A 144,179-nucleotide genomic window follows, 5' to 3' on the forward strand; every position below is an offset into this window, starting at 1 on the left:
TAGGCAAAATGTCCTTCATTTTAAGCATTCTGCACTGGGTTAATTTGTTTAAGTAACATCTTGTTTCAAATGCTTTTGCTAATAGGAGAGTGTGCTGAAGAACACCCCCTGGAAAGGGACTGAATCAGCCTACTCTGTATGTTTAGTTTTCCCCACTGGCTCTTTTAGAAGCATCCTTTCCTGTATAGAAGTCACAATTCAATATCCTTTAGACTCTGTCTTCTAAACTAACTTGTCAATCAGAGCAGCGCTTGGGCCTGCGCCCTCTGTAACAGACTACAACAAACAGTGGTTAGCGGATTTCAGTTAGCCAAGGCTCTCCAGGAGCCACGCAGAGAGAGCCAGGGTGTGCAAGACCAAGGCACCGGACTTTCTCCCAATTTAGCACACGGCTCAGAGCAGGTTCGCCTCTGGGTCCAGAGCCAGTGAGTATATTTCTTGTCCAGTAGTCATTAGGGCATGGAGGAGATTCATATTTAATTGTATCCTGACATGCTTACTATTATTTCACAAAACAAAAATGTCCTGAAGTCCTTGCTTTCCAGTCGCTCTGAGTCTCATCCGACCATCTATATAGAAAGGTGTTTCTCTGAGGCACTAAAAGGGCCACGACTCTTGCTTTGATTAGTCTTTCCACTTTGCGTCTGGTGAGAGCTTCCATACCGGCTGTTGTTGACTCACCTCTGCATTGCTTCTCAAAGGAAGCGCACAAATGGTTCTTCCATCGTGTTCATTAAGACTCCGTAAGTCGTGTTCCGCACCTACCAAGAACCATTTACTGCGAGCCGGCTGAAACCTCACAGAGGCACTTTAGCCAAAATGAATCCCACATCACAGAAGTCACGGCTCTGAAGTTCATGAAAAAAATCATCAACAAGAAGAATCCAGGAGTCTCTGCCGAGCATTCCTCTCTCCATTATTTGCTTTCGTTTCGCTGTGCGCGTTCAGATCTGTCGAGACGGAAAGCAAATATTAATGACAGGAGTCACACAGCACACGTTAACTTCTCTCACGCTACAGATCTCTCTCCTGCTCTTCGCTTTACCAGGTAAGGCCTCTTAGCCAAATCTCATTGCACAGTGAAGGCAGGTCAGGGCAATGATTAAACCAATAAACCTTCATTCCCTTCGGAAAGAGATGGAGAATGAAAGACAAAAGGATCAGAGGTACAGGGAGAAAAGCCGGTAAAACGAGACAAAAAAATAAACAAGAATGGCAGCAAGGAGGAACGCCTGAGCAAGAGGCAGAGTATGAAACAGAGAATGAGGAAAAGGGGGGCAGAGTCTAGAGAAAGCACAGATGCTTCCCTTGGGAAATGTGGGGCAGCCCCAACTCTTTCCCCCTTTCCTAGTACTGAAGGGTTTCATCTAAGACCACACTAGGAAAGGGGTTTAATGCCCAAGGAGGGGCATGGCAAGGACTGTGAACCATTCACAAAAGCCAGCTGCAAAGGCTCCGGGGGCTCCCTCAGCCAACACCCAAAGGGCTCCGCCTACCTTTGAGCTCTGCCGCCTGGGTGCCCTGCTCCTCCCCCAGCACCCCCGAGAGCTTGCGTTTTTTGCCATCGACGACATCCATCTTGATCATGCCGAGGTTCCGCAGGAGGCCCATCGGGTCGATGCCCTGACAGTTGCTTTTAATATTCTCCAGGACCTTAAGACACTTGTATGACTTGAGTTCACTTATATTCTCTTCCAAGAAGAGGTTGTAGAGGCTCAAGTCATTGTACCCTTGAGACTTGAAATGCAGAACATCGAAAGTGGGCAGGATTTCATACACTTTGAGAACATCTGCCTTCTGCCGGAATGGAACAAACAGCGTGTAGACAACCAAGGGAAGCAGCAGAACGTAAACCCCCAAGTTAATGAAACTGAGCAACTGGAAGATGCCAACGGCGATGAGCTTGCACTGAAACTGATCGGGGACAGTGCTGTCGTTCCTCAGGATCCCTGATTTGATGCTGCAGACAAACTCATCTGAGAGGGAGGAGAGGCTAACGTAATAGCCCAGGTAGACACACGCTGACACTATAATGCCGAGGGTTAGCAGCCGGCAGCTGATGTACTTGATGATTAAATGACTACAGTTTTTCTTTGTCTTCAGGTACTGTTCCACAATTGGGTACTTGAAGTGGCTTTCAGATATCTCCCACAAACTAAAAAGAAACAAATAAAAAAAATTTAAACCCTTACCAAGACCATCAAATATTAAAGACATAAATACATTCTACAATCTCACACTAAAGCTCTCAAATGTCTTTCTTCCTCTATTTATAACTTCACTTGAGGACAAGAGAAGCAAATCAAGTTTTAAAAAAATAAAGAATGAAAAGCAATAATAAAACATCTCTCTCCTTAATGTTTTAAAAAAGGTCTAGTTAGTTAAATGAGTTACATTTGTAAATTCTTAGAACACCTGGTACCTAGTAAATGTCAATGTCTGTTAAATAAATTTGGTAGTTCTTATTCTGCTTTTTTTAAACTCTAATTTTCTGCTCAAGTGTGCAGAATAAAGTAAAAGAGAATTTTCTGGTCCAACTAGAACACATGTGCTCCCTATTGGCAGGGAGCGGGAGGCAGCCTCTCAGTAGGTATGGGCTCAGGCTGTGGGGCGGACAGACCTGCTTCAGGTTCCATCTCGCACGCTCATTGCTATAGGACAGTGTTTTTATCACCAAAAATAAATGCACTTAGCTGATAATGATGTTCTGAGTGTTAAGTGAGATAATTGACTTGGAGAACTCAGCACAGTGTCTGGGATATATTAAGCATTTTTAAAATGAGAGCTATTAAGATTATTACTATTGTTAAAAACAAGAGCCAGAGGAAGAATGTGAAAAAGGCAACACAGTGCCTATTCACTCCCCACTTCTCTCACACCTCTTTTCTAAGCTCGGTGGCCTTGAAATCCTCTCTGCTTCTCCATTAAAGGGTAGGTCAAAGCAAGCAAGCCACACCTAGTACTGTAGCCTGTTACCTCTTCTAGAACTGCATTTTAGAACATGAGACAGTGATGTTTCACTCAACAAGGAGAGGACTCTTGGTGTGAGGACAGGTGCTGGGGCACCCAGGTGGGGGTGAGATTTAGGGAGAGTGAGCCTTCCTGGCTCCTACAAAGTGTCACCAGGTGGATGATGGCCCCTCATCTACTGGCAATGGGAATCTGAAGCTCAGATGGGCAGACTGAATGTGTGTATTACAAAACCTGACTTGGTACCTGCTGGGGACTAGTTACCTTTGCCCTACGTTCTCATTAGAACCGGGAACTGGGCTGACACCATCTCTCAGGTCAACGTCATGCACACTCTTTGCAGCTTTAATTGCGCGGTTGTAAACTTTGTCAAGTTCTTCTATGATGAACATCAAATCTGAGCAAATATGGGGAGCAGCTGCAAAACGCCAGAACAGGGAGGGCAGGTACAGGAGGATGGCAATCAGCAACAGGATGTAGGGGAAAAACTGAAACACAAGAGAGCAAATCATGGGATTAAAGGCTGAAGTCACCTAACAGTGCTGCTCTGGCTTCCTCATTGTGAGACAACGGTGTGTGCCCATGTGGCTTGTACAAATCGCTCATTACCTAATAACTACTTCTTATGGCTAAATTCACTTGTCCAGGTAAGATTTGATACTGGTAATTATCTTTCTCCTTCCTTTCTCCTTCCTTTCAATTATCTTTCTCCTTCCTTTTAATTGGAAATAATTGGCCACTACATGGTGTCTCCTAATCACAGAAGGACACAGAAATATAAAAGTATTCCCATGTTCTTTTGAGTAATCCCTCAACAAAATTCCAGTCAAGGAAGAGGTCAATGTTACAGTGGCCTCTGTCTGGCTCTTTTTTAAATTGCTGTGGTTTTACGGTCTCTAAGGGTCAGAGCTCTGTTCCACTCCCCCCACCCCCCATTGCTGAAATCTGGGAGAATGACAAAGAAACACATAACTTCGCTCAAAACAACTGGGACAATTTTTGTCCCCAGTGATTCAGTGATCACTCCATCAAACAGCTCAAACAAGCAGTTAAAAATCACAGAATGAGAACAAACCTTCCATAGTGAGACAGACCTGAGCATGGCCCAACACCCCCATTTTGCAGTTGGGAAATCTTAAGTTGGGAGAAGCCAACCACATGGGCTGCAGTGTCAGGAGGAGGAGGGCATCAGATGGGGACAGATGTGGAAAACAAATAAGAGGGGGTTCAGAAGTCGGAGAGATGCCCGGCCGGGAGTGGCTCAGCGGTTGAAAGTCGACCTAGGATCCAGGCGATTGGGGTTTGATTCCCGGTCAGGGCACATGCCCGGGTTTCGGGCTCAATCCCCAGTCGGGGGCGTGCAGGAGGCAGCCGATCAATGACTCTCTCATCATTGATGTTTCTCTCTCTATCCCTCTCCTATCCTCTCTCTGAAATCAATAAAGACATATATATATATATATTAAAAAAAAGATTAAAAAAAAAAAATTCTAAGGCATGTAAAAAAAAAAATAGGAAGTCAGAGAGAGTAAAGAGCACCATGTAGCCAGACCTGTCCGGTGGTCAGGAAAGGCTAAGCCTCAAGAGGAGACACAGGAAGTCCATGAACTACAGTCAGCGCAGATATGAATTCCAGCGCAGCTTAGTGGCCTTGGTCAGTGAGGTCACTGAGCCTCTGCCCCTCAGTTTCCACATCTATGAAATGGTCATATAATATAGACATTATAAGGATTAAATTAGATAATTTATGAAAAATGCTTAGCACAGTGCTTGGCATTAATAGGCCCTAAAACATACCAGCTAAAACCAACAAAGGGCTCCCTAACAGGCACGCTACCTTTAGTTCTCACAATGAACCTGATAAGGCCTTTAGTGAATGCTGCGTTTTGCAAGGGGGTAGAGCAAGTCCACAGCAGTTTCCTGTGGACTGCAGAGCACAAAGCTAGTGACAGAGACAGAATATAAAACCTGGCCTCTGACCCCAAAGCCACGCCTATTCCTCAATACACTGCAAATTATTTTACTTCTCCGGAAAACCCCCTACCTTTGGATTGTTCTCTCCCCACAGTTCCTTGGAGTTGTAATAGGAAGAGGCCCTGACCTGACACAAACCTCCGCTCTGCCCACATCCAGGAGCAGGCAGAGAGTTCTCGAATGCCCTCAGGCAGCTGGCCCCTCTGCTACCATCTTACATCTCCTTGGTACACCTGTCAGGACTAAGAAACTGCCACTAGCACATTACTAGGAACTAAATTCCAGGCTTTTACTTGGATTTCTCCAGTGCTGCTGTGACTGTCCTCTTTCTGTTCCCAGAGCCAGTCCAGGGCACCCATTACATTGAGTTGTCACGACGCCCTACTCTTCTTGGTTCTGTGACAGCTCCTGAATCTCTCCTTGTTTTCAGGGGAATAACATTTTTAAATGCATAAAATGCTTCAAACATTTTCAAACGCATGCGATTCTTTATTAACACGTTTAACAGAATCTGACAGATGGTCTAAAGCAGTCCCTCTGAAGTAGTAAGGGGAAAATAGTGCTCCTAGTTATCTGTGGTTTCTGTGGGTTGACAAAGTCATAAGTGCCACTAATACCACTATGGATTGTGAGCCCCCCCACACATGTTAATGTTAAATTTTAGTTAGAAGTGCATAAGAAATAAAGCCGGCATGTGTTTTCCCATCCCAGTTACAAACTCCCTGATGCCCCTGCAGACCCCAGGTTAGGGGTTCCTGCCACAGAGGAAAGAGAGACACCTCACAAATGGCCCTAAGCTTTGCCAAGCCCTCCACCAACACAGCTGCTTTGCTTAGAGGTTCTGGCATGGGATGGGCTTTCTCAAAATTATTAACCCAATTTGCAAAGGGCAGCTACACAATAACACCACAGTCAGTGATTAGATGAATTGGGGCTGCATAATTCAGAGTTGGCTGCAGTGAGAAGCAGTGTTCCTTCAACCTTTGCCCACTCTGAAGGGTGCCCATTAGTATAAAAATGTAACTGTGCAACAGAGAGTTTGTGCTGCTTCCATAACCAAGAGAGCCGGGCATTCCCCTTGGGAATCACAGAGGGAACTATTTCTAACTTGGAGATGTGAAATCTTTTTACAGAACACTTCCGTGTCAAAGCTATTTGAATATTAACATTTTACCTCAAACTGTTCTGAATTGAAAAGTGACTGCTGACATGCTGTGGCAATTTTTCTAACATGCCCACTTAGTGTAATAATTAGTACCAACGAGCAGTTTGGCATGGCCTACTGTAATCAGAAAAATGAATATTTAAAGGTATTATATATTGGGTGTTCGATTTCGCCCAAAATATCCTTGTACCTCGATCACCCCTTAGAAATGTGGTTGAATGCCGCCATTTCTTAGTGTCCTCCAGTTAAACCTCTTTTTCCCCCATCAAAAATAAAAAGGTGACTTTCAATGAATCTGTAACAGGTGGGATTAAAATCAATTAAACTAAAAGGCAAATTAGAAAAGCATTAAATTATAGTCTTTATAATCCTTTTTACAGATAAGGAACATGGAAAATCTGCTGAGTTTTATGACAACCTGCTGGATGGGAACGGCTCTGTACCACAACTCCGTGGCCTCCAGATTAGGTCTGAGACGCTCAGCATCCTTCACAGCTGTGACTGCACCGTTTGCACGGTGTCCGCGGAAGCACTGAGCTCTTCCGATGACAGTGAAGCTTCTGAAAGCAACGTGGGACCAAGCAGTTGGCACAATTTTCAGTCTACCTGCCTTAAAAAATTGGATTTTTTCCTGAAAGGGGCTGTAGTTAGAACAATAGAACCTCCAGACAGAAGGAACCACGGAGGGGATCCACTATAACTTCCCTCTGGGTTCAAATCCACTCTGCCTCATCTAAGGCGAAGGGCTGTCCAGTTAGGGCTGAGCAACTCCTCCCTGAAATGTATGTGATCACGTCTTATGGGATTAAATGCAGATGGGTAAATTCATTCAAAAACATCTCCTGGGCACCTGCCAGATGCTAGGCCGTGAGCTGAAAGTGTGGATCCATGGATGAAGTGCACAGAGTCTGCCCCAGGCCAGCTGAGAACACAAGCTAACGATTAATCAATCAAAACATAAGAGTTATGGCCACACAATATGCAGGTACTAAGTACTGAGGGAACAGAAATGCCCTTGGGGAGGTCAAGGAAGGCTCCGTAAAAGGGGGAACACCTGAGCTATGCTTTAAAGTACAGTGAGACAAAACAAACAGACATCAACAAACCCAACACCCCGTAAAAAACATAAAATAAAGCATTTTTATATTATATTAAGACTCAGCTCAAATTTCACCTTCTCTGTGGCCCTTCGGACCTCCTCTTTCCTCTGTGGGAATCTTATCTCCTTGTCTGCTTGGGGAATTCGCACCCATCCAGGCACCAAATGAAACGAGCACACAGTGAGGAGTGCGCAGAGCTGAGGCTGGAAGGAATACTAACTAGGTCGAATGGCATCCTCCCAAACTCATGTTCACCTGGAACCTTAGAATGTGACACTGTTTGGAAACACAGCCCTTGCAGATGTAATCAGTTAAGCTGAGGGCATGTTAAATTAGGGTGGGCCCTAACCCAGTGACGGGTGTCCCTCTAAGAAGGCCACATGGAGACACAGACCCACAGGGGAGAAGCTGTGTGAAGACAGAGGCAGAGACTGGAGTGATGGTGCATCTGTGGGCCACCATGGTTTGCTGGCAACCACCAGAAACCAGGAGATACACATAAGAGATTTTCCCTGAGCCCTTGGGAAGGCACCAACCCTGCTGACACCTTGACTTCTAACTTCTGGCCTCCAGAACTACGAGAAGAAATTCTGTTGTTTAAAGCTACAAAGTTTATAGCAGTCTTTGGGAACTCACATAAAGGGTAAGCAGGGGCTGGATTATGAAGCCCTCGGCTTCTGATCACACGCACAATGGGAAGCTGCTGGCGGATGGCCTGATAAGCACTGACTGCAGAATATTCCAGCAGTGGAGAGGGGAGCGCACCGGAGAGGAGGGGGACCTGGCAGGAGGTTCCCGCGGCAGAGGCGGGGAGCGGGGAAGGCCGGCCTGCAAGCTACATACAGGGAGGAACACGCACTTCAGTGCCCACCTGGAAGTGAGGGATGAAAAGGGGAAGTGGTGAGGCTAATTCTGGGTTCTAGCTTATCCAAGGGTTGGTGGTGGTAAGATTAGTTAAAATAAAGAAGAAGAGGGGGCTGGGTGGAGGGTAGTAGAGGGATTGAGCAAAAAAGAAAAGAAAAAAAGAAAAAGCTCATGGACACAGAAAACAGTGTGGTGATGGCCGGGGGGGGGGGGGTTGGTGGAGGAGGGTACACGGGGATAAATGGGGATGGACAGAGACTTGACTTGAGGCGGTGAACACACAATACAGTGCACAGATGGTGTGTTGTAGAATTGTGCACCTGAAACCTGTATAATTTTGTTAACCAGTGTCACCCCTAATTCCTTTAAATTCAATAAAAAGGAAAAAAAGAAACGAGAAGACACAAATTCACAGTAGAAAAGAGTGAGATGGAAGGCAGACCTAAGAAGTGGAGAAACTGTGAACATGAGGTACTTGTCATCAAGAACATCCTGGTAGACACATGTTGTACATAACTGAAAATAAAGGCAGAAAATCTGGTTGGCCTTCCAGTTCAGGATTTTGTAGCATATAAATAGTTGAAGCCAAAAGCATAGCTGAGATCATCCAAGGAAAATGTGTAGGAGGAGAAGATAAAGGGACCAGGGGGGGGACACAAGGCCCTACCACTTAAGGGTTCAGCAAAAAGACAACTGAAGAGATGGGAAGAAATGCTTAGAAAGTAGGAAGCAGATAAAGCAAAAACAAACTGTACTGAGGAGGTGTAATAAAAAGATGTACAAAAGATGTTTGTTCTTGGCTCACTGGTGTTTAGACAGTAACCCACTTAAAAAAAAAATCCCAAATATGGGTGTGAAAAGTGAGGGACTGCTCAAAAAAGGCTGGTGTATTCCATGAGCAGTTGACAGAGGACAGAGAAGGTGGTGTGTCACTCCAATATGCACTCAAGGGAAGACATCCAAGGCTCTGTGCTGGGCCATAATCCGCGAGAGACCTAACATAAGGAGAAACCTGGAAGACAGAAGATGGTAAGCAGAGCATTTGTGTGTGGAGGGAAAAGACTCCTGTCAACAGGATTAGAACTCAGTTACAAAGAAGCAAGGAAAAGCTTTCTTAAAGGTCTGTATGAAAATGGAATGGCCCTGGCCAGTGTGGCTCAGTTGGTTGGAGCGTGGTCCCATACACAAAAAGGTTGTGGGTTCGATTCCTGGTCAGGGCACATACCTAGGTTTCAGGTTTGATCATTGGCCGGAGTGCATAAGGGAGGAAACCACTCAAAGTTTCTCTCTCATATTGACGTTTCTCTCACTCTTTCCCTTCCTTCCTCTTTCTCTAAAGCAGGGGTGGGGAACAGTCAGCCTGTGGGCCTTATGCAGCCTGGGAAATCACTTGGTCTAGCCCCGCCAAGGCAATTGCAGGTGGGACTCAAAATTTAGTAAATCTAGGAGCTTTTTCATAGCTAATTTTTAAGTTGTTAATTTTGTAAGGCCAGCAAATGATTTTATAAAGATCCAAATGGCCCTTGGCAGAAGGGCCCCACCCCTGCTCTAAAGTCAATGAAAACATATCCTTAGGTAAGGATTTGAAAAAGAAAAGAAAATGGAATAAAGTGTGCTTTGAGACAGGAGTTCCTTTTCCACAGATCCGCTGGGAGGGCTTTAAACTCTAGATCAGGGGTGGGCAAACTTGTTCCTGCAAAGGGCCAGACAGTAAATGTTTGTGAGCCATATGGTCTCTGTGGCAACTGTTCAACTCTGTCATAATGTGAAAGCAGACACAGGCAATGAGAAAATGAATGAACATGACTGTGTCCCAATAAAACTATTTGTAGAAACAGGTGATGGGCTGCATGTGGCCGGAGCATGTATGTGATAACTTGCCAACTCCTGCTCTGCATCCTTGCTTCTCAAAAGAGTGACCCCCCGACCAGCAATTTCAATATAGGCTACGAACTTGTTAGAAATGCAGAATGTAGGCCCCATCAGACCCACTACATCTGAGTCTATATTTCAACAAGACCTCCAGGTGATTCACATGCACAGAGTTTGAGAAAAACGGATGTAGATAAGTGGTATCTACACTGGAATCCAAGCTGGGTCAAGAGCATGAGATATCTCTCAAAAATGGGTAAAAACCATGCTCCTGGTTCCAATCCAATGGTCTGGATGGGGTCAGGAGCCTATATTTTTGTATGGATAATGCTAAGGTTTGAAGACCTCTAATCTGGCAGCCTCAGAGGACCCCTCCAACTAAGTTTCTGTAAAGCCACTAAAGAGAACTGAGAGATGTGACAACTGTTAATTTTATTTCCTTGTTCTTGCTGTTTTTTGCTTCTGTTTTTCAGTAGCAACCCCCCTCCCACCCAGGATTTTCTGTTTCAGAAAGAAATCTTGCCTGACAGTTGCCTACATTATGAACTTCACAAATGGAACACCCCAAAAAGGCCAGTTATCAAAAAGTCCTAAGGCGCCCCCTGCTGGTGAACTTGAATGCACCCACATTTGCACAGAAGACTTTCCTTAAGGGTACTGGAGGCCACCAGAGATAAATAGGAGAGAAGGGAAGAGGGACAGAAAAGGAGAAATGAAAGTAGGTGGGGGAGAAATTACAGCATTAATTATATCACTGCCATAAGCTCTATGGTGCTGATAAACACATTTAAATATTACGTGGAGTAGCTCCTTTGGGGGGAATTTGGGTCTCCTGTTTTTAATTCTGGCAGCAGAACTGAACTGAGAGGTGTCCACATAAACCCTGCACCTCTCATCCAGAGTCAGATGCTCCCGGAGAACTATGCCTGCTTCTGAACAGGACGTACAAGTTCCCTATTCCTCTCCTCCCCTCCATGGATGTGTTTTGCGCACCCACTGTGGGTTATGCACTGTCCTAGCTGTACACTGATGAACAATTCCTGGCCATGGTATCTGCTTGTATGGAACTGAGTCCTGGAAATAAACAATCAATTAAGTAGAATTAAGGCAAGTAATTACCATACCCCATGGTGACTCTCCGGGGCATGTACAACCAAGAAATACAGACCAGAATGGGGTGCAGCTGGTGTTCTGCTCAGCTAGCACCCCATTTTTAGGATCTGAATGCCTTAGTCAGGGTGTGCGGTCTGCTGTCCACACAGTGGCCCCACAATCTTATTCCTCGAAGCTTAACATTGACCCATCTGATCCTGGGAGCAGTTTGAATTGGCCACAACCCTCAGTTTAGAGGTTCAGAGGAAGCTCCTAAGTAGAAATGACATTTAAGCTGAGATCAGAATAATACATTAGGAGTCTCCTGATTTGGGGGCGGAGGAGGGTTGCCAGAGCAAGAGTCTTCCAAGCAGAGTGTGTTTGAAACAGAAACATGAGACCTGAGGGAAGTCCGGCTCCCTGGAGCACATGGGGTGGTGAGGATGCATCTAGAAATGAGGCTGGGGTGCTTCACAGGGGCCAGAGGGACAGTAAACCTGGTTAGACAAAATGGTTAGCTTTTTAAAAGTGATAGAGTGTTTCATAGGGACTTAAAGGGTTTTGTTTGTTTTTTGGTTGTTTTTGTTTTAAGGAAATGACAGTCGGACAGGCAAAAAAGACCACCTGTGATTATGTGGAAATGGAGAGTAGGAGTGAGAGCAGCAAGGTGAGATATAATGACCGGCTGCCTTAGAAGGGTGGACGGGGGATGAAGGATTAAGAGCTACTTAAGAAAGCAGAACTGATGGGACTCGGCGACTGACAGGATGTGGGGGGCAAGAAAAAAAGAGTCAAAATGGCTCGCAGATTTCTGGCTGAGGTCACAGGGTGGATGGTGGTGTCATCAGCTGAACTACAGGTCCCAAGGGGGACAGGAAAGGAAAGTTGAGTTCAGCCTTGAACAAGTTGTGTGGGAGGCACATGCCAGACATCAAGTGCTCAAGTTCAGGACACAGCTGGGTGTCTGGATCTGGAGCTCAGGAGAGCAGGCTGAGTTGGGGGTAAAGACCTGGTGTTGATGGCATGTGGGAGGAGGCAACAAGGGAGATGGGGTGATCCAAGGACAGAGTGAAGCATGAGAAAAGAAAGCAGCCTAGGATAGAGCCCCAGAGGAACCACAACTTCTCAGGGACGGGCCAAAGGGCAAGAGTCCGCCAGGGAGACTCTGCCACAGGAGTCGAGAGGGCATCTGCAGGAGGGCGTGGTCCACAGAACTGGATGTCAGAAAGAAGCCAAGTAGGATGAGCCCTGTTGAGTGAGAATTCATTTAGCAGCAGGGAGGTTGTTGGTGGCCTGGGCAAGATGTTTGGTGGAAAAAAATGTGCTAAAATGTTAATGGGAAGAGAACACGCAGAAGAGAGAAGGGTTGAAGACACAGAGGAGAAAAAAGGGGGTGAGGAGCTCCTTCAGACAGAGACTGGGGGGGATCTAAAACACAAGTGTGCACAAAGGGGTCCGGCCTTTGGTCAGGAGACAGGGGCCTTTTCCATTTATCAAAAGAGAAGGAAAAGGCTGGTCCTGCCACGGGACATCTGGTAGGTCTGATGGAAGGAAGCTGTGCATGTTTTCATGGCAAGGCTTCCATTTTCTCTGAAAGCAGTGGGGGAGGGCTTCAGAGGGCAGGAGGTGGTGGCAGGGAGAGGGACACTCTAATTTAGTTCCAGGTGATGACGAACTAAAGAGCAAGGTGGCCTGGATCTCCTGTGGGTCTGTTTCTAGTTCTGGCTTTTCTCTTGGCTTTCTTGCACCCTGGTTATTTTTAATTGAGTGCTGACCATTACATGTGAAAAACTGGAGCAGGAAGAATCTGAGGCTCTGGATGAAGTGACCCTCCTCCAGAGAGATTGACTTATTTTTGTTTCTGGCTGGCAAGTAGGCTGGAGACACTGATGATCCCATGTTTCCCTCATTCAATCGGTTCAATTGAAATGGTTCAAACCAGAGCTCTAGTCCCTCTGAGGGCTGGTTTAAGTTTGGATTACCCCTTACTCCTCAGCAATGGTCTTCCGAGGCTGGGGTGTTGACCAGGGTCCTTCCAACTTGGCGGGCCCCTACTTCAACTTTTATCTCCAGCTCTATGAATCTGGCAGGAGCTCTGTTCAGACCCTGAGCCAAACTTCCATCCAAACAACCAAGACTACCAACGCCAGAAAGAGAGTTCCGTAATTTCTCACTAATATGCAAAACCTAAGGCTTGCCAACCCACGCTGCTCTACAAGATCTCCCTTCCTAGCCAGCAGGAGCAATGGGAGTCCAGAGACCTCATTCCAGTCTCAGCCAGCAACTAGTCCTGTGACTCCTGGGCTTGACCTTTCAATGGGCCCTTATCATTACATGTAAAATGCACCTGGATCAAAACCTTTGAATTTCTTCCTGCTCTAAAAGTTTTACAATCTCTAATCTTTCTGATGTTAGGACAATCCAAGGCTATACATTCTTCTTCTGCGGATTCGTCAATGCCCAGCCCGGCGACTGATGACAACTCTCCATTCTCATGAGAACATTATAACAAATGGACTACAACAGAGTGGATTTACACTTGTAAACAATGTTGTTTTATTTCTGGAACTGTGCCCTTTCATACTGAAAAGCCTTATTATTTCTTGCCCTGGCTACTAAGTCATGCCAAGTTGATGAGAACCCAACTCACGCTAAGGCTGAAAGTCAAAGAGAAAAGCACAACCCCAAAGAAGAGAGTCACTGTAGGGCTTCACTATGCCTAATGGCACGCAATAAATAAACATGAGGGGAACAGACCTGAGTCATAGCCAAGGACCTCAACTGTTCTTTTTGTAAAAGCATGCTGTCTGTGTTGGGCAACAGACCAAGGCAGGAGAGAGTCAAACGAATTTCAGCCTTTGGCTTTTCAGAAGCTCAAATACTACGCTTTCCTCGATGGAGAATACCAGAAGACACACAAACATTCTATCTGTTCTCATGATGGACAAAAGAACCATTGGTTGAAAATAATGACAGGCTGAAACAAAGTCCTGCTTTTGTGCAGAGAAGACCTAACGGAGCCTCTTCACTATGCAGAGAACATTGTCCTGCACAAACTCGTGGACTCTGGCCCGAGTTCTGCACTGCCCAGCCTCCATGCGCCCCCCACCTCCACCACTACGTCTGGGGCCTCGCCCTGCCACTGCCTAACAATGGTCATTCGGGCATGCAGAATATACTGAGAACCCACTGTAGCCCAGACGGTGATGAGGGTACATCAGGTGCCTGGTATTATGAAGCTAAAATCAAAAACAGTGTCTCAGTTTCCCCATCAGCGAAATGAAGGTGCTGAACCAAGTATCTCTGAGGTTCCTTTTGACTTTAAAGTGCTATGGTTCTATAGTTGGAGTTACAGCCCTGGTTGGCAGTACGTATCTGTGTGGCGTGGACTGGCACAGCCTCTCTGGGCCTCAGTTCCCCCATCTATAGAGCAAACAGGTGAAATGTGAAAATGGCCCCTCAGTTACCTTATGCAGGCACAGGGGGAGGTTTCCAGAGTTGCCCTGCAAGGAGTGCCTCTGCTGAACGGCAGCCCAACAGTAAGAATCCACGAAGGCAGCCTGCCGCCAGGAGAAAGAACTTGGGGAGAAACAGCTTATCTGTGTACCTAAGAAACAAAAACAGATTGTTCCAGGTGAACAGAAGCACGGGGTCTGGACCCTTCCCACCCTGCCCTCCTCTCCCTCCCTGCCTCCGCCTTTCAAGTGTGAGCCAAGTCAAGGAGCACCACACGGGTAAGGGCAGAACTGAACCAAACACTCACGTTTGTAGTAAAGCTGAGTATTTCAGCATTTTTTGGCCAACCCTGGTCATGACAGCAGCTTGAGCTCAAGTGGGGAAAAACTCTTGAAAGAAGTATAACCACCATAAAAAGAAAAAGTGAGCCGGGAAAGAAGCAGAGCCAAAAATATAGAAAGGAAACATGCATAGAGTTGGTTCCCTTTGGGGCGAGGATTGAAAGAAGGGAGAGGGATTACAGGGTGGGGACGGGGCAGGGAGGAAGAGAGTCAGTGCGGACAACTAGACTAGAAAAAAAGGCTTTTCAGAACAAAGAAACGAAGGACATTAAGCCTGAGGTAGAGAGGCTGATGGAGCATTTGGTAATACTTCGCCCAATGACAAATAGGCAGTTTTCCATCTCCTCTAACAAAAAAGGCACAGGCTGAAGCTGCAGCCCAGGAGGTTTGCATCTGGAAGGCAGACGTTCTGGGCGGCAAACCTCCAGACAGGGAGATGGGGAACCAGGAGAGCTGGGTCCTGCTTGAGGCTCTGCTGTTAACTTGCTCTTCTGGGAGCTCAGGACTCATTCTTCTCATCTGCAAACGGGGACTACATCACTCTGCAAATGCTACCACTACCTACTACCTGCAAGACTCTTCATGCTCCCAGGGGCCTGTGTGCCCTTGACTCACACAGGCCAGGTGGGAAGTTGGCTCAGATTTTTGGGGTGCGGGGCTGAGGCCATGTCCCCCACTCCTTGACCACAGGTACCTGGCACTGAGCCTCTCCTGGTAGCCCCTAGCCCAGCCCTGCTCCTCGCATAGGAGCCTGGGGGTGTCACAGGCGTAGGGGCCAGCTGCCGAGGCTGGGAGCAGGCACAGTCTTCCACATCCTGTGCAGCACGAGAGACTACTAGATGCCTGCACTCTGATGTTAGCTGTATTGAAACCTAACTCTGCCATTCATAGCTGGGTGACCTCAGGTCACCTAACCTTCCAAAAGCCAGGGATCTCTCAAAGGGCGATGACCTTAATGTCTACATTCTTAGTATAGGGCATGGTTCCTAGCAGTTGCTTAATAAGCATGACATTATTCTTTACAAAATAACCAGCATATTCTGTTATAGCTTTAAAGACAGGGGGCATGTCCACCATTCTCTTTCCTCCCTACAAAGAGGGGGCAGGAAGACACTGAACTGGATTTTCCTACTCCTTTGGACATAAAAAGCCTTGAAGGGTCTTCTCCTGGGGAGGGGGTGGCCTGTATAGCTGTGACAGGAGAGGGCAGTGACAAAGATGTTGCCCAAAGAGTAGATTCTTATGGTGGGGGGGGGCAATAGGCAAGGCCCTGAGCACCTCCTCTTTTTCATCAGGTGTCTTTATGTCCACAGACATCAAGTAAGGACTTCTCAGGAAGAGCCCTTAGAGAAGATCATTGTGAAAAGTCACATGCCATTAGAGCATGCCCTATAATACCCGCTAGGAAGGCCTTATATATGAGTTGGGGGTAGGTAAGGTATTTCAAGGCCCCTTCCAATTCTCTCTTTATACATTTTATAAAAGCAGAGCAGTCAAGACAGCGCAGGACTATGGGGCTAGCGTCACACTGCTCTCCCATCAGCAGGACTTTGTCAAATGCTTACCATGTGGTCCCAGCCACCAAGATTTACTGAGCATGATGGCAGAGACACAAGGACAGGCAGGCTCAGGTGATTCAGGGATGGTTCCTGGTAAGCTGCTTGCTTGGCAACACCTGTCCAAATACTTTTTCATGAAAATGGACAATGCTGTTAGGATTTCCTGAGAACCTGTCTGGCCCGTCTGTTCCTTAGGTGTAGTCCTCTTAGTGCAAGTAGCCACCATGGAGTAACATTCTTTCTATAGGAAAATGTGCTTTACATTCTGTCTCAGGACTTCAGGGCACCTCTGCCAAGGTAGTGGTAGAAACTGCTGAAACATAAGTAACTAAACTTTTTATACCAAAGCTTTTGCAAAAGAGCATGAAAGGAAATATAACTGAGTCTAGAGAAATGGAGATTGAGGATGTGCTGAGCTCACAAATAAACATCCTTCATCTGGAACAGAAGGTCCAAAGAAAAGACAGCCGACAACAAAGATTCATGGGACACCAAGAAGCTCTTAATCATTACCTCATTTAAACCTCTCAACCAAGATGAGAGGGAGAGAAGAAGGGGGAGAGAGAGAGAGAAACAGAGAGACAGAGAGAGAGAGAGAGAGAGAGAGAAAGAGATAGAGATAAAAAAGATCCATGTTATCCTCATTTTATCCTGGAGGAAACCAAAACTCAAAGTAGTTCAGTAATTCCCCACCCAAGCTAGAAAATGGTAGCTCCAGAATTGGAATCTGTATCCAATTCTCCTCTTAAAATACTCCCCCCACTCCGGGCCAGTCACTCCAGCAAGGCCATGCTGGAGGAGGTCTTAGGAGCCAGGGCTCAGTCGGAGTTTGGGTGGTTTGAACAAGTAGTTCCTCCAAGTGAGCAGAATAGGCAGAGCTTCCTGGGGAGGATCAAAGGCAAATCTGGGAATCCAGATCAAGCCCCAGGTCCTGGGTATTCTCACGCCAGAAATGGGAAACAAAGGAAGTCAAGAGCCAGGCAGGGGCAGAAGTCAAACTGGGAGTGAAGAGCAGGAGTCAAGAAAGGGGCAAAGCAAGTGGGTGCTGGGGGACCAGCATGTGCTGGGTACTGCGGCCCTACACCTTCACCTAGGGCGTGACAGCTCAGCCTGGTGTTGGGATGCAGGCTGTTTCCATGGGGCTAGGATGCGTGAGTCCTGGACCCTCCTGATCCATCTCCAAATGTACTCCTATAGCCTTTTTCTCACTTACTCTTCAAAATAATATTGGAAGGTGAACAGGTGTTCTATACATTTTCCTAGTAATCTTCCCATAAGGAAAGCTTCCAGTTTCTCCCTAGATTGTTCATCCTTAAGCTCAGGTCTGACCTTGACACGCCCTTGGCTCAAGATTCTTCACGGGTTCTCCACCGCACAGTGCATAAATCCAAACCAATGCTCCAATCCAACCCAATATTGCTGTGGTTTGCACAGACCTGATTCATTCCCAAACTCTGCCTTCCCTCTGTCTGGGGGCCCTCTCTCCAATAGTTGTTTAAGTCAATGCCCCTCCACATCTACCTCCGTGGCCCATCTTTCAAAACCCGCCTCAGATAGTCACCTATCTGAGGTGATAGAAGCTTCACCTCAGATAAGCTTCTTCCCCAATGAGCTCCCAGAACCCTTTAAAGCCATCAGAGGCACGCATCACCTTCAACCATATTGCATAAACATGCAGGTATGTCTCATCTCCTCTAGTGAGATCTCAACTCCTGGCCAGTAGGGTAGACAGAGTCTCTCTCTGTTTCTTTCCTACACACAGCACCCTGTATCAAATTAGTAACACTGTTTGGTATTTTAACCATTTGAAAGTATTATCATAAATACTGTTTCAGTGTTCAAGTACCCCTGTTTCATAGCTGGGAAAACAGCCCCCTGACAGGCAGTGATCCTCTGGCCAGAGTTCCAGCTCTGCCGCCCCACCCTGCGGCTGCTGGCTGAATGAGCGTTGGTTTCTAGCGAGAAGCTTTAGTGTGATATGCACTGCCCCCCACAACTGTACAGAAAGCATGAAACAAGTCTCAGGTTTATATCAGAACGAGACAGAACACTACTTTCCACTGTCTGAGAGTGCAGAGGGAGTTGTGGGCTTCATATTCATGTGTCTGGCCAGATACAATGAAAGACCGCAAGAGGAAACGTGTTCACGGGCACTGTGGAAGCAGTCACAACATATGTTAAGTAAGTAACCCAACCACAGACATCCTCCCTGCCCCCCTTCCTGGCCTTGGCCTGGAGCCCAGGGAGCCCAGGGTGAGGTTCACACGTCTGAGTGGCAGCCCAAGTGGCTGTTGGTGCAGCTTAGACCTGTACGTGTGGCTGCCACAGAAGCAGCTGGTGGAGAACCAGAAGGCAACGTGGTCTGAGGGTAGACAGGACCAGAGTCAGGGAGGGCAGGCCTGTCCAGTGGTTTCTCAATGGCACCCACACAGCTTGTGCAAGGCCCTGTTTCCAGTCCAACCTCGCAAAGAGGGATGTTGGCCTAGTTTGCTATTGTCCCTACCTCTTGAACAAGCTTTCGTTTCACTTATATGCATCACTAACCCCTGTGAGTTCTGGGCAAGCACTGTGTCCCCTGACAAACACCCACCCTCCCTCCCAGGGTGCTGTGTGGGAATGATTCCAGTATTTGCTTTTGCATTTATATGCTAAATGCAACTGTGAGGTGGCACAGGAATCAGGCCTCCTGAAGAGTTGAGAAAACTCATCAAAACCGCAAGTTTAACAAAAATAAAAACACAAATAGGAAGATCTAGTTAACTGGCTGGGAGAACTTTAGAAGACCTTTCAAATGGAAGATATTCTAAGCTGAAATAACTAATACACTGAAGAGACTGAAGGGGCAGTAGGAGGCAAGCAGAGGGAACTAGCCCTTGTGTATATTTTTACCCCTATTTTAAAGATGGGGAAAGTGAGGCACTGAGATCATGTGGCTACTAGGTTGGCGAGCTGGTATATCACCCCGGGTCTCTGTCTTCACCTTCCAAACACAAGAAAGAGGAGGCATAGAGCACAGGTCATTAACGAAGGTGAGGTCTGAGACGGTGGAATGAGAAAGGAGGCAGGAGTTTCTTTGAGGGGAACAGTAGATCCTGGGGTTGCTGTTCTGAGGTTCAAAGTGAAAATAGAGTATAATTATAACCATTACTATCTATATAGCTTTTTAAAATTTATAAAATATTTTTATTTTGCATAACAAAAATTTAAATTCAAATTAATATAAATTTATATGCACACACACCTCACACGTATATATACAAATATATATGGGATCTAGATAGATCATAATACAACCTATAAAGCACTGAACTTGAAAGTTTTGGCTTATTTTAAGGTTGCCAAAAAATCTATTATAAATTCTCAAGTTCAATGAGAATAATCACGTAAAGAAGATTATGAATGTGCAGAGAACAGAGAGAGAGTCAGAGATGGGTAGCGGTCAGATTTTAAACACAGAAGAGTAACAAGCACTCACAAAGATGAAACAGGTCTGGGTCTGTTTAAAGTACCTTTGACCCCAACATGATAAAACCAGATGATTCAAGGGTCTTCCCCAAAGAATTCTACCTTGCCTAATACTCAGAGCTCCCAACTATCATAAAATACAGTAAAATTCTAAGACTCTCAGAGTAACTCTCTTAAAAAGAGCCAAGGGGCCGGCCGGTGATGTTCAATGGTTGAGAGTCAACCCACAAACCTGGAGGTCAGGTTCTATTCTGGGTCAGGGCAGATGCCCGGGTTTCGGGCTCGATCCTCAGCAGGGGCGTGCAGGAGGCAGCTGATCAATGACTCTGTCTCATCATTGATGTTTCTCTCTCTCCCTTCCTCTCTCTGCAATCAATAAAAACATATTAAAAAAACAAAAAAAGACCCACGGAACACATTTCTGTTTACTAGATGGGATGCTGCCTGATTCATGAATCATTCCATAAAGCCAATTAGACCTTTAAACTGAAAAAGGGCCAAACTCCTCCCCTTTCACCTCTTCATCAGATTTCCACCCACACCTATCTCTGGCTTTAAACACAAGCAAATAAATATGTTCTGGAAGGCCCAAACTGTCCATTACTACCTTCATTTTTGCAAGAACTGACCCCAAGGCACACATGAGTTTTAAACTGGCACAAAAATATAAATACTCTCTGTAGCCCAAACAAAACAAAACAAAACTGAATTGAAGTGATAGTTTTCTTTTCCTTTAACCCGAGTTGATCCGCCAGGTCTCTTTTATCCATAGCTAAGCCTGGCTTTTAAAGAGAAGCCAAGCAGGGCTAACATTTGCTCCTTTGCTAAGATGGAACATAATCAAATGTAAACTTCTAAACAAGTTCCAAGAAGTCCCCGGACACTTCACTACCCACCCCACATTGTACAGAGCAATACACAACAGCTCAGCATTTCAGAATTAATATTTTCCCCTCTGGGTCTAACACATTAGATAAAGGCCTCCTCAGGTGCACAATGCTCTCACTAATGGGGGCCAGGGGGAAGGATATAAGCCTGTACCTACCAATCACAGGGTCCAGGATGTGTGACCACTGGGCCACACGGCCACAGGGAACACACAACCAAGCTGGCGAGCTGCAGATGGTACCTACAAGGCTCCTTTAATTCAATCAGGAATAATGGCATAAACAATATATTATTGAGGAGAAAGCAAAAAGGAAGCTGGACTGAGATGATAGCCCCAAGGAACCATGAAGCCAGATTATTCCCAGAAAGAGACTAGAGGACCAGGTAGTGGTCTGAGGGGTTTCTTTCCTGTGGTGGAGACCCAGTCCCTTAGCACACAGATGTCTAAACCACTCAGAAGAGGAACTTGTATAAATCCGATGTAAAACCTAACAGTTGTCCAGTGAATAAAATTTCATAATCTGGTATCAGGCACACAAAACCTCAATGTTCTAGTAAACATGCGAAAAAGTACTTTGTGTATCTAAATATTATTTTATTTAGAAAACTTTGTCCTCTGAGATTAACTAACTCAGACATACAGAAAATTATAGAAAATAATATAACAAGTACCTAGGAGTTTAAAGCAATATTGACATTTTGCTGTAGTTTCTTCATCTCTTTTTGAAACATATTATTTTGAATTTTTCTTAGACCCACAAAAGTGTCACAAGAATATTACAATGATATTCAGCCGTAAAAAAAAAGAAGGGAATCCTGCCATTTGCGTCAGCACGGATGGACCATGAGGGCATCATGGTAAGTGAAATAAGGCAGACAGAGAAAAACAAATACTGTATGACCTCACTTATATGTTTTAGCTAATAAAACAGCACTCATAGAAACAGAACAGATTGGTGGTTGCCAGAGGTGGGAGGTGGAGGGTGGGGGAAATGAGTGAAGGTGGTCAAAAGTCACAAACTTCCAGTTCTAAGAAAAATGTCATGGGGATGTAATCTACAGCATGGTGAGTATAAACCCCATTGGACTGTATATTTGATAAGAGAGCAGATCTGAAAAGTTATCACACACACAAAAATTATAACTATGTGAGGTGATGGATGTTCACTAGAATTATTGTGATAATCATTTCACTTTAAACTTATATAATATTATATGTCAATTATATCTCAATAAAACAAAGAACAAATTTGTAAACCTGTATAAAATACAGTACCATTAAAAAAGGTTATTTCAATGAAATGCCATACAATCTGGAATTTAGATTCAATCACTATCAATATTCTGCCTCATGTCCTCTCTCTATACATATGCCTATGAATATATACGTTCTTTTTTTCCTGAACCACTTGAGAGTAAGTTGCAGAGATCATGACCCGTGTGTTATCTCATAAGTGTGTTATCTTCTAAGAACAAGACATTCTTTTAGATAACCCAATGCAATCACAAAATTAGAAAAAACCTGATACAATACTGCAATCGATATTCAGATTTCCCAAACTATTTTTTAAAAATTTTGTTGTTGACAGTATTATAGATGTCTCCCATTTTCTCCCTTTTTGCCCCCTCCACTCAGCCCCTGCCCCACCCCAGGGCCTTCCTCATGCTATTGCTTGTGTCCAAACTATCCTTTCAAGCAACTTTTCCCCCTCTCCAATCAGGATCCAATCCTGCGCCCTCCTCTACATTTAGTTGTCATGTCTCCTTAGTCACCTTATCCTGGCAGGGTTGCACAGTCCTCCATGGGCCCTGCGCTGGTGTTGGTCCCACTGTTTCTCTGCATTACTGCACCATCCCATGGGAGGGTGTGGGTCCTCCACAGGCCACCCTGGAGCCCCCATCACCAAGACTGGTGATGTCACCTATGATGATCCCTTGGTTAAGGTCCTGCCAGGTCTCCGCTGTAAAACATGCCTTCTCCCTGTGAAACACGAGGTCTACGCACAGACCCTCTGAGACTGTAAGTATTCCGTTCCCCAACCAACCCTCACCTCAGCTGTGGTCGCAAAATGAAGATTTCCCAACTCTAACCTCTCTACATTTATTAGTTGGCATTTTACGACAAGGAGGAACTTCCCCTTCCCTGAATTTGTATTTTAGTATCACTATGGACTCTGCAGTCTAGTTTTTCAATATGTTATAATCCGTTACTTCTGTGCATCTGGATGCGCATTGTTTCAAGCCAGCTCCTGTGTCCTGACAGGCTCCCCTCGTCCACGCTTCCTGGCACAAGATGTTCTGGGCTGATCTTGTACTTCCTGCCGGGCCCTGCAACTGCCCATTTCTCCAAAGGGCCCTTGGTTCCTTTTAGAGGGTAATAACATTTTAAAACCGGGATGCTAGATGCACTAGTTACTACTAGGGATGAGACTGCTCCCAGGCCCTTTCAGCAGGCAGCTAGGAAATCGGGGGGGGGAGGGTGTGTGTGTGTGTGTGTGTGTGTGTGTGTGTGTGTGTCTGTGTCTGTGTGTCTGTGTGTGTGTGTGTCTGTGTGTGTGTGTGTCTGTGTACACTGAAACTTCTAATTCCAATCCAGTGCCATTGGCTTCTTCCTTCCTGCCTCCATTCGTCTGTACCTTCCTTCTTCTATAGTGAGAACCCTGGCTCCCAATTGTATCAACATAGTTACTCGCTTCTTCAATCCTAAAATTCACATGAAAGAATTTCAGAATTTTCAAAGCAAAGGCATCTTCTGATTTTTATTTTAAAAGGTTTACACTGGCTTCTTCTCCAAGGAAGCACCAAATGGTAGATGATACCGGTGCTAGGGGAGGATGCATGGCTTCTGGGCCCTGGAATGGGAGGCCTCGGCAGCTTCCATGGAGGATCTGGCAGGCCTCTGGCGAGGTCGAGGCTGGGGCCAGGGCAGGGTGAGGCGTGGAGCTAGACAAGGAGTGGACCCCTTTCACAAGCTGGGCCGCCTGGTCAAGGATATGAAGATCATGTCCTTGGAGGAGATCTACCTCTTCTCCCTGCCCATCAAGGAATCTGAGATCGCTGACTTTTTCCTGGGGGCATCCCTCAAGGACAAGGTTTTGAAGATTATGCAGGTGCAAAAGAAGACCCATGCTGGCCAGAGGAACCCATTCAAGGCATTTGTCCCCAGTGAGGACTACAATGGACAAGTGGTCTGGGTGTTAATGCTTCAAGGAAGCAGCCACTGCCATCCATGGGGCCAACATCCTGGCCAAGCTCTCTATTGTCCCTGTGCAGTAAGGCTATCCGCGGAATAAGACTGGCAAGTCCCACACTGTCCCTTGCAAGGTGACCAACTGCTGTGGTTCTGTGCTGGTGGCCTCATCCCCACCCCAGGGTCAGTGGCATCGACTCGGCCTTGTGCCCAAGAATCTGCTGCTGATGGCTGGTATTGACAACTGCTACACCTGAGCAAGGGGCAGCAGTGCCACCCTGGGCAACTTCGCCAAGGCCACCTTTCACACAGCTATCTCACCTGTGACCTCTGGAAAGAGACTGTGTTCACAAAGTCTCCCTACCAAGAATTCACTGACCATCTTGCAAAGATCCACACCAGAGTTTCTATGCAGAGGACCCAGGCTCCAGCTGTGGCCACCACATAATTTTATACAAGAAAAATAAAGAAAATTAAGCCTGATAAAAACATAAAACAAATAAAAGGTTTACACTAGAGGTTATGTCAATAACTGGTCATTCAGGTCAAGAATAGAAGTAGAGACCAGTCAAAAATCTATTGCAATTGTCCAGGTGACAGACAGTGTGAGGAAACAGTCACAGCACACGTCTGCCCAAAGTCTCTTCCATCACCTCTAGATCCTAGCCTGGTCCAGGCCAAAGACGGGTTCCACGAAATGAAAATTAATGTAAGAGGTCAGATCGAAAGTAGAGGGAAATCAATACAGACATCTCTGCTATAATACAATTTACGTGTTTAAAAAACAGTAGTGTTCTGTAAAATCACTAAAATTAACAGAATTTATGGAGCGTATAGGATTGGGGCAGATCACTCAAAATCTCTGCAGTTTATTTTTTTATTAAAAACTTATTTACTTAAAAAAAATTATCTTTATTGTTGAAAGTATTACAGATGTTCCCTTTTTTCCCCATTGACCTCCTCCGCCCCGTACCCACCCCCTCCCAGGCCTTCACTGCACTATTGTCTGTTGACATGACTGCAGGTGTGTTCCCCTTTTTCCCCCTTCTGCAGATTTTGTACCTAGAACACTAACCAAACAGCACCAATCCTGATAAAAACATAGTAGTGGGATAAAGGGGTGTGATAAGGAAGGGGTTGGAGCTGCTGTGCTACACACAAAAACAAAATGCACAAAAGCCAGAGAGCACTTCTGAACCAGGGCACGTGCCCAAATGGGGCCAAGAGGAAGAGCTTGGGGTGAAGGGGCACTGTGTGCATGCCACAGTCCTCTGCAGCCTGCCTCATCCAGGTCCACTTACTTGGTGGCACCAAATCATTCACATGCTGGGAAAAAAGGCGTATGAGCTGACGTGACTTCCACATTATACTGATATTTCCCTATGTGCTGATAACATAGAAGCTACTTATAATTTACTAACTACTATGATTAGGTAGGAATTAGATGCTCTCACTCAATCTAATAAAAGAACCCGTGAATTAGTCATCATATTTAGTTCCATTTGTCAGATGATAAAATAGAGACTGAGAGAGAGTAACTTCCAAATCGGACAGGTAACACTTGGTATAGGTGCCACACAGTCTCACATGTGTGGCCCTACTCTTTCCCCAGCGTGATGATGCCCTGGGAATGAGTGGCCGGGCATGGTGGCAGGGCAGACAGGACTGCAGGCATCGAGTTAGTAAACCCAGTACGGGTGGAGACTGGACCCATGGAAGGAAAGGGCCAGAGAGAATAAACTACATCATCAAAAATGTCACAAGCACGAATGTGATATGTGAGAGCCAGGGAATAAGTCCTTGCAGCAACCCCAGACTGATCACACATCTGCTAATTGAAGCATGGTCTTGGTTTCTACATTGTAAAAGGGCAGGGGGGAAACTGGGCACCATTCCAAAGTGAACATGAGAAACTGGATGTTGCCCTCCCCCCCCAAAAGGGGGGAAGGGGACAGCTTAAGAAAAAAAGTTAAAGGAAAAGTTGCCAGGGGGGCAACTTTTAATAGACATGTTAATTATAAAAAGGCTTAGAAAAAAATTACTGTCCAGCTGGTCTTCACTGACACAGAGGCCTAATCTGTGTGAAAAAATATAAAAGTCCAGTTAGATATATGCAAGGAATTTTAGCCTAAAGGAAAAAAAAGGTAAATCTGTAAAAAGAGGTTCTGAAATTTTGATTCCTGAATATTGTTTTTAAAAGATCCCATTATAGCCAACAGGCATTGGGTTTTCTCTTTCACTTATTAGCAAGCTACTCAACCTCTTTGAACCAAATCTTCTCATTGCAAAACTTCATAGAATTCCTACAAGGATTAAAAGGAACGTTGGCCACAGTTTCAGCACACAGTAAGAACTCAGTGAGTGGTAACTACTATTATTATTTCTATGTGTCAGGAACCACGATATGCACTGGAGATACAAAGATATAGGGTTCCTTTTTCACATCCTGTATTCTTTTCTTTTTTTTAAATCCTCACCTGATGATATGTTTCCACTGATTTTAGAGAGCGAGGAAGGGAAAGTGGGAGAGAGAGAAACGTCGATGTGAGAAAGAAACACTGATCAGTTGCCTTCCACACACACCCTGACTGGGGGGTTGAACCCACAACCTGGGTATGTGCCCTGACCAGGAATCGAACCTTTCAGTATATGCACAATGCTTCAACCAACTGAGCGAAACCAGCCAGTGCTCCAGTATTATATTCTTAGTGCACTTATAATTATTCCAATTTCACCTGCACTCACTAGTTTATTTGTCTTATCTTCTGCAACTCTTGTACACAATGCAGGCCTTGGATAACTGGGATCTTAGATTTAATAGGGCCACAGCCTGAAACTAGGCTCAACTTTGTTAAGTCCTTTCGTATCATCTCTCCCTCAAAGACACCTTTTCTGGTCAAAAAAGGGGCCACAAACTAACCCTGACAAGCTTAGGGGAGCCTGCATGGTGGGCCTTACAAACTTAGAGACTAAAAGTAACTACATGAGATGATCTGAACATAAAAATTCCCAACCAAAAACCAATTATGGTGGGTAGTCACGACATAGGCCGGTATCTTCCTTGGCAAAGGTCAATCTTTATCTTAACTGAGCATGTCTATTGTCTTTGCAGCTAAGATAACATACCTTTGAAATGTCAGAGTAATCTTCTTCTCCAGATCCCAAAGGCACAGTCTCAGACCAGAGCAGGAGAACACAAAATCCTTCAATGTTATCTTATTGTCTAAATACTATCTCTGTGCTGTAAATATTAATCATTAACTATCCTGTACTCACCAATGTAAAAGAAATACGTGTCTCTCTGTTTTACTTTTTATCCAATCTCAGAGATTTCCTCCCTCCGCTTCCTCCTGTTTCCCTAATCTATCACCAATGGATTTCATGTAACTCCCCTCCTCTCCCTTACGTCTCCTCCTTTGATTTTAGTGTATAAAATAAGCTGTAAAACTGCCATTCTCAAGAGCATTTTCTCAATCCACAAGATTTTGCTTTCCAGCAACTGTGGTCAGTTTGGCTCAAATAAACTCTTGCAAGGCTTTTTCTTAGGCTGGACCCTCCTTCTTCGACACTTTTAACAGCTGGCTTTTGTAATTACTGCAACAAAGAAACCCTATTGTGTAGGAGGAGGCCTTGAGCATCTAGATTCAGTACTGAATCAGTGATAAGTGACTCCAATAAAATGAAAAGAACTTAAAATGACTGTTACCATTATTTAGACTGTCATGCAAATACAAAGACATTCTAAATAGACCATGAGGGTTTCGTGTGACAGATGCAAAACCTCAAAAATAGAAAAGAGGCATCCAAGTTCATCAGAACTGGGTATTTAATGCCACAGGACCTCTGTGCCAGCAACATGCCAGAGGGACCCAAGGACCTCTGCCCTCCCCAAGGGCTCTGTTTTTTTCTGTCTCTATTATGGTACAAAAAAGCACAGATGTCCTCCCTAATGCACTCAGAACTCAATGGTGTTGAACTCAACCCCAACAGCATTCATTGGGCACTTGTGTATACAGTACCATATGGGAAATGGGGGATTCAAAGAGAAAGAATGCATGTTCCCTGTTCTCCAAGACCTTACAGTCCAGTGCAAGCCAAGAAATGAACCACTAATGTTAATGGAAAAAAAAAATTACCTGGGGGTAATGGCTGAGCCATGGTGGATGTTCATATTCAAAGGGAAGAAAGAACCCAGGACAGGGAAACAACACAAATAAAGGCTTGGAGTTTTTAGAGTCCACAGCACGTTATGAAGGGGAGCAGACCTTTGTGCCTGGAACACAGAGTCCAGGTAGAGATCACATAAAGGACATCCGGGGATGACAGTCCAGGCTGGATTCTATGATAATGACAAGGAAAGCCTACAGGACAGGGTAGATAGCTGTGTGCTAATGTCCTCAAGTCTGTAATCCTTACACCCCTGGTACTGAACCCCAGAACAGAGGTGCTCAATGTGACCAGCTTTGTCCCAAGTCAGCTCTAGCATCCTGGGACAAAAAGGAGGCACCAGGCATTCCCACAAAGCTCCCAGCAACAGCTCCTGATAAACTTTGATGAAATACTTGACCCAAACAAAGTACCATGGTGGAGTCCAAGATACGTATGACAGTCCTGTCCTCAAAGTACAGTTAGTAAGCTTGAAACTAACTACAATAGCCCCTAACTAGTCTCTCCACATGTCCAATCCAGTCTCACAAAGTATCTGGGGTGAAGTTTTAAAATGCATATCTGATTATGTCACTTATAGCCAAAAGCCCTTTGACTGCTCTAGATAAATTCTAAAATCAAAGTCCCACAGGGCCCTCCATGATCAGACCCCTGCCCATTTCTCCAATCTCTTTATACCACTCACTTTTCCCCCTGCCCAACAGGTCCCAGTAATACTGATCCTCTTCTGTTTCTCCAAGAAACTATGCCCGAGGCTTCATGAATGCTGATGGATAATAACAGCCCTAGCGCTGCTTCCTCAGAAAGTCATCCCCAGTGCCTCCAACTGGGCAAGCCTCCCTGCCATGGTGCTTGTTCCAAAGCACTTACAGCCAGAGCTCTGTAGTTATGGAAAGCCATCTTCTCTGCCAGGCTGCAAGCTCCCAGGACCTCACCTAACAGTGAGGTCTGCCTTCCTCACTGTTAGGGCCTAGTGCACAACATAGCTCAATGAGTGTGTCAAATGAATGAGAACAAGAATGAATGGGAGCCCAAAGTGAACAAAAGTAATTACTGCAAGGCGAGGCATGAAGCATTCTGCCAGAATGCAGGGTCCTGGAGTGCATCTAATAACTAATGTTAGTCCAGTGTCCTCATGTTACAAGGGGTGAAACTGATTCTAAGCTGAGATGCCTTCTGGTCACACATGCCGCACTCAGCTGTTCCACACTGTTAATATGTCATTGGAGTAGTACTATAATTCTTCAAAGTGCATTTTTCTGTTCTGGTATTCAATGTGTGCAGCAAAGAAAACACTAATAACATGAAGGCTTAATGTTTATAAGTGACTTAAAAGGAATGAAAACTTAAGAATGTCAAGACCACCAGCCCGTGGGTGCTCCTCCCTCTAGGGACACTGGAGAAAGGAAGGGAGGAGAGTCACTGACACTATCACCCAGACTCATCCTGGCTGAGCCTCCAAGCACCCATGGGAAGAACTCCTGAATCTGAGTGAGAACTGCTCACAATATTGTCAAGTACTTTCAGACTGTAGAAGCTCAATGCTTCTACAGAGTTCAGAGCTCATCAACATGAATTGACTACAAACCATGTGTCAGGTCCATTTCCATGTATTATCACATTTAACAGGTATCATTATCTGTTTGCAAAAGAAAACCTGGTGCTGTCAGAGAGAAGAGGTAAAACTCAGTGAGCAAGAGTACAGCTGAGTAAGAACGCTCTCTCTGAAAAGCAACCTTTCCACACCAGAGTGACTGCTTTTTTGAAAACTCTGAGAACCCTCACATTCGATCATGAAATGTGAAGCAGATGTTAACAGTTTAAAAAAGACTTTTTAAAAAGACATCTTTACATTTCCTAATAAATGATATCTGCTAGTTGACAATTTAAACAGGAAACAGAGGGATCCAAGTGAAACAACTTTTTTTAACATTTAGTTTCAGAAAAAGGTAGAAAGAGGCATTTAAGATATATTTGGGCAGGGGTAGATTTCATAAGCCAATGATAAACAGCTAAGACCTGACAGTCTCTCTGGGATCAAACAGCCCCAGCCAAAGGCAACGGTAAGTAGCCTGGAAGGAATGAGCAGTCCCCAGAACACAGCCAGTGTTACCACAAGAGCCCAGAACTGTCATGTGAAATCTCAGTGCAAATTGGGAACCACAAACTGTAACAGTGAGATGCCGTTTCCATTGTAAGAATGACGGTGACTGCTGGCAGCAGTGTAAACTGGTATTTGGAAGTCAATGAGAAGTACCTTTTAAATATGAAGTGTACACACCTTTCGATCCTCTAACTGTAAACTCCACCCTCAAGTCTGATCCCAGCACAATGGCTCTCAAAGTGTGGTCTGGAACCTGAGACTCTTTCAGGAGGTTCTTGATGTTAAATCTATTTCCACAGTGATACTAGGTTGTCATGTGCCTCCTTACTCTCATCCTCTCACGAGTATACACAGTGGAGTTCCCAGAGGCTGCTGGCATGGGTCATCGCCACGTAATGACTGAGGTGCGAACAGGAGAAGGCAGTGGTCTTCCCTTAAGCTAGACAGAAGGAGATCTGTGAAACTGGAAAGCAATGCCACTCTTCGTATTAAGTCTTATTTTTGAAGTTATTTTCTCATAAAAATATATATGTTAACATGTAAGGGGGTTAATTTCAAATTAACCAAAAAATGAAATATTTCTCAGCTTTAATTTCTAATATGATAAATACCTATAGATATAGCCCACAAACCAAAGCTCTTTGGAATCCTCAATAAAATTTAATAGTGTTCAGTGGTCCTGGGACCAAAAAGTTTGAGACTCACTACAGTTTGAATGAGGAAGCAAGTTCAGGGATGTTCACTGAACCACTAAAAGGAAACACACAAAAACAGTAACAGTAGTTACCTTTGGGGAAGAGACCGGGTGTGTCAAAACACACACACACACACACACAAGGGTTTAATTTCTTCTTACTGTCTGAACTTGACCACAAAGACAAAGACATGAAGCCATTTGTCAAATTAAAAGTATCTGGAAGATTCCCTCTGCTGCCCTCAGTAACTCCATGGCATGCAGCTGTGCCTGCCTCACCCTACCAGGGCCCAGTGCTCCCCAACTGCCTCCCCATCTCCACTCGGCCCAAACTCTCCTTGCCTCAGTCAGGGGTTTGAGAATAAGGAGGTCCAAGGACACAACCCGCAGGGGAAGGGTGGTGTTGGCATGGTTTTTTGAAAGGATGTCACTAATCCAAACCTACTTTCTGCAAAGGTTCTGAGTCGTATGTTCAGTTTTTGCTGGGGATGGGACTTCCATCTATTTTGCAATAACAGATTATTTTCCACAGCCTCACTTTCTTTTCTTCCTTTTTTCTTGAGGTGGTAGGTGGGGTGACAAAAAAGGGGAATAGTAAATAATTAAAGATGGATCTGGGTCTTTTAAAGTCAGGGAACAGTATGCATTGAAATAGGACAAATGCTACTGGGTAAGTTCTAACATATTCTTTAAATATGTTTTTATTGGTTTTTAGAGAGAGAGGAAAGGGGAGATAGAGAGAGAGAGAGAGAGAAACATCAATGAGGGAGAAACACTGATTGGCTGCCTCCTGCCCACCCCCTACTGGGGATTGGGCCTGCAACCCAGGCATGTGCCCTGACTGAGATTCAAACCAGCAACCTCTTGGTGCATAGGTCAACCCTCAACCTCTGAGCCACATGGCCCAGGCTCTAACATATTTTTTAAATCGATCTCATTGTTACTAAACGTTTGCTATTATATGTCAATTCATATTCCTTGCTCTATTAATCACATTTTATAGATAATATAACAACACTTGGATCCCCAAATGCTAAAACCTTACTGACATCTCTGATAATTCTTTTCATTTACACCCTCTACTGAATGTCAACTATATATCAACTTTTCTGTTGGAAGCTATGCACTGAGCAGTCAATCCGACAGAGGACAGGTGATCCCTGTCCCCAACAAAAGTACCATCTGGTGGGGGGACAGTATTCAACAAATAATACAAATAATTACCTAATTGCAACTTAGAGTCAGTGTCAGGAAATTTATAGTGTGCTCTGAGAACACATCAGGAAATCCACCGAAAGTTGCAATTTTACCCCTGAACAGGTACTGCTTTCTTAAAACCAGGAGCACATCAAAATGCCTCCTCCAATCTCTTGACAGCGTCGCCTTTAGCGGAACTGAGAGGTGGCAGCATTTTCCTCCACTTACAGGAAATAGAAACTCAGGAATGCAAACTATCCTGGAAGATGATTTCATCCTTCTGGGAAATGACACTGCTCTCTCCCTTTTCCTTTCAATGTTGGGAGGAGGGAACATTCACAAGGATTGATGCACCCATGAGCTTCATGTGAAATAGTAGACATTTGGAAAGAACCTAAACGTACATCACTAGGGGAGCATTAGATGAGTTATGATAAGAATATACTAGACTTGCCCAGCCGGGCGTGGCTCAGCAGTTGAGCATCGACCTAGGATCCAGGCGATCAGGGTTTGATTCCTGGTCAGGGCACATGCCCGGGTTGTGGGCTGCAGCCGATCAATGGTTCTCTCATCATTGATGTTTCTATCTCTCTCTCTCCCTCTCCTTTCCTCTCTCTGAAATCAATAAAGATATAGTTAAAAAAAAAAAAAGAATATACTAGACTATGTAATATACTGCCTGCCTATTAAAAAACAGTGAGGTGACTCTATGTACTGACACAGAATGCTGTCCAAAACAGTAAGTGAGAAAAAGCAAACTACTATGGTATGATTCAAATTTGTTTTAAAAAATGTGTACATGTTATATTAATGCGGACAAAGGGGACATTAAGGCTGCACGATAGTCCCCACGGTGCTAACCTCTAGCACATGAAGAAGGTGGTTTGTAATTCCTTTAGCATGTGAACATATTTAGTACAATATATTTTGTACACTGTATTTAGGTACAATTTTGTTATTAAAAAAAATATAACAAAAAACATTAACAGAGAAAATCACATGTGCTTCAGCAGCCTCTCTGGACGGCAGGCATCCTTCTGGAAAGGTCCAGGAGGCTCTCTGGTTCTTTGGTTTTAAGTATGAATTGAGGATGTGCTGTTACGGGGGCTATACCCCGAGACCCTAAATATTAGCCCATTTCTATAGACATCCTGAAAAGAATCAACTAGCTTTGCCATCTAGTACATGCTGAAAAGAAGCCTAAACATACTCCCAAAGATGTGCCTAAATTCAGCCACAACAGAGCAGATAACTTGGGCCACCCAGATGCTGACTCAGAGGGAAAAAAACACAAGGGAAACTAAGTAATTACGTAGTATCAGAAGCAGCTGCAGTTATATTTGTCCTTTGGCTCTCTAGGGCTGGCCCAAAGGGACCAAATCCATCTGTCCAGAACTGTGGCTACCCCCTGGAGGGCAGCAGGGAGAGACAGCTCCCTGGGTAGACCAGTAGAACAGACTCCCTTTCCCAGGGGTGCACTGCCTGCCTCTACTGCTCATCTGGTCCAGCCGGCCAGGCTCAGGGCAAGAAGCACCCTGGCAGGAGACAGAGGCTCTCCTTTCCTATGGTCTCCTAACACACCCGGTTAGGGCCCTAGAGAATCAAAGCAGCCCCTGCACAACCCTAGGCCCAGGGTACTACAAACCTTCCCAAAAGTCCCCAAGAACATGAACCCTGTTCAGAGTCTGGTTTACTGAAAGGTAAGGGAATTCGTTTCTCTAATCATTTGGATAAACACTGCTAGAATTCAGAGCTTGAAGGCCACGTAGTCCAATTATGCTTGTATTCTACACAGAACTGTCACCCAGCTATTTCCTAAATCTCTCTCTCCCCCTCCCAGGGAGAAGCCTGCTGTACCTCCAGAGGCACCTGGGGACAGCTGTGTTAGAAATGAGGGTTCTTCAGTGTCACAGAACTGTCTCCCCTATAGTCTCCACTCCAGGCCTGTGAGAGCTGATGCGGGAGGTGAACTCAACCTGCAGCCACCAGGTGGGCACCCAGCACAGCCTAAAGTCAGTTTGCTGCTCTGCCCATCAGTCTCTAAGGCCTGGGCAGGTTCTGTCCCTCTTTTCTGAAAGGAAACCAGTGGGCTGAACAAGTGAGAAAATGGGTCAAAGGCTGAGAAGAAACCTTTAATATGACAGTGTGTTTTATCATACGAAGACATTCTCTCTCTAACCCTCAACAGCCCCCTCCCCATCAATGGCCAGCTTCCAGGGACCAGCTTCCAGTAGAAGGTAAATGAAGTATCTTATAGGTGAGGCAGCCACAGGGACAGGTTATAATGCAATGTGCAATGTACGACAATGTAAGACTATTCCAGGCACCAGAGAGGTGGGGAGCTCTTCTCAAGAGAGAACAATGAAGCCAGGTTTAAAACCTACAGGCCTATTTCATACTCTGGGCCAGTGCTCATTCACCATAGTGGTAGGCAAGAGTGCCTGCTCCATTTAAACTACCCTTCTCTCTTGTTGTGGTTCTCATTTATTGCTTGTTTTTGTACAAAAACTAAATTTGCACAAAACAAAATGCTGCATGACATGACCCCACTTTTCCAACTCCAGGCACTAATTTATGTACCTCTCTTCTCCTCTCCTCTCTAGAGCCTTTCTTTTGGCTTTATCTAATGTGCACTGAAGCTGATAGGTCTTCCCTGGTCCTGATGGCTTCATCCCATATGCCTGTCCTCCCCTTGGAGGTCCTAAAGCATTTGAGGAGACACAGGAGTCTGTTCAATAGCTCTTTAGCCAAGTCCCGGCCAACCCTCACCTGCCTGGTGCTCAGAGCTCTCCACTGTTTTGTCACTGAATCACACACAACTGGATGATATTACCTGTCAGCATGTCTGTTCTAGTACCCAGCTGGTGGTAAACTCATGCAAGACGGGGAGAGGACCATGTCTCAAAGTCCTTTCATGTCCCCTCAACATCCAGCATTGCCATACACACAGCATAAGGTCATGCCCTTGCTGCATAAACCCTCTCCTAATGCCAACTAAATGCCTCTCAGACAACCCATCAATTTGGATGAGTCTACAGCATTACTATGCAGAGATCTCAGATGTCCGTTTAATATATGACGCCAGAGGTGAAGTTTGACCATGGATGGTAACCAACTCCTCCCTCCTGGCATCAGGTGCCCAAGACTGTTGCTCCTCTATGACAGGGGCCATGTCTCATTTATACCTAGGTCCTCGGTGCCCAGCACTGGGTCCAGCCCCACGGCTAGTATACTCAAGGAACATTTGCTGAAGGTAGAGACTATCTCCAGGACCCATGCTACTCAGTGGTTGTCCTTCCTACAGGAAGCCTCAACACCTGGCCATCTGGAAGGTGGAAGGAAACCCTATGGCTATGCCCACCCAGATACAAGGAAAACTGAACACTTATTTTTCCACAATGAATTTGGCAACTTCCTGAGAAGCTGAACAATTTGGTGCCATAGAACACAAAATCCAATGCGTCATAACCCTTTTCTAACCAACTGTTCCCTCAATTCACTATTTCCATCAACAACACCATTCTCCACTCACCCAGGCCTGCAGCCTTTCCAAAACTCTGCTCTTCGTGGCCTATTAAAAAGAGGTACCCGAGCACTGCTTGTTGCTCCTTGATCTCTAGAAATCACCCCTTCCCACACTTTCCCTTCCACCCTTGGCCCCCACACATGCACAAGACCTCAACTGATGCCCCATCTTACAGCATCCAGCCTCCCTAACTCTACTCTCCTCCTTCACAGATCCTACATGCCACCATCGGGCTATTATTTAGTAAGTGCTGTTTCCAATGGGTCCATCCTTTGCTCAAAAAAGAACTTTGTACTTTTTAAACCATCAAGTCTGTACTCCTCTCTTCTGCGTGACCCAGGCCCACATTCACTCTCCTATCCCAGGAACCCTGACTAATCCTCCTGCCTCAGCTAGGATTATCATGTCTCTCCCCTTCTGGGGAAAAGGTAACATTTTTTGCCATCTCAAAATCTTGGCCAAGTTCTCACCTCTGCTTATGCAAATCTCACCCACGCTCCAAGGCTCCAACTTCTCACACAGGTACAGTCGCACCAGCCTCTCCCCTGGGACAACTGTGTCTAGCTGTCTGTCACACAGGGCCTTCCTGTTGACTCACTTTCTCCTGTGCTGAAAGTCAGATGGGCTGAGGAAGACCATAGACTTTTTAGCTACGTGATCCTGCCACCAGACTTTCAAATCTCACAGCACTGTTATGATCGAGTGAAAATTGACATGAAGGGGACTCATTCATCTCACATTCATAATAAGAATGTCCAGGTGGAGAATATTGGTATCTCCCTATTACCTGCCAAGTACAGGTATTTCCTATCATTCACAATCCAGCAGCACTAAAGTTTCAGTAAATATCAATCCAAATAAGATAACAAAGGGAGACTATACTTTTCATGGAGCACATGTCTACATATTCAGCATTTAGCCACTCAGGAACTTCTCTGGTACAAAATTTTAGGCGGCAACACCAATGTGTGCAGGGGAAAAGAGGGGAGACAGTTGTTCTGGGCAAATCTGGTGGCAAGGATGCCGGGCATAAGAGTGGAACATGCACACAAAGCCACAGCTGGGATCAGTGGGGCGCAGGAGACACGCTGAGGAGGGGGGATGCGAGCAGAGTCCACTGGTGTACGAATGAAGCACGGGGACAAAGAATGCTTCAGACCAGAAAACCGGGGCTACCTTTCTTCCCAATGTTCACGCCCATCTCAGCAATAAGCACTGCCTGGGGCACGAGGTAAAACCACTCCTCCGGCCTGGCAGTCTCAGGATGCCCGCTCCGCCCGGCCCGCGGCCCCCTCCCCCCGCGCCCCACCCCGGCCCCCACGCCCTACCCATGGAGATCTCCTGCGCGTAGGCCAGCGAGATGAGCAGCAGCGGCAGCCCCACGGCGATGTACATGACCATCTTGTCCACGGCCAGCTCCAGCCGCAGCCCCTTGAACCGGGGCTCCGAGGGCTCCTTCAGTAAGAAGTCCGAGAACACGTACTCGGTGGCCAGGTGGGCGATGGCCATGGCTGCGGCGCGGCCGGCGCGGCCTGTCCAGCCCCCGAGGGCAGGCACGGGAACTGCCGGCCTTGGGAGGGCTGCGCGGCGCCTTCACCCCGGCCCCGGCCCCGGCCCCGGCCCCGCCCGCGACTTTCGCTTTCCCTTTGCCGGCTCCCCAGTTGCTCCCACACCCCGCGAGCCTCGGTGCCTCCGTGCGCCCCGCCGTCCGCCCCCGCCGCCGCCGCCGCGCGCACGAGCGCTCGGGCTCCCGCCCAGCCCACGCCGGCGCAGACCCGCCCCGCGCGCCCCGCCCGCAAGGTGCCCGCAACGCGCGCGCGCCGCCGGGCCCCGCGCCTCTCCGGTCCCCCGAGGCGCGAGAATCGACCCGGGAACAAAGCGCTGCCCTCTCGCTGGATCCCTCCGCTCACCCCGCGGGGGTGCCCTTTTCCTGAACGAGGAGGGAGACCGAGGACCCGGGGGCGCGGAGCTCCCCGAAAACCGCAGTGACGCGGGGCGGAGTGGCACGGCCACATCCACGACCCTGGCATCTACATCCCCAAAGGGATCGTCCCGCCGGCAGGATGACCTAAGTCTGATTATTCTCGCGCTCCTCCCGTCCTCATTCTCCCACTTCCTGGCCCGGGACTTTTGAAAACATGTCTGAAAGCAACCCCTTCCCCCGTGGGCAGAATGACCCCCTTTTACGCCCCACCCCCAACATTTCCACGCGGTGACTCGGGTTCAAAGGAGCTGTGAATGCTTCAAAGAGCAACGGGTGCCACGAAAAGCCAATTGCGCGGTGTAGGCTGAGCATGTGTGGAAAGCAGGAGCCCGGAGCCCCTCCCCGAGCTCTGAGTGACAGGGAGGCGCGGGGCGGCCCTGAGGGTGACGGGGTCTCAGGCCGCGGTTGTCGCGGCTCAGTCCGAGCTTTTCTCCTCCTGCTTTCCCGCTCGGAGCCTTGGTCTGGGAGCCCGAAGAGGGGTGACCAAGGATGAGTGGGGTGTTGGGGGAGAGCAGCTTCTGAACCGCTTACAGAAAGTGGGTGCTGAGAAAATAGACAGGAGATGCTCTCATCAGGAACATTTGGAGCAGACAGGACCTTTAAACGTGAGGTCTCATTGGAGCCGGCAGGGCTGCCTTCTCTGCCCTTTGTAGGTGTGTGTGTGTGGTGGTGGCCCCTGCACACAAGCCTCTTCTATATGCCCTCAACTCCCACATGTACATCTCCACCTGGCCTGTCCTCTGAGCACTCGTCCAACGGCCTACACAAATCTCCACTTGGATGGCTCGCTGGACTTCACACTCAGATGGCCAGAACTGCAATCCGCATCTTCCTCTCAGCCTGAACTCTAGTCTTCTACATCTTGCTAAATGCATCACCATCCACCCGTCTGCCCACTTCCATCTCTCCCAGCTGCCTTAACCACTTCCAAATTCTCTTGCTTCTCTCTCCTAAATATAGAAAACCTGGCAGTTATTCTCTCCTGTGCTCCCAACACCCCAATTCAGGCCACTAGCCTCTCTCCTAACCACAAAGGAATGTATCCCGTAGGCCTGCAAGCGGGTCTCTTCCCCAGCTGCCAGAGGGAACTTCTAAAAGCTCCATCTGATCATGTCACCTCCCCCTTAAAGTGTACATTGCTTTTAGGATAAAATTCAAATTTCTTAGCATGGTCACTGACTGCCTCACCAGCTTAAAGTCACTTGACCCTCCTGTGTCTCAGTTTTTTAATCTATAAAGTGGTAATACCTTTCAAGATTGTGATACGGATCAAATGACAACCTATATAAAGTGCCTAGGACAGCTGCTGAGTGCTATGTAAGTATTATCTGTAATTGTTGCCCTCTATTTTTTGTTCTCAACGATAATCACAACTATAATCCATCAAGTGTTTGTTTAACTGTTCATTTATTTAATATTTGTCTCCCCCTTTATATGGTAAGCTTCACGAGTGCAGGTCCATCCCTGTGTATACAACTCTTATGTCTAACACTTTGCACAAATGCCTTGTACATCATAGGTCTTTTAATAAATATTGATTGTCTGAAGGAATCTAAAAGTGTTTCACCTTGAAAACAAGTAGCCCAACTTACATTTATTTATCCACACGCTCAAGGCATATGCTAGAAGCCAGAGAAGGGCCAGTTCTGGGCTTGGTAGATGGGGAAGCAAAGCTGAAGCGGACACATTCCATTTCCTTGAAGATCTCATGGCTTAATAAGAGAAATAAGGCATGTGCACAATGAACTATAATACAAGTTGGAAAGGCTAAGTGATTTTGTGAAAGGTGGGGTGTGCCAAGGGAGATGCATAAAAGATCAGGACCCAGATGAATCAGTCTGTTTGTGGCGGGCAGAACCAGGATGGGAGCCTCCTAGGAGTGAATGAAAGCATGGATGCTTTGACCCTTCTCTCCTTGTCAAAATCTACACATCTAACAGGCTCAAATGTCCCTTCTGGAAGCCTCCCAGATCCCCCAGTTGTGATGAATCACTCCCTCCCTAGCACTTTCTTCTTCTGGTCCAGTGTTTAGCTCATTGTGCCTTGTGTGATGGTGGATCGCATTCCTGCTTTCTCATTACATATCTAGTTCCTCTGAGGATCTGGACAGAATTTGCAGTTTTGTAAATTGCCCTCAGCCCTGGCAGAGTTTTTTTTTTTTACATTTAGCAGAAAGTCAATACACGTTTGTTGAACTTACAATAGAGGCAAGAAAGAGAACTTGCTAGCAAATGGGAAGTAGAGACATCTAACACTGATAAAGGAAAGATGAAGGCAAGGGAGTCAAAGATGAAAAGGGTGCAGCCAGAGAAGGTAGTCTGGCCTTTTTTCCCCCCATCAAGTATTAGGGAGTGTTTGGAGAGAAGTAATGTAAGTAGAGTTGTGCTTTAAAAAGGTAAATCTGCCAGCCACATGTAGAGTGGATTGAAACGCAGAGTAGAAGTGAAGAGATTGTTGAAATTTTGCACATGAGAAGTAAGGAGAGCCCAAACTGGTGGCCTGCCTTTGAGGACAGAGATGAAATGGCACAAAAGAAAGTGATAGTTAAGAAAGCCATTTTTCCTACTATAAAAATCAGATCAAACAATCTGACATGTACCACGGTTCTTTGGGAGGAAAAGGAGAAAGCAGCTTTAACTCCTAGATTTGCCACTTGCTTGCTGTGCAATCAAGGATGTGTCACTGGCAATCTCTGAGCCTCAATTTCCTCATTTGCCAATAAAGGATAATACTGCCTATCTCACTGGGCTGTTCTGAGTGTTACATGTAATAATATATGTAACAGTGCCTGCCACAGCATGGATGCTTAGCACTTGATAGCTGTCATTACCAACCTCAGCAGCTTAAGGTGTCACACAAGAGTGTATATAACATTGCTTTAAAAAAAATAGACTTTAATTTTTAGAGCCATTTTAGCGTTACAGAAAATTTGAGCAGATGGTGCAAAGAGTTCCCACGTACCCCCCACTCCTGCACTCATTTCCCCCTATTATTAACATCTTATACTGGCATGGTACATTTGTTGCAATTAATGAGCCAATATTGATATGTTAATATTAATTAAAGTCTACTTTATTCAGGTTTCCTTAATTTTCTGTTCTAGGAATCCATCCAGGTTACTACATTATGTTTAGTTGCATGGACCAAAAAAGGGCCACATACTAAACCTGACAAGCTCAGGGAAGGCCTGTGTGGTGGGCCTTGCAAACTCACAGGCTGAAAGTAACCACACAGGATGGTCTGAACATAAAAATTCCCAACTAAAAGCAAGTCATGACAGGCAGTCATGTCCTAGGCTGGTATCTTCCTTGACAAAGGTCAGTCTTTAAGTGAGCCTGTCTATTTTGCATCTAAAATAACATATCTTTAGAATGTCAGAGTAATCTTTTTCCAGACTCCTGAGGGTTCAATCTCCCATTAGAGCAAGAGACCACAGAAACCCTCATTGTCATCTTATTGCCCAAATACCATCTCTGTGCTGTAAATGTTAATTGTTAATTATCCTATACTCACCAATGTAAAAGAAGTATATGTCTCTTTGTTTTACTTTTTATCCAATCTCAGAGATTTTCCTGCTTTACTTTCTCCTGCCTCCCTAATCTACCACCAGTAGATTTCATGTAACCCCGCTTATGTCTTCTCCTTTGATTCTAGCGCATAAAATAAGCTGTAAGTTGCATAAATGTCTAATTACTATGTTGTGCACCTGAAACTAAAATATTGAATGTCAACTGTAAGGGGAAAAATTTTTAAGTTATTAAAAAAATAAAAATAGAAAACAATTAAAAAATAAGTTGTAAAACTGCATTTCTTGAGAGCATTTTCTCATTTTGTTAAGATTTTGCTTCCCAGCAATTGTCATTGGCTTGGTTCAAATAAACTGTTATAAGACTCTTTCTTTGACTGGACATTCTTTCATCAACAGTGGTCATGTCTCCTTAGCAACTCTTGGCTGCGACACTTTCTTAGGCTTTCCTTGTTTTTTTATATTGCTTTTTAAAAATCATTGTAAGGTACATTTGGGGATTAAATAGTCCTCCCTGCCCCCACCCCTTGCCCTAGTGTCATTTGTTAGAAGGAGACCAAAGCACATGTGGGCCCCAAAGCTACTGTCCCAGAACTGTTTTGTTTGTTTGAGACCCTTGACTTTTGACACTTGAATATAAGACCTTTTGCAGCCAACATAGTCAAAGTCCAAATAGTTGAGCTCACTACACTGTCTATTCTGTTTATATATTCATTCATTCATTTATTCAAGTGATATTTGCTGAGCAACTATTATGTATCTGAACTATGGTGCGTGCTGGGGATGCAGCAGTGAACAAAACAGGTCAGACATCCTTGCTTCCATCGAGCCTACATTCCAGTCAAAAGGGCAGACAACAATGAAACTAACCGACCAATTAAATGTTTATGTCTCGTGATAGGTGCTACAAAGGAAAACAATGGAAATAGGCACTAACAGGAAGAGAGACCCACTTTAGAGAGGGCATTCTGAGAAGCTCACAGCTGAACTACGGAAGGCAGGAGAGGGTATGAGGGTGCTGGAGAAGAAGAGTGTTTCTGGCATAGCAAGCAGAACATGCAAAGGCCCTGAGGCAAGAAAAAACTAGCAGGGCCTGAAAACTGATAAGAGCTCGAACAGAGTCAAAGTTGGAGAGGTGGGCATGGACCAGATCAGAATGGGCCTTATAGACCAGGCTAAGGAGTTTGAATATTATTTAAAGTGAAACAAAAATATTGGTAAGAACAAAGCCAGGATCCAAAACAGGGGTATTACTCTGAAGCCCATGATCTTTCTGCAGTGTTTGCAGTGTTGTAGGTCTATCCCCGAGGAAAATCCATAATTCTAAAATGGGTTATATGGGTGGGGACTGCCCAGAATGGGTAGGCAGGTGGATTAGAAACAGACCATCTAGATAGCAGAGAAAAGAAATGATCAGTGTGGGGACCATTGACTTAATGAACGAGATAAATGTGCTAAAAAACGTCAAGCAATGTTTGTGCATTTTTCTTGTTTACATTAGTATTTCTGTGCTCAGCAACTGGGGGCATTTTGGGTTTGTACAGAAAGGAAAAAAAAAAAGTGAAATGGAAAGACATTAAAGAGTATTCACCAAGAAGTGATGTGATCAGATTTGGAAGAACACTGCTGCAGCTATGTGGAGTGGGTGGAAGGAGCAAGAGTGACAGAGAGAGGCTGGTTAGGGGACTCCTGCAGTGACCCTGCTTGAGCAGGAGTTATGGTCTGCAGCCTAACGAGAAACATATTTTGAATTTATTAGCATAAAGATGGCTTTCAGATTCATGAAGATGGATGAGATAACCTATGGAAAGGTCTTTAACAAATTACCACACATTTGGTGGCATACATTTATTCTCTTTGAGTTCTGGAAGTCTGAAGTCTGAAATTAGTTTTACTGGAATAAAATCAAGATGTCAGGGGGCCATGCTCCCTCCATAGGCTATGGTGAAGAATTTGTTCCCTTGTCTTCTCCAGCTTTTAAAGCAGCAATCCTTGGCTTGTGGCCGCTTCCTCCATTCCCAAAACCAGCAGCATAGAATCTTGCTTCAGTCATCACATTGTCTTCCTCTGTTTTCAAATCTCTCTCTGCCTCTCTTAGGAGGGCATTTTGTGGTTATACTTATGGCCAATCTGAGTAATCCAGTATCAACTTCTCATATTAAGATCTTTAACTCAATCATACCTGCGAAGTCCTTTTTGCAATATAAAGTAACATTCACAGACTTGGAGATTAGGACATAAAATGTTTGAGGCCATTATTCAGCCTACCACAGAGAGTAAAAGAGAGATAAGGTCCCAGTGGCAGACCCTGGGGCATGCTAACATTTAAATCAGAGAAAGGACAAGGAACTAACAAAAGAGACTGAGACAGAATAGCAATTGAGGAAGATGAAGGCTGGCAGGGGGTCATGTTGCAGCACCAAGAAACTAGAGGATGTTTAGAAGGAAGGAGTCCTCAATCGATGCCGAGAGGTTGAGTAAGATGAACGTAGGAAGAAGCCAGGGGAATGGCATGATGTTATTGATTTTGACAAGAGTAGATTGGGATGGGGGGGAGCAGGGGACAAGGCACACTGGACTGAAGCCACTGGAATGGGGTGAGGAATGCATGGGGGGGTGGTACAGGCCGCCAGCGTGGACAGTGCTTTAAGTTCTGCTCTCAAGGGAACAGAGAAACTGGGTTGGACAGGTTCTGGAGTTAAGGCCAATGGCTCTTGTTTTGCTGTCTATTTTTAATGGTAGGCATTGCTGATGACTTCATGCAGGAGGAGACACTGATAACCGAGGGAGTAAAGTCCTTGAGAAAGCGAGAAGGGGTGAGGTCCAGAGCCGAGTGAGAGACGGGCCCTGCTAGAAGCAGGGCCACACCTTCTACTGTAACAGGAGGAAAAGGTGTGTAATGTGGCTGATTTTCTCAAAGGAGTGAGGTTGAGAATGAAGAAGTGTGGTATCCTTGAAGAAGCAATGTGTGGGAAGGGTTCTACTGTTATTTTGCTTCATTTCCTTTAGCAAGTATAACTAAGATAGCTGCTAAATATCTAAAATATATTCTCCTTTAACCATTCCCCCCATCCCAGATTTAATGATGGGTAACTTTTACTTAAAAATAAAGGAGAAACATGCAAATAGCCATCTTATGTGAAACTTTATTAAAAAGAGAAATGGTATAATCACGCTACTTTCTGGTTTTCGTGTTATTAAAAAAATAAACTAAGAGAAAAGGGAAAAAACTTACAACTAAATAATTTGTTGTCTAAGTGAGTTATAAATAAGTCATTTCTTATAATCATTATGATGAAATTATACAGCTGACACGTGTATGAAAACTGTAGAGCACCTACCACAAAATCACATTATGAGTGGTCAGCAGGGTGGAGTTCAGAGCCCTTTGGGTACCCTGCTTGATAGGACATTCAACCAAACTATGAACAGAACTATTAGCGTTCACATCCTGTTTTACGTAAAACTAGCTTCTATCAAATTACCTGTTTCCCTTCACCAAGATGAAGACAGAAAGTATGAAAGAACCTCCACCAGTATTTAGCAGGTCCTCCTCATTCATCTGGACACCCAAGTAGTCCATGGCTAAGGCAGATGTACTACTATCCCTAGTCTGGCATTGGCATTGGCATTGGCATTTTGGCATCACAGGGCCTCTTGCCCTGAGCTAAGGGCAATTTCTCAGTCTAGTAATAAACAATGTTGCTTTTATTAATCTTACACCTAACGTTTAGGCATGAATACAGAGAGCATGGATTGCCTCACAGTGGGCTTGAGTTTAGTTGTTCAATATTTTATTTTTGCATTTGAGCCTTGAAACTGTAATACTTATTTTGAAAGCTGATTTAATGGAGTAAAATATTGCCAGTGGGACGCTCTTTTTCTAGCCTTTCCTTTCCTTTTTTATCTCCTCCCACAAAGGGCTGTCTTTAAGAGGCGTGGAATCAAGAATTTTGTGAGATTCCCTTCTCCCCCCAACCAGTCAGCTGCATTGACGAATTCTTCCTGGCGTTTCTTACATGATGAGACAGTTTTTATTTCCTAGAAGGTGGAGACTTGGAAGGATCCTTTATGTGAATACAAAATCAGACTCAGGACTCAAGCCTGGACTCGCCTCCTGCAGAGATTCCCTCCATCTTAGAAGCGCCCACGAAACTCCCAGGGAGCCTCTGACTCCTGGTGGAGAACCCGGCCTGCTGGTTCACAGACTCCAGCCCCCCACCTTCTGAAACACATGCAAGTTCTCTAGTTGATTCTTGAAAATACAAACGTTGCCATGGAAACATTGTAAAAACTAATAACATAAAGTGAGTCATAAACATTCAAGTGTCCCTACGAGTTTGCATAAAAAACAGCAGCCATATTTTTAAAATGTTTATAACTTTGCCTTTTGTAACAAATAGTGTGCAGGCTATTTATATTCAAGTGGGGAAGGCTGGGAGAGCTGGCCGAGGCCTCTAAAATATTCACTTGGTCAGATTCTATCAGCAGATACTGACGCGACATTTCCATGAGCTCCCCAGAAAGACATTTTCCCTGGAACAGCTAAGGGAAGCGTCTTACTTAATAGGGTTGAAAAATCAGTGCTATTCCAGTTAGATGTCTGAGGCAGTATCACTCTTTCCAGAAGTCGTCCTTCTAAAAACTTACTGTTAGCTAAGAAAGCGCTGGCTGTCTAAGAATTATGAAAGGTGTAAAATAAAGATATCTTTCGAAGGGAGCCCGCACTTCAGCAAATTCATTCCGAGAACAGGCTAAGACTGTTCTGTTAGTCACACCCATTCTCCTCTCTCTGTATTTTATACCTGAGGATTATTCACAGCCCATTTAAAAATAAATAAATAAAAGCAAATTGCTTCGCTTGTGTTCCCGAGGATCAGAGCCCGATCCAGGGCACAGCGTCGACCTTCCTTGGTGAACGATGCCTTGTCCAGTTTCCCTGCGTTGGAAGAGCAGCCAGCTCACAGAGCATCGGTGGGGAGCGCGCAGGACTGGACGGCCTGGTAGGCCACCTGCTTCCTTGCAGAGTGCAGTCGGAGGGAGAGGACCATGGTGACAACCAGGAGGAGGAGGCCGATGATGAAAAGGATGACCAAGGCTGCTTTAGCTCCTCTAGGACCCAGATGCTTGCCAAAGAAATAGAGTTGCTCCTTCACAGGTTCTTCTGTGAAAAAGAAAAGTGAGATGTCAGTCCTCTACCTTTCCCAGGAGAGTGAGCACTGGCCATTCCCATGCAGGGTTCAGGGAGGGGTGGTTACCGCTGGAGGGCGTGGTGGCCGGGTGGGTCGCTGTTCCTGGAGGAGACTTGGTGGAGTAAGGAATCCTGTTGTCTGGACAAAGAAGACAAGTTGATTGTTTTATAAACAATAGAAGTAGGTTCTTTTCATGACAAGAGTTGTTTCAAGAGTTGTTTCATTTCACCAAGGACTTTATCCCTTCAGTATCTGTAAGTCTTTCTTGGATTCTGACTGTGTTACTCTTCATTCCACTATATATGCTGTTCCTACCCCAATCATCTTTTAAATTTCTACTCATCCATGAAGAGCCATCTAAACCATATGGCCTCTGTGGAACGTTGGCTCTTATCCCCAGACTGTTAACCATTGCTTCCTACTGCTGTTGCTGAATCCTGTGCTCTGCACTCTATTTTGGTATGTTTCATATTCTATTATGGTTACTATTTACATGTCTGTCTCTCTTGCTTGACTCTGAGCTCCTTGGGGGGATCTCATGCCTACTGTTTTCAGGGTCTACAGGAAGCTTGGTTCTATCCCCCCGCATCACTAGCAGACAACAGCATACCTATGTTCCGAAGGACTGTGTAGGTTGTTTCCATGCCAGCATGGATGTGATCAGACACATGACAGTGTAACAGCCATGTCCCTGGGTGATCTGCGAACAATTCGACGGTTTGGAATGTCCCAGGAAAGAGATCATATACATCTTCTCGATAAGATTTGTCTATCTGCAGAAAGAAGGAAATAATAAAGATAAGAGCAGAAATCAATAAAATCAAGAATATAAATATAACAGATAAATCAAAGGAACCAAAAGCTGGTCCTTTGAACAGATCAATAAAATTGATACTTGTGGTTAACCAGCATCCACAATGGCCCCCACCTCCTGGTAGTCATAATATTTGTAGTCCCTTCCTACACTGCATGAGAGTTGGTCTATGAGACCAATAGCATATGGTAGAAGTGACAGCATTCTACTTCCAAGAGTAGGTTATAAAAGACAGAGGCTTCTGTATTACACCCTCTCTTGCTTTCTCCTCTTAGATTGCTCATTCTAGGGGAGACCAGCCCCGGTGCCATACCCACATGGTGAGGGACTGAAGCCTCCAGTCAACAGCCCTGTGAGTGAGCTTGGAAGTGGATCCTCCAGCTCTGGTCAAGCCTGATAACTGCAGTTCCAGCTGACATCTCACTGCAGCCTCATGAAAGGTATTATATCAGAACCAACTAGCTAAACTATTCCCAGATTCCTGACCCAAAGAAATTGTGAGATGTTTATTGTTCTAGGTCACTAAGTTTTGGAATTATTTCCTTTGTAGCAATAGATAACTAATACAAACTGACCAAGGGAAAAAAAGAAGACACAAATTGCAAATGTTAGGATTGAAAGAGGGGACATTACTAAGACCTTATAGACATTAAAAAGGATACGAAAGGAGTATTATGAACAAATGTTCAAAAATTCTACAACTTAGATGGTATGGACAAATTTCTTAAGATGAAAACTGATAAATATCACTATTCAGGTTATCTTTTAAGGAAACTAAAATTATATTAAGACCTTCCATCAAATAAACTCCACATACATAGATCTTCATTGGTAAATTTTATCAAACATTTAGAGAAGAAATAATACCAATTCTAAACAACTTCCAGAAAAATAGAAGAAAAGAGAACACTTTAAACTCATTATATGAGGCCAGAATTACCCTGAAACCAAAACCAGACAAATAGTTTGCATGAAAAGAAAGCTACTACCAATATTCTTCATGAACATAGATGCAAAAATCCTTTAAAAAAATTAGCAGATTGAGTCCAGAAATATATAAAAAGGATACTGAATTATGACAAAATAAAGTTTATACTGGGAATTATAATTGGTTCAACTTTTGAAAATCAAATAATGTAATTTATCAATACACTAAAGAAAATCATCAAAAGACTAAAAATGAAAAATATGATCATCTCAATAGATGCAGAAAAAGCATTTGATATGACAGAAGTTAACATCTGTCCATAGTAAAAACTCTCAGCAAACTAAGAATAGAAGGACTTACAAAAAAACCTACAGCTAACTTTATATTCAATGATGAATGACTAAATGCTTTCTCTTAAGATTAAAAATAAGTCAAAGATATCCACCCTCACAATTCATATTCAACATTATAGTAGAACTACTAGCCAGTGCAATAAGGCAAGAAAAGAAATAAAAGGCGCACAGATTGAAAATAAATAAGATTGTACCTATTCACAGATAACATGATTGTCTATGTAGAAAACCATCCCCTCAAAATCTACAAATAGCTACTAGAACTAGTTTAGCAAAGTTGCAGGATATAAGCTCAATTAGATAAAAATCAATTATATTTCTACATATTGGCAATGAACAAATAGAAATTGAAATAAAGACAATACCATTTATACTATCACCAAAATCCATGATATACTTAGGTGATAATCTAACAAAACATATGCAAGATTTGTATGCAGAAAACTACTGAAGACTGATGGAAGAAATCAAACAAGATCTAAATAAATAGAGAGATACACCATGTTCATAGATTGGAAGTCTCAATATTAAGATAGCTATTTTTCCCAAACCAATGTACAGATTCAATGTAATTCTAATAAAAATCCTAGAATTTTAAAATAGAAATCAACAAGATGTTTCTTTTTAAATTTTATTTTTCAATTACTGTTGATACTCAATATTACCTTACATTAATTGCAAGCTATTTCTACAATTTATATGAGAAGGAAAAGATACAGAATAACTAAAGAAATTACCACCTGGTTTTAAGACTTACTATCACACTAAGAATCAAGACAGTGGCATTAAATAAAGGACAGAAATGTAGTTCAATGTAACAGAATACAGAACCCAGAAACAGATCCACATATATATGACCAATATGATTTTGACATAGTGGTAGTCTTTTCAATGAATGGTGATGGAACATTTTGACATCTATATGCAATAAATAAACCTTGAACCATATATGAAAATTAACTTAAAATGGATCAGAGCCCTAGATATAAAACCTAAAACTATAAAACTTCTAGGAGAAAATCTCTGTGACCTTGAGTTGGGCAAAGATTTCTTAGATATGATACCAAAATCATGATCCATAAGGGAAAAAATGATTAATTGGACTTCATAAAAATTAAGAACTTCTGCTCTTTGATAGATAATGTTAAGGGAATGAAAAGATATCACAGACTGAAAGAAAATATTTACAGACCTCAAATCTGGTAAAGGATTTGTATCCAGAATGTATAAAGCCCTCAAAAATCAACAATAAGGAACCAAACAATTTAATTAAAAAATGGACATAAAATTTGGGCACTTCACCAAAGAAGATTTACAGATACCAGAGGAAAATAAGCACATGGAAATCTGTTCAATATCACTAACCATTAAGAAAATGCAAATAAACAAATATCACACGATCTCACTCATATGTGGAATCTAAGGAACAAAATAAATTTACCAACAAAATAGGACCACAGACATGGAAGCATGAAACAGACTGACAGATCTCAGAGGGACGGCGATAAGGAGGGCAGGAAGAGATTGATCAAGGAACTTATAAGCATATATGCACAGCCCATGGACACAGACAATAGACAAGGGAAGAACTGGAAAGGGGTGGAAGATGGGGGAAGGGAGTAAAGGGGAGAAAATGGGGGGCATCTGTAATACTTTCAACAATAAAATAAATAAAAAACAAACAAACAGTGAAATACCACTACACACATAATAGGATCGCAAAAAAAAATTTTTTTTTTAAAAGGGAGATACTAAGTGCCGACGTGGATGTTATCACATGCTTCTGGTGGGAATGCAAAATGGTACCACCTCTGCAGAAAATAGCCTGGCAGTTCCTCAGAAAGTTAAACCTACACTTATCACATGACCTAGCAATCCAGCTCCTAGGTACTTGTTCAAGGAAAATGAAAACTTATGTTCACACAAAAACATGTACACAGATGTTTATAATGATTTCATTTGTAATAATCAAAAATTGGAAATAAGCCAAATGTTTCTCAACAGAGGAGTGAAAAAACAAACTGCAATATATCCATACAGTGGAATACTACCCAGCAACCAAACGGAACAAAAGTACTGATACGCACAACAAGACGGATGCAATGCAAGTGCCTACACTAAATGAAACAAGTCCCACTCAAAATTCTACAAACTGTATGATTCCATTTACATGACATTCCTGAGAAAGCAAAGCTATAGTGCTAGAAAGCAGATCAGTGTTTGCCAGGGGTAAGCATGGGGAAGTAGCTGACTCTAGAGAGTGCAACAAGAACATTTTAGGTGGCGGTGGAGGTGTTCTATATTTTGATTAGCATTGGTTATACCACTGTATGTGTTTATTAAAACAGGACTATGCACTAAAGAGGGTGAATTTTACTCAATGTAAATCATACCTTAACTTAAAATCTTTATATAAAATAATTTTATACATGCACATAAAATTTTATAATTTTATTAAATTTTATAAAAGTTTAATATTACTTTTAAAATGTGGGTTTAAAAAGCCAAGTTCTAGACTGATGGTTGCCAGAGGGGAGGGAGGTTGGGGAACTGGTTGAAAAAAGGCGAAGGAATTAAGAACTACAGATTGGTAGTTATAAGACAGTCACAGGAATGTGAAGTACAGAATAAGAAATGGAGTCAGTAATATTGTAATTGTAATAACTATGTACGGTGCCAGGTAGGCACTTGAATTATCAGGTGGGGGAACCACTTTGTAAAGTATATGACTGCCTAACTACTATGCTGTACACCTGAAATTAATACAAAATAATATTAAATTAAACTGTAGATGAAAAATAAATAAATAAATAAATAAATAAATAAATAAATAAATAAATAAAGCCAAGTTCTGAAAATGAGCATGGCCATTTAACATGTAAAACTATAATCGTTATAGGCTAATACTTGGTGCCTTAAAGTATGTTGAATAAATTTACAGGGAGGAGAGGGTATTAAGAGTTTACTAAGTTACTGTTTATTCCTGTGTAACTAGAAAAGGGCCAGTGTGGGTTTTCCCTGCAAACAGGAGAGATTACTCTGTTCTACTTCCTTATAGACTGCGCTGAGCGCTTGAGATGACAGACTATTTGGACCTTGTTCCTGGAGATTCTGATTCAGCAGGTCTGGGGTAGGGCCTGGCAGTTTGTTTCTTTTTAAAAAATCTTTATTGTTGAAAGTATTACAGATGTCCCCCTTCCCCCCCCATCGGCCCCCTCCAGCTCGCTCAGGCCCCTCCCCAGGCCTTCGCCACGAGATTGCCTACGTCCATGGGTTATGCCTATACACACATTGGTTTCTTATATGTGTATAGGAAACCCAGGTGCTCTGCGCAGCCAGCACCTACCATATGGCCCAGATGCTAGAGAGACAGAGGCCACACGTGATCCAGATCCAGGGCAAAAGCCTAGATAATGTTTTGGGCCCTGGCCAAAGCTCAGAATAGCTCCTTTACTAGATAGGGCTGTTCTGTTGGCTAATCACATAGAAAAGAAGTGGGAAAAGGAAAGGGAAAGGAAAAAAGCAAGGATAAGAAAAGGGGACAAAGATACTGTGGGCGCTTTCCTATCCAATATAAACAGCATAATCCAGAGCGGTCAGAATTATTCTCACATAAGTGATGAGAAAACTCATCTGAAGCTCAGAGAAGTTTTCTTTTTTGTTTTGTTTTTTTAAAAGCACAATAAGATATATGTACATATTAAGAAATTTCTGCCAGGGGAAGAGTATAATCACATTATTCGGTTCCATTCTCTAATATTGACCACCCCCCACAAGCCTTATTGCCAGATAATCCTCTTATTTCACAGTGGAAATGCACTGAATTTATTAGGTCAAAATGTCTCCTCCCCGAAAGCATTTTCCTTATACTTACTTTGAAAAGAAAGCTCTCAGCATGGTAATGGATGGTATGGATATCCACTTCACTTCCCATTCCTAACAAATACCAGTTTGTCATTGTATCTTCATTCATGATGAGGCCATGGAGGTTCCCAAAAATCTTTCCATTAATAGCTAAGACGATGAAAAGAAAATAGCTTTCGATCAGTGAGAAAACGCTCATTACTTCATCTGGGTCAAGCCAATCTTTAAGTCATCAATATTCTCAACTGCCTGATAAAAATGGAACAGTCTCATTTGCACTTACCAATGTTCTTACCCTTCTAGACCCCAAATTCAGATTGCTAAGAAATCCTTATACAAAGAAAGCTAGAAAAGAGAAGTAGCCATTTATTTTTGAAAGCTCCGTCTTGGGTCGCATTGTGTGCTGTTTACTTGTTTTCTCGATACATTCACTTTATGGAGTAGATTACATTCTCGTTTGTGAGGCAGACAGGTTTATACCATTCTATAGCTGAGTGGACTCAAGCACAGGGACTCGAGTTCATATAAATCATAATTGAACCAATTAGAAGTTATTTTCCTAACATGTCGCTTTCTGAGAACTACCTTGAGGAAAGTCTCTAAGCCTGGCTGACTCTCCAAACAGCTTCACACCAGCTGAGCCCATGACCTCACAGTGATCAAAGCAAGTTCAAGCTGGGATGACATGATGGGGGACTCTTGCTCCTTCACTTTCTACTAAGTTTTTATTCTGTGCATCATGACACAACCAAATGAGTTACATTCATTAAAAATAGAGAACATACTAAGGAACTTTTGGGAGAGGGGAGCAAAACAGGTAGGGGAAAGAGTAGCTGAATCTGGGATCAGGCTAATTCTGATCTATATTAGCAATTAATTCACTTTGTGACCTTGGGCAAGACCTATCTTTTTGTACACTTTTGGTCCAAAGTAGATCTTGGTGAGAGAGTGTAGGTGTGTTAATTAAACACATTAGTTCTGCTTAAAAAAGTACCTTAAATTAAGTAGAATTAAACAACACGGAGACATTAAAACAGAAATTTGGTGATGGTATTTTATATCCCAGAAACAGTTCAACCAGGCCCTTAAATTTGATCAATTAGATATTGTCATGTATTCTTATAAAAATATGCCAATATGTGATGATTCATTTTTAAAGAATTGTTTCAGTCTTAAAATTTAGGGATCCCAGCATTCAGAGGTAGAGCTCCCTAAAATAGCAGGTCCACAGCCTGGCTGGACCTTGCTGGCTTGACTGGTTCCCCATGAAGGCAAGATTTATAGGCATTGCTTCAGTCCAGGTGCCCCTGGGGATGGGGAAGGGATCAGAGAAGGAGGCTGGGGACCTCCTACAGTTATAGGAATTTCTATGAGCTTATCTCACCAAGGGTCTTCTTTTTAAATCTCTGATATACCATGCATTCTGTTGCTCTCCTCGAAATCATCAGTGCGCTTAAAATCTCGTGGATCTTTATTGAGATACTTCTTAATATTGTCATCCAGATACCAAGATTCATTTTCGTTGAATACCAAAAACAAGAGAACAAATTCATAATCAATATCGCTTCTTCTTCCCTTTTCATTCAACACTCCTTCTCTGCATATAATCAGAGGACCCATCAAACCACTGTATGTATCCTGAAAAAAAAGAAAGCGGTATTAGAAGAGTTTTAAAATAATTTAATAATACAGATTAAGTGCTTGTAAGAAAGTCGTTGTAAAAAGACTACTGAATACAAAATAAGTACTAAGAAGCCCTGAAGAAACAAGGTGATCTTTATTAAAATTCAGGAATATTCCTAAAAATTTGCCACAGAGTAAGCTCCTTGAGGGCCCAGGCTGTGTCCCTCACTTATCGCTAGTCTCAGAGCACAGTCCTGGATCTAGTACATGGAAAGTGCTCAATAAATATTCAGTGAATAAATGAATGTTTATTTCTATTTTTCTTTTGACTTTTCTTAAAAAAAAAATTTTATATGTCTTTATTGATTTCAGAGAGAGAGAGGGAGAGAGAGATAGAAAGACCAGTGATGAGAATAATTGATTGGCTGCCTCCTGCATGCCCCTTGCTAGGAACTGAGCCTGCAACCCGGGCATGTGCCCTGACCAGGAACTGAACCTCGATTTCCTGGATCCTAGGTCAATGCTCAACCGCTGAGCCATGCTGGCCAGGCTTTGTTGGCTTTTTGAGTGAGATTGTATTTGTAGCTCTATACACATGCTTATATTCCACTTTCTACAGGTAAAAGCTAACTGGTGATTAGCAAATGATACAGGAACATGGATATCCTCCATGCCAAGTTGTTCAGCCCAAACTTTCTTTTGAGGGAAAACTCCCACATTTCCAACTGCCTACTTAGATACTCCTGCAACAATTCCATCTGCTAAGCACTTCCAAAGTGGAACTTTGTTATTTCCCACAAACCATTTCCTTTTCCTGAGTTCTCTATTTCTGTTAACAATGCTATGATATTACCTGTCATTTAGATCAGATAACTTGAGTTCAGTGTTTAATTCCTCTTTCTTTCTCACTTGGTTCCATCCCATTTGCTGTCAGATCTTACATTTCTTTTCCCTTCACCATGCCTCTCCATTCTGCGACTTCCTTTCCACTCCATCTGCCACCCTTCTAGTGCAGGATCTTAATACCTCGCCCCCACTAGAAATCAGCTCCTGTCTGGTCTCTGGCTCACTCACCTCCACCCATCCTGTTGACTGCCATTAGATTAATGTCATCACTCCCGTCACTGGAAGTCCTTGGTGAATCTCCCTGGCCTACCAGAAAGAAAGCAAATCCTCAGCAGGTCCTTAAACCCGGAGCTTTTCCTCAATGGGTTTTTCTAGCTTAAGCTCCTCCATTGCTTTCTTGTCCTATTACCCATTTGGCTAAATGGGACTCTCGACATTTTGCAAACACACACCTACTTTCCTATTTTCGGCTTTGCTCACGGTGTTCTTTCTTCCTAGACTCTCTTTCCCCTGCACTGCTATAGAACTCACCAGGTTCAGAAATTTGTCATAATTATGGCTGTGCACATGCATTATTTTCCCCAAAGTGTGTAAGTTCCTTCAAGATAAGAATATTTGCATCACTTGTAATACTTGGTAGAGTCATTTGCAATAACAAGTGCTCAATAAGTATTTGTTGGAATGTACAAAAAAATTAAACAAATATGTGTGCATCTCCCATAATTCCAAAATGCAAGTTTACTTTTTGAAATGTCTTGTACGTCACTCTGTAACTCCTGCACTGTTCAGTACAGCTCAAGGATATTAATGCAGGCATCTGATACTTAAGAGGAATGTTAAGATAATCTTTTATTTTTTAAATAATGGGCAATACTTACATTTTATATCATGACTTTAGTTTGGACTTTGATTTATGACATATAATTAAAAACTGGTTGTTTTACCATGTATATCTCTGACTCAATAAACAGTGAATCTTTGCCTTTAATTTCTATATAAAATTAGCCTGTTATTATTCAAATAATTTGTAGTTCCATTTGCTATGTTTGGAATGTGCTTTCTTTTCCTGAGCCCTGATGCTTTTAAAAATGATAGATTCCACACATCAAAAACTATGGCATAAATTATATTAAAAATATTTTTATTTTATGGTTATCTATTTACATAACCTCTTTGCTTCAAACTACTATGTAAATTCTAAATTTGATAATTGAAACATTGAGATTTTATTTGTTCTATTTCCCCATACTTTAGACAGTAAGATAGTAAATATTTTTTTTACTTCGTTGGCCATAATTTCACAACTACTCAAGTCTACCGTAAGAAATGTAAACAAGTGGACTTGGCCACAGTTTGAGACCCCTGCTCTAAACCATGACAACCCTTCACATATACCCACCAGAGTTGTGATAACTTAATAGTCAACTTAAGGCCATATTATTATGAGCATGTTGGTTGCTCTCTTCACCTTACCTTCACAAAGTTTACTGTTGAATAGTAAACCCACGGAATACAATTTGGGTCAGATGGCCCTGGGCCAGACCTTTTAGGGACATTCCATATGTAAGTTTTTATTTCTCCTGAAACAAGCGAGAAGAAAAAGAAATGATTTACGAGTGTGACCTCTATTCCATGTGATTTAGCTGGAGTATACAAACAGATCTTTATGTACTTTGGTAAATGTTTATTGCTGGGGAGAAGCACCCATTCATTAGAAATGTTCCCATTAAACTCACATCTTGATTTTCTGCCATTTCAAAGTGGCATATATTTCATTTCCAACTAGAGATTTCCTTTTAGTTTGCTCTTCCTATTATTAACTGATGTTTACTCAGGAAATGAAGACTTATTTCACACCTCACTGGTTTTTGCCCTCAAACTTCATGTCGCTCTCCCAAGAGCTATGTTCAGGCTCCCTTGAGTTATCATGGACCTCAGCCTTGGGTTCTTATGGAATCACCAGGAAGCTTTGTAAACCCTCGCTGCTCAGGCCTCATCCCAAACCAATGAAATCAGAGTGCCTGAGGTCTGGGACTAGGGCATCAGTATTTTCTTAAAGCTTCTCAGGAGATTTTAATGTGCAGGCAGGTGAGATCTAGTTAGAAGCAGAAAGTCAGAGAGATCTAATTCCAAATATCAACCCCATGACTTCCTATTTACCCAAGCTTTGACAACCTACTTAACCTCACTGACCTTTAGTTTCCTTTCTTCTAAAGTGGGTTAGTCATCCCAGTCTTCAAATTGTTGTAAGGATTAAATGAAATTAAATACCGAGGATAGTGACTCACATTGAAGGTAGTCAATAAATGTTAATATCTATATATATGCTAAGAACAGATGTATGCACTCCCTGTTGCTAGACAGCATATCTACACGACCCTCATGGCCATTCCAGAGCCTTGCAGAGGAGTCATAAATGTACTCATGAATTAGAAAGATAATTACATCATAAACGTCTCAAATAAAAGCCACATTTAAATCGTTATCTCCTTTTGAACTGTGTCCCATCCCCACTCCCTCAGGACAAATAACCTATAGCTGAATGTGAGGCGCAAAGGAAAACAGAAGTAATGCTTATGTGTAACTTTGCTCCGTGTGGGCTCATACACCAGTGGGTTAGCAAAATAACTTCAGGTCTAATTTCCAGTAAGTTTCATTATCACCTCTATGCCTCGTTAATCGAAAGATAAACCGCTGATATTTAGCTTCCTAAGTGCAAGTGGCTACGGGGGTGGTATTGTTAAAGTTGGAACAATCCAGCAGAGAGCACAGCTCTAAGTAAAAAGAAGATGCTTGATAACTGTTTTCTGAGTCATTTAATTTTGAGAGAGAAGGAGAAATTTGATAGGGGTTGCTTAGTTTTCTTATAATGCTAGTTGGCTCTTGTTATCTTCTGCATGCCCAGACTACTCTTTTTTTCTCCAGTTTGCCAGGGCTTTCTGCACAAAGTTAGTGTCTTGCTCCTACCCCCATCTCTGGGCTCTCCCAAGCCTTTCAGCCTGCTGGACCCTTGGGATTCTCTCCCTCTGATTTCCAGCAAGAAAAACGCTCCTTTGTCACTCCCCACTCCCCTAACCGTCACATCAAGCACTCTTTGAAGGCCAGCCAGCCTAGAGCGGCGCCCCTTGCACAGCCTCACCATTAGGGCACAACAGTCTGTGAAAGTACCCAGCTTGTCCACAGCTCCACCAGGGGCTGACTGGCACCTTCCTTTCTCTCTCTCTAGAGATGCTTTCGACCATCAAAAATGAATAACTTTACTTAATGGGCTTTTGGGGCCCATTTTAAAACATTTGCTTCTTCATCTATATGAGGCAGATCTATTATAGAAAATCGAGAAAGTACCAAAAAATGTGAAGAAGCAGAAAAGAGTATCACTCAAATATCACCACAAAGATATAGAACCATTATTAACATTTTTACTTATTTCCCTTCTGGCCTTTCCTCTATACTTGTATTTTGCTTAACATGATACCACAAGTGTTTCCCATGTCATTCAAACCTTCTTAAATATCATTTATTGGCTGCTTAATGGTCCACTGTAAGGATAGTCCAAAATTTACTTAACTGTTTTCCTATAGACAGACGTTTAGTATGTTCATGAGAAGCTTCTTGAAGCAGCAAAACACAGGCTTCTGTTACTGGGGGTGGGGGGGGGGGAGTGGGGGTGGCAGAAGTTGGAATAGCAGCCAATGAAGATTTTCCTTCCCCCAGGCCCGTCCTTGTTTAGGTACCTTGCTCACATTTTCTACTGATGCATGAGATTGTTTTCTTTTCTCCTTTTTATGCATCTTTACTTTTTTTAAAGTTCATATGACTTTTATTATAATTACTATAGTATTAAGTATTATAATATTACTATACATAAGAGGCAAAATGGAATGTAACCACCCTATAATTATACTACGGTTGCTGTCAGTTTCATACCTGAAAGTCACAGTGGCTCTTCACATTTATTCCAACCACACTTCAACTATGTAAATGTTATAGGAAGCTGCCTAAATTATGAGATTTCCCATCCCTTCGGTGCATCTTTTAAAACCCAACTGGAGTTCTTCCTCCTTTATAAAGCTTTACCTAATTATTCTTTTTCTTAATTGCTCCTAAAAGATCAATCAGTCTTCATGGATTTTCCATCTCTGAAACTTTTATAAACATACCCAGACATATTCTTGAAATTCATCACTACTTAGAATTTCATCATTGTCTGGAATCCACACTACTACTGAAATGATTCCCCTTGCTTGCCTTTTTTCTTCCAAACTCATTTGAAGCATCTTGAGAAAAATGTATGGTTAAGAGGTCAAGTTCTGATGTCAAATAACCTGGGGTTCCCCCATTACCTGGTCAAGTTCTTTATTCTCCTATGCTTTTGTCATCTATTAAATGGACATAATATACCATATTTCATCAATTATAGGATAAACATTTTCACAATTTAATATAACTGAAGTCAGGATGTATGTTTCAATCAGTGGCATGTTAAAATTTAATTGGTGGAATGTTTTTTCTTTTTTTAGAAACAGATAAAATAATGATGGATATTATAATCAATGGTATCAGATTTAATGAACTATTAGTGTCTACATCACTGGGTTATTATAAAGATAAATGAGTTTTGTGGGTTTTTTTAAATATAAAGCATAGCACCTGGCACAAGGTTAACATTCAATATGTATTAGCTATTACCACATCTTACTAGGTTTTTAGGTCCCTAATGGACCCTAGAACCTCCATAAACGTTTGGTCATTGGATGAAGATGGTCTCCTATTGGGAGTAACTAGGTGATGGCTGGAACACATTAACATTAAGATGAGCTCTTCAAGATCCTTCAGAGATCAGAAAAGGTCAAAAAAGAGTTGAGTCTGGTGTCCTCACCAGGACAGAGCAGATCGCTGGGGTAACTTACCTGGTTTTGTCATGGACACTTGAAGTCGTTTCCCACTCTCTGTGTTCTCCACACCATGGGCAGAGATGGAGTAGGGCCGTTTGGCTTTGTTCTTAAATATGATCAGGATAGAGTCACCCACCTCGGCATGTATCATGGGGCCTAAAGGCAAAACACAGGTATGCGTGCATTATCGTTGCTCTTTCAACACTGAAGTGATTTAAATGTAGGTAGTGTTTGGCAAAATAAAACAAGGGTTAGCCTCTTCATTAGTGTTATTTCCTCTAGAAGGCCATATACATAGTATTAAATAGCATGTAGTTTTAGCAATTGGACCAGTTTGGGTCCAATTCCTGCCTCCTTTGCTTATTAGAGAGGCCTTGTAGTCAAGGCCTGCTTGAGTCTCAGTTTCCTTTTCTGTAAGATGGGTTTAATTACACTTTTCTCATAAGATTAAATAAGATAATGTATGTAAAGTGCTTATTTCAGTGCACTGAAAGACAGTAATAAATGCTTAAATTTCAACTGCTATTTAGACATAATCTCCAGGAAAAGCCATATCCACCATACAAAGACTTTCAGTTGTTAGCCCCGTGTTAAGTCTGTGTAACCTTTGTTATGTCTGAAATTGCTCACTATCTGGTAGATGGGTGTAATAATAATAATAATAATAATAATAATAATAATAATAGTAAGGATCCAATGAAATAATGTATATAAAAGGGATTTGAAAGATAAGAACAAAATTTAAACATTTATATATTGATTTATGATCAATACAGTGATTTCACTAATGCATACCCAATGCTGTTTCTCAGTATTTGAATAGTTGATGAGATGCGCTCTCATCAGCTCCTCAGATGTGAGCATTTCTGTTAGAAGCAATCAGCCTGTGTGCCAGTGGAAACAGGTCCACACCCCACTGGGGAAGCCTGTGCCAACATGACTGTGGGGTGCTCATCGCCCACGCCAGGTGCCTTTCACCTCTTGGTGCCTGGAGCGTGGTCCATGCAGTTTACCCAGCCCCACACCACACTGACGGAGCATTACACACACAGCGGTCTTCAGGAGGCACTGCCTTGAGGGGTAGGGAAGCAAACTCCCATTTTGGAAGCACCTCAGACCGGCTCCCTCTTTATTCACATTCTTGGGCATTTATCGCATTCTACATTCACAGAGAAATATACTCATGGTAGGAAGGTTTGACCATAGTCATCCATTGGTTATTGATTCAGTCCATGGTTTTAATTGCTTTTCTGAGAAAAACCACTAAAAGCCTAAAAAAAAAATCTAAAATTTGTTGGACTATTATTGTCTTTGGAAGGAAATAGTGTGAATCAGGAAGTATCTGAAAATGCTCATTTTTTTAAAAAAATGATAAAGCTAGAAAAGAAATTTCTAGGCATGTGTTTAAACGGTAAGTTTGGGTATAATTACAGGTAGGGGCATGTGTACGCATAAATGAAAAATTACTATTTGTATATTCATTATTACTGAAATTGCACAGGCTTAGCTGTACTGGTAATAACAAACACCTTCGGATTTGTGGCCTGTAGGTCACAGGGAGCAGTTAATGAGCAGTAATGTGCCTGCCTTGTAACCTTTATAACTTCAGGAGTGTAGGCTTCTCCCTGAGCCGCAGAAAATGAGTAGATGGGCCTCCTGCTGTCCTGGCTGCAGGGCTGCTGGGCTTGCCTCTAATGGAGTCACTTATTTGTGCCATTTTACTGAGAAGACCCAAACTGGGGCTCTTTGAGGGGCAACCCAGCCCCCTTGGTGGGACCAGTACCATTTCTTCAGAGCTCAGTTGACACATACAAGTCTCAAAAGAGAGAACATTTCTGCCAGGGCTGACTTCATTTAGTGTGACAAACAAGCTTGTGTGCCAATATTAATAGGTGGTGAAGGTGTGGTGTGGGTGGGTGCGGCATTTAATAATTTATCAAGCTAGCAGTTGTGGGGATTTATTTCAATATTAAAAAGCACTATGTAAAATCATACTCTGTACATAAGTTACCTTGTCCATTTAAACATGGGAATGGATTTCAGAAAAGTCATCTAGAATAGCCCTCTGCCTTAAGATCTCACCTTCATGATGGGATCAGGTTTGGGGACTCTCCGGTGAAGAAAAGTGGGAAGGAAGGTAGGGAGGGTTTATTTGGTAGTCAGGTCAGGCAGCCCCAGGCATCAGCAGAAACCAGGCCTTTCACCCTTAGCACCCCTCTCACTAAGGGCTTCCTCTTGTGTCAGAATTACTTTTATGCGTTGTTACGGTCCTGTGCATGGGTAATCAAGGACCTTGAAGAAGTTACACAAACACCCTGCATGCTGTTCTGAGGTATCAAACTGTTTCTAATTAAAGTTACCCAGCTCAGCAGAGGAGTGGAAAAAGAACTTCAGGGCAACAGAAGGTGGTTAGACAGCCCTGATGATACGGATTCCTGCTCGCGTGCTTTCTGGGAGTCTTACTATGACTATTCTTTGGATGGCCTGAGCACACAGCATGCTCCCTGAAAATGGGAGCACAGGAAGATGTCGCACTGGGCTAAATGCAGGCGGGCTACTCTGTTCTTTTCCTCCGGTCTCAGGTTTAAATCAAATAAATGGACTTGTGTGTGCGCACGTGCATACTCGCTGCCATCCGTGCCATACCCAGCAGTTCTAAGTGCTCCTCTCGCGGTGGCCGGGCTTTGATCTCCACAAATTCTCCATCCGTATATTCCCTGTAAACCACCTTCTTGTACTGAGAGCCAATCCAGTTTTCAGTGTGGTTCATAAATATATCTCCATGTCTGCAAACCAGAAGCAGCAGAAATTAAAGTTGTCAGATGGTAGAAAAACCTTGAGTGCTTTTGAGTGATTTGGGGTACTCTGGGGCAGTGCTTCCCAAACCTGGCTGCGATTGGGATCTCCCTGGGGAGCTGGCCTTTTGCACCAAGCTGACTGGAAGTGGGCAAGGAATCTGCATTGGAAAGTGCTCAGAGGGTGCTGCTATGGGCAGCCAGGCCCTGGCTCATGGCTCACTCTTAGGAACCATTGCTCCACAGCCCTGCTGGGTGCCGAGTAGGGCCAGCCTTAGGCAGAGACTGCTGAGGACCCCTTGAGGTTGTACTTCTCTCCTGAGGACTAACTAACCTCACACACATGCCCGTGCGTGCAAACACCCACACACCCACACTCTACCACCGGGCATTCCTCCAAATGTCATGCTATTATTCTATACCTTGTTAGGCTTTCCCACTTTGAAAGATCTCAAGAAAGCCTGTGGTTTGTGTTTGTGCATATGCCATGTACAAATATAGACGCAGTTGATTCTTATTAATCACAGCGCTTATGTTCTAGAAAGTCACTGCAAACACTGAGTTAACAAATACTGAAATACTATTCCTCGGAGAAATACAGGGCTGGGTTCCGTCTAACCTCTGTCACAATATTTCCGTCAACAGATCAATATAGAACGTTGTTTTACGTGTGTTTCTGTTTAAAGACAATTACTTAATATATGCTTCTGATTCATTAACATTGAATTGACAGCTAACAGCCCTGTAACTCAGGCCTGAATGAAGCTTGTCTAACACATGTATCTCCTCTGAAAGGCCTCTTGGGCCTTCAGACACTAGACGGCACTATGTTGGAGGGCATTTTAAACAGCTAAATCACCAACAAAAAGCATAAAATTGGGGGCGGGGGGAGTGGCACTAAGTAAACCACAAATAGAAATTTTGTTTACAGCATGAGATCAGTCAGAAACAAGAAGGCAGAGCAAGGCCTTGTTTGACCTCAGCTGGGAACATGCATATCAGGCGACACAAAATTGTTGCTGCTTTTTCCTTATGGACAAATGGTCACAAAAACACCACAGGAATTGATTTGGGGGGTCACAAATAAATTTTAGTGAACAGGCAAATTCACAAATGCGGTGTCAACCAACAATGAAGACTGACTGTATATTTAGTTAATCTATCACCAAGATAGACCATCCCAAAGACAGGAAAAAAATCTATCAATTTTATCTCCAAAATATAGCATGTCTCGCATCCTTCCATTTCTCACGTGAAACTGCCCACTCTCTGACCTGAGCCACCTCCAGCGCTCACCTGCAGTAACTGGAATCGTTCCTCATCACTCTCCCTGCCACCCACACTCCTCCCCTCCCTCTGTCCTCTACACTGCAGGCAGTGATCCTAAACAATAAATTGGACCAAGTTGGTCCTTGTGGAAAGCCTTTTTATGGCTTTGCACTGCCAAACTCCTCGGATTGGCTCTCTTGCTGCCACTTCACTGCCTGCCAGTGCCAGCCCCCCAAGCCTTGTTTCCCATCACTGGTCCCACATACTCTAGGTTCAGTCACTCTAAACATTCACTATTTTTAAAAAAAGAAAAAGTTTCTATTGATTTTTTAGAGAGAGGAAGAAGGAGAGAAAGAGAGAAACATCAACATAAGAGAGAAACATCGATTGGCTATCTCCTGCACTCCCCCTACCAGGGATCAAGCTTACAACCCTGTGCCTCAACTGGGAATTGAACCAGCTACCTCTTGGTGCATGAGACAATGCTCAACCAACTGAGCCACACGGCCAGGGCTGAACTGGGCCACACGGCCAGGCTAAACATTCACTCTTCCGAGCACCACATGCCTTCCTCACCTCCAGGCCTTCCATTTGCCGTTCCCTGTGCCAGAAGCGTGATTTCTACCTCTTCAACTTGTTTACTCCTCATGTTCCAGGTCAGAGACTCCTTCCTCCTAGAAGCTTTCTCCAACCACTTACCCTATCCCCCCTTTCCCCCAGATGGGGCTGTGTGCTCCAGCTGTGAGTTCTTGGTGCACTCCTCACTTCCTTCTCAATGTGCTTGTCCTAATGTCTTCCCCATGGACCATGAAGTCTGTGTGGAAAGGACCTTGTCTGCCCTTCTCAGCACTGTTTCACCAGCACTTTGCACATTGTCTAGCACACAGTAGGTATTTAACAAATGCACATATACCTTCTACTCTACACTGTATGCTTTCCAAGGGAAGATAACTCTTTTCTACTTTTATTTTCCAGGAGTTCCAATAACACTTGTGGTAGTGACAAGTGACAAGCACAGACTCTGGAGCCATGCTCTGCTGTTTTCAGCTTTCCTTTCCTGCAAGAGGGGTGATAATAATTTGTCTAGCTCCCAGGATTGGTGTGAGGATTATATGAGATAAGATCTGTAGTGTGTTGTGTCAACACGTATTAAGCACCAGGCAAGCACTTGCTCTATCATTATCTCTTTAGGATGCTGTGTGTGATGCTGAGTCAAAGCTAATCGAATGGGTCAAGTGTGTTGTGAGGGTCATACCGACAGATTTGTAAAAGCCTTAGCAAAATGCCTGGATCATGATGGGTGCTCAATAGATGATGGTTATTATCTCGAATCCCAGGTTAGTTACATTACCTGGATTTCAGTCCACAAGCTCAGGAATACTAGGAATTCAACTTTATTTCTCTATAGCAATTGAACCTCTGTTTTTAAACTTCCTCCCATTGCACAAACCCTGGCACTGTGCTGATGGTCCTATTTTTTTCCCTTTTGGGATCCTGACACTCTCCCAGTGTGTTCTTAGGAAGCCCCAGGAAAGATTTCCTGTACCGGGTGGTGGTTTGAAAACCAGATGTGTCCCATGCTCTGGCCTTGGGCCAAAGGGCAGAGGAATAACAACTGTGGTGTAGAAGGGGCATTTGTTCCTGTGCTCCTATCTACAGGGGTGCCACAGATGTGCCACCGGGGGAACTTGTCATTTCATTTCTGTACTGTGCTTTTATCTACAGATCCGTTGTACTTTGAACATATGAGCATGCTCTCATTTCACTTTGCTTTTATTTACTTATGGGGAATATCCAGAGTGGCAGGGCCAGGGAGCAAATACACTCGGCACCTTCTATCTCTCTCTATAACTTGAGAGACAATTCCAGAAGCCTGAAGCTAGAGCTTCCTGCCAGCCCAGAGGGATTAGGGGCAGGGAGTGGGGTGGCTTAATACTGAAATTATGCTGAGTTTCAAGAAAATAAGGAAGGCTATGTATCTTACATGCTCATGGGCTAAAATTGAACATACAACACAATTATTATTTCTTTAGTTATGGCAGTCTTTTAAAGGAATAATAAATTTAGAAAAGGCCAAACTGGTATTCATTTCTTATCCCACAGCACCAACATCAGTCCTTGGTTTGTATTGGCGCACTGGTTTTTAGGAGAGGGGTGTCTGGTTTAACAAATGGGCTGGTAAATACTCCAGTGAATTTTAAGTCATCCTGTCCTTGAGACAAATCTTTTTAAAATGAAGATTCATTTCCTTCTTCATTTATCCATAAGGTGGCACTGTTATGCTCCCTTTTCCAGGAGTCTGAACCCTCAAAACAGAGGCCAGCAAGGCAGAAGAGAAACGAGCACATTGAGATGAGGAAGAGTTGTGTGCAGGGGAGTTTGTGTGAGGCATAGCCACAAAGGGTAGGTATGAGGGGTGGGGAGGGGAGGAGAGAAGGAAGGATGCTAATAAAGAACCAAGAGGACAGGGGCACCAAAGTCAACATGTAGGTAGAGAGGACACAGATTTGTCCTTCAAAAGGCCTGTGTTCAATTCCAACTCTGCCAACGACCAGATGGACGAGTTTAACTCTCTGCACAGACTCTGAGTCTGTATATGGGGACAGTGATACCCAAAAAGAGGGTAGCTGAGAAGTGGGGGGCCTGAACTTTGGGGAGACAGTCTACAGGTCTGAGCCTGATGGTGCCTCTATACCTTGTTTGACTCTACCCCAGTGCATTGGGGTGTTGGGGGGGCTTGAGCCTCCCTGATTCTTTGCTGCTTAGCATGGCTGGCAGCGCTCTCACGGGAAGATGAGCCTTGCGGGCTCTCTGGGAACAGGGTCTTGTAGAGGAGGCCTGCTCCTCCTATGCCAACTGGGCACATCTGCCCGCTGCTGGGTTGTCCCCCCCGGGATCAGTGCCTGGTTAACTGCACATCCTCAGCCCCCCTTCCCCCGTTCTCATTCTACAGCAGTCCACCCTCTCACTCAGTCTACACACCATCACCTCTGCCACCTGCTGTGGCCTGTTGTCCTCCCAGTCCCGCGACCTAGACGCTCACCAGAGGCCCATTCATTCGTCCACAGCCACACTTGGAGCGGCCACCGCCGGCAGAGGTGCACCGAGCCCACAGCTAGGGTGTCCTCAAGAGGACCCCAGACCCCCGTCCCGGGTGGAGGAGGGCAGCTGCCCTAGCCTCCCTGCTCATAGTGAGAGTCCCCTGCCAGAACCGCAGGCGGAACCCGGGCATTCTCGGGCCTCCACACGGATACAGGCCTAGAGCGCACGTGCCATCCCACCCAAGCGGCGTGGCTTCGCCCGTGGTACCTTTCCCCTCCTGCGTCCAAGTGCTGCTTTTCGAACTCCCAGTTTTTGTTAGGGGCATAATCCCATTCTACCTCTTCAGCGGCGATGTAAAAGGTTCTTATCATCCCGTAGGGCTGCTCTGAAGGGTCCTTGTTGCCACAGCTGTTGACCTCATATATCTGATTCATGCCTCTGACGAAGTGGTGCATGGTAGAACAGAACAACCTGAAAATACCTGGAAGAGAAAGGCTTGGCATTGGGTGTGGTGCTCACAGCAAAGTCTCTTGGTTTGCTAGCAAACTTACATATATTATTCCAAAATAAATGACCGGGAAGGTAGATTTTAAAAAGGTCTTTTTTTTATATATATATATAGTATTTCAAAATCAGACCCCAAGGGGAATAAATTGCTTTGAGTTTATTTACTTAAGGGAAAAGATGCCATCTGAGATTCATTTGTGATGGAAAAGTGAAACTTGTATAGTTGCTGCCAGGAAGTGATTTCTCTGGGTCTTCCCTGTGGTGCACACCTATTAGAAGATAGTCGCTCCTGGAAAATCACAGATGGGTATGATTATCTTAGCCCAGCCCAGTTGAAACAGAACTAATTACCTGTAAGATTAACGTCCTAGACAAAGTTCAAATCAGGACACATTTCTAAAGTCACGTATTTGCCCTAAAGGATGTCATAAACTATAAAGCGCCATACACATGTAAGGTATTATTATTAAAGCCAAATGTATTACTGCAATAAGCCTTTGCACACAGGAGAGTCTCATTACCCATGATAGGTCTACGTTATGCCAGATGAAAAGTAAAAAAAAAAAAAGTCAACTAGATTTCCCCACATAGAGCCAACAATCATGTATGATTGAGAATTGTGTATGTTTTAAACTGAATTTTCTAGATGCATTGGCATCAGGTAGACATATCTTAATTGAACTCACCATAAAATCATATAAAACAAAATTGTTGGAAGATAGTAACTCTCAGTGAAAGTATTGGATCAATAAATCTCTTCCTCTAGTCGATTCTGTTCTTTGAGGTGAGTATTTACTGCGACTCTCATTAACTATCTATGCTGCACAGAGATAGCTATCCCTTCAGGATGAGCAAAATTCATTAGTTCAGTGGGTATCCTAGTGCCCCAAACACTGGTGAGGACCCTCATGACGAAGGGCCTCTGAAACCGCAGGGAAACCACCTCTGAAGACAGACTTGGGAAGAGCTTCTTCTGCATATGTTGTGTTCATCATGTTCTTCAATAGTCAAGAAATTATCTTCTCTCAGAAGAAAGAGGAGCTTAAGGACTTGTTTGTGGTGATGGTTTCAGAGATGTAGGCTAATCTCCAATGTAGATGCTACATATGTACAGCTTTTGTATATCAATCATACTTTAATAGAGTGGTTTTAAAACAAAGAAAAAGGAAGTGTTTGAGTTGGAGACTATAGTCTACTCTGCCCACGTTTGGGGCACTTTTTGGATGTTAGATAAGGGACAGGAATTGGTGAAATGAGCAAGCTTTTAAGTAGTCACAGGTTTATACTTACCGCCAAACATAAACAGGAAACCATTGTCATGAAGCTCTTTAGAAGCCTGTAGGGCACATGAGTAATACTCTTGGCACTGGAATAAGTAGCCAAGTCTCTAAAATTATCCCAGCCAGCTCTAGCTTTGAACACCTGCTTCAATGGATTAAAGCTATTTGGCTATTTTCCTCCCCTCCCCTTTTTGGTTTTGAAGAGTATGTTTTAAAAAAGAAATCATTGTGCCTAAGGCATCCCTTGGTTTAAATGATTCATAATTGAACAATTATATTAATATAGAAAGATTGAATCCTAGACGTTTACAAGGCAAGAATTATGGAGCTCCTACTCTCAGGCAATTTTGGGGCAAAGGTTTTGAAGTCCAAACCTCAAGTTCTTAACCAATGGCACCAGGAGGCATCTACGTTACAATTTTAGTGTTAATTAAAGAAGTAAACATCCATTCACGAAGGAGGCAGAGTTGTCAAGTACTTGTCTTGAGTAGCATATTGGCTTCTTTTCAAAGGTAATGAAAATGTTGGGCGTAGAAACATGTTGAAAGCCCAGAGCACTTGCTAACCTTATTTTTCATGGTAAGCATATGCCGCCACGTGTTGCTCTATATCTCTTATAAAAGTGCCTCGCGTGTCTAATTGGCTTGGAAATCTCTGAAAAAAGAGACAGGTGCTGGCACTTCAGTGGGCCTTCCATGGACTTCAGACCCAGTGCAGTTTATTCTCTGGGGAAATGAAGGGAGCCCAACAGAATGAAAATAGAGAAGCCCCCAAGTAACTCATCAAAAGGCCACTATCAAGCTCTAGACAAGGCAAACCAGGCCATGTCCATAACCTGGAAGCATCCATTGGGCTGTCCATGCCTGGTAAGATGCTTCAGAGCAGAAACTAAAATGATGTTTGTGGTTAAAGAGAACAAAAAAAAAAGTCCTCTTTCTTGGGGCTAAATTGTTCATGAATATGAATTAAGAGCATTCTTCTAGGATTTGTACAGCAAGGTCATTTAGAGGACTCCAACTTCTGTTTCGTGAATGTTATTTTAGATGCTGCTCCTTTGTCTTTTACACTATGTGTTTGGAATAAAGAAGGATTCTCTGAGTCTAATCAAGACTGTACCTCTTTCTTCACTCCCTGGAATGCCCAAATTTGACCAATTTCTTCTGAGGGAGGACCCTAAGAGTATATGCCTGAAGATAGAAATTTGGTCACCTGGGACGGCCCTGCCAAATTTACCTGCATGGTCTGGCTGCATAAATGCCGTTGTAGAAGTGTGAGGAAACAGGGCCAGGGTGTCACGGTGAGTCCCTCGTAGGTGGATGGTGTTGCCTTGAAAATAAACTCCATGCATGTCGGTATCGGTGCCCATTCCAATCATATGCCAGGAAACTCTATCCTTTTTGCACATGTTTAGGCCTGGCTGGTTGCCATACATATAGCCATTAATAGCTAAATGAAAGGAAAGATGTAGTCAAAGCCCACTATAATTTTGTAGATATACCCAAAACACATAATTTTAGTGAAAGCTTATCAGCATGTATGGGGATGAGGTGTTCAAGTGCTCAAGCTCTTTACAGAAGATCCTTATTATCAGAGAATAAATAGTACTAGGGAACAGTCACTTGGTGAGCCAATTTCAAATGGAAACTGAAATTAACAATGAATAATGAAAATATACCAAAATTGTGAAAATGTTATATTTAACAGTGTATATACAAGGGCATGCATGAGTTCTAAGAATCAATAAGAAATAAATCACATTGTTTTCTGGCATAATTTTTTCCTGATAAAATTGTTTGATGGTATGCTATTCTTCATTTTAAATTTTAGTTTTGCAGATTATAAAGAGGATCATCCTTGTAAAAATATTTATGAACTTTACCAATTTCCCCAAAGTCTTCTCTAAAACTCTTGATATGAAAACCATTTTCTTTTGAGATTCTTATCCTGTCACCTCCTTTGTTAAATGTCTCTTTCTCAGTTATTAATTCATTTAATTTTGTCAGATCCTTAATTGTCAATGCTTTGCATTTGATTCTAGAAGTTGTCAGACTTCTAGCTGGATCCTGCATCATTTGAAAGATTTGCAATTTATTGGCATTATATTGGCTGTTTGGTCAGTGGAGAGGAATTTTAGGGGGAGTGTGTGGAAGAGGAACACTAAGTTTATAAGAAGGTAGACTTTGAGTAAATAATTTTGCCTTACGATAACTTTTCCTACCTCAGTAAAATAACTGAAAGAACTTGGAATACTCCTTACTTAAATAGGAAGACCCTCTGTATCTCCAGAAATGCAATTTTTTTTTTATCTTTTACATTAGCCTCAATCATTGATAGGGACTACCTGGAGCAGTGCATAGAGAAGAATTTAAAAACCATATTCTCACTCGGGGGGGGGGCGGGGGGCGGGCAGTGAATGCCTTGACTGAGCACCACAGTCTGAGAGGCAACTGCACATAATTATGTCTCATGCTTGATGTCCATTAGAGAGATAAAGGTTCCATCCCTGCTCCCAATTCTTATTAATTTCCATAGTAGGGAAAAAACCAACTATTATACTCTGCATGATCTATTATAATCCCATTGCCAAACAAAATTACTTCTTATTTCTGTGTCTACAGAACCAGTGGTGCTTAGTAATTTTACTCAGATGTCTGAAATTATCAGTAGAAATTCCAAGAAGTCCTGGGGCTTCTGAGAAAAACATCTCATTTTCTGAAAAAAAGAATCTTTGCTGATGCTTTGCAAATATGTTATCTAAATCTTGTCCATGGAATATCAAAGAGATAGCATTGTAATAATTGAGTCCTTGGATGGATGGTGAAGAATCTTCTCTTGCCCTAGAACTCAACTCTAATGCTTCTCTTTCTGGAATATTCCTTCATTCATTCAGCAAACACCTTTGAATATAAATGACAGAATAGGTGCAATGCAAAGCACTGTATACCATGTAAGGAACTTTCTCTTCGGTATTGTTGCCACCTTTCTTCCTCCCTCTCCATGTAAGCAAGACTGGAGAGAGAATTTAATTTATAATGAATGTAAAATTCAAATTAAAATACGTTATTTTCCTTGAATTTTACTTTTAAGATGACATATTCTGCATGTCTAAAATATGACAACATGTCACAGTGTCAAACCAGGATGGGACCACTAGGTTGTTGAATGTTTTCTATACACAGACCTCTCTTATGATAAATTTCTTTTGCAACTTATCTTCTCAGCCAAGGAATTGCTGTTTCCTCATTTCTAGTTTAGTCTCCTTTATTTTTATTGGCCACTGGAAAGTTACAAACAAACTTGGTGTTCAGTTACAACAAAACCTTTTATGGAAGATGATAATGAAAATGCATGAGTCCATGCTTTCCATTGGCCCCAGCGAGAACTCATAGAACAGAGCATCGGGGACCATAGGAGTCCAGTTGCTGTGAATCACTTGGAACCTTGGACTTTTTTGGACTTCCTTGTGGAGCAGGTAGATTAAGGGCTGCTTTGTTATTTTTCCATAATGTTTTAAAGGCAATAAAAAGACGTTACACTTGGTCCTAAGACAAACAGTTTAGCACCTGTTATCTGTATTACAGTGTTTGTTTTAGGCACTACTTTTTTTTTTGGCTGCACACTCTTGGAGGCGTTTGAGTTTGTACTCTTGCAGGAAAGGAGAGTTAAGTAATTCTTCCTAAATGAAGATCTGGAATAGGAATGGCTAGTATGTTACAAATTAACTCTTTAGACAGGCACTCATACAACTTGATAAGAGCTGCTTTGCCGAATAGTGACTACCTCCAATTATCATTGAGGTTAACAAACTGAATGATGTCATCTCGAACCCAAGGAGGGCATTTTGTCAGTAATTGTATACAGTTACGAGGTACTGTGACCTTTGGTAGTTCAAATTTTGTGTTGTTTCATCTAAGGCTGACGAAGTGTTTTAGAAGTATTAAGGTCACAGCCTCTCTGGGAGATAGTGAAGTTTCACCATACCTCATGAGGCTGGAGCCATGAACTAGTTTACTCACCCAAACACAATATCCAAGAAACTAAAAACTAAGATACTTAAAGCATTCCAGACATTTTCACTTCAAATGCAATGACACCCTTCTCTTTACAGGCGGAAAAGTCATTTTTCATACCATGCATTCGATTGGACTTCACAAACTCCTTGTCTTCTTTGTCAACACTGAAGGGACGCAGGGTAAACTTCTGAATGTTTTCATCAAGATACCTACTCAGATTCTCATCAAAGACTGTGAACAGCAGGTAAAACTCCTTGTCTATCCCTCTCTACAGGGAAGAAAGAAATGAATATGTGAAAAGTACAGCTTGGAGGAATTCCTAGCCCTGTTTCACTTTCAAAGCTAATATGAAGTAAAGAAAGATCAGCATCAGCCATAGATTTCCTGGGTAATTTTGTAAATCAGGATTCTGAGGGTGATTCTGATAAATTTATTACACACCCAAAAAATTCATCTTTCTCCTTATGCCCTTCTCCTTCCCCGTGTGGGAAATAAGTCCCTGCCCAGGAGACTTCTTACCCTCTGATACTACTGTTGTCAGGCTGGTTGTCACTGTCCTATTCTCTGGACCCTGCCTCCCTGTCCTGGCCTTGGCCTCTCTCTCCCTGGTTTCATGCCCTTGTACTCACCCCCGCCTACTCCAGACATCTGGCCTTGAACACACCAACCTCACTCATTCCTGCTTCAGGGCCTTATCATGTATTGTTCCCACTGTCTAGAAGGTTCTTCCAGATCTTGCTTGGGCAGCTTCCTTACTCCACCTAGTTCTCTGCACAAATGTTACCTCCTCAGGGCGTCCTTTCCTGACCACACTGTTCAGAACAGTCACTCACCTTCCACCCTGCCTGCAAACTCGTCCCCTTTACCTTACTTTGCTCTTCATAGCACATATCTCTACCTGAAATTACATTTTGTTCATAAACTTATATTGTTTGATTGTTTTCTCACTGCAATGTAGGCTTTGTAGGGATATTTTTGGTTCCTGTCTGTATCCCCAGGTCCAAAAAAAAAAAAAAAAAAAGTCTGGGAAAGCACGCACCCAATACATGTTTATGAGTGAAATAATGGATTCAGATGACCCATGAGACTTTGCTATATTATGTTAACTTGAGTTGATATTGAAGGGGCCATGGATTACTTCCCACTAAGTATATTCCTAATCCGTCTACTTGAGCATATCTGACCACACAGCATCTCAAATTCCTGAAATATCTTTTCTTTAAAGCTGAAACAGAAAGACAACTGTATCTCCTGTCCAACCCAATGTCTTTTTTTCTCCAACATGCTCCTATCTAATCCACCCTTCTTCCTGCTGCCTGCTCCAGAGACATCCTCAGCAATGTCATCTGATCACACCTCTCTTCTTCTCAAACTGGACAATACAGCCTAAAGTCACAGTGATCTGGTTCCCTGCCTGCCTGTAGAGCCTCATCTCTTGGCCCTTCCCGCCTGGCACTTTGACTAAAGAGAGGCCTAGCTCCTTGCAGCAATCTAAACTTGCTGTATTCTGGAGGCCTCTGTCCTTCACGCATGTACCCCTTAACTTTGATGGTCTGCCACCTTAATCCAGCCTCAAGGGCCAGCTTAGCTGTCCCACCTCTGTGGTGCTTTCCTAACGCCTCATCAAAGACGTGGATAATCCTTGCTTTACACTCAGACTGTACCTGTACATTTTCTGCTTTTATCACATGGTGTTTTAGAAGGCGGTAGATAAGATAGTGGGCTATAGAAAGAAACACTGTAGGCTTAAACATTTTCAAAATAAAATATAAAAAATTGAGAGGAAATAAGGGGTCAAAATATATTTTTTAAAGTTAAGGGATATGGGAGCAGGCAGACCTAGGTTCTAATGCCATTATTTTTTTCAAGATTTTATGTAAGTGGACTGACCACGAATGGTATTTGGCTCAAGTAACAACTCCAGGAGACTATAAGATGCTTCTAGGAAACCTCAAAGCTACCGTTGAATGGATGCAACAGGGAAAAAATCAAAAGTACCTAACAAAATGTTTCTGGCACTCAATTTTTTTGGGTTCAGGTGTTTAGCTAGTAGGAAGCAGAGTAGTATATTGAAAAAAGATCAAAGTTGGATGCTCAAAGTTCCATGTTCTACTTCTTGCTATCACTACTGACTACATGTGTTTCCTAGATATCATTCAACATTTCTTCGGCTTTAGAATAGGAATAATCATTCTCCTTTGCCTTGTATGATTATTGTGGTACAGTGTAAACATTCAGTCTTATTGCACAAGCCTTATTGAGGGCCATTCAGAGGTCCAGGGACACAATGAACCTCCAATAGACATTTCCAGGATTGCTCCTGTGTGCAGGAAAAATGAGTACGTGAGGTGGACCAAGACACTGTGTCCTCTACCTAGAAGTTCCTTTGAGCCCAGGGGTGGGTCTTTACAATGCCAAACATTATAAAACATACCATTTAAATACATAATCTTGCTATTTCTGATGGGTGAAGTAATTTCAAATAGTGAAATGACTGGATTTTCCTCTTTTCATCAATGTGTTTAATATCATGTGGACATAGCTTGGAATGCTATGTTTTGTCACACTAACCAGTGCTACCATCCAAGTCTCTAAGGTGGGATTTGCCAGAAGTTATCTACATGTTTCTTGTCCCTTTGTCCATAGTGATTAACTTCCAGTTTGTAGTGATGAATTAACTGGTTCTCAACCCTGGCTACACATTGGAATCACCCGGAGATTCTGATGGAATTGGTCTGGAACACATGAATCAAAGCTGTTTAAAAGGGCCCAGGTGACTCTAATGGGTGGCGAAGTTTGAGAAACCTTGTCCAAGAAGAAAGGACCCCAATTTGCATTCCATGTAGATCTCAGAATATTCCAGAATCAAAGCAATGCACAGGGAGAGACCCACCAAATGCCAGCCAACAAGCAGAAATCTTGGGTTTCTGGGTGGGCATCTGAGAGTCAGGAAAGTCAGAATGTAAATTTTTAAAAAATTTCCATTATGTAGAAGTCAGTTTCAGGAGAAAGAAGGAGAAATTGCTTTTTGTAACTGACTCTTTATTGTGATCTAATATCGAGCCATATAACTGATTTTTCCTCCATACAAGCCTGGGAAGAACTTGCTAACATTTGGTGACTTACCTGTGTCCCATCGGCATTGAGAACACCTTTTTTACAGACTAGCAAAGGCCCTACAAGGCCAGCACTGGTGTCCTTGATTGGCTCAACTGCTGAGAAGTAAAGGTAGGTCAGACAGGGAGGGTCGCCAGCTGTTGGGCTTACGCTTTCAGGCACCGTCCATCTGTATGTGAAGGTTTCACCCGGTTTAACATGTGCCCCTGGTTTCACAAATCCTGAGGAGACAAATGAAACAATTACTCGAAGCAACAGCCAAGAACATTATTAAACTTGTCCGATTGGGTCTTCCAGCCGTGGGTGTCTCTGTCTGATATATTTTGCAGGACAGTTGATTTTGCTTTTGTATCTACCCAGGGAAGCCACTGCCACAGTCTGCTGTTTCATGAGATAGAAGCTTCTATCAAAAGATTGTCTTCTTCATAGATTACATTTAGTATCTTTGTAGATACCGTTTCTTACTCAAATACCAGGTTTAGAGAATATTAAAAGAATGATAGTTGCCCATTTAGCAATTAAATGTAAAGGCATATAATATTATTGAGTGACTTCTATGTGGAATATATTATACTTGGCCCTAAAAAGTTAGGCAAAGGACCTATCTTTAAAGAGTATAAAATCTTGAAGATTAATCTAGGAACTAACCCAAATAGCTACAAGATAGAGAAGGTAAGAGAAAGCCCAAGGCGACAAAGTTGATAAGTGGCATATCTGGTATTCAAACTCAGGGTTATTTTCCTAAGACTGTGCATTTAATCCTCACATTATGGTAAATGAACGCATTGAATCTTTCCTGCTAGACTGAGGTTCTCTGCATCTTGTCCAGAGCTCTGAAAAAAGTTACCCTGTAAATTTGCTGAGTTAAACAGTAGAAAATATAGACATTTGGGTTGTCACTAGTGTCTTTTCTGCAAACATACAAAATGCCATTGTGAGCATTTTAACCAAAGAGGAGTGTGCAGGTACAGGAGATGCTGCAGCAGGGCGGGTGAGGATGGGCCTGGGGAAGAGGAATTCTCCCTCCATCCCTTCATCCTCTGTCCTCTGTCCTCTCACCATCACCACAAAGCCAGCTCTGGATGAGCCTGGCCTTACACTGGGATGTGAAGAACTAGCTCGGGCATCCATGTAGTGATAGGGAAGGTCCAAGGAGGCCCAGAGTTTCCCAAGAGCAGCATCATGAATGGAAGGATGGTTCCTGCAGCGCTGGGCAGAAGCTGCCTTCCTTATGTGCAGAGAACCCGTGCTACCTACTGTTGATGGGGAGAAGCTGTACATGCTGATAAGCACATAATACTGGTTTAAAATAAATATTTGTCTGTAGATACAGAGCAAAGACTATGCATAAGATTTTTTTTTTTTTTTAATATATCTTTATTGATTTCAGAGAGAGGAAAGGAGAGGGAGAGAGAGAGACAGAAACATCAATGATGAGAGAGTCATAGATCAAGCCCACAACCGGGCATGTGCCCTGACTGGGAATTGAACCCTGATCGCCTGGATCCCAGGTCGAGGCTCAACCCTGAGCCACGCCCGGTCGGGCTATGCGTAAGATTCTGATGTCAACAAAACATTGGAAATCAGATATTTCCCTCAGCCTTTGCCCACAGAATTCCATGTGACCTACAGCAGGAAATTTCTTCACCTTGAAGAAGTGGGGAACTTGTATGTTTATGGGCATGGCCCATGGACGTGGACACTGGTGTGGGGAGGGCCTGGGGGTGGGATGGCTGTGGAGTGGAGGTGATTGGTGGGGTTAAAAGGGGGACATCTGTTAAAATTTATTTATAAAAAAATAAATAAATAGATAACAATAGTAAAAACAAAATCAAAACCTGATGGTATGTCTCCTTCATATGCTCTTTCTTTTTCCTACCAGTTGAAATCATAGAGAACACAATTCTCATTATACAGACCACACCACTTTCTAGGGTTGGAGTTACAATATAGGAAAAAAAAAAAAAAAAAAAAGGAATGGGAGTGATTGTGAATGTAGCTCACTTAGAGATTGATTACATTTCTGGGGGAAAAGCAAAGGAATTGACATTTCCTGAGAACCTACTGTGGGCCAGACCTTGTCCTGAATTCGCTCCATTGCTTCCCAAAGCCCTGTGGGCTAAGTGCCATCATCTGCATTGATAGGTGAGAAGAATAAAGGTTTCGAAAATTGAAATAATTGCCCAAGCTCACTGAGCTGGTAAGTGAAGGGACCAGGATTTGAACCTGGTCTGTCCAGTTCTAAGTCCTTTGCACACTCATCCTGTTTCCCCCCTGAGCTTTGGCCGAGACTTACCATCTATGTTTGGGGCTGCGTCAGAGGCCTTGTCGTAGACCACGCCATGGGGCAAAATACTGTAGACTTTGTCAGCTTTGTTGGCAAAGGTCACTAACAGGGTATCGCCCACCTCTGCTCTGATGATTGGGCCTGAGAAATATCCAGAAGAGGAGGGATAGGAGGATGAAAGTAGAGAGACATGAAGACAGGCGAGAGAAGAAGTCATTTCAAGCAGAGGCATAAACATCTCCCCTCCCCCTCTCAAAACATGCCCAATGGTTTTACTCTACCAAGGATTCCAAGATGGGCTTCTGCCTCAGAGAGTCTCTTTCTTCGAGTAAAAGTTGCATCCACATACTCTCTGTACTGAGCCTTCCAGTATTTTCCTCCTATTCTGTTGTTCCCTTGCATGAAGTAGAGCTCGGAGTCACTGTGGAAAGAACAGGAACCTGACTGAGAACACATCTCTGCCTACCCATCAGCTGCCTGAATGGCGGAGCTTGGTGTTCTGATCTTTAGCCCATTCACCCACCCATCTCCCCAGAAGAGACCACACAGGCTTCAAGGAAGTTCCCAGGAAGAGTCAACCAGCATTAAAAGTCATCAGAAGCTGGTTGATAAGCGAGCTCATTTCTTTCTTTCTTTCTTTCTTTCTTTCTTTCTTTCTTTCTTTCTTTCTTTCTTTCTTTCTTTCTTTCTTTCTTTCTTTCTTTCTTCTTTCTTTCTTTCTTTCTTTCTTTCTTTCTTTCTTTCTTTCTTTCTTTCTTTCTTTCTTCTTTCTTTCTTTCTTTCTTTCTTTCTTTCCTTTCTTTCTTTCTTTCTTTCTTTCTTTCTTTCTTTCTTTCTTTCTTTCTTTCTTTCCTTTCTTTCTCTCTCTCTCTCTTTTCTTTTCTTTTTTCTTTTTTCTTTTCCTTTCCTTTCCTTTCCTTTCCTTTCCTTTCCTTTCCTTTCCTTTCCTTTCCTTTCCTTTCCTTTCCTTTCCTTTCCTTTCCTTTCCTTTCCTTTCCTTTCCTTTCCTTTCCTTTCCTTTCTTTTCTTTTCTTTTCTTTTCTTTTCTTTTCTTTTCTTTTCTTTTCTCTTTCCCGTTGCATTTCCTTCCCCAGAGATCCAGCAACCGAAGAAGGCACAGGTCCCCTTACTTACCCGTGCTGGAGTCCCAGAACGGTGTCCTACAAAGTAACAAAGAGCTAACTGGTTTCTTTGCAGAATAAGCAGCCCTCTCTCTCTTGCTGATGCCAATATGAATAGTCTCTGCATATAGTAAGCTCTTTGATCTCTGGCATGATTAAGGAATGCGGTCTCTAGTTAATCAAATAGTTAATTAATGGATAGTGATCATATAAGCTCTGTACATGAAATACTAAATTTCAAAGTTGTGAAATATACTACTATAAATTCTGTAGTACTAGCTCTAGGTTATCTTATTTCTGTCAGTGGTACCATCCCTCTCGCAGTCACCCGCGCATTACCCCCTTGTTTTGTCCATTGTTTCTTTGTAACCTTTAGCATGTTTTCCTTTCCTTCCTTCCCCCGCCACGGCCCCGGTTCGTGCCCCCATCAGCTTGTGTTTGGACCATTGTATGGCCCTCTGACTGCACACTCTCCACCCTTTCTTTCACGTGGGCTCAGCTCACTCAGTTTTTTCTCAGCATACACACTACTACATTAATCTCCAAAATGGCAACCTTCGTAGTCAAATGCCAGCTGTAAAACCTTTGTTTGCTCCTAATTGCCAACCAAATGAGGATTAAAGGAACTCTGCAATTGATATTCAGCTTACTTTGTCCCAATGCTCTCCCTATAGCTCCATGCAAATGCCCATTCACCTATGCAAATCTCCCCACCTACCATCAGAATGATCAGTCACTCTCCACTACATGGTTGGTTCTTTCCATTAACCCCTGCATCTCAAATTTTCTCTCTTCACTACTGTATCAGTTCTATCATTCTTCATGACCCTGCTTAGGTCCCATTTCCTCTGTGATGTGTTCCTGGCTATCTCTGTTCTCTCTGAATGCCCAGAGGGCTGACTGCCTGAACAACTCACTCTTATTTGTAACTTGCAAAGTTACTTCTCTTCTGTGCATAAAGGGTCTTTCAACACCTTAGGGTGGGACCATTGTCTTAGATCTTCTTGCATTCCTCATGTCACTTTAGGATGTTGTCCTTTCATATATTACATTACATATCTGTTGAGTGTAATTTAATTTCATTTAACATACATAAAATCTTAATATAATTTCAGATTTTAAAAGGTGCTTCATATTCTGCAAAAGGCTGCTAAGACAAAATTTTCAATGCTTATTTTCATTATTCTGTTTATCGAGAAATACTGGTCTATAGAGAAGGTTGATATCAGAGTTTTTCATATATGGTTCACACAAATTCTTTTAATAAGGATCAAGTGCATCATTTTGGTGAAACAATGAATGAATGAATAAAATTTATAATGAAAAAAACAAAGGGAATCTATTGACCACAAAGAGAATTTTAAAAACATTTCCTCTAACATAAAAAGGGTAATAGGGTAATAACAACACTTTTTAGTATCACACTGTACATTTTTAAATGCTTTCACAGACATCATTGCATATGATTCTACAGTAAGAAGTAACAGCAGTCCACAACCATGTAATGAATCATTAGATTCAATTTTAAACATACTATGTACTATGAAGCCAAGAGAGAAAATTATTAACTGTGATTCAGGAGTCAAGGCAGGCCTCTCTTAAGAGGTGACATTAGTGTTAGATTTTGAAGGAAAACAGTATCTTACTGTGTAGGGAGGAAAGGCACTGTGGGTAAGGGGCCATAACTTACAGCAGGTTGTCCTTGAACAGAAAAGGGTACCTTCCTTGGCCAGTTCATTGCCATTTGAAAAGAGTCCTTTCTTATTTCCTTTTTAAAACTGTCTGTTCCATATGTACAAAGGCCTTGTTCTGTTCTCTGTTAGCTTAGTATTGCTCATGGCACTTAGCACTGCAGTTTGCACATAGTTGGTGCTCAAGAAATGTTTGATGAATGAATAAATCTAGTGTTTTAATTTAGCCAGCAAATCTTGAAACAATAAATAGGGTGCCAATTCCAGCAGATTATCCAGGGTTCAGAACTCCTCAAGTGGTGTCATTACGTCACCTATGAGATCACAGAGAAAAGCCTAACAGGTGCCGCTTTTATAAGAGGCTCAGAAACACCTTTTAAAAAAACTTACCTGCCAGAGACATTTAGGGGAAGACCACTGAATTTATTATAGCCTTCAGGACCGTAATCCCAAAGGATTTTTTCAGCCGCTATAAAGTAGTGCCTCTGTTTACCCTTCATCTTGGGATGAGGAGTATCATGTTTGCAGTAACCAACATTGTACTGGCCCAGCATACCGGCTGCAGAACAGAGGAAAACCATCAGCCAACGTATAAATGCTCACAAAAGAAATCATACGCGAAAACACTGATAGATTAAATTTCATGAACAAATGTTTAAAACTTTTGGCCAGAAAATAGGACCATGAACAAAGTTAAAAATAAAGAATAAATAGCAAGATTTTGTTCCTCTTTATTGCTGCATAATATTCCATTACACACACACACACACACACACACCACGTGATGGACCTAGAGGATTTATGCAAAACATTGCTAAGGAAATATCAGACAAAAGTATAAACTTATCTGTAAATTGATGTTTACCAGTATAGTTTATAAAGGCAAAAAATGGGGGAAATATAAATATTAAGCAATAGAGTACTGGTTAAGTAAATTGTAATCTTTTTATAACCAATACTGGAGCCCGGCTGGTGTGGCTCAGCTGTTGAACATCGACCTATGATCCAGGAGATCCCAGTTCGATTCCCAGTCAGGGCATGTGTCCAGGTTTCGGGTTCGATCCCCATTAGGGGGCTTGCAGGAGGCAGCCAGTCAATGACTCTCTCATCATTGATGTTTCTATTTTTCTCTCTCCCTCTCCCTTCCTCTCTCTGAAAGTAATAAAAACATATTTAAAAAAAAAAAAAAAAAAGAACACTGGAAGGGAAGTAGCTCATATTCACTGACATGGAAATATATTTCTGATATACTAACAAGTAGAAAAAATAATCTACAAGGCACTATTTTATTTTATAAATAACATATTGAGTATAAAGGTCTAGAAAATAGTGATGGAGGATATTCATTAAAATGTGCCACCATTATCTTTTGATGAGAGTACTGAGTTTTTAAATTGAATTGTATGTATTTTTTAATTTTTCACAATAATTTTTTCTGAAGGTATGGACCACTTAGAAAGTATTGTATTTTAGTAATGTATAAACGCTAGTTTATGTCCATAGCTGCTAGCCAAGCTTAGCAATCTTCCTAGTCTCACATGGCTGCTAATGCTAGTTGAAAACTAGATTCTTCTCAGATTTAACATCATGAGCCCCTATAAGAGTAGGGATCCTGTGTTGAGAACACTTACGACCTACCCTCTTAGGAAATTTCAAGCACATGCTACAGTATTATTGACCATAGATGTTATGCTGTTATTAGAACTCATTCATCTTGAATCACTGAAGCTTTGTACTCCTTGGGATCTCAAGTGTTCCCAGCACACATAAAAGGTAACTATGTGAGGTGCTGGTTATGTTAATGAGCTTGAGTGTGGTGATCAGTTCCCAGTGTAAACATGTATCAAAACATCCAGTTGTATATCTTAAACATATACAATTCCTCTTTGTCATTAGGCATCAATAAAGCTGGGGTTGGGGAGAGGATCGGGAACTTATCTTGTTCATCTTTGTCTTCCCTAAGGTACCTATTAACCGGCCAACTCCACATTGCTGAATTAAATTGAATTGGAATAACCCAGCCGGCTAATGCCGAGGTTGGCTCCCTTAAGTTAATGGGAACAAGGATGTGTTATCGAAGCAGCTCCCAAGGTTTGCATCCCTGTGCTGTTAGTGACTGCATGTAGTTAGTCAATACCCACATTTAATCACGCAGCGTTTCTTCTGCATCTATCTCACTGAGACACTTTGTTTTCCTAATCTTATTTTCACCATGTGAGGCCATTATATGTCATAGCTCTAATGTTGTCAGTGCTTCTTAACTAGCATCTAGTGGCCAGAATCTCCCCATTGAAACCTTTCTGCACACAGATATCATATTTTTCTTCCCAAATCGCTGATCTGATTATGTCACTAGTGTGTTTAAGGATCTAGAAGGGCTCACTATTGCCTTCCAGACACAGTCCCACCTCCTTACCCTTGCCATTCAAAACTGCTCCCATTGGGGCCAAACGGCCTCTCTCGGCTTCTCTCAGCACTCCTCTCCTATGTGGTCCCCAGGAACTAGGACCAAGTCATTCAGTAGGCATGTAAATCAACAAATGTTTATTGTACGCCTTTCATAGGATTTTTCACCTATCAATGGATCTTGTCTCGATACATGGAAGAATGTATTGACAAAGCAGCCCAGAAATGAAATGGGCTGCTACAGTTACTTAAAAAGAGATGCCCCAAAGGACATTGAAGAATTGGATGGGGGATTGGTTGAGATTATCTACAAATTCCTTTCCAGTACTAAAAATTTGTTATTCTACTTACAGTTGCTCTTAGAGAACATGTTTTCCAAGTCCATGTTGCTTCCACTACCTGGAAAGCCTTTCTTCCCTTCATCTATTCAATTTCTACCCACTTCCATGCTCAGAGTAGGAACCAACTCCTCAGGAAGCCTCTCTGATCACTCTAGAGAAGTGACTATGACACCCAAGGAGCATTTATCATTCTGCCTCTAGTGTTACTCATTTTGTAAATGTCTCACTATGTCCAACTACTAGATTGTAGGTTCTTTGAAGGCCTTATCATATCTTTCAATTGCCTCTCACTTGGTTCATAACAAGCAGATTAATCAATATCTGTTGACAGGATGCCACATAAGCATTGTACATTTTCCTGTATATTTAATATTTAATTAAACACAACACATACAAAAATCTACCTAAGAGCAAGCACTGAATGAGCACCATTGACAGTGAGATTTAATTGTTCCATTGTAACCTTCTTACACGGGTCTTTGTACTTTTACCTTGCAGGTGATCACTGACTTGGCAGGTTATCATCCATTTCCCAGGATTCTCAGCTATCATTTCTGTTGTGAGAAAGGTGGCTGGGAACAGGTTGACAACATCAGTCCGATGCCCACGGCTGATGAAGGTGTTACCATAAAAATAGATGGAATGGATGTCTATCTCATTCCCCATCCCAAAGAGGTGCCAGGACACTGATTCACCAACACACATATCAGGCTCTGGGAAGTTTCCAAAGAGGTATCCATTGAGGGCTGAAAAACAGAAGCACATTAGTGGAATAGAGGCCCCTGCAGAGGCAAGCAGAACCAGAAATTCTGGTAATTCATTTTCTAGTACAGCTGGAAAACCAGCGCAGGTCACTTGACTGTAATGACTTTGTACAGAAAACTCCTTTTATAAAATATAGTCCCAGAAAGGAATGAAAGGTATTGGTCTTTTTGAGAGAAAAGCACTCAATGAAAGGGACAGTTAGCAAGAGTGAAAACAGCCTTGGAGCATATGTGGACACAATGAGATCAGGTGTGAACAGTGCTGCTCATACTTCCAGGACCCCTCAGCCTCCTCTTTTCCCAATCCTTCATTTGCATATCTGCCTTCTCTCCTGACTCTGCTCCTTGCAACCAGAAACCCTGTCTTACTTATCTTACAGCTATCAGAACCTAGTAGAAAACTTGGCACATAATAACTACTTAAAGTGACAAAAGATTGCAAACAAGATGGAAAGAAAAGGTACTGATTAGAAGGGACTTATGGCACATAGTGAATGCTCAATAAATGTTGATTTAAAGAATGTCAGGGAAAATATAAATTCACAAGTGGGTATTTGAACTCCAGGCATAGCAGAGTTCTTGAAATTTAGCAGCTGCTTAGAACGTGGTTCCTGGATAAAGCAAGAGGTTGAGAATCACGGGATTATTACAGGATGATGATTCATTCTCCTTTCTTCTTCACTCTAAAGCCACCATCCTCTGGAGTCACCTCCTGATTCTTTCCTGATTCTTTCCTGATTCTAACATTAATCCTTCTGCTTGCTGTACTATAGCTTTGTTACACCAGTTTAGCTTCTGTCTATTGCCTCGCCCCTTCTCAGATCGCTCTGGGTTCTGACACGGAGTGTGTGTTTCATATCACTTTCTAATCATTCCCATCACACAGGTACCAATCTTGGAAAACTAAGTTCGATATTTCTGTGTTTTTCATCCTTCATAGTACCAGATATACACAGGCAGTCGGTATGTGTTTGGTAACACGGGGAGCACTACCATGCATTTTGTTACTCCTCTGGAAAACAGCATCGTTTTTGTCAACCGAGTTGGGGTCCGTGCAGAAATGCCTGATATTTTCATCCAGGTACCAGCTTTGGTTCTCATCCACCAGAGTAAACATTATGATGAACTCTCGGTCCACATCGGTCCTTGTCCCTGAAGATTTGTTCAGGACACCTACCAAACACATTCAAAAGAGAAGAAGGAAAAGCTCAGAGCAACCTAAAGCAAGGTGAGCTTTGCTTCCCACCAATGGTGTCACATCAAAGACCTATATGTACAAGAGTAACCTGCACCATGCAAACAGCAAAGGCCGTTCATGGAAATGACAACTGTAGAGGAGAAAAGTCATAAAATAAGGATCTTCACAACCACAGGCTTGGAAATCTGTCTATCCCTAGAGAAGTCAACTTTCTTGACAGAGCACAGACACACCTAATCAACAGGGAAGAAAACAGCAACGTGACTATGTGGGTGAAATCCTGAAGCAAAGACGCTCCTGGTCGTTTGACTACATGTCTCACTCTCCTATGTGTGGTCAGTGTGGTGTTAACAGCTGTGAATATGGAATGTCCTGACTTTTTCTTTAAAAACAAAACAAAAAACATACGTTTCAGAAGGCTGTAATGGTTCTTAGACAGGAGTCTGAACTATTGCACCAGTTATGGAGTCAGATTGACCTTCTATGTTAGAAGAATTTCTCTAATCTTACAGAAAGCTTGGAAAAAGAGGCACATTCTCTATAAAGCAAAGGAGGTAGGCAAAACAAGACCTGAAATGTATACACACTTTTTATCACACCTGGGTAAAGCCTCCTTGGTGGGGGGAGCACCTCCTTACCTTCCTTGCACACCAGCAGTGGGCCAATTAGCCCAGAGCAGATGTCCTTAGGGGCGTCGATGTGCGAATGGTACACCCAGGTCAGGCAGTTGGCGTCCGCTGGAGCAGGGGCGTACTCCTCTCTCACTGGCCAGACATAGGTGTAGTTTTTGCCAGGAGGAACCATATCATCATTCTTGTTCTTCCCAGACGTTCCATCTGGGTACAGGGCTCCTTCCAAGAAAAGAGAAAACAGTTAAACACAGAGACCACAGGCTACCACGGTGAGGGCCAGAGCTTTGAAAGCAAAACCCGTATGAATTAAAATTCATTTCCTGTGGGCTTGAAGCAAATTACTTAAATTCTCAATGCCTCAGTTTCCTATCAGTACAGCTGCAATGTTACTATGAAGGCTGAGAGGGAGATGGATGTGACAACACTCCAAGTTCATTCTCCATTGTCTCATTCATTCACTCAACAAACCCCGTGCCAGCAAATATGCTGGTGTTAGCAATATAAATTCAAATAAGACAGCAAGAGCAGGTGTACCCAAGGCAAGCCGAAGAAAAGATATAATTAAAAAAATCTAACATACCTTTTTAATAAATTCTGCCGTGAAACATCATTTGGTTTTTGGAGAAGGATACCAGGAGAAAACAACAGCTAAGGCCCTATTGTGTGCCAAGCATAGTGTGTACTCTGTGTGTATCGCCTCGCTCCTCAAAGCAGCCCCATGTGGTGTGTGTTAATATCTCCGTTTAGACTGAGTCAAAGTGACACAGCTAGCATGTGGCTGGGCCAGATTTCAACCTAGTCGTGCCTGACTGCCCACTACACTATGATACTTCCCCACAAGTTATTGGGAATATAGTGTGTAGACTGTGTTTACATTTTTATTCACTCTATTTTTACATACTCTCTTTTTATGTATATGTTTATGTAAAACTTTCTTTTACATGCTATCTTTTAATCTGAAAAAATGTGAATTATTTTACAAATTTACATTCATATACTATATAATACTGAAAAGATAAAGTCAGAGAACAAAACTTCTATAAAGGAATCAGAAGATTAATGTAATTAGTTAGATCCCATTAGTATTAAGTGTAGCTCTGAATTTCCTGGTTATATTTAGGTTATATTATTATGTCTAGCTTTAATATGTATTAGGTTGATATAATTAGGTTATATTCTTTCTTTGTCCAATAAAAAGGATCTTACCAGTTCCTTAAGAGAGATGATTTTTTTTGTTGGTATTAAATTCTAAGAGAATATTTTCAAGAAAATCATTATATACACATTATTGCATGATATAATAAATTATGTCTTCTATGTTTTCAAAAGTTGCAAAAATGTTATTTTAAAAAATAATTGCTTACATTGTCTCTAATATAAGGTGAGAATATAAACCTGAAAAATATTTCACAAAACCGTTTTTACTCAAAGTTAAACTAATGTAGTTTACTGCTTTTGAACTTGATAAATGATCTAACCTGATAGAAGAATAGGAAAAATCCAGAGTGCTACCCACCATCCATTAAATCCAAATGACACTTTAAAAAATTCCTGTTACCTAACCTCTCAGCGGCATTTGATATTATTACCATTTTCCTCCCTCTTAAAAGAATTCTCTTCCCTTGACTCCTGTGACATCACACCATCCTCCCTGGTAACTCTTTTTGGGGTCTACTTTTCCAGTACATTCTCCTCTATCTATCATTCACTGTCAGAAATCCTCAAGTTACAATGCTGGCTCCAGGCCCAGAGCCCTCTCCCGGGTCGATAGCACCCATCCCAACAGTGCTCCAACAGGCTACGTGCCAGCGACTCCCACTTGCACCTGGCCTCTGAACTTTACATTGATATCTTACTGTCTACTGGACATTTCCACTTGTAAATCTCAGAAAGATCTCCAAAGCAACCTTTCCCCAAAACAGGCTCTCCCAAGCCTGGTCCTCAGCCACCACCCCGTCTCCATGAAAAACACCACCAGTACCCAATGCCACAGGCTAAAATCAAAGGAAGCATTCTCATCATCTTATTCTCCCCCCATTGCCATTTTCAAAGCACCACGAGGTCCTGTCCTCGATTCTTCACAAATTTATCCATTCATGTCCATCTCCGCAGTCACAATCCTAGTCTGAACAACATTATCTCTCACATGGACTTCAGCAGTGACCTCCTGGCTGATTTCACAGCATCTCTTGCCTCTCTAATACATTTTCCAAGCCATAGCAAGAGTGTCTTTTTAAATCTCAAATCTGATTATATTTATATTGTTCTTTACTTAAAATCACTCCATGACTTCCCATCACTCTTCCGACGGAGGTCAAATGTATTGCCCAAAGATTGCAAGGCCCAGCATAATCTGGCTCAAGCAGTCCTGAGCCCCCTAGACTAGGTCAGTTTTCGAAAATGCATCGCACAGAGAGGAGGGCAGTGGTGACAGTGGCTAAGTTCACAGCCACTGAAATTAGACTGCTTGTAATCAAATCCTATCTCCATCACTTATTAGCTTGTGACTTAGGCAATTCCCTTCTCCTCTATGAGTCTTAGTTTCCTATCTGTAAGATGGTGATAGTTATAATCCTTACCTCATAGAGTTGTTGAGGCTGACATGACACAGTATCTATAAAGCATTTACCATAGTGCCTGTTATATAGTAAGCATTCAATAAACATTGGTTATTATTTATTAATAGCACTTACCTAAGTTTTAAATTATGTATATATATAATGTGCGTGACTGCTTGACTAAGGCCTGTCTCTCATGTTAGACTGTAACTTTCATAAAAATTAGGTTTGTTTTTGCTCGAAATTGTATATGCAAGACCTATCCCAGCACTTGGTGTGTGCGTACTCAATACATATCTGTTGGATACAGTAATGAATGAGTGACATGACTGTACACCATCTTTATCCAAAGCCCTGTGAATAAAATGCATGGCTTGGCAGTTTCTGAATTTATATATGGAGAGGCTACAGGTCAGGAGTTAGGGAAGTGTGTCATGAAGCTTCAACCAAGATCACACAGTTTGCTTTAATTACGATACAAATCAATACAGATAGCAATTTTTCTAGAGATTCCTTTAGTCACAATGTATTTAATGTGCTTTCTTTTTGTTTATTATTATTGGGAGTCATTAATGGCTATTATTGAAAGGTGAGGCTAGAGTCCCCAAACAAATCCTTGGTACCACCACTCAAGATGAGGAATATCGTTTGGGATCCAACATAAACAGTAAATATAAAATAAAAGTGATTTGGGGGCAAGTAGCTTATTAAGTTGTTCCAAAAGTTATTCCCAAGAAGGAGTTTGACAAAGATTTTGAGCAATGGTAACATTAACAATATTAAAGTATTTTTAAAACCATTAATTTGGCTGTATGTATTCTATGATATACGGCTTTTAGAAGTTATACAGATTTTTACTCATCAGATTTGAGAATATTGAGGATTGGTGGGGTTGTGGGAGAAACAGGCTAGCTCATAAACAAGTTGAAGAGCAAAATGTTCAGATTTTTAGAGAACAACTTGCCAGTTCCTATCAAAAAAGAAGAAATGTCTATGAATATAACCAGCAATTTCACTTTTAAAAATTTACCCTAGAAACATAGTTGAAAATGTTTTCAAAAAATACATGAACTGGAATATTCACTGTAGAATTGCTGGTATCAACCCAAAACTGAAAGCCACCTAAATAATCATCAATACCAAGTGGGTATATTCATACAATGGAATATTGCACAACTGTTAAAAGAAGGTCTCTTTATATGTAACAATATGAGAAAATCTCCAAGATGAATAAAAAATGAACACAAAGTGCATCATAACATTATAATATAATCTCTTTTGTAGAAATAAACAAGCATATATTTATATGTATATATATACACACACACAATAATATATATAAATTTTCTACGAGAAATTTATAAGAAATTATTAAAAGTGATTGCTTTTCAGATGAGAGACAAATAAGAGACATTTTTACTTTTTATACCTTCCTGTACTCTTAAAAGAAAACAATAAATTTTCTTTTTAAAATAGTCCTAATACATAATTATATTTCACATGAAGATCAAGAAAGCACTAGTTAATTCTATTATTAAATTAGATAATGATTGTAAGAGTTCCAGTATAAGCATTGGTTTATAGTAACTGCTCAATTAATGTTAGTGCCACCCACCTAACTCTACTGTTTAATTTTTTACCTCTCCTTAGATAATTATGTTGGAGGCAACAACCATGTTTTTTTGTTGTTGTTGTTTTTGCAGCCCCAGTATCCAGCATTGTGTCTAGTTCAGAGTCAACACTAAATTGAGTTGAGGAGAGACTCCAACACTGACAAGCTTGCAACTATAACCAAGACAAAAACTGATTAAGAGAGAGTGAGGTCAGCAAATCCTCTCCCACAAAAGTAACCGCAAGTTGGAAGAAATGGACTAAAAAACAACAACAATAACAAAAAACCCCACACAAACATTTTAGTGGTCCAGAGATTAAATAAAGGCATCCAGCAATGTTTATGCTTGAAACATCAGTTATTCACATACTCCTGGCTAACTCTGATGCTGTGTGCATTCGAGGAGAAGAGGCAACAGGCCCAGGAAAAAGTACAAGCCAAGGCAGACAAAAATCACCTAAACTTTGACTGTTTCCTATCCTTCTAATGGCAGAGAACAGAAGATTTACTGATGCTTAAACACAACCTCTGTCCAATCACTTGCTATCCTCTAAGCTGGGCAGATACAGAGGTGACTCTCAGTAGACAGGCTTAGAAATAAGAACAAGAAGAAAAAAGAACGGAAAACTTAGTAGCCATACACTATAGGAAAGATCGATTTCCCAGATTTGTCCCAGGCAGATTACTAAACAAAAAGCAAATAATCAATAAAAAATTGTGTATAAGGCAGGGGTCAGAATCCAGAGCTGCTACCATACATCCTCAAAATTGTCCAGTTTTCAACAACAGCAACAAAGTGAGGCACAAGAAAATGTGGCCACATTCAGGAAAAACAAACAGAAACTCTAAGTGTCTCTGGATATAGAATCTAGCAGGTAAAGACTTCAGGCAGCTATTATAAATATTTCAAACAACTAAAATAAACTATGTAAAATAATTAAAGGAAACAGAGCAAAATGATTCAACAAATATAGAATCTCAATAAAAAGACAGATTATAAAAAAGAACCAAGTTGGAGTTTTGGCATTGAAAAAGTACATTAAGTGAAATAAAATATTCACTAGAGGGGCTTGACAACAATTCAAGGTGGCAAAAGAGAGAATAAGTGAACTTAAAGATAGATCAATAGAAGTATCGTATCTGAAAGAGGGGGAGAAGAAGACTGAAGAAAATAAACAAAACATCGTGTGTATTAACCAAAGTGTAATAGTCTGCCAAAAGAAAGGGGAAAGAGAAAGGGGCAGAAAAAAATGTTTGAAGAGACTGACAGATCTCAGAGGGGAAGGGGATGGAGGGTGGGAAGACATTAACCAAAGAATATATATGTATATATGCATAACCCATGGACACAGACAATAGTGTGGGGAAGGCCTGGGGTGGGGTGAGGGCTGGGTGGAAGGGGGCAAAGGAGTGGAAAATGGGGGACAGCTGTAATACTGTCAACCAGAAAAATTTTTGATAATGTTTGAAGAAATAGTGGCTTAAAATGTTCCAAATTTGATGAAAAACATTACACATCAAAGAAGCATAATGAATCACAGGCAGGATAAATACAAAGAATCCATACGTAGACACATGGCTGTCAAAGTGTTTTTTAAAAGGCAAAGAGGTAACATGAAAACAGAAGGGGGAAAATGACTCATCACATACAGGGGAGCATTGGCATGATTAACAGTTGAGTTCCTTTCTGAATACTGGAGATGAGAAGACAGGAGGATGGTATACTCAAAGTGACGGGGGAAAATGTCATCCAAAAATATTATATCCAGCAAAACTTCCTCAACATAATCAACAGAAGAATATAAAGAGTACACTAAAAATATTTGTTTAACAACAAAGAAGGTAATAAAGGAAGGTCAGAGGAACCAAGAGGCAGAAGACATATAGAAAATAATTAGCAAAATGACAAATGTAGATGAATACATACATTCAATAATCACACTAAATGTAAATAATCTAAGCAGAGATTGTCAAACTGAACTAAAAAATGATATCCAGCTATATGCAGTCTATTCCTTAGATCCAACGACACAAATAGGCTGGAAGCAAAAGAATGCAAATAGTAACGACATGAGAGCTGGCATGCTGTCAAAAGATGAACTAGATTTTAAAACAAGAAATATTGCTGGAACAAAGATATTTCATAATGATAAGGGTTAATGTGTCAGAAAGATAAAACAATTATAAATGTATTTGTATCTAACAAGAGTCTCAAACCACATAAAGCAAAACCTGACAAGATTGAAGGAGAAATACACAACTCAACAAAAATTGTTGGAGATTTCAATGCCCTACTATTAGTAAGTGATAGAAGTAGGTGAAAGATCAGCAAGAATATAGAAGACTTCAACAACACCGTCAACCAACTCGGCCTGACCTCTATACAACAGTCCACCCGATGACTGCAGAGTACACCTTCTTTACAAGAGCATAGGGAATGTTCTTCAGGGTAAACAATAGCCTACACATAAGATAAATCTGAATGAATTTAAAATTACTGATAGGATGCAAAGTATATTTTCCAACCACAATGAAATTAAATTTGATGTTGTTAACAGAAAGAAATTTTTCGAATTCTATAAATATTTGGAAATAAAACAACATACTTCTAAATAACCTATAGGTCAGAGAAGAAATCACAAGATAAATTGTAAAATATTTTGAACTAAATAAAAAATGGAGATAAAATTCAAACTTTGTGCTATACAGCTAAAGTAATACTTAAAAGGAAATTTAGAGCTTTAAGTACATATGTCAAAAGAGCATAACAGTCTCAAATCAACATCATAAATTTCCACCTTAAGAAACTATAAAACAAAGATGAAACTAACCTCAAAACCAGCAGAAAAAAGGAAATTATAAATATTTGGGCAGAAATTAATGAAGGAGAAAATGAAAATAATATAAAATAGATAAAACTAGGTGTTGGTCTTTGAAATGATCAACAAAATTGAGCAAATTTTACCTAGACTAACCAAGAAAGAAAGTGAGCAAACTACCACAACCAAAAGTGAAAGAAAGATGGGACATTACTTTGATCATACAAAAATTAAAAGGATCATAAGAGAATATTATAAAAAATATTATGCCAAAGTATTAGACAACTTAGGAAATTAATGAATTCTTAGACACAAATTATGTATGTGTAACACATAATGTAAATAATATAATATGTAAATAAATGTAATTAGCAATTCAAATCTTCCTTCCAAGGAACCCTCTAAGCATTAACTAATAAACTATTTCAACAAGATAGTAAGATTCAAGATAAATATACAAAAATCAATTGTATTCTACATACTTGCAACAATCAAAATACAAAATTAAGAAAATTATTCCATTTATAACAGCATTAGAAAGAATAAAAATACTTTGGAATAAACTTAACAAAAGTAATGCAAATCTTGTACACTAAAAACTAAAACATTGTTGAGAGAACCTGAAGATCTAAATTTCATGTTAATTGATTGGAAAATCAATGTTGTCTAGATGGTAACTCATCTTTAAAATGCATATGGCAATTTCCCGGCGATTAATCGATAAACTCAATGCAATCTTCCTCAAAATCCCTAGTGGATTTTTTTAAATTAACAAGCGAATTTGAAATTTTTATGGAAATGCAATGCTAAAAGGTCTTGTAAAGAAGAACAAAGTTGGAGGATTTATCTACCCAATTTCGAAACTTACTATAAATCCACAGTAATCAAGGCAGTATGGCATTGGTGCAAGGATAACACATAGATCAGTGGAATGGAATTGAGATCCCCAAAATAAACCCTTACATTTATAGTCATTGATTTTCAAATATAGCTTATGATTCATTCATCTTTTTTCCCAGGACTCAGTCTTTGGCACCTGGTGGGTAGTCAATGGAAGGTTTATGAACAAAGGCAAACCTTTTAATATATATATTGGTGGTAAAAAAAAGAAGTGAATTGAGGGCCTGAAAGCACATGAAGTAAGGACCTGGCCTTCGCTCTGAACCTTTATGGAGAGTTCCTTTGGGAGAGGCAGGAAGGTGAGGGCCAAGGCCTCCAGTGGCCGGCTGAGATTTGCACACAGGGAGGAGAGGCGCTGCTTAACTGCCTGTACAGACACAGGGACAGTGTGGAATGGTGGGGAGAGCCTTGGAGTGGGATAGTGGAGTCCTGTGTTTATCACAACTCAGCTCCCAACCAGCTGTAAGGATCTGGTCCAGGTACTTTTCCTCTGAAACGATGTGGGGCTAGATCTGGGAGGTATTTGAAAAACTCTATTAAGGTATGCTTCCCAGAAATCTATGAAGAGGTAAAGACAAAATTAAAGTTTCATAGATGCCCTTATTTTCTCTACATCTAAAAAGATAGACATGGCTATCATGGGACATCCCTTATAGTTACAAAACTCTCCTCAAGTTTACCTGGCACCGTTTTATGTGCCATCTTCAGCTGCTCAGAAACACCAAACTGGGACCGAGAGCTTTGCTGCACACTTCAAGTGGAGGAAAAGGGAGAAAAAGGTCCTGAAGTTGGAGAAATACTTTTATATCCAAAGTCTAAGAATATTTCTTAAGATTTTTTAAACCATTAGGGAGGACTCAGGAAACTGCACTATTGATGCTCTTGCAGTGCAGACAAGAAGCCAGAGAGCTTCAGGAATGAAGTACCAGAGACAGTAGCCTAAAGCAGGGGAGTTGAGATGGACTCACCAAGACACCCGCCCCACAGCCACGGCTATTCTGCGGACGGGCCCTGGAAGCTGCTGGGGCGAGGAGCCCTCTCTCCAGCGTGTGCCCGTCACAGCGACAGTGTGCCCGTGCCAAGGGGCCCAGCACCCAGCTCCTTTTCAATGTAACTAAGAGTGAGAAAGAAGGTAGGGCAGAAATAAGAGGGGGGAATGGGGAGGAGAGAAAGAGAAGGGGGAACGGATGGAGATAGGACAGGAGGAGACAGGGAGATGACAAACCGACACATGTATTCACTGTGTTCTTAGGCTCCCTTTCATTGTAACTGGCAGTTGCCTTGGAGACACGACACCAATAATACAGGATCGATATTTACCTTCTGAATCTTTGTCGTAGAAAACACCATGTGGATGCAAAGAGTAAGGCCGGGAAGCAAAGTTCTTTAAGTGGATGACAATCACATCCCCCACTTCAGCCCTCAGGATGGGGCCCAGGAATCCAAGCCAGGGCGGTTTGGGGATCTCTGTGGAGTAGGTCTCGTCTGTGTAGTGTCTGTAAACAGCCTTTTTGTAAAGACCGCCTATCCTGTTGGGCCCTCTTTCGAGAAATAAGGTTGCAAGTCTAAAAGTAAGAAGAAAAATATTTTAAAATGGAAATTAAAAGAAAAATCTTGATAACATACTGTAAGAGGTCATAAAGTACATGAACATATAATTTCTCATTTGCTGTTCACCATAACCCGGTAACCACTGGAGAGCTGGTAAGATTATCCTCAATTTACTGATGAGAAAACTGAGGTTAAGAGAGTTAAGTGACAAGCCAAAAGACAAATAGTATTCACAACCAAATTAAAATAAAACCCAAAGACTTTTTGCCCCCTTTCATTCCACACCTCCCCTTTGCTTTTTGTTGGACCAACACTTAATATGCACTTACTGCTCTCCCAGCACTTTTCTGGGTTCTGCAGAGGGATACAAAAGAGTTCATTACCTAATAACAGAAAACTTAAGGGGCTGCATGGGTGCAGTATTTGATTAGGTGCCAAGTGAGTGGTTGATGCATTGATATAGGTTCAAATATTCTAGGAATATATTTGTTCAGAAAAGGAAAAGATTGCAGGGGGTAGAAGAGGTAAGAAAACACTTCATGAAAAATGCTGGAGTTAAGGAGAAGTAGGATTAGATAACAAAATGGAAAAGTGAGGACACTGAGCAGGGACAGAGCATGAGCAATGAGAAAGAAGCAGTACACATAGTATTGGGGGGGGAGGTTATAGGCTGGGACCCGAGTCTGGAAGGGGGGGGAGTGAGAAGTATGGATGCAGGTAACATCTGGAAAAAGACTGACCACGAACTTTAATTCCAGGTTGAAGAATTTAGGATTTATCTGGGAAGCACTGGTTTTCCATGAAGTGGTGATATGATAATCAGTATTTAAGGACCATCCTTATGACAGTGGTGTGCAAGTTTTAGAGGAGTCAGGCATAGGGGAGAGCAAAGGTGAGGGGAAGGGAGGCTGTAGGGAGAGCAGCAGAGATGGGGTGGGGTGTAGTGTTGCAATAGAAAGAAAGGGGTAGATGTGAAAAAACAGGATTGTAAGATGTGATGTGATTAGATGACCTCCTGGGACCCCAGGATGAAGGCAACACTCAGTCCCAGGGTCTGGGAGCTTGAGATAATAGCAGCACTGGTGACACTGCTTCAGAAGTGGCCATACAATCTTCTCCTGGGAAGATGGAGCTCCCTTCCCCACTCTCGGTCTTTGCTTAGCTCAGGGTCCAACCCCAGAAGTACTGGCTTCTGCTTGAGTAAAAGCTCCACCACTCCCAGGTGCAGCCACCCTAATGTAGCTGTGCCCCTCTGAGCGTGAGCGGCTGGTCCCACCCTCATGAACACTCCTGCACAGGCACACACATGCATTCCCTCTCAGTCATTCAGCAAACTTTATGTCAGTCCTGGGATACAGAGAAAAAAGGCAACGCCTTGAAGGAGCTCTCATTCTGAAAAAGACAATCCTAAGAACACCAATTATGTTCTGGGGCATCACTCTAGACGGGAAGACCAATCAGGGGAGCCTTCGCAGAGGAAGTAATGCCTAAATATGGTATCAAAGATCAAAGAGGAGTTACCCAAGCGATGATATGGAAAGGGCTGAGGTAGTAGACACTTTGGATTCTGCTGACTCAGTGCCCACACTCCATTCTTTGATTTGATAACACACCTTCCCCATTCCCACGCTAAGTGCTCTGGAGGGGGCTCCACCCCAGCTCTAGTGATGGAGCAAGTGACTCAGCCTAACCGATCAGACATCAAGTCCCCTCAGATGTTGTGGAGGGAGGCCTTGTGATCCAGGCCTACCCACCCAATGGAATTAGGCAGGGCTGGCACATGTGGATGCCTGGGCAGGCTAGTAATCTGGTGCTCTGGGCAGATAACTAATATGTGGCTCCAACTGATACTTGCAAAAAATCCTTGTTCACCTCTTATTTGGAGGAAAGACTGAGTGCTGTGGAGAAGAGAAGGTGGTCTGGTGGTGGCAGTTCTCACCTTCCCCTTGGTCACAAGAAGAAGGAACCCACACTACAGTTCATTGGACCAGTCCTCCTTGGAGGGACTTAAGTGACCACCTGTTATTATTTGAACATATACCCTGAGGTCTCCTCCTTCTACCTCCCAAACCCCAACTCAAGCAGAGAAGTTCGGGAAGTTGTCATTTTCTCCACCTTTAACATCATTTCCAGTGAATTTGGTCTGCACAATGATGCCTCCAGTGCCCCAGAGATGTTCTAGTGCCCTTCAGAGCGGAGGCCCAGCTGCTCCACCTCTTAATCTGGCTCTGCTGAAGACCCCTGGAAGCTCTCCCACCTCCAAGGCCAGGGCCATTCTCATTAAAAGGGGCTTTTGCTAACAGGTTTGACCATGTCCTATGATCAATTTAGGTGGTTTAGGGCAGGCTGGGTGCCTCAGTTGCTTAGAGTGAGGAAGTATTAAAGTTGTGAAGAAATTGCTTTTTAACTTTAAAATCATGCTATGGTGTATTTAAATGCTTCTCTTTTCAATTTTGCTATGCAATAAGCTTCAGTTTATAAATTACAAAAAGGCAAGGTGGTTATAAACCCTACTTGTTAGCAGACCCCTGGGAGAAAGAAAATAGTCTTTGAAAGGCAAGCCTGGCAAACCAAAGCTCATAAGGTTACTTGACGGATATCTGGAAAGATGTTCACTGGATATCTCCTTGTAGCCACAAACTCTACCCTGGACCCAGGCATCATCAGATATACAACTGACCCTTGAGCAACGCGGGTTTGAACTGTGTGGATCCACTTACGTGCAGATAGTTTTCAATAAAAAATGTTGGTCTGTTGTATCCTTGGGTTTCACGTCCACAGATTCAACCAACCACGGATAGAAAACAATATTTTCGAATTCCCAAATGCGGATTCCCAGTTGTGGATCAAAAATCCTGTCGAACGTCTGATCCCCTCACTTATGTGCTTTGGGCTCCCAACATACACAGACACACACACACACACGTATGAGTAAACACATATGCAAATACATGCTGAGCAAAAACTCATTATGAATTGTCTGGCAGAACCACCCAAACAAGAATCGATCATCAAAGGGAGGGGAACTATGTGTTGACTTCCTACAGCACTTATTGCATGCGCTGCATATTTTAGCACTGAGTTATGTATTGACTTGTTTGGAACTTTCCTGGATCTGTATCAGTCTTATCACCTAAAGAGCCAATAGTCACCTGAGAAGGGATTAGGTTTACTCAAGCGGTGGCTCCCAAGTGTCCACCTATATATTAACTGTATCAGAATTACCTGGGACATTTGCCAAAAACTTAGGTCCCCAGGCCCCATTTCAGGGCAATCGAATCAGACTTTCTGGTGTCAGGGCATCTATATGTTTCCTGAGCTCACTAAACGATTCTCACGACCGAGCTTTCCAGTGCTTGCCCATTCGGAGTCTTCTTGCCTCCCAGCAGAAGGGGAGAGCAAAGAACTTCCGCAGTTAGAGGGATCATGAGATTTTGGCAAATGGGCTGTGAGTGAAAGTGACATGTGCCACTTTTGGGCCGGGATGTTTCATTGCAAGACACCCTTACTTCCTCTGCTGCAGGGGAAGCATCCAGAGAAGACAGTGAAGCCCCCAGACCTAAGCAGCCTGGCTGGCTAGTTCGCCCAGGTGTCCCACAGTTATATGGCCCTCGGGGAACCCCAGTGGGTGAGAAATACACCTCTGTGGTGTGAGCCCCTGAGACTTGGGGGTTATTTGTAACTATAGCACTGCCTGTCTTATTCTGACTCATACAATTCTGATGTGAATGAAAGTTTGGAAATCACGTTTCTATAATACTTAGCAAAAAACCCATAGAAATGATCTGAAACTATAGTAAATATTTGAACCCACAGGAACTATTGAAAGTGGAAAAGGCAGGGAGAGAATGGAAGGAACAGAAAGCAGTTTTTTGGGTGCCTACGCAGCCAACCACCCCTAAGAAGATATTATGCATTTGTAACAGTAGCACAGAAACTCCAGCTCCTATGAGATCTAAAAGATGCAAATCTTGCCCCAAAACAAAGCAAGGGGCAATTTCAAGCAAGCCATCCACAGGAAGCAGCCTGAGGTGTAGCTGGAGTGCCCGCATTAGAATGCTTGCTTTGGTGGCTGCGTATTGTTTACAGTGTAGCCACAGGAAGATCTGCTGTGAGAGACTGAGCCATCACTACCTCTCAGGCTCACCCCCAACATGAATTCCAACATTTTGACTCAAATTGAGCAGATACCTCTTTCCTGCTGTGAAGGAATCCAGTTGGGCTAGGAGGTTTCACAACAGCAACAGCTTTAAGGACAAAAGGAGATGTAAAACATTCACATTGCCAAGGCCAAGGACAGTTCTGCGGAAAGAGACACCTTCCCAAAGCAGGTGAGGTTAACCCCTGTGGGAATGAACCTGCCTGTGGGGACCCTCTAACCAGTGCAGAGGTGGACTCCAGGTTAGATTCCAAGGATTGCAGAGCTCACAGGGGATGTGCACCTTGCCAGAACCTGTCCCCCACAACCTGGATCTTTTAGCTGGATTCTTCCCCATCCATCCAACCACTGAGTAAGCTGTCGAACCTCTACTGCATACGGGACATTAATCTAGAAGCTGGGGTCTTGAAGGCTTACCATCTGGCTGGGAAGACAAAGCATACGCATTGGAGAATAAATAGCAACACCCAGTTTTCCATACTAAGTGGCAAGTGTATCACATAGAGTTGAATGTCCGAGTGTGTGTGGGGGATGCAGAGCGGAGATGAACTTCGCAGCAACATCAACAGAAGGCATGGTCAGGGCAAACATGTGAGATCATTCAGGGCAAACATGTGAGATCATTGTAACAATATGGATAAGCAACCGTTGTCTGAGTTTGAGAAGGGACATTGCTCCCTGAGGAAAAAACAGGACCAGATGGATACAAATGACACTTGGCAAAGGGTGGAGACGGTGATTACGGATTGCAACTCGGGCGCAGCCCCCCTCCCTAGTTAGAGTAATGGCCTGGAAACCATCCCCCCTAAGCGACCCCCCCCACCTGGTTCCCCAGCACACCCGAGCCTGTAGTTCTCCCTCTTCCCGTCTCATTTCCACGAGAGCCCCTGGGACACGAGTCTGCTGAGCAAAGGGAAAGGAGAGTGCGCTTGGGTCCCAACTTCCCCACTTGATGCTGTGAGGTCTTGGGGAAGGTCTTAGCTTCTCTACATGCCAGTTCCATTGGCCGTTGACCGATGACCATGGCAGAGCATCGTGGGGACTAAACGGAATGAGAGGAGGAGCCCCGTGCGCAGGGTCCCAGCCCTGAGTCAGTGGTAGTTACTGAAGCGAAGTCATGATTGTTTCTGGCAAAGGCCTAATTAGAAAAGAGGAAAATGGGACCATCGGAAGTGTCTTTCCCACAGAGCTCCTGCTCTCTCTCGAAGCCCTTGAGATAGGCGAGGTGCCCTGATGACCAACACGTTTTGCCTGCCAACCCAGTGCCCGGCTTCACCTATGATACCTGTCTTAGGGGCTGATAATGGCTTCCAAAAATAAGTCTGCATCCTAATCCCCTTATTTGGAAAAAGGGCCTTTGTAGATGTGATTAAATTAAGGATTTTGAGATGAGAGATGATCCTGCATTATCCTGGTGGGTCCCAAATGGCACCAAAATTGTTCTTATAACAGGGGAATTAGACACACACAGAGGAGAAGGTGATATGAAAATGGAGGCAGAGATTGGAGTGATGCCCCCTCCTCAAGCCAAGAAGCTGGAATAGGCAGTGAATGGGTCCTCCTGAGAGGCTCCAGAGGGAGTGTGGCCCTGCCAACACCTTCACTTCAGACTTCTGGCCTCTAGAACTGGGAGAGAATACATTTCTATTGTTTTAAGCCATCCAGTTTGTGGTACAGTGGTGCCTCGGTTTTCGAACGTCTCCGTTGATGAACATTTCGATTTATGAATGCCCTAACCCTGAAGGAAATGCTTCTGTTTTCGAACACGCCTCAGAAGTCGAACATGCCACACGGCTTCTGCTGAATGCAAGATCCTGAGGCCTAGCTGTCGGCTGTTGATCCCTGTTTTCGAACATTTCAGAACTCGAACTGTCTCCAGAACAGATCACATTTGAAAACCGAGGTACCACTGTAATTTTTACAGCAGCCACAGAAAACTCATACACCACCACCATCACCACCAAGCAAGGACCATCATTAGCCCTATTTTACTGATAAGAAAACTGAGGCAAAGTGAGATTCAATCACTTGCTTGGCAAGTGGAGCAAGAATTCCAAACTTCTCAGTTGATGCAAGAGCCCCACATCCACCAGCAAGCCAGGCTGCCTTAGCATCTCTGTTAGACCACTACTGGGCCACACATGGCTGGGGAAACCCACCCTGGGCCTCCTGGTCCCCATGACTGGGCAGAAGATCTGTCACTCCTCTGCATGGCATGGAAAGCTTTTATGACAGTGCCTGGAAGATAGTAAGGATTCAATGACAGTTAGGTATTAGCGTTGTCTGTGAGTTCTCTAGAACCCCACTAAGCAGGCCTTGGGGCTACACTATCTGGAGGTGAGAAAGAGAAGAGGGGAACCAAGAGGATGTTCATGAAGGATGGGAAACTGGGAGAAATGAGGAAGGGGAAGGTGGCAGGGACTTCCAGCTGCCTTACAAAATTCATGCCCCCCTCATTAATAACAGAATTAAATCCTGCTGTTATTCAGGCCAAAAGCACATAACTGAAAGACTATATTTTCAAGCCCCTTTCATGGCTTGGAGTGCCCAATAAGCTATAAGTAGAATTGGTTGGGTGGGGTTTCCAAGAGAGCCCTTTAAAAGGGCTGATGCAGCAGGAATTGTGCTCCTTCTCCGCTTTTCCCTTCCTCTCTTCCTTCCTGGAACATAAACAAGAAGGCTGGAGTTTCGGCAGCCGTCTTGTGACCATGAAGTTCCTTGAGAAGTAAAATCACATGCTAAGGATGATGGGTCAGAAATTTTTAAGGCCTCTTATATCCTGTCATACCAGCTGTCCCTGGTATGAAAGAGCTGGCTCTTTCAGATGGACATATGGGTATCTCTTTCACATCCATCCTAGGGCCTGCTCCTAGTGGGTGCTCAAAACCCTTTGCCATCACCTTAGCCAGTGTTTCTCAGTGGTTAGAGCATCAGCTCACACACAAAAGGGTCAAGTGTTTGAGTCTGGTCAAGGGCATGTACCAGGGTTGCAGGCTCAATCCTGTGTGTGTGAGGCAACCATTCCATGTGAGCACATCAATGTTTCTCTTTCTCTCTCTCCCCTCCCTTCCATTCTCTCTAAAAAAAAAAAAAAAAAAAAAAAAAAATCAATGGAAAAAATATCCTGGGGTGCGGATTAACCAAAAAAACAAAAAACAAAAACAAAAACAAAAACAAACCACCCTTTGCCATCGACTGGGCTTACACAGTGCTGTGGTTAGGTGAACTCCCTTAACAGATCCTACAAACCTGGGGTTTGACAGTTGTCAGCCACACTCATGCCAAGTGTGGTTCTGCCTGTGAGTTAGTGCCCACAAAAGCCTCTGCATTCCACTGGGAAAGAAAAGCCTGCACGTGTTGGTTGCCTAATGAGGGCTTTGGTGAGAACTGTGGCTTTAAATAAGGTGACCCCACTCTGGTTCCATGAAAGACCAAGTTTTGCCACTGAAGCACAGTCACACCCTAATTAAATGTTTTATGAGCTCGAGCAGGACTGACACGATGGATCAAATGCTGACACCATCCCCAGGCAAATCAAAGGAGTGTCCCCATTAAGCACAGCAGGGAAGAGGGGGAATGTATTCATCAGGAAAAATATTTCTAGGTAGAATATAACTTCTATAACCTATCCTTCCTAGAAAATATTAGTGCATACAACCTCAATTATATTTCTGAACCCTATAATCAAGCAAAGGTACCAAGTTGGAAAGTTAAATTGCACCATCTGACTGCCATAGTGTCTCGGTAAAATTATCTCAATGCATTTCCCATCTCATCCTTGTGAATCAAGATTTACTAGGCTCTTGTTGCTGCCTGATTTTGGTTTCCAAGCTTTATTACATTGTTGAAGCTTTGGCACTCACCTTCTTATCCCCCTAACTTTTGGCAAGTGACTGTAGGGATTATATTTCAATTCCCTTGTCCTACAAATTAAAGAGATTGATGTTGAGAGAGAATACGTAACTTGCTCAAGGTTACACAGCAAGTTGGGGTTGGAGCAAGGGCTAGAAGTCAGGCCTCCTGATTTCTATTTCAGGCTCCTTCCACTCACAGTGGAATGCTGGGAACCGGGCTCCCGTAGACCTCTAAATACCAGGCCTTGGTCTGGTTCTGAATATCCTAAATAGCAGACTGTCCTCAGAAATGCTACCTACTCATCCTACAAGAGCAGAGTGACAAGCATGGCCACATCATCCAAGGGGACTCCTGGCTCTTGGGAAAATGACACCACACAGAGCACACATACTGAACTCTACACACATTTCACAATGGTGATGTCTTCACATGTGACACCTGTGGCACCTGAGACATGTGTCCTGTGGTCTTCAAACGAAGATCAACAGCCTTCTTAGGGATTTGCCCTGAGCCACCTGCCACACCGGTAGCACTTCCTGAGATGATTGTTGATAAAAACCAGTAGACATCACGCACTCAACCAGGCTCCCCTCTCAAGAGTCAGGAGCCACCCTGCTTTAATCTGTCTCTTACACACCAGGAGGATACATGTGGGAACTCTGGCATCCAGTATGACCCCTATATGCTAGTTGCCCCTGAAAGGCAAGAGTCCTCTAATATGAAACCACAATGTTTGTTAAACCACCTCGCTCTAATCTGATATCAAACTGTGTTTTAGTCATGGCTCTTTTCTTTTTTTCCATTTCTTTTCACCGTAACTAGTTTTATACATTTTTTAAATCCTCACCCAAGGATTTTTGAGACAGAGAAGAAAGGAGAGAGAGAGGAAAAGAGAGAGAGAGAAACATCGATGTGAAAGAAACATCTATCTGTTGCCTCCCATACATGCCCTGACCAGGGATCAAACCTACAGCCTGGGTATGTGCCCTGACCAGGAATCAAACCCACAGCCTTTTGGTGTATGCGACAATGCTCCACCCAACTGAGCTACCCAGTCAGGGCTGTACATTTTTTGTGCTATCTTCAAAGCACTATCTTACAGCAAAAAGGAGAATGCCTAACTCCTTCCTGCACCCAGTTTTGTGGAAATAGCATTCTAGTATTTGAGTTTTTAAAGTACTTTGAGTTTCTGAATGAACAGGCAACCAGTTGATCACTGATACCAGTGATCATTTTCAATGTCTCTCTGAGAAGAGTGACTAGTGGACTGGGCCTGCCTTTGGTAAGAATTGGGTCTTTCTAGAAACTTCTTATTACTGGAATCCCTGACTTCCTCAAAGCTGAGTTTAATTCAGCAGGAAAAGATCACCTTTGCCAAGAAACAGTTTTCATGGTAAACACACACACACACACACACACACACACACACACACACAACCCTCTGGAGCCAAAGCTGTGTTTGGTGCTGCCTTCGCTCTATAAACTCCATCAAGTACTTAGTGGAACCTCAGTTCCTGGCTTGTAAAGTGGGAATAACAACATGTACAAGCAGCAATGAATTAAAAGTCTCTACTGGAATTCCTGTGCAAGAACAAAGAACAAAGAATATTGACACAAACATTGAGGAGAAAGACAGAATTCTTGTTTTACTCAACCATATGAAAAGGTCGTTCAATATTACAGTGAGCTCGAGGAATATACTCACTAAACCATCACACAATCGAGTTGTCTTGTGTGCAATAGCTGCTCACAATGACTACTTTCTATTGAGCATTTTTCGAGGAAAGCGGGGTTTTATTTTTAGGGAAGGGCACCAGCATTTAGGATAGCCTTTCAATTTCATATCCATTTGTCACTGTGAAGACTACCACCACCAAGGATCTGCACATGTAGGATTCAAAGAAGTCAGAGCTTTCTTTGGAAATAGCCCCTGGACAGTAAATTTCCTGGTACGAAGCTTAAGGAAAAGTCTTTCTTGGCAGCCTGGCTGGCACAAGGATCATCTTTCTTTAATTTAAAAAACACACACAAAACACCCAGAAAACTATGGCTGTGTCACCTTTGTGACATAACCTGGAAGTTGTGTGTCCAAGTCAACTGAATCTTCAGTCTTTGCCCAGGGCAGGGGGACCTGGTTCTAAAAGACTTATTGGCAGACCCTGTGCTGTTCCTGAACCTTAGCAACTAACCTCATCTTTAGAAAATGGAACTTGGATGTTAAATGCAATGGGCTCTGCCTGTCAGAAAAGAAGGAAGCATCAGGATATCCAACAGTGGTTCCCAGAGCATCTCAAAAGCATGAAGCCTGAAGTTGAACATATGCATGACAACCTCTGGAGCCAGGGGGTGACTTCAGAGGGAGCTCCAGGGAACAAATAAGAGAGATTAATCCCTTCTCCCACTGGGTGCTAGGACTTGAGTTCCTACAATATCTTGAGAAAAATAATTTTCTAAGATTTGCAAAGAGAGAAAGAGAGAGAGAGAGAGATAAGACACTAGACTTTGCAAGGAAGACAGGAAACAAGGGCTATTTTGGGCAAAAATAAAAAATCAGGGATATATAACATTCTAGAACCACCCCACCCAACTACGCTATGGGTTCTGGGGATAGGCTATTGCCCTCAGATTGAATGAGTCGGGGCTGGAACAAGCCTCTCACCAGTGAGAAAGCCATTCCTAATGGACTCAAGGAAGCTCTTAAAAAACCAGCCAAATCTATTGTAACTGTCCCTCTTTTAAACATTGCAAAGCAAGAACAAAACATAACTACTTACAGCATGCTTATTTCCAACGATGATGTTTCATTGCAAAAATAAAAACTAAGAAAACACTGTATTTTAACAGTGAAGAATTCCCTTAAAAATTCTCAAATTTCTATCCCAAGAATTACCATTATTTTTTTTCTTTCTCAACAAACGGAGTCTAGAACCTCCTTGAGTTACTAGAGGTATCTCGTGAAGACTGTCCACTTATAGGATGAGCCATCATTCAAGCACCTGGTTGTGTACATGTCTCTTCACAGACAAGGCTGAGCATAGAAGGCTCAGCTACTAGATGGAGTTAAGAATCTCTTCCAAACTGCACACCCGCCCAGGCTAGGGCTCTCCAAGCAAACACAAAGCCCTCCTGTTGATTCAGATCAACACCCCCCATTACAACCACCCAGGGAATACAACCTTCCACGTGTCGTGTGAAAAGGAAGCCAACCTGGGAGTCTATAAGGATCCCACGTTCACTCACTTGTCTTCTGCGAAACTTTTCCCGGTAATAATGTTCTTCCCTTGGGGTACATAGTCCCAGTATTCTTCCACAATCCCAATGTGGTATGTCCTGGTAACTGCGCCAACCAGCCCAGACACACCCAGGAATGTGATGAGGAGGATGCAGTGAGCCTGCTGCTTCCAAGGCATTTGTGGCTGGAACTCGGGCAAGCAGCCTGTTCGGGAGGCAGCCCTGCCTGTCCCTCCCCCTCACTGGGCCTTAGTTATAAATGAGAAGCGCACGAGGCCCAGCTCCTCCTCCTGGGGCGCTTGGGGTTGGGACAGAGGCTGACAACTCCTATAAGCAGAGCAAGCTGGATGGGGGAGTTGCTATGACGACATAAACCTTTGCCAGCCATCCAAGAAACATGTAACTGCCTTATTTATTTAGTGCCCAAGCCAAACAGGCCTGTTTCTGTAGAGTTTGGGACTCTGCTGTCGCATTAATCATTCATCATTACCAGGAACGGCAGTGCAACTAGTTGGGCTAATAGGTTTCCCAGCCGCCTTCTTTTTTTCTCTCCTCCACACCAATTATAAGAACATATTAAAATCTGAAAACTGGGCTGGCCTGAGCGGAGCATCAGGAAATATCTCAAGCACTAAAGAAGGCTTCACCTCTAGGTAGCTCAGAGGGCGTGATGCAGTCACCCTCTGCCATCTCCGACTTGTTTTATAGGGCTACATGAAACAGTCAACTCACATCATAAAGTTCAGGACAACGCTGTAAAACTGCACAAATTCTTCATTTGCTCATGAGCCGTCTCTGCCAAATTCAAAAATTAGGAGCTCAATCACCCAGTTCAGCCAAAATTCTAGAGGTTATCGCCTTCAACAGCGAGCTGCCGTTCTGAGGATGAATGAAAATGATACAAGAGGAGTGCCCTTCAGGCACATGCAGACCTAATTCAGTAGCAGGTCTTTGGGTCAAAAAGGTGAAGGGAGTGCCCATTCTGTGTGCTCTACTCTGTGACCTAGAATCTTCGTATTTAAAGAGACTTCATCTAACCCTGCAAGAGAGCCAATCTGATGGTCCCCAGATTTGTTCTCAAGGCTACAAGTGTGGAATGAAGGAGACAGTTTCCAAGGTAGGCTTCAAGGTTGGGCAGGCCTGTGTTTGAAATCCAGTCCCACCGCTTACTGACTCAATCGTGTTGAAGAATCGCTGGGCCTCTCTAAGCTTGGGTCTGTAAAACAGGGATGGAGGGATTGCTAAGAAGATTTAAAGGATGACATAGGAGCTAGTCTAGATGATCTTCGGTTAGATTTATTGATTTGTTTTTCTGTCAGGACACTTGTAGAGTAATTGCCACAGCACATGTCCCTTTAACTCACATCTACTCTTCAATATACATTTAGACATTTTGTGTGAGTTTGTCATTTAACAGCCATTATAGAGGAAGGACTCCCCGTGCAAACCCAAGCGTGGCCTCAAAGGAAGTAGGGCTTTAGGAGTTCTTGGAATCTGGAAATGTACTGGAACGATTAGTTTTTGTTCATACCCTAGAGAAGCAGACTATTTGGGGTCATTGGAAGGGATCCCAAAATGTTCCTTCAGCCCAGGCCATGCATCCCTGGCAGCCCAGGTAAAGCCCTAATCGTTGCAGAACCTTAAGCACACACAAACATGCCATTATTCTGCTTCATTCCTCCACTTTACGTCCCAACCCTCCACCCATTGCATCCCTCACCTGCACTACATTCCTTCTCATCCTCCCAAATCCTCCTAGGCTCTTCATCTCTGAAGCCTTTCTTGGTTCCTACCACCCTCCCCACACCTTTCCTCCTCCGTGCTTCCCCTGGACTTTGCATGCATGTGTATCCCTGCCTGTATTATTGTTTGCTTACATGTTGGCTTCCCATACTAGACTCTAAGGTCTTGAGAACAGTGCCCAGCTGACCACCCCTCAACACCTCCCTCCTGCTATGGCTTGAGGTCCCAGGACCTTATTAAAAGAACCTACAGCCCAGGGACTTCTCCAGCTCCACTTGCCACCCTTGGATTCCCAGTCTTTGAACTCTCACTCTTCCACGAGTCTCATCATAACCAACCATTTTGGACTATCGATTTGCCTTTGATGGAGTTTGGGCCTTCCCTTCCTTCTATCACGCCTACCTCAGCTCCAAGCTCAGAGATCTGAAAGCCACTCCTGCCTCACCCTCACACCCAGGTCTGGTGCTTAGGCCACTCACTTCTTGTTTGGATTGGGAGATTCAAAAGGCATCTTGCTCATCTCTGTCTCCTCAGTGGTTGGCACAGGGTCGGTCATTAGAAGTAGGCACTGAGGAAAAACCAATACTAATAAATGTAGCATTTACAATACATCAGGCAGTGGACTAACAGCTTTACATATGCTCTCTCTTACTCCTTGCAACCAGAATACTCTATGGGGTAAATATTTTTGTCCTTGTTTTGCAGATGGGAAACAAAGGTTTGGGAATGTTAATACTTTGCCCAAGGACACACAGCTAGAAAATAGCAGAGCCAAAATTCAAACCCAGGTCTCTCTGATTTGGAAGCCTACACTCCAGACTCTGCACTCAATAGGTATTACTGGAACTGGATTACACTGAAAGCCAAGGCCAGGTCAAGAGATCCTTTCAAGGAAGGGAACATTGGCAATATACAACCATTTTCGTTGAGTATAAACATCACCTAAGAATTTAAAAGTAACACAATGTAGAATACACCTGGGCAAACATGCCACCAAACAAAAGCCCAGTGATGAAATTATTCATTCAACTATTTGAAAATATTTGCTGAATATCTACCTTGTTAGCTGTTCTAGTCAACTAGGAATAAGACAAGCATGGTCCCTGTCCCCAAAGTATACATATTCTAGTGAGGAAAATAGATTGTAAACAATAAACAAGTTTTAAAATATTCATTAAATATCATGATGAGTTCATTGAAGTTCAAGTTAAAACCAATGTGAATGGGGAGAACTTCAGGACCACACCCAGGACATGTCTGAGGTGTTTGGGGAGGTGGCCAGGCAGCTTGTTCTGAAGTATGCTTATATTTTATAGGGAGGAATAGAGCCTAGTGAAGTCCCATCCCTATAAGCCCCACCCGCTGCCATCATCAAAGAAAGAAACAAGCAACAACAAAAATACAAGGTTAGACTGAGAGACACTTTGGTTGAGTTTTGTGAGGAAAGTTAACGGGCCACATCCCTGCCCAGTGGGGACTTCCACTTTCAAGCGTTCACTTGTTCCTCCACTGGGGAAGAGGCTTATGATGCCTCACCTCTCTCATGCCTGAGGCAAACCCTGGTTCCAGAGACTCAAGAGAGTCAGCCTTCAATCACAGATGTTGTAAAAAGAAGAACAGAAGGAATGGGCTCCACTACACTCTCTCCTCAAACTCCTCCATCTTCCCCTCCTTCCACACAGATCAAGACAGTGTGTGTGTGGGGGGGGGGGGGGCAGGCGTCCTCCCTGAGCCTGGAACCTTGTTTTGTAATGATCTTGGTTGTGATGGCATTAATTTTTACTAGTGGAGGAAGCTCCATTACCCTCCATGACCAGAGACAGAGAGAATTCTCATGTCTGAGGCCATGGGCTTCTCAGGGTGATGTCTGTGTGAAGTCAGTTGGCAAATCAGGATGCTATGTAGGACTGGTTAGTTGATGGTCACTTCAGACTCTAGATCCCCCACTTCTTAGGAGATGGAAGAGCCCCTCTCCCTTCTCCCACTCTTCCTTGGTTCTTCCAGGAATGGCTCAATTGAGCCATTAGCACCTTCCCCTCCTCAAGTGACCTGGGCCTATGGAATGCAGAGGATCAGGGCAGGGCACTCAGGAAGGGGTTTACCTACTTCCCAATCTGTTTTCTGAGAAGTTACCAGGCTGCTCATCTCATCATTTATTAAAAATCCCACCCAAGAAGTACAGCTCTTCAGGAAACCCTGTTATGTGACATCAAAGACGTTGCTTAACTGTAGCAAATTTCTGGGTGTGGGTGGCTGCAGAAAGTGAATTCCTATTAGAAAGGAGGGCCCTGGCTCCAGGTAGCTGAGATGTCCCTGGGACATAGATTCCCAGGAGAAATGCTTCTGACGATCAAAGCACCTGGTGATTCTGTAGAGAAGGTCTTTATAGGTAGTGTGTCAGCTCCCAGGTTAGGGCACGTAGGCACATGTGGCATGGATCCTGGAGCATGGCCAAGGCTCCTTGCTCTGGCCTGATCACTGATGCCCAAATTCCATAATCAGAGCTCCCTGGTTGTGGCTTAAGATTAACCCAATAAAAATGCATATATATCATGGTATTGGTCTCACTGGTTGAGGTTGTCTTCCATGAATGAGTTTATTAGGTCCTTTCCCACGAAGAGTTTTAGGTTGAGGGGAGAGAGAAGGGAACATGAGGTACCTGGTCTTCCAGGAAGAGGTCCAGTAAGGTTCTGCTTTAAGTTAGAAAGAACCCAAGTGGCTATCTGGTTTAGAAGCCCCAACTCATCTGCCTGTGTTTTTGTCTAAAATAGTGTCTAATACAAAATCTCAATTTTATTTCCTTTAAGTAGGATATGAGCCCTCCATTTCATCATAGACCCCACAACTCCTCACTGTCTCAAATCTGTCTGTTTCATCTGTTCAAGACCTGGTCCAAAGGTATGTGTGTTTGTGACCAGTGAATTCTAGTCCAATTTTCCACTCAATGCAAAAGTCCCTTCAACAACATCATCCATTCTTTCTTCATTTATTCATATATTCATTCCAAAAAAAAAATGTACTGTGCACCTATTACATGCAGGCTTATAAACACAGAATTTTAGAGGGGGAAGAGTCCTCGGAGATGTTCTAGTCTTACCATTTCATTTCTCAGGTGATCTAACTGAGGCCCAGGAGCTGTGTGACTTTTACGTGTCAGCACAAAGCTCTGAGGCAGAGTTGTATTTAGAGAGAAGCTGGGTGGTCAGCTGTGGCTGTCTCGCTTGAGACTGCCAAATACCTCACTGAAACCCAATTACACTATGACCATGGCACTCCCCAATGTGCCTACTTTGATTCTCAAAGTCCAGGAGCCTCTGGGTCCCCAAGATACTTTCAGGGGATCTGTGAAGTCAAAACTATTCCCTAATGATATAAAACTATTATTTCCTTTCACCACTCTTATTCTCTCATAAGTGTACACTGAAGTTTCCCAGAGGTACGTGACATATGAAATCACAACAGATTGAAAGCAGAAGTAGATATGAGAATATTAAACCTGTCATTGAATGGTTGGCATAACTGTGTAACTATTGCACTGTTCTCAGTAATTACATTTTTGGAAAATACATTTTTATTTTAAAATATGTTATTTACATTAACATTCAATGGGTTTTATGTTAACATTTATTATTCTTTTAAAATGAATTTATAAGTAGTTTCTAAATTTCTCATTTTTTATTTTGAATGTGATAAATATCAGTAGATACTAATCACATAAACTATAGCTTTTTGGAGTCTTCAGTAATTTTTAAGAGTATAAAGAGATCCTGAGTTCAAAGGTTTGAGAACTTCTGATCTATTCTGATAAAACCTAGCAAATGTAAATTATATTACTTAAATTTTTGCAACAAGCATATTGTCATACATAGGTTGTACGATTTTTTTAAAAAGGAAGAGCATGAATGTGCCTACATTTTCGCTTCTTAGAAATGCATAGAGGAACCTTGCAATGTGGCAAGCCCTGTGGCTCCTTCAAGTATGCCAAGGCTCACTCTGATGAGCTATTGCACCACCCAAGACTGGGAGGAGCAACCCTGGCCTTGTGGTTATCAAAGTACGATATTAGGGATGGTGTCATCTGGATTTTCATCTCAGTCCCCAAACCTGTTCCTCCTGCTTCCGTCTCACCACAGATAACACCATCACCAGGGTCCTAGACCAGAAACCTATGTTCTTATTTTCCTCTCTCCTGCTGCTTTCTGCCACACTCACCATTGCTATCTCCCTGAACAGCTCTTGTACCTTTCCTCTACACCACCAACAGCCATAATTGAGACAGTCATTATCTCATGCTTGGAGATGTCCTTCATGTCTCCTCTGGTCCCAACATGGTGGCTCTACTCTGTCCCCAAGCAATCTTTCTATTACATGAATCTGATCATGAGCCACCTTGTTCGACCTTCTTCATGGCATAAGAGGTCCTTAGTAATCAGCCCCTGACTACCAACCAGGTTCACTCCTTATGAACTTTATCTTCCACCATGGAAGTCTCTTTTTATGTCTCCAAACCCACCATGCCCAGTGGGACCTCCGGGCCTTTCAATGCGGGATTTGGAGTTCCGCCAGCCTGGAATGCATTTCCTTCCTGCTTGTTTCCCTGGCAAACTCCATACCTCAGTGTCTGCTCAAGAACCCCCTTCTTCTGGAGGAAACCCTGGCTCCTGAAAAGGAAAGGTACAGAGTAAAACACAGTGTTTGTTAAAATAAATGAATTAATTCTTTATTTGAAAAAAATCATTCTATGTTGTCTGTTAAATTCTCCTTCCTTATCAAGTACAGCATAATGAACTGAAATGATAATTCATTGTACACTCTGTAGTGTAGAGACATTGAGCTGGGATGGATGTTCATTGAACCTCAGAACTTGACCTAAAAGTCGTGTTTCTCTTAATGTATCTTTAATATAAACTGTTTTCTTATTTTTTTCTTATTTCTCCTTAAAATATAATCACAGGGTGAGATCTAGACAATGTGGTTCTAATAAACTGGTTTCTGGTTAATTGCTTCTGTCACTTTAAGGTTAATAATAAACTTACAACTCTGTGTCTAGTATAAATAAAGCATGGGTATTATTGTCTTGAATATCAGTTGCTTATTAAAAACAGTATTTTTTTGTAACAGTTCTGGCAGCATCTTTTTCATAGTGTCAACACAAAATGAGATAAGTTGTTATGGAGCCTCTTGCCTGATTAAAATAACTTATGATCTCTATTCCTTATTAAGAGGGAACTTTATGAAAAGAATATGTTGAAATAACCCATGTCAGGCACCTAAAAGAGGGTTTGTCACATGAACAATAAATGCTAGCTCTCTTCTCTTCTACCATCAAAGTCAAATTCAACAAAACTAAGTCCAGAGTTTTCAGCATGGCATGTACGGCCCTGCTGATCTGACTCCTGCCGACCCCTGAAACCTGCTAGTCTCCCCATGAAGCTTTCTGTTCCAGCAGTGTACCCTGCCAGGGCTCCCCAGGGACACCATGCCATGTTGCCTCTCAGCTCTGCTTTACTCACTCAGTTCCTCTTCTGGGAATTCCTTCACCCCATTTTAACTCCTTCCTGTCCTGCCAGACCCAGAGCAGATATCACCTTCTCTGGCAACATTTCGGGTCCTTCCCAGCTTCGGTTAGCTGCTCTACCTTGAAGCTCCCATGGAACCTCAGGTTGACCTCTATTGGGACCATGTGACCTTGAGCACAGGACCTGATCTCTCTTATCTCAGTGTCCTCATATGTAAAATATAATAATAGCTTCAACCTTACAGGGTTATCAGGATAATTACTTGAGATTTATGTAAAGTGCTTAGAATAGGGCCTTGAGCATATGAGTCACTCCCTACACGTTAGTTATTATATTTATTTTGTACATTTATTTGATAACACTTACCACATTGAAAATATCTGCGCACTTATCTGTGTATCTATGACTTTGTCTTTTTTCTCTGTTTTCAAGAACCTAGCAGGCCTCCTGGTTGTTAGCAAGTGTTCTATAAACTGAACTAACTCTTGATATCACTCAAAATTCTATTATCTATCAATGTACATACATAGCTTTACACCATAGTAGTCAACACAGAACAATATTCCACATTCTGATCTCTTCTCTGATCTTTTGTCATTTTAATACTTTTGTTGTTCCATACTTTTGCCATTTTAATAGCTATATATATATGTGTTTATTCATTTCTCTTTATATTTTTATAATTGATTTTGTTACAGATACCTTTGCCATTGGAAAAGAAATGTTTCCTTGTGGCAGCCAAGAATTGTTTGGTCAAAACTTATAAACACTTTTACAGCCCTTGAGAGAGATCACTACACAGGTTTCCAAAGAGAGCAGGCTACTATACAATTTCTCATAAACCTATTTTCCCCCCAGACTTGTCATCATTGGATTTTATCACTGGTTTTATTGTTTTAATAGAAATATAATAGTACCTCCAAGTTGTTCTTATTTACCTGTTTTTAACTACTATCAAAGATGGACATTTTTATCACATAATAAGATACTGTATTTTTATAATCAGCAATAATGAATCTATTCATTTTTTACTATACTCAAAGTAGAATTCAAATGGTAGCATTATATATTTCTACTGTCTTTATATATCTCCAGATATAAAAATTTTCCAAACTAGTCATTTTCTTTTTAGATGTATTTCAGAGCATTTTTATGCTACCACAGATTTTTGTACATGAATTGTGTTCCGGAGCTGGGTAACACAATGATACTGACATTCAAGCTGTCCCATGACAGTCTTCAATAGTATCTGGTTATGCTAATTTGTTTAATTCAAGCTCCTTTTTACACAAATGTTTTTCAAATAGTTCAAATAGAAGTTAGGTCACTCACAAAGCACTAGGAAATTTTGTGGTTTAAATATATATCCTGTGCAACTAAATAATTTTATGTTTGATTTTTAGATTTTGGGACATTATAGTTCATGTAGTTAATATTAAATTGCTTAGAATAATAACAAAATAAAGGGAGCTTAGTTATGTACAAAGTTAAATTGTAAAAAGATTTAAAGATAATAAATAAGATCAAACATAAAATAGGTGGTGGTGTTCAAGTTTATGCTCAGTAAAGTCTTCCAAATCTTATGTGTATAATGTATCAGAATAACAAGTGACACAAGTAGTTAGAACATGAGAACATGTCCAATACTTTTTGCTATTTAAGAGGCAGTGATTTACATCATACTAGCATACTGTGTTTCTTACATAATAGTGTTCATATTATGTTGGAGCTTGTACTCATGTGTTAAGTAAATAATTTGAAACTATGTATTTTTCAAAAGTTTTTAAATGTTAGAGAATCATTTTTGTTAAGATATTAAAGGAACAAAAGAGTTGGAAATAAAAATAATTAACAAAATTCAGCACAAAGAGATAATGAGATGAACAGTATGAATGGGTAGTTGTGATAGAAAGATAAGGTCTAATACATATCTAGCACAGGATCCAGAAGGAAGAAAATAAGAACATTTAAATTATCAAGGTTGAAAATTTTTAGAACTTACGAAAAACATAAGGCCACAGACAAAAAGCATGACATACAGAATTTTAAAAATCTATCTTAGCATATTGTATTGAAAGCACAAAACATCAAAGACATAAAGAAGATTCTAAAAGTGTCCAGAAAGACCACATAGATCACAACAAAGGAATTATAATTTGACAGCATAGTTTCCAATTGCAACAACTGAGGCTGGGAGGATAATAGCTTCAAACTACTGAGAGAAAATAATTATCAGCCTAGAATACTAGCTCCAGCTAAACTATCATAAAAGGATAAAGTTAAGACGTTTTCAGACCAATAAGAACTACTAAAGTATGCCCTTCAACAATAAATAAATTGAATTCAAATGGAAGGAATGAGATATAAGAAGCAAAACTAAAGGGGGAAAGAATAAATGCATTGATTGAATGAAACAATAATAATAATAGGAATAATTTTGGGATATATATTTTTAAATATGTCACTAAAACACAGGTGAACAATAACATAAAATGGAAGGAAAGGATCAGTTAAAGCTACACAGTGCACTTGTATTGTTCAAGAGAAAAAAAGAGATTCTAAATAACTCTAGAACTTATGTTTAGCATGCATATTAGAATTTTAAGGGTAACTATTAAAAGAATAGAAATATTACTAGCAATGGAGGAGGGAAAGGAATAAAGAAAGCTTGATCTGTTTAATAGGAAGTCAGAAAGGAATAAAAAAGAAACTTACACTACACATAGAAAATAGAAAGAACAAAAGATAATAGAAATCCATATATACCAATAATAAAAATAAAAATAAATGGTTACCTTCAAAGTTAAAAGGAAATCCCAGCATATTTTTAAATTTAATTAAATATTGTTAAATATTATACAGCAGTTGAAATTAACGAACTAAATGTATCAACAAGGATAAATCCCAAAACAAAGTGTTGAGTGAGAGAAAAAAAAAGAGGTAAAATAATATAGCAAGATTGTACCATTAATGCATATTTAAAATACCTCAAATTCTAATGTACATTGTTTTTATGTATACACATATGTGTGTATACACACACACATACACACAGAGATATATATATATATATAAAATAAAGTTATAAAAATAAGCATGAGAATAATATACAGAAGCTTTGAGATAGTGGTTAGGAAAGCAAAAGGAATGAATGAGGGGTGGAGATTTAGCTTTTTTTAATGTTTTAATTCTTTAAAAATAATCTAAAACAACCATGGAAAACTGTTACTACTATTTTATAATGGGGGATTTATAATACCTGTGATTTTCTTACTTTTCTCTATGTTTGTTTTAAAATGAAAATGTTTCACTACATCTTGTTATTTTCCACCTACAGGAGCTGAAAGTGGGGACTCAGACTGATACTTGTGTGACAATGTTCACTGCACCTCATTTGACAGCCAATAGGTGTAAACAACCCAAGTTTCCATCAACAGAGAAATGAATAAACACGATATAGTATATGTGTACAATGTAATATTATTTAGCTATAAAAAGAACTGAAATTTTGATATATATTGCAACTTGAATAAACCTTGAAAATATTATGCAAAGTGAAATAAGTCAGACACAAAAGGACAAATACCATATAATCCATTTATACAAAATACCTAGAATAGAAAAATTAGATTAGAGGTCACCAAAGCTTGAGGCAGGAGGAATAGGGGGTTATTGCATAATGGTTATAGAATTTCTTTTCGGGATGATCTGTTTCAAAAATAGATAATGTTTATGGTTGCACACATTGTACATATAATTAGTGCCACTGAATTGTACACTTAAAATGGCAAATTTTGTTATACATATCCCCCATAATTTTTAAAAACTAATTATTTAATATGTCAAAAACCATTGAATAGTACACTTTAAATGAGTGAATTGTGAATTATATCTCAATAGAGTTGTTTTTTAAAAAAAATCTTGATAGTAAGTAATAGCCTTCATAGTGGGCAATAAAACTGATTTGAGACAGTTATCCCAAGACTGAGCACTAGTTTGCAAACCTTGACCTCTGTTTTCACACTGATAAGATGTACTTAAGGACCCCTAAGATTCTTTTTAACCTTAAGAATACAATAAATCCTCAGTTAATGCCATCACAGGTTCTTGGAAAGTGCAACTTGAAGCAAAACAACATACAATGCAACCAATTTTACCGAAGGCTACGAGATAAACAAGAGGTAAGTTCCCACAGCATATTGCTGGTCACAAAAGCTACAAACATAAATAAAGACCCAAAACATTTCTAGTGTTAAACATTGAAATAAATGTGAGCTCTGCATACTTTTAAGAAAGATTAATAAAAACAAGTAAGAGAATTCCTTCCCAGCCTGCAGATTCTAGTTTGAGGTTGAGAGTGGTGGGAGCACATCCCCGCAGCCCAGGGCACAAGGTGGGAGCCCACCTGGAGAGGACGCCCTTTCATCTCAAGGCCACTCACACGCCCTCGCTCGGGGCTCCTACTGGGACAAGTCAGACACGCCCGATCACCTCACAGGCACATCTTGGGGATGCGGGAGGCAACCAGAGCTCCCGGAGAGAGGCCCGCAGACGTGGGAGAAGGTGCGAACTCCACACAGGGGCCCTGGCCAGGAGTCACCTTTGTTTCTCTCATCAGTATTATAATGAAACAGCATCGAACAAAACAACATTATTCGAGAAACTGCTGTATGAGATTCCATAAAAACCAGAGGCAAAGAACAAGTCAGGTTTCTCTGGGGTGCTTGAGGTTGAAGCCCCATTTGGGGAAGATCAAGCGTTAGTTGCATCGTGCCTGGGGGGGGGGGGGGGGCAGGGAAGTCCCCTTGAGAGATGCCCATCAGCTGCTCTGTTAGAGAGAGATCTACATGGAGGGGGGGGGGGGACTGTGAGGCCCGTCATTTAGCCCTGGCTGTGATGTGCAGCCTTGTTCTGATCCCAGGCAGTCCTCAGGGGACTGGGCCAATTTCCAGACATCCTCGATGAACTGCAGCCTAGGCCATTGCCGCCCACCCACCCCCGTTTCTCCTGTGCCAGATTTGGGTTTCATAAAAAATGCCTATCTTTACTGCACATAGAAAATTCTGGTACACTGGTCCTCATTCTCTCTAGTTCCAGAATATAAAAGCAGGCTAACGTGTAGGAACTCCTACAGATTTTTGGCTCAGAACAAGAAGAATCTCCGTAATAGTTAAAACGATGTGAAATTGGGATGCACAATCTGATCCTACCGGCATACTTTGAAGATATTGTGGGTTTGGTTCTGGTCCACCACATTAAAGTGAGTATAGCAATGAAGTGAGTTGTTATCTTTTTGCTGGTGGAGGGCCTTGCCTTCAATTTGTCAAAAACATATCTGTGAAGCACAATAAAAGGAGCTATGCCTTGCTGGTGAAGCCCATCATTGGCCATGTCCAAGAAAGAGCAAATCAATACGTCAGGACTTCAACCAGGCAGTTCTCAAACTGGTTCTGCATCAGAAACATCTGGAAGGCTTGCTAAGCCACAGATTGCTCAGCTCCATCCCAGAGCTGATTTAGTAGGTAAAGGGTGGGACCAGACCATTTGTTTTTCTAGCAAATTCAAGGGTGCTGCTGATGTTGCTAATCCAGGGGCCACACTTTGACAACCACTGTTAAGAGGATATCCCGCCATTAGGCTGGATGTTGCACTGCATAACCTTCAAGGTGTAGTCCAGCTCTGAGATTCTGTGAATCCATGGAAAGCCCATGTATGTTCTTCAAAAATGGTACTTAGTTCAAAAACCGAGTATTTATAGAACACATATTCTTAGCAGTATGCAAGGTACTTTTTAAAAATATATAGCAAATGATTCTGGTTCTCAGAAATTCTCCAACTGAACTGGGAAGGGAAACCTAGCTCCTCCACTTGGTTGCTGTGTTAATTTTCACTTATTTGACAAATATTTACTATGTTTCTTCTATTCAATTTAGGAGTTCCGATGGGAGATATACAGGAAAAAAAAAAAAAGCCAACCTAAGAAGCACTTAAAGTTTTAACCTTTCTAAAATAATACATTCATGTATAAAAGAGAAATGGTACTTATTTTCAAGATCATTGTGAATATTAAATTAGACAATGTTTGTCAAAGTGCCCAGGACAGACCTGGTGTATAGAGCGGGTGCTCAATAAGCACTTATTTTGTCTGGGATGCTTCATATCAAAAGTAGGACTTAATCTGGCCCCTAAGAGCTGAGGAAGTTAGCTCAGAGCTATCAGAGCTCCATGGTACAGGTGAACAGAGTATTTTTCTAAATGCCCCTCACTGTGATCTGCTTCCTTTCACTGCCACAGATTCTCTTTCTGCGCCCGTAGCAGCAGACCCAGTCTCAGGGGACCCAGAGAGAAGCTCCGAGAGCAGGGTCATCACTGGAGCTGCCACCCCCAAACATCCTGGCCAGTGATGAATTGAGAAGCAGCAGTGTACGAAACGTTTCAACCTCAGCGTCATTGTCATCTGGGGTGGACAGTTTCTTGGCACCAGGGGCTGTCTTGTTCATTGTAAAATGTTTACCAGCCTCCCTGGTCCCTTTCCACTTGATGCTTGAAGCACTCCTCCTTAGTTGTGACATCCAAAAGTGTCTCCAGACATTTACAAATACCTGCTGGTGTAGAGGAACTCTCTCACACATAAAGTTGCCAGATTTAACAAATAAAAATACAGAATCCCTTAAAAGGCAATCCATGGAGTGAGAGAAAATATTTGCAAGCCATATATCTGATAAGGGTTTAATATCCAAAATATATAAGGGAAACAATGCAATAGAAAAAAATAACCCCTGAAACAACCCGGGGAATCGAACTGGCAACCTTTCAGTGTACAGGACAACACCCAACCAACTGTGCCACACTGGCCAGGGCACATGCCTGGGTTTCGGGCTGGATCCCCCGTAGGGGGTGTGCAGGAGGCTGTCAATGGATATTTCGCTCTCACATTGATGTTTCTCTCTCCCCCCTCCCTTCCTCTTTCTCTAAAAGTCAATAAAAACATATTTAAGTGGGCAAAGGACTTAACTAGACATTTCTCCAAAGAAGATGTACAAATTGCTCACAGGTATGAGAAAAGATACTCAACATTATTAATCGTCAGGGCAATACAAATCAAAACCACAACGAGATATCCCCTCACACCTGTTAGAATAACCATTATATTTAAAAAAGATAAGAGTTCTCAAAGGTGTGAAGAAATTGGAACCCTGTGCACTGTGGTGGGGATGTAAAATGGTACAGCTGCTATGGAAAACAGTATGAAAAATCCTCGGGGCGGGGGGGGGGAATAGAACTACCATTTGACCCAGCAATCCCACTTCCAGATACTTATCCAAAAAAATTGAAATCAGGATCTCGAAAAGCTATTAGCACTCCCATGTTCATTGAAGCCCTGCTCACAACAGTCAAAATGTGGAAACAGCCTAAAAAGCCTTGGTGGATGAATGGATAAAGAAATTACACACACACACACGCACACCCTGGAATGTTATTCAGTCTTTTAAAAGAAGGATATCTTGCAGTATGTGACAACATGGTTGAGCCTTGAGGACACCATGTAAAGGGAAATAAGCCAGTTACAGAAAGACAAACAATGCATGATACCACTTCTATCAGGTATCTAAAAGAGTCAAACTCGTAGAAACAAAAAAGCAGAATAGTGGTTACCAGAGACTAGAGGAGGGGAAATGGGAGTCGCTGCTCAACAGATAGGAAGTTTCAATTACGTGAGATGATTAAGTCCTAGAGATCTGCTGCACGGCATTGTGCATATATAGTCCACAAAACTGTATGTGCACTTAAAATTTTGTTAAGAGAATAGATCTCATGTTAAATGTTCTTACTACAATTTAATTGATAATGAGATAGACTAGAAAACAATGCGAGATACTATTTCAAGCTCGTTAGGAAGGCTATTATAATTTTTTTTAAGAACAGAAAATGACAAGCGTTGGTCAAGATGTGGAGAAACTGGAACCTTTGTTAATTGCTGGTGGGGCTAGACAGCGATGTGGATGTTGTGAAAACAGCTTGACAGCTCCTTAAAGAGTTAAACAGCCCGGCCGGGCATGGCTCAGCGGTTGAGCGTCGACCTGGGGTCCAGGCGATCAGGGTTCGATTCCCGGTCAGGGCACATGCCCGGGTTGCGGGCTCGATCAATGACTCTCTCATCATTGATGTTTCTCTCTCTCTCTCTCCCTCTCCTTTCCTCTCTCTGAAATCAATAAAGATATAAAAAAAAGAGAGTTAAACATAGGATGATCCTAAGATCCAGCAACTCTGCTTCTAGGTATATACACAAAAGAAACAAAAGCAGGGACTTACCGGCCACTTACACACCAATGTCGCAGCAGCCTTACCCACAGTAGCCACGAGGTGAAGCGGCACAAATGCTCATGGACAGGGGAGCGGATCAACAACTGCGCATACACACACCATGGAGTGTTTTCTGCCTTAAAAAGGAATGAAATTCTGATACGTGCTGCAGTATGTATAAACCTTGGAAACAAAATGCCAAGGGAAATAAGCCAGACAAAAGAGGACACATTGTATGATTCCACGTACACAAGGCACCTAGAATAAGCAAATTTGCAGAGACAGGAAGTATAATGGGTGTTACCACGGGGTGTGGGGAGGCAGGAGTAAGGAGTTCTTTTCAATGGTTGGGTCCTACTTGGGAAGGTGAAAAAGCTCTGGGAATGCATAGTGGTGATGGTTGCACAGCATTGTGAATATACTTAATGCCACTGAATTAGATACTCCAAAATGGCTAAAAAGGTAAATGTTATGTGTATTTTATCACAATAAAAATTTTTACTACATCATCTGTGTATTGCATTGCACTTGAAACCTATATAATTTTATTAACCCATGTCACCCCAATAAATTTAATTTAAAATTCTTTTATTTATTTATTGTTTTAAAAATATCTTTATTGATTTCAGAGAGAGGAAAGGAGAGGGAGAGACAGAGATAGAAACATCAATAATGAGAGTCATTGATCAAGCCCACAACCCGGGCATATGCCTTGACCGGGAATCGAACCCTGATCGCCTGGATCCTAGGTGGATGCTCAGCCGCTGAGCCACACCATATTTCTTGTTTTTCTGACATTCAACTATAACTGGACATCCTATGTTTTATCTGGCAACCCTGACAGCCAATACTCAGAGTCTTAACTCTGGTAGGCACAAAGAAATGAAGAGGGTTGCAAAGATGTCTTAGGATAAAAAATGGGTAAGAGTTGATGACCAAATGGAATGACATGTGCTGAAGGGGGAAGAACTGAACAGTCCTGAGGCTTCTGTTTTGTAACACGGAGATGCCACTAATGGAGCCTCCAAGACCATTCACTTCATTCATTCATTCACCTGACCCGTGTACTTTGCCATGGTCGTAGGGCTGTCCAGACCCCAGTGAGTAAATAAGAAGTCCAGTAGGGGCTAGGTTATGACCAGTTCCACCTGCTGCCAGGGGACCATGTGGCAGGGGCACCCAGGCAGGATCAGAAGACAGCTCACTGGAGTCTGAAATGAGGGAGGAGCATCATCAGGAGGGCTTGGAAGAGAACTGGGGACAATCCTGGCTTCCTGAATTGTCACCTGGAGTGACCCTGTAGACCGTGAGGAATTTCAGTTTCTTTCTGTCTCCCAAAGATCAGTGTCTCTCTAAGGAGGAACCTCACAGCTCCCAAAGCCAGCAGAACCTGCTGCCAGCAGATTCAGATATAATCTTGCAAACTGGAATGACTACCGTCTGCCCTGCTGCTTTCCTGGAACAATGATTTTTAAGATAAAATATAAATTGTATTGTTAGAGTCCTTCCAACCACAGGGTTCCCAGGACCCAAGGTGAGGCAGCCAGTGGAGCTTGGGAAATGGGCAGCTTCTAAATCGGTCTGAGGCCTTGGCTTCGCTTCCGAGCTCACCAAACTGGCCCCCGCTCCTGCCTCGTATACCCTGTGCACCCATAAATTATTACTTCATTAGACACATTGTGGCACCACTAAAATTATGTCAGGAAAATGCTCCATTAAAGGTGGGGACTGGTTCAGGAGGAATGAGTCATCAAGATTAAAGAAAAGCCATTTCTGAAATCCTGGCATTTCTTGGGAAAATCCCTGAGGCTGCTCAGCAGGAAATTAAATTGTCCTGTTTTGCATGCTGGACTTTTGGTAACTTTCTGAGCCTAGAGACACGGCCTCTTCTCACTTCCTTTTGGAGCTTTCCAAAGTCGCAGGGTGCATTTCCCAAGTTCGGTGGAGATTTAGAGATGTCTGGGTGCTAAATCAGCCAAGATCCCAGATGGGGCAGGTCACCTGAGTGCATGCTGCACCTTGATGTCAATCCGAGTGTGGCATGGGCCAGGGAGGCACGGAGGCAGACCCTGAGAAAAGCTACGTGGAGGAGCAAAGGGGCTGCAGACAGGATTTTTAGGGCAGTGGAACTATGCTGGGTGATACAGCAATGGTGGGCCCATGTGCGTGGGGTGGGTATATGTCTTTATGCATTTGTCCAAACCCATAGAATGTGCACCAAGAATGAACCCTAATATAAACTCTAGACTGTATTTTAATAATAATGTATCAACATTGGCTCATTACTTGTGACAAATATATCATACTAATACAAGATGTTAATAATAGAAGATACTGGGTGGGGAGTGAGGGGGTATATAAGAATTCTCTACACTTTCTGCTCAATTTTTCTATAAACCTAAAACTGCTCAAAAAAATAAAGTCTGCCAATTTTTTTTAAAGGGGGCAGTGAAGAGGGCTGCAGAGCCTTCTCAGTAAGAGTGGGGTGTAGGTAGGGCAGGCAAGGAATGGACTAATTCAGAAATGAGTGAGGTCCAAGCAAGCAAGACTGTAAGCACTTAGAAGGTAGGGACTGTTTTATTAATCTCTGTGTGTGCAGGACATTGTGGTATGTTTGCTGTATGAATCAATGAATGAGAGAAACTGATTTGTGTAAGGTAGTTATCCATAGGTAAATGAAGTAGAAATACCAAGGAATCTTTCTCAAAATATACAAGTTAGCACTTTACTCCTTGGGGAGAGGGTAAGAGATCACTCTGGATCTTAGGAGGGCAAGAAGAGGCTGGCAGTGGAACATGATCATATCTTCATGTCCTGGAAGGTCCATCTAGAAAGGTATTGAATGCCTGAGGTAAGTTTTGGATTCAAAGTATCATGGAAGAGTTAGCATTTAAGCTCAGTTTTAAAGATAAATAGGAATTTTCATCTAGGCAGAGAAGGCAAGAAGGAATTAAAATCGGAGTTGGACTGTTTTAGAGATTGCTAAGCATTGGCCCATTGCCCATAGCCCAAAAATGGCCACAAGAGACAGGCAGCTGGAAGTCACTTATACCTAGTTATGTCTAGATACTTATACACACTAACTTTAGGGGAAGGGTTGGTCTCAGCTGAACAGCTACCCATTGAGTTTTATCCCTGGACAGCTTGTGCATTTCTGGCCCAGAGCCCACTCTAGCTGGGTAAAGTTTCCTTCCTTCCTTCCTTCCTTCCTTCCTTCCTTCCTTCCTTCCTTCCTTCCTTCCTTCCTTCCTTCCTTCCTTCTTCCTTCCTTTCTTCCTTCCTTCCTTTCCTTTCTTTCTGTTCTTTCATTCTTTCTTTCATCTATCTATTGTTGTTAGAAATACCAAGAAGATATTCCAGCTATACAATTTCTTAGCTTGTCTCAAAGGTAGAGCAGAATGAGTTCACTCCATGAAAGCTCAGACAAGCTTTCTCTAAGCCAGGAAACAGCACAGCGTGTCCCACATAGGAGCCCGTGATACCAGCTGAGCAGAGTATTAACTTTTTGAATTACACTAGTGCTTCCCAAGCTTTAATGTGCACACCAGTTACTGGGGATCTTATTAAATTGCAGGTTCTGATTCAGTACAGCTGGGCTGGAGCCTGAAATTCTGCATTTCTAACAAACTCCCAGATGTTGCTGATGTTGCTGATTAATGGGATCTGGGATTGATAAGCAGCAGAGGTTACACCACATCAATGCATCGGACAGCAAATTCTTACCTTCATTACTGGAGTGTATGAAAGAATGTTCAGCTGTCACAAGTCTGCCCACGGCTACTTTCAGGCACCAACTTCTGGGACTTGAAGGGCCATGTTGTGGTCTGATTGGATGGCTAAGAACATATTCATATACACTTCATCTCTACCCTAAGAGAGTAGGCAATACCTTATACTAGGCTTCAATAAGGGTCTTTCAACTGAATTATGTATGAACAAGGTCAGAGGAGAATGAACTGGAATGACAAGGAATGAAGCACAACCTGTGTACACATAGCCCAGCGCAACCAGTCTAAGTACCCCAGTGTAGCAAAGACTGACCAGCTGATTACTGAACCTATCTCTTTCTCCTCCTGGAGCCACAACAAGAATGCATTTATTAGCCCTGGCCAGTGTTGCTCAGTGGTTGGAGCATTGGCCTGCACACTGAAGGATCAAGGGTTCGATTCCTGGTCAAGGGCCCGTACCTGGGTTGCAGGTTCGGTCCCTGGCCCAGTTGGGGAGTGCGGGAGGCAATCAATCGATGTGTCTCTCTCACATCAATGTTTCTCTCTCTTTCTCTCAATAGATTGTGGACAGTAGCGTTATATGCTACTTCCAAGACTGGCCCATAAAACCCCCTCAATTGTGATTCCTGACTCTCCCCTCTGCCAGCACAGCATCCAGGAGAGGGCTTCAAGGCCCTAGGGAAAGGCAGAGTCACAAAGGAAAGACCATGGGCCTGAGTCATGTGGACAGGGGCCCAGTGAACACCCGATTGGACTTTAAGCACAAAATATAACAAATCTGTATTATTCTAAGGCCTTGAAACTCGGACTTCACTGTATGTCAGATAGACCCATCCAGTCAGGGGACAGAAACAACTCTAAGTCTTTCAACAGAGGGAATTCAATGTAAGGAACTGGCTACACAAAAGAGCTTAGAAGTCAAACATGAGATGGAAAACCCTGGCTTCTGCTGTCGTAGCCAGTGCCATTCACATTAGTGTGGTCTATCTCCAGTGATAGGAAACTCATGGATCAATTCATGTCTAATGTTGGACAATTATAAATGCTGGTGGTTATGCTTTATTTGACTTTATTTTATTTATCCTGTGCCTCTCAGTAGAAATTATATATTTCAGAGCTGAAAAGTGCCTGTTAGACCATCTAAATCAGCAACAGCAGGGTGCTGCTGCTCCATCCCTGGGCTCAGCTGGACAACAGGAGAAGGGAGCTTTGTCAGAACTCGATACGGAAACTGGCAGGCTGGAGGAGAACCCCTGTGGGAGCTGCCAGTCAGGGGTGGGACCCCAGAGGGAGAGGCAACCTTGCAGAAGCTAAAGCTCAAAGAGACAGCCACTACCAGAAGTGCCACCCAAGGCAGATTTAGAGAGGCAGAACTATTTTTGGCTTCTGCTCTCCTCTTGTAATGCATCCTCTTGGCCTCACCACCCAGAAGCCAGCTGACAAGGGAGTTGTGAAATGTAGTTATCTATGATACATAAAAGGTCAGGGAGGAGGCAGGGGATGGCTCTGAGAGCAAGTAGGGAATTGGCTAGCTGTGCTACCATCCTTAAGACCAGCCACATCCTCACAAATGGTCCCCATGCAGTGTCCCTGGGCTCAGTGGTGCCACAAAGATTGTTCAACATTTTCTTGACTGTTCCTCAATGTACCTTTGCCTGTCCTTACCCACTTACCCTCCTATGCCAGGAAAGATGATCCTGCGGAATGTGCACACACCCTAAGTCTCCAGCACAGGCAAGAATGACTCCTGGCCACCAGAAGGTATAGAGCAGCTGTAGCCTGAGATCTATCACCCAAGTCTGATAGTCTCGGCAAGTTGTGTAAGTATCAGTTGACCCACCAGGAAGATGAGAAGGGAGAAATACTCTCATCTTATGGTGAGAAAGAAATGAGATAATTTATGTAAAGACCTTGATATATAGTCTATGCTCGGTATATGACAAGTACAATTATTCACTAATTCATACGCACACGGTGCCGATCACGTGCCAAAGTCTATTCCAGGGTAAATGCCATGAGTAAAGTGGTGAACAAAAGACAAAATCTCTCTTCTTCTTGGAGCTTATATTTTAGTGAATGTTAATACCTTTTATCGTCACATGAAAAAAGTGAGTTTAGATTTTCTAACAAGCGCTTTTCAGCTCTAAAATATATAATTTCTACTGAGAGGCACAAGGCAAATTAAATAAAGCCAAATAAAGCATGACCACCAACATTTATAATTGTCCAACATTAGACATAAATTAATCCATGAGTTCCCTGGAGATAGACCGCACTAATGAGAATGGCACTTGTCAAGACAGCAGTAGCCAGGGTTTTCCATCAGATAAGAGGATTGCATCAGATGGCCTCAAAAGTTCCTCCTGTATTTATGATAATTATAAGCTAGACTTAAAGCTCTTTCAGATCTGTCTTGCCCACCATAATATTCCCAACACCTAGCACAGTACCTGGCACTTAACAGGTACCTAGTAAATATTTGTTAAATAAATGATTAGTGGTTCTTTGAGTCTTAGGCCTATGATTCTATTAGTGGTGCCTGAGGCTTATTATAGTACTTACCACACTGCGTTGGTGCTATTTTATCTGTCTGCCATCTACATGCCTTTCTGACCTCCTTAAAAAATGGAAGTGTTTTTTAAATCTCTGCTAAGCAGGACTGTGAACAACAGAAAGCAAATACTAAAAAAATAAATGTTGGAGGGAGGGACAATATAGGGTGTCCTCCCCAAAATGTATACAAACATTTTGAATAATTATAAAGGTAGTGTTTATTAAAATACATTTTGTTTTCTCCCCAGCCAGGCATGGCTCAGCGGTTGGGCATCAACATAGGATCCTAGGATCGCAGTTCCTTTCCCGGTCAGGGCACATGCCCGGGTTGCGGGCTTGATCCCCAGTCGGGGGTATGTAGGAGGCAGCCGATCAATGACGACTCTCTCATCACTGATGTTTCTATCTCTCTCTCCCTCTCCCTTCCTCTCTCTGAAATCAATAAAGATATATTTTTTAAAAATTCATTTTTAAAATTGAGCTATCAGCTGTTAAAGTGTGTATACATTTTTTGGGACGTCCTGTATATGACCAAATGAATGAATTATTGGATCATCAGTTTTATGATTTATGAACATTCAACTGTACACTTCAAGACAAAACTGATAAAGACCCATCAGTAAAGTGGCAGAAGGGATTCTAGGGCCCTGGGAGAAAGATGACTATAGAAATAATTGAAAGATGACTATGGAAAGATGACTGTGGAAAACATTCCAGAGAGGACATTTTATATCTTAAATCAGTCAGGTTAGAGCAGAAACTTACTAGGTCATGTTCCCTCACTAAGTGCTGAGAGGTGACAGTTTGAATTTTCCAGAACTTACTGTCTGGACCAGGGGGCAGCGACCTTTTCATGGGAAGGGCAGGTAGTGGATGTGTTCAGCTTTGCAGGCCAGATGTCCTTGGCACCACTACTCAACTTTGTTGTAGAGCAAAAGCAACCATAGACAATATGTAAGCAAACAGGTGTGATTAGGTCCCAATAAAACTTGTGGGAAAATTCACATAATTTTCACATGTCATGAAATATTATTGTCCTTTTGATTTCTTAACTACATGAAGCACAGGGGACTTTAAGGAAAGTGAAACCATTCTGTATGATATTGTCATGGTGGCTACATGTCATTGTGCATTTGTCAAAACCCGTAAAATGTACAATACCAAGAGTCAACCCTAATGTAAACTATGGACTTTGGTGAATAATCATGTATTTATACTGGCTTATCAATTTTAGTAAATGTACCACACTAATGCAAGACGTGAATAGGGGAAACTGTGTCAGGGTGACCAGGTGGGGGAGGTGGGTAAATGGAACTCTATGTACTATCTGTTCAATTATTCTGCAAATCCAAATCTGTACTAAAAAAAAAAAAAGGTCTTGAAAAAGTATTTAAAACTATATCTCACACATGAAAGCTGCTTTGTGAGGCCTTATGTAGCACAGTGATTAAATAAGTCCCAACAGCCAACGGAATGGCCTGGCAGGTCTTGGCTGAGATGAGAGTCGGCAGGGTCAGCCTGATCCTTGCCCTCTTACAGAGCAGTGACCGCGGCTCTGCAGAAATCATAGGTTAAGATGAGAGGTTCCCTGCTTTTTATAATGCTGTGGAACAATTCCCTGTGTTTGGTTCAGAGATTAATCCTAGTACAAGGGAAGAAGAAACAGGGTAGGAAGGGCAAGAGTCTAGAAAATAGTAAAAAGGAGAGAGGGTAAAAAGGGGATGCATGGTGATGGAAGGAGATGACTTGGGGTGGTATATACAGTACAATATACAGACACTGTATTATAGAATTGCACACCTGAAACCCATGTAATCTTATTAGCTAATGTCACCCCCAATAAATTGAAGGAAGGAAGGAAGAAGAGAAGGAAGGAAGGAAGGAGAAGGAAGGAAGGAAGGAAGGAAGGAAGGAAGGAAGGAAGGAAGGAAGGATAGGAAGGAAGGAAGGAAGGAAGAAGGAAGAGAGAGAGAGAGAGAGAGAGAGAGAGAAAGAAAGAAAGAAAGAAGAAAGAAAGAAAGAAGAAAGAAAGAAAGAAAGAAAGAAGAAAGAGAGAGAGAGAGAAAGAGAGAAAAGAGGAAAGAGAGAAGAGGAGAGAAGAGAGAGAGAGAAAGAGAGAAGAGAGAGGAGAAGGTGAAAGAGAGAGGGAGGGAGGGAGGGAGGGAGGGGAGGGAGAGAGGAGAGGGAGGGGGAGGGAGTGGAGGGAAGAAGGAAAGAAGAAGAAAGAAAGAAAGAAAGAAGAAAGAAAGAAAGAAAGAAAAGAAAGAAAGAAAGAAAGAAAGAAAGAAAGAAAGAAAGAAAGAAGAAAGAAAGAAAGAAAGAAAAGAAAGAAAGAAAGAAAGAAAGAAAGAAAGAAGAAGAGAAAGAAAGAAAGAAAGAAGGAGAAAGAGAGAAAGAGAGAAAGAAAAAGAGAGAAAGAGAGAAAGAAAAAGAGAGAAAGAGAGAAAGAAAAAGAGAGAAAGAGAGAAGGAAAAAGAGAGAAAGAGAGAGAGAGAGAAAAGGAGAGAACACCCGGATCAAGCTCCATTCAGCTGCTTTTCTGACTCTCAGCTCAACGCTCTCTAATTCCGGGCCCCTGAGAGGCAGGATCCTGCTTCTGATCAGATGCCACTAAGGACTAGAAGGTGAATGTGCATTTGTAATTCAGACAAATATGGACAGACCACCGTGTTCTGAGAAACTTATTAATAAGCACTTTCCCCATATCAGGCGCTGCACTGGGTGAGGGTATAAAGAAAAGTGAGCACAACTGCATGTCCCTGTCATTCAGGGAAGTTGTGATGGAACATTTTTAGACACAAGGCGACCACCTTTATTCTCTTTCAGAACAAAATTACTTTGTTCCCTCTGTTTTTTAGTCCATCAAGAAGCACAGTTCTGATAGGCACTCCCTCCACTCAAACTCCTACTCTTTCCTGTCCCCCCAGGACACCTGAGCTGTCCTTATAGAGGACACCAGCCACGTGAAGCCAGTGAGCACTTAAAGTATGGCTAGTACAGTCGAGAAACTAAAGTTTTTTACTTTAATTTTAATTTAATAGCTAAACTTAATTCAGTTATTGGGAAACATTTAAGTATGTTCAGAAGAGCTTGAGTATGTGAATCGACTTTTTTTTTTACTGTAAATTTTATAAAATCTAAATACAGATCAAATATTTCCAGTAAAATTTAACATTCAAATTGAGATGTGCTGTAAATATACATGCACACTGGAATTCAAAGACTCAAAATAAAACAACTGTTAAATAGTTTATTAATAACTTGTATATCGCTTACATGCTGACATGCCGTGTTTTTTACATATCAGGATAAATAAACTATATTATTAAAACTAATTTGACTTTTCTTTTTTACTTTTTCAATGTGACTACAAAAAATGTGTAATTGCAGGTGTGGCTTGCATTATGTTTCTCCTGGTTGATTATAATTTCCTAGTTGGTCTTCAGCCTCCAGTGACTCCAAGCTTTGCTCCTTCATCTCTCTGAGCCAGAAAAACCATTTCAAACTCTTTATTTCACATGGCAATTTTTCATTTAGTGCCTCTCAGGTACCTTTCATATCAAATGATAACCTCTCGGCTTGTAGCAAAGACTTCCTCACATGTCTCGGCTCCATGTAGCCCCCACCTCCCCAAGACTGCACCTCTGCAACTTCATCTTCCTCCTACCATGCTGCTTGTGTTCTAGCAAAACAAATGTTTTACCAAGTCAATTTTAGTGTTTTTATACTTTTATTCCTTTACTCAATACTTCTTTCCTCAAATACCATAATTTCTCTTCTCTGATCCACGGCTTCTGCCTCCTTCAAGGTGTATATAAAACCCAACCCTCCCAGAAATATTTCCCATAGGACTATCAGCCCTCCCCTTTTCCCTCACATCCCAGATTACCCGGGCCTTTACATCCTGCTGTAGCATCCCCGTCAATGTGTCATAGTTCTTGTGCAAGCTGCCCTGTGCCCATGACTGGTGTCCCCAGCTATCCAACAAGTTCCCACAAAACAGATGCCGTGCCTACGCAGTTTCGTATCTCCCAACAGTATCTTCTGCAGTGCTTAACCGATGCTTATGAATGAACAACTGATACTATAATAAATCCTAATGAAAGAGGCGTATAGACAGAGAATAGGGTTTTCATGTATTGATACTTCTTCCTACAGGTGTGTTTTATGGGGTATGAGACCACGTCTGGTATGACACCTTCATCAAAGGCTTCATTTGCCCTGAGCATTTTACAATAAAGGCCCCTTGGTTTCAAAGCAGACATCTGTAGAGGCAGAGCTGTCAGCACTCTGTCTGAAAGGTCACTTAGCATGTCTCCATGTCAAAAGCAGCCCTTGACTAGATAGCCTTAGTCATCTTAGCACTCGCAAAATCTTCGGTTCTCACTAGTGGGACTTTTTGCAATTTGCTTTTTAATGGAGGTGTTGAACGAATACAGTCTTAGAAGAAAAGTCACCTATAAATGTGAGTCCAAAAACATTCTTTCCAACCTCTAAAGCACATACAGTGAAAATAACTGAGGATGAAATGAAGTCACTTTTCAATAAAAGCTAGCTGAGAGGATTTGTCACTAGTATATCCACACTACAAAGATTGCAAAAGGATCTTCCTCAGTCCGAGGGCCATACTGCCAGATGGAACCTTGATTCTGAATTCAAGGGGTTGACAGGGGTGGGTTTTCTGATGCTTCTCTCCTTAACCTGTAGGGGGCTTCTCACCGTATCTTTGCATGGTCTTCCTTCTGTGTGAGTCTGTGTCCTAATCTCCTCTTGTAAGGACTCCAGTCGCAGTGGATTAGGTAGGACCCACCTGAATGACCTCATTTCAATTTAATCATCTCTTTAAAGCCGCTGTCTCCAAATACATTCTGAGGTGCTGAGGAGTTAGAACCTCAACATATGAATTTGGGGGTGATGAAATTCAGCCCACAACAAAGAGCAAAAATAGACCCTTGTCCTGTGAACTCCTCAAGGAGCCCAAGCCAAGCAGAGACAAGGGTAGTGTTTTGTCCTTCTGTGTTATTTATTTTTTTCATTAATCCTCACCTGAGGATATTTTTCCCATTGCTTTTCAGAGAGAGTGAAAGGGAGAGAGGAAGGGGGAAAGAAAGAGCAAGAAATATTAATGAGAGAGAGACTCATCGGTTGCTTGCCTCTGCACGTGTCCTACCTGGGGCAGGGAACAAACCCGCAACTCAGGTATTGCCCTTGACTGGGAATCGAACCTGCAACCCTTAGGTGCTAGGTGTCAAAGCTCCAACCACTGTGCCACACTGACCAGGGCTCCTTCTGTGTTGGTTTTGTCCACATGGGAACCAGAGGTGGTATTGCTGAGAAAGGGGCTATTTCAGTTTCTACTTGAACCTCCCACCAGTACCTCTCTATTAGATACAGATTTAAGTCAGAGACAATAGCTCTCTGAGACAAATTCAGATGGCTTGGTAAAAGACCACAAGGATGTTTGGGGTATGTGAACCTAGCTTTTATGGTTGAATTTCCAGAAGACAAACAGATTCTCCCAGAATAAACCCTGAGAGCATTGCTTCTTCCAGTGGGTCCCATCAGCTAGAAGGATTGGCCAGTAGTCTATCAACTTGGCTATAGATGGTTTGGTAATTTCCAAGGGGAAGTAATGGAAATTTAAATTTATATTATTTTGCAGATTTGGAAGAGAAAAGTTATTATTGTCAGAAATTGCATGTCATTTCCAATAAAAGTTATATTTTTAAAGGTTATTCCATGCTCTACAAGGACTGGATTGGCCTATTCTGACCAGCATTCAATTAATAGAAAGTGTTTTGTCTCAGCTAAAATATTTTACCATATTTGCATGTTATCATTAATGTTTGTTAAATTAGCATTTTTATTTTAACTATGGTATTATATTATGCCACTGATTTGAAAATTGGATCAAGGCCTCAAATATGACTTATTAAAGTATAAAAGTCATGATTAAAATAGTAACAGAAATACTACATTTCAAAATAAAATCATAAATATGAAGAGTGGAAAGGATACTATTATAACTACAGACTATGAGTTGGTAGTGGAATAAGCAAATCTCTGAATATGATGATTTTCCACAGTGACTGAAAAAGAAAGTGACCATCTTTTACTATCTGAAAAGTTGGTTTAATTATGGGGCAATGTATTCATCTCTAGTGACCAGTGCATTGTCTGTTCTGGAACTTCTGAAAAACAAACCCATTTGGTACTCGTGTTTTGATTAATCTAGTCTTTGAATAGCAAAAAACCCACAGAGGTATGACTCAAACTTTTACTCCTCAGGACAAAAATAAACAAGTAAATCAAATAGTTCCAAAAAGCTCCTATAGCCCCAAAAGTTCAAAACAACATGATACTTAAAGAGAATATAGAGCAGCTAATGATAAAATTCCCATTTCAGACAACACTTGGTATCAGATGACATCAACAGCACACACTGTGGAACAGCAATGAGGAGCCCATGCCCATACTAGCAAGAAGTTTGCTTAAGAGTTGGATGAAGCATGCCGATATGAAGAGTCTGATTCAGTTCTTGAAGTGGAAAGTACCCATATCAGAAAGATGGCCTTGCAACTTTCTATTTGCCACTGAAAAACAGTGTTAGAGGAGTAGAACATTTTGTGAATTAGCAATTAACACGTGAGCTCTGATATTGGCTCAGAAGGTATTTGGAAATCATTGTTGATAAAGAGGTCCCACTCAGTATGAACTTGAGTAAGTCACTCAATCTCTTTATGTCAACTTCCTCACCTGTGAGCTGAAAGTTAGGCGTGATGACCCCTAAAGTTCTCTCTAAATCTTCCAAGTAATTTTAGTTCTCTGGCCATTGAAGTTCAGCAGTCTTGAGCTAGAAGTTGGTGTTGTTCCAGAAGCCCTTTGACTTTCTACTGTTCAGGAAGATAGCAGTGTATAATAGTTAAGAATAATAGCTCCAGAGTGAGGCAAATCCACATTAGCCCCTCTATGCCTCAGTTTCCTCATCTGTTAAATGGGGATTATGTAATGAGGCCACTTACCACAAAGTATTGTTAAAAATAATCACTTAGTCAAGTTTTTGATATGTAGAAAGCACTTAATAGATGTAAGCTATTATTACTGTAGTAATTAGATGATGATGATAATAATGATAATGATAATGAATACCACTTCCTTTCTAACTGAGATCAATTGGCAGTGTGGGAGGAAATAAACTCAAGAGATGAATAAAAGTAAAACTCAAAGGACCCAAGACTATGCAATGGGGTAAAGATAACAATAAATGGTGGTGAGAAAATTGGACAGATACCTGTAAAACAATGAAACTAGACCACCTTCTTACACCATACACAAGAATCTTTAATGTGTTAAATACTTAAGTGTAAGACATGAAAAAACATAAAAATACTGGAAGAAAATATAAGCAGTAACATCTTGGACATTTCTTGTAGCAATATTTTTTCTGTTATATCTCCTTGGGCAAGGGAAACAAAAGAAAAAATAAACAAATGGAACTACATCAAACTAAAATAGTTTTTCACAGCAAAGGAAACCATCAACAAAATGAAAAGACAACACACTGAATGGGAGAACATATTCATCAATGATACATCTGATAGGGGGTTAATATCCAAAATTTTAAAGAATTTATACAACTCAACACCAAAAAAACAAACAATCCAATTTAAAAATAGGCAAAGGACCTGAATAGACACTTCTCCAAAGAGGACACACAGATGGCCACAATGAGATATCCCCTCACACCTGTCAGAATGGCACCATCAACAAATCAACAAACAACAAGTGCTGGAAAGGATGTGGAGAAAAGGGAACCTTCTTGCAATGTTGGTGGGGATGCAGACTGGTGCAGCCACTGTGGAAAGCAGTATGGAGTTAGCTCAAAAAATTAAACAGGGAACTTCTTTATGACCCAGTGATTCCACTTCCCAGAATATATTCAAAGAAACCTGAAATATTGATTTGAAAGAATATATGCACCCCTATGTTGATTGCAGCATTATTTATAATAGCCAAGATTTGGAAGCAGCCCAAGTGCCAGTCAGTAGATGAGTGGGTAAAAAAAGCTGTGGTACATTTACACAGTGGAATGCTACTCAGCAGTAAAAAAAAAAAAAAAAAAAAAAAAAAGAAGGAAATCTTACCTTCTGTGACAGCATGGATGGAACTGGAGAGTATTATGTTAAGTGAAATAAGCCAGTCAGAGAAAGACAAATGCCATATGATTTCGTTTATATGTGGAATCTAATGAACAAAATAAACTAATAAATAAAATAGAAATAGACTCATAGATATAGAGAACAGACAGACAGCTGGTAGAGGGGAGGGGGATTGGGAAGCTGGGTGAAAAAGGTGAAGGGATAAGCCAAAAAAAAAGAAACAACTCATAGACACAGACAATAGTATAATGATTACAGAGGGAAAGGGGAGTGAGGGAGGTAGAAGAGAGTAAAGGGGGATAAATGGTGATGGAAGGAGACTTGACTTTGGGCACTGAACACACAATACAATATACAGATGATGTACTATAGAACTGTACACCTGAAACCTATATAATTTTATTAACCAATGTTACCCCCAATAAATTCAATAAAAATTAAAATAAAAAAATTAAACTCTAATTACATATCACAACATCTTAGAGAAGGAAATGGGTCTGGTTGCAGCTTGTTCTCAAATGGGGAAACTGAGTCAATGAGCTATGAATTGCAGACCAAAGGCCATCCAGTGAGTCAGTAATGGAACCTGGAACCAATCCTAGAAATGGGTTTCCTGAGGATTGTTACAAAGCATGTCCAAATCTCATTGAGTCTTAGGAGATTCCCTAAGAAAAAAAAAGTGCCCACTTTCTCTGCATTAAGCTTGAAAGCCATATATCAAAGAAAGATACATGGACACATCCACTGATAACAGAGGTTATTGGAATAAACCCAATTTTGAGGATATAGGACTAGTAATGGTAATCCCTCTGAAGTAAGTTTCTCTTTCCAGAGCTCTCTCATGGAGCCTTGAGTGTTGATGATTAAGACAAGCCATAATTCCCCATCCTACTACAAAGACAGATGTCATGGAAAAGTGCTAAAGGATGACCCACCTGGCCACAGATGGAAACTCCACAATAATCATTGACCACACAAACACTCACCGAAGATAAAAAGGTTCTTTGTCCTCACCTTCACTTACCTCCAAGATACAGAGTAAAAGTTCTCTAAATACTAATTAGATCAGATCCTTACATCCTCTCACCCACCATTCTTCCACTATTAAATACCTCAAATTTATGTTAATAGAATGCAACTATGCTCCTCTTACCAGAAACATTTAAATCGAAATTCTAAATTTAATCTAGCATGTATAAACCTTTGTTATTATTTAGCACCCCAACATTTATTCCTTCTGATAAGACAATCATCCCTCTTCCATTCACATTCATTCAGTTTAGATGGGGATGACTTCACGCCCCCAGCTCAAAAGGGGAGTATCTGATACCAGACTAGATAATGAGAGCACTACATTTTCCTGGTCTCAATATTTGACTCAGAGGGACCAATGGAGAAAAAGGAGATGTTTTCTATAACTTCAGAAAAAAAGGGAGAGATTCTTTCCCACTGTACTTAAACCTTGTAGCGTGTGACCCTACCCCCACCCAGGGTCTGTGAATAAAGGCAGAATAGAAGAGTATAGAGCTGAAAGATGAAAGAAGTCATATCCTGGTGATGGTGCTTGGCCCCCTGAATTCAGCAGTGGTCAAGGCCAACCTACCACCCTTGACTATTTAGTTATGTGGCCAATAAATTTTCTTTATTAAAAGAAGCCAATTAAAGTTTGTTTATTTCTGTATTTGTCACTTGAACTGGATCAGTATATTCATTTGTTAAGGTTGTCATAACAAAATACCACAGCCTAGGTAGCTTAAACAACAGTTCTGTAGGCTTGAAGTCCAGTGTCAAGGTGTTGGCAAGTATGGTTTCTTCCAAGACTTCTCTCCTTGGCTTGTAGATGGCGACCTTCTCATTGTGTCTTCACATGGTCTTTCCTTTATGCATGCATACGTAGTATCTCTCTGTGTGTCCAAATTTCCTTTTCTTAAAAGGACATTGGTTACATTGAATGATGGCCCACTCTAATGGCCTCATTTTAACTTAATCACCTTTTTAAAGGCCTTATCTCTAAATACAGTAGCATTTGGAAGTACTAGTAATTAGGGCTTTAACATGTGAATTTTGAGACACACACTTAGCCCATGATAAACAATAAGAGTGAAGAGTTCAGAAAAACAAAGAGAAAAAAAATATATCAAAGAAGCTGTATGAAAAACTTAACAGAGATAAAAGATAAGCATTTCTAAATTGAAAGGACCTGCCAAATCACAGCACAGGCCCTCATCCAGACACATCATTGTGGAAGTTCAGCATGATAAAGAAAAGGGAAGACTATGAGATTTTATGGTGAAGAAAACAGGTTCCTGACAAAGGAACAAGAACTAGATTGGCACCAAACTTCTCTTCAACAATGCTGGGAATTAAAAGACAGTGGAAAAGGCCTTCAAAGCTCTAGGAAAATACTATTTCCAACCTTGAATTCTTTATCCAGACAAACTATTACTTATATTGAGGACAGAATTTAAAACATTTCTAGGCATTCAAAACTAAGCATTTATTTTTATTATTCCTTTTGGGGGAAACTATTGAGGATATGCCCCAACAAAACAAAAGAGTAAACCAAGAACAAGGAAACTGTGGGCTTCAAAAACCTGAAAGAGTGAGGAAGTCCCAAAGTGGTGACTGTGCAGCATCTAGAGAACAGTCAGTGGGAGGGTGGAGAGCCCCAGGAGATGGGCATCTCAGGGAAATGGATGAAGGGTATTTAACAGAATGCCAATTTCAATAAAAAATCTGAGACTAAATTAAGGGTATAATAAAAAAAACAGTGCCAGAAAAAGAAAGGAGTTAGAGACTTTAAAAAAACCCAAAGCTCTACCAGAGAGAAAATATAATCATAGTGTAAAATAGGGTTCTACACTAAACAATTAAAATGAACTTTAGGTCTGAAACTAAACCCACAGACAAAGCACAGAATACCATTATGGTTTTAGGACAGAATGGAAATATTATCAATGGAAATATTATTGACAGTGTGGAAATTCAAATGATAGAAGTTGGGAGGTAGAAGGAAGAAAAGAGAGTTGTAAGAAATGGTTAAAGATGTAAATGTTCCCATTTTTCAAGGTATAAAGTAAAAAATGTCTATAGCTGAACAAGAAATAGAGTGGTATATTTATAACAAAGTTTCAAAGGAAAGTGATAAAAGGAATAGAATAGTGATATAACTAAATTAAAAGAGAGAGGGAAAGGGGATAGGGGATGATAAAATCATAATAGATCAGTAGCAGAAATTCAATAACTAATTTCTAAAGCTGATCAATAAGAAAACAGGAGTATAAGCATTTTATTTAGATACAGGAGGTTAACACCAAAAGAAACAGTAAGAAGATTACAAGTGGCTGCCCTGAGGAAAAGGGCAGGAATTAGAAAAGAATGAAACAAGAAACTTGTATTACCAGAGTTTTTATACTTTGATTTATTAACCATAGTTAGTTTTTTTAGAAGTTCATTTTTTAAATTTTAAAGCATTCTGGGATCACTGCCAAACTGCTTCCAGGCCCTTGCTTCATGTACAGATCTTGATTCTCATGGGCAGCTGCCAGGTCCCAGCGCCAAGAAGTCCTTTTCATCCATCTTGCTGTGAACGCCATAAGCAATAAAGCCTCCATGATCTTCCACAGGTCAAGGGCTTTTAATAGCATTTGGTATTTATGGGGCACCTTTCATCTGAGGACTGCAGTGCATGTTATGACATTATCTCACCATGTTCTTGTGTAGACGGTAAGAGGCAGGTGTTATTAACCCCATTATACATATGGGAAAACTGAGGCAAAGGGCTCTCATAACCAACCTGCTAGCTTGGTTCTATCACTCAGAATTAAGAGGGTAACTGCTGAGCCTCAGGACCCTTGTAAGGGATTCTGGGAGATTTAAACTGGCTTTTTAAAGTCCCAAAGATTTTTTGTGAAGACACTTGTGAGTAAGCTTAATTATGGGCTCTATCTCTTCCCTCTTTTGGCTGAGTGATCCAGGGCCAAGGAAGGGTAGAACCAAGGGGAGAAGGGAGTAAGTCACAGACTGTGGAGGAGGGTGGGGAGAAACGAGAAAGAAAGTCTTGATTATTTTGAACAGAGTCTTATCCATTCACTAAATAGACCAGAAAGTATTTATAACCCCCCCCCCCCCCCATTAGGTTTTCAGTTCTATGCTTGATGGCTGGGAGAATTCAGGGAGGAATAAAATTGGTGCCCAATCATCAGTAGCTTATAATTTACTTGAATTCATAAGAAATACACACATTGAAAAATATGGAAACAATACTGCCCTGGGGGGGTAGGAACAGAACAGTAAGTGAAATAAGATTGTAGGGGAAAGTAAGGTGAGCAAGGGCTTGAGCAGTCATTGTTTTCAACCTGTAGTTCTATAGTGAGCACTCACCATTGAGTGGGCACTGTGTTAGAGGCTTAACATACAAGACCCATCCCTGCTCTCAGGGGCTAGATCACCTGAGGAGAAATAGTTGGCGGGAGCATGTGGCGGGATAGGTCAGGAAAGCCTCCAGAGGAAGAAAAATCTATAAACTGAGACCTAGGTAAAGAATAGACATTTTGCCTGCGAGGTGGGGAGAGAGCTTCTGGGCCCAGGCAGGGGACCATCCAGACAAGGGAGGGCAGTGAGAAAAAGAGGCTTCCAGGAGAAAGAAGGGCTTGGGCTGGAATCTGACAATTCTTCCCTGAGGTCATCCAGCTTTCTTCTCCTAGGCCAGGGCTCTTCTCTTCAATGATACTATGTTTACCTAATTGAGTTTAAGTTGAGTTTAAGAAAAGTATCCCCCCTCCATTTCCAAATCTCTCTTTCTCTTGCCTACCCTAACTTTAATGATGGCAGCCAGATCATGTCTATTACTAAAAAAATAAATAAAATAAAAAAATCTCCAAATCTGCTAATTTAAAATTTCCAGTAAGAACTTGGCTTTTAAAAAAGTATTTCTTATTAAGAATATTTTCATATTTGTGTAAGTTCATTGCCCAAGTACTGCTTCTATCACCACAAAGTTGCATCTTGAACCTGACAAAGGACACCAACGTCTGGTCAAGGAACCAATGCACAAATGAACATAAGGGCTCCAGATGGAATTCCAGCCAAGCCAGCTGGTGGAGCTGTCAGATCACCGTAGGTGACTCAGGGGGAGCAAAAGTCCATGCAGCATTGGGTTTTGCTGAGGAAGGAGTGTACTGCATTCTCAGCCTGACTTGGGGCCCCTGAAGGAGCCCAGGAGTCAGAGTGTGGGGACAGCCTCTCAGTTTACCAGCTTCCTAATCAAGGAGGAATACTCCCTGACTTGCCTATGATGAGGACTCCGGACCAGGTGAAGGGAAATCACTTGGATTAACGCACATCATCAGGCATGACCCACCTTCTCTACGTGTCAGAGGAACTGGGTTCCTAGTCTTCTTTTGGAACAGGAATAGTAGGTGGCAAACAATAGAGCATAACTCGGTGGTTCCTATGTGCTGCGCTGTCCTGAAAGCTGCTGTCTTCCAAGCTTTTCAGTGCCCTCTTTCTGCTGCCCTATCTGCCCATTACCTGCCCATTCACTTAGTGTAAAGAGCTAAACTCTGCTCATCACAAAGACAATAAGGACTAAGCAAAAATGAGCAGGTCCCCAGTCCATGCAGAGTCTTTGCTAAGTGCTAGAGCCCAGCCACCGCTTCTCTGAGATCCACGGGGGTCGGGGAAGGAGCCTGCACCTGGGGTGGCTCAGCTCCTCAGGTTCACCTCTTGTCTCCACCAAAAAGCACATCACAATTCTCCTGGTGTCCCCAGACACAGCCTGCTACATACACATGTCTCTCCTGCTCTGCAAGAAACAGACGACTGATATTATTACTACTGATAATTAAGTTATTATTCGTAAATATTTTATTAGTTATAACGAATGTTATCAAAATCAACATAAATACTTATAATTATTACTGGTGGTAGTAAATTTAACTATTTGTTTCACAAGAACCGCTGTAGAGTTAATGGATTTGTCCACGAATTTCAGGAAATACACATGCTGTTTCCCAGGCATAATATTTTCTTGATTAGTAAAATTAGTAAAAACTGAATAAGAAAATCTATGCTCTGCTGTTCTCTTCGTACAGTTCTCCTTACCTCACCAGGGTTTTACGCTCTCACTAGGTCTAGGCTCCCTCTCATGGTCATATTTGGTTACAAAGGAGTTCCTCAAGTTCCCAAAAGACAGACCTGATCTCTCCCTTCAGGGGATGTTTTGTGTAGATGAATAGGACATGGCCTATCAGACTCTGCGCTGCCTTCTGATATCCACAACCCAGTCGATGTGGCTCAGCTGGTTGGGCGTCCATCCCATGCACCAAGCAGTGGCAGGTTGGATTCCCAGTCAGGTCACATGCCTGGGTTGCAGAATCGATCTCCAGTAGGGGGCATACAGGAGGCAGCTGACCGATATTTCTCTCTCTCCCTCTCCCTTCCTCTCTGTAAAAAAAAAAAAAATCATTAAAACATATTTTTAAATAAATAAATAAGAACACATTATGTATAACTTCAATTTCCTATTTAATTAATTATCCAGTTTATTAAAGGTAAATGAATTATACTTGTGTAGTTTGTGTTTAAAAATCCCAAACAAAAACTAATAAATGCAAAATCACTACTTATGAAGTTATTTTAAAATTTGCATCTCCAGTGTCGATTTCAAAGGTGGTCAAACATGACTGCTGTTTAATCATAAAGGACTGTGCCTGTGTTCGTCTCTGCCCCACTCCTGGAAATGCCATCCAAAAACACAGTAAAATAATTGAAAAGACCAAAAGAATAGGAGATGAGATCACAGAATAGGAAAGGTCAACATAGCAACAAATGCGGATGTGGTACCTGACCTAGTCGGCAGGGAGAAGCTGACCTCTAAATGCCTGCAGTGGACACCGACGTGAATACAGTGAAGTCCTTCAATCTGGAAAGGTTCAGGAACTGGAGCTTCCCGGCTGGACGGTGGGGATGGAAGACAGAGCTGAAAAGATCCTATGGAGTGAGCATCCCCTTGGATTTCTGTATCCAGCCAGCAGGCAAGAAGAAAAAGATGATGGAGAATCACACATGAGAAATTGTTACAGGCAGTGTGTCCAGGGACTTTCTGCAGATGACAGGCAGCGGAGGGGAGGTCTGAAGGTTCAGAAGAGACCCTGGTGGGACAGCCCAAGATCAGAAAGTCAGCTCAGCGCCGGAGGAAGAGCTCAGAAATGAGAACCTTGGACACTCTTTTGATTCCACTGATCTTGAAGCTCAGATCTTCGCTGATCCTGTTTCCCCATCTGAATACTGAGGGAAAAACCTCTCTCCTGACAACCCCTCGGGTGGCTGAAAGGACAGTCTAGGCACAGCGTAGGAAAGTGCTCTGCTAAAAC

At 42.2% G+C, this 144,179-nt stretch overlaps 2 protein-coding genes and 1 pseudogene across 2 annotated transcripts; 1 reads left to right on the forward strand and 2 right to left on the reverse strand.

The window, feature by feature from the left end:
- Positions 1 to 782: 782 nt before the first annotated feature.
- On the reverse strand, positions 783 to 37,184 carry PANX1 (pannexin 1). The gene is made up of 5 exons (XM_087821605.1): positions 36,953 to 37,184; positions 14,505 to 14,644; positions 3,235 to 3,458; positions 1,497 to 2,155; positions 783 to 950 (listed from the first exon to the last, which is right to left on the reverse strand). The coding sequence occupies exons 1-5, from the start codon at positions 37,131 to 37,133 to the stop codon at positions 871 to 873; spliced, it is 1,284 nt and encodes a 427-aa protein (XP_087677731.1). The 5' UTR covers positions 37,134 to 37,184; the 3' UTR covers positions 783 to 870.
- On the forward strand, positions 23,552 to 24,384 carry LOC107532435 (small ribosomal subunit protein uS5 pseudogene; annotated as a pseudogene).
- An 8,181-nt stretch (positions 37,185 to 45,365) lies between the features above and the next one.
- Positions 45,366 to 106,976, reverse strand: HEPHL1 (hephaestin like 1). Its single transcript, XM_016206786.2, has 20 exons — positions 106,807 to 106,976; positions 95,322 to 95,566; positions 86,119 to 86,331; positions 85,276 to 85,455; positions 84,010 to 84,264; positions 81,162 to 81,330; positions 78,241 to 78,380; positions 77,969 to 78,100; positions 75,682 to 75,893; positions 72,673 to 72,823; positions 69,776 to 69,988; positions 67,023 to 67,236; positions 62,296 to 62,435; positions 59,665 to 59,805; positions 56,228 to 56,334; positions 53,701 to 53,923; positions 52,296 to 52,435; positions 46,937 to 47,099; positions 46,393 to 46,464; positions 45,366 to 46,298 (listed from the first exon to the last, which is right to left on the reverse strand). The coding sequence occupies exons 1-20, from the start codon at positions 106,974 to 106,976 to the stop codon at positions 46,096 to 46,098; spliced, it is 3,483 nt and encodes a 1,160-aa protein (XP_016062272.2). The 3' UTR covers positions 45,366 to 46,095.
- Positions 106,977 to 144,179: the final 37,203 nt, after the last annotated feature.

Source organism: Miniopterus natalensis, chromosome 11, assembly GCF_054644295.1.
Source record: "Miniopterus natalensis isolate mMinNat1 chromosome 11, mMinNat1.hap1, whole genome shotgun sequence".
Lineage (NCBI taxonomy): Eukaryota > Metazoa > Chordata > Mammalia > Chiroptera > Miniopteridae > Miniopterus > Miniopterus natalensis.

Bases quoted from the DNA above. Each gene is read 5' to 3' on its own strand.
- PANX1 (XM_087821605.1), bottom strand. From the start codon at position 37,133: ATGGCCATCGCCCACCTGGCCACCGAGTACGTGTTCTCGGACTTCTTA. The intron at 2,156-3,234 runs GTAACTAGTCCC...GTTTCTTTTTAG, and splicing joins AATGAGAACGTAGGGCAAAG to TTTGTGGGAGATATCTGAAA. The intron at 951-1,496 runs GTAGGCGGAGCC...CCGTCTCGACAG, and splicing joins CCAGGCGGCAGAGCTCAAAG to ATCTGAACGCGCACAGCGAA.
- HEPHL1 (XM_016206786.2), bottom strand. From the start codon at position 106,976: ATGCCTTGGAAGCAGCAGGCTCACTGCATCCTCCTCATCACATTCCTG. The intron at 85,456-86,118 runs GTAAGGAGGTGC...TGTGTTTGGTAG, and splicing joins ACTGCTGGTGTGCAAGGAAG to GTGTCCTGAACAAATCTTCA. The intron at 56,335-59,664 runs GTAAGTTACCCC...CGCTTGTTTCAG, and splicing joins AGTGTCCATGACAAAACCAG to GAGAAATAAAAACTTACATA.